This window comes from Triturus cristatus, chromosome 4_1, assembly GCF_964204655.1.
Source record: "Triturus cristatus chromosome 4_1, aTriCri1.1, whole genome shotgun sequence".
NCBI classification, from domain to species: domain Eukaryota; kingdom Metazoa; phylum Chordata; class Amphibia; order Caudata; family Salamandridae; genus Triturus; species Triturus cristatus.
Window position 1 is genome coordinate 172,712,894 of NC_140585.1, and position 144,179 is coordinate 172,857,072.

Sequence of the window (144,179 nt, forward strand, 5' to 3'; positions counted from 1 at the left end):
GGTGGTGACGTTACACATGTAACAAGTGTTAAAAGAATGTAGCCAACAATTTGGCAAAATCACATTTGATATAAAACTGATTATGAAAAACAAGCATAAGTGATACAAAAACATAAAAAAGATACATATCTTAAAAACATAACTATGCATAGCATTTGCTACATTCCATGACTCAAAAGCTTTGCACATTTACATATATATATATATATATATATCTATATATACACACACATACATACACACACACACAACTACAATTGCATAGCAGGTGCATCAAAAGAACATTATTACTTGTAAAGCCTGGCATGGTTCAAGCTTTGCATCTATAAAGAAAATGGTCACAATAAGACACAGTAAAAGGTACATTTAAGGACTTTAAGCCAATTTGGCATGATATTTTAATGAGCCAATTAAAAAATATATAATTTACTGTTTTTCATTACATCACTTTTCAAGAACCAAAAACATTCTTTACAGTTTTTTTTAATAACTATAATGATCATTGGTCAGCATATGTGGTGCTACCAAGTATATTAATTATCTTAGTTCAACGACTCTAACGGTGTTCAAACAGAACAGAAAATATGTGTTTTTTGGAAAAGGATACACCGCCTCCTCAGGGCAATAATTAAATAAGTGAATCCCATCACAAGATATCCTTTCTCCTCATAGGTACTATCTAGGTTATTGGATGTACTTTTCAATTAGTCTTAGTTCTTTTTAAAAAAATGCATTGGATTAAAAAAAAAAAAATCCATGTAGCTACACAGCTCTTTTAGCCCTAATTATTGCCCTGAAAAAATGGTGTTTCCTTTGCAGCTAAAAACGGTTGGCGGTTTCTTTTATAAATATAGAAGTATCCTACATGATCAGGTGTGTCTTGCCTCGTGACTGCAATTGGATTGGATTATAACAAATATGCATTTATTTGACAAACTATTGACTATTGGTGAGCAGCTGAGGTCAATATTTCCATATTACCACTTTTCTTTTGTCATTTAAAGATTTAGATGAGAAAGAAATGGTTGTGCAAATGTGATGTCACTAGTCTACACCAAACTGGCTCCATATCAGACTCTTAGGTTGATGTCTGATGGATCATCCCAAGATAGTGGTTTGAGTCTACTTTTTGTGTCCCAAGATTTAGTAAGCTTTTCCTAGAGTCAAACAAATTTACTTTGACACAGCAGTTGTTTCGATGTGCCAGATAAAGTATTGAATTTTGTACGAATATAAGCTTTTATAAAAGAGGTAACGCTTACACTGCACATTTCAATACATACTTCATATGAACTAGCAAGAATGCAAATTAAACCTTCACCATGCTCATATGTATATCAGTAGTGTACGGAATGTAATTATATAGGTGGGCAACTGCTCACTTCAAGGAGTAAATCACAACTATTCAGAAAGTCACTACATTAACTTGAGCTTTTCATCCATTGGGTTTTGTGACAGCCTGACTAAGAAGACGAAAGCTGGGGACTAGTCAGGTATCACCGAACATTTCCTGTGACAGGGGAGGCCACTTTGAAGTAAACTAAGTTCCTGGGCTCACCCAACGGGTGGTCCTGGCAGAAAAATAAAAATACCTTCTCATCAGGGCTAATCTGAGCTATTGCTGAAGAGCCAATGCAAATTATCCTCCAGGAGCTTCAGGTATGGAAAATGTATCTTTATTAAATATACTTTTTCTTAACATTTATTAAAAATCCAACTTCGCCTTTGACTTTAAAAATAGTCCTTTAATCAATTTTGAGCTAGTCCCTAACTGGAGACACCAGAATTCATATTTCTTCCCAGTGTTTCTGTATAGACCAGCCCGATCTTTCTTACAGTAAAATAGCATTTGAGTGCTAGTCACTGCAAGATATATTTACTTTAATTTTCTGTATACCCTACTTTTAAATATTGTACACTCTGCCTTGTGGGCAACATGGCCAAGATAGGGTGGACTAATCATTATTTAAAAGGAAGGTTTTCTCCTATCAAAAAGGGTTATTTTGACATGTTGCACTGCAGAATTTACACTGCAACCGCCAGTCTACACTGGGAAGGTTTGAAGCCATGTTAGTGCATTCACCATAGAGGATGGCAGAATAGGTGCTGCAGTCCACAAGTGGCATTTACCTTCCTGACCTGGGATGCACTCTTTAAACCATATGCTAGAAACGTGCAGGCAATTTAAATGTCCCAATCCAGGATAAGCCAATTTAACAAAGTTTAACCCTATCGGTGCTCATGACGGAACCGCTCCGTCATGAGCCACGGTTGGGCTGTGCTCATGACGGAGCGGTTCCGTCATGCCGCGGCCGTTGGCGGCCGCTCCTCCCACGCGGCGCTGTTTCCCCGCCTGTGCGGGGGGACAACGCTAGTGGGCGGAGTCATGACGGAACCGCTCCGTCATGAGCTCAGCCCAACCGTGGCTCATGACGGAGCGGCTCCGTCATGAGCACAGGCTCACCGCGCTGCCCCCCAGCGCTGCGGCGGAATATCCGCCGCAGCCAAGGGGTTAAAGGGGAGCACAGGCGCTTTATTACTGGTTAGCAGGGGTAAAGTGCACACTGTTCTAAAGCCATCAAAAGAGATACAGCAAAAATCTGAGGGGGGACATCACACAAAAAAGGTAATTTCCTGCAGATATCCTAGTGTGTCCTCATTCTGAAGGGAATAAAAGGGAAAATAGCTTTGAGCTGTGCCTTGTATCCATATGCCACTTAGAGATGTCTAAGCACAATGATCTTTCTTTAGAATTGCATTCACCAAAAGAAATCTATCAACTTTTCCAAATTTTCACAAATTCTGAGACGCTGATTAGCAGACTGGCTCTGCAGACATTCATTCCCGAGTGAAAAGTCCACAAGTATATCATATTTTACAATGATATGGTTATAACAAGAACATTGGTATTGTTATGAGAGAGATAGCGTGCTCCCTAACCATTGCTAATACATTAAATAACCGCAAAGTGAAAATGGTGTTGAATTTCACAAAATAAAAAAGCTTTCTTGCCCAATGTACACACCTCACTATAGAAGGTTGGAGGAAATTGGATGAGAAAAATGTAAAAATACTATTGTATTTCATGAGAATGTAGAAAGAGAATTGAGACTGCACTGTAAACACATTTCCATGTGTGTCAGGAAACGTTTGTGAATCCCCAGAAATGCAGAAATGTGGAAAATTGTAAAATAAAACCTATGATTTGCAGATCTTCCTTTGGAAATTTTGTGAATTGGACACAAAATGAAATAACACATTGAACCAACATTGTAAAATAATATTGTGGTTTTTCTACCAAAACTAAATGACAGAAAATAAAAAAGGCATGGATCCAATTGAAATTTAACTCCATATTTAGAAGGGATCATGAGATCAAGTTGTATGTGTTCAATGGATGCAAATGCTTTTGAGTAGGGCTCACCCACAACAATGGCATATAAACACAGAACAACATCTGCACTTAATGTACTTTTGCTTAAGCTAAACAGTTACAAATTATACAGCTCCAGAATATGGGCTCTGCAGCAAACGGTATGGACTCCAAAAAGGATATTGTTGCCTGTGGTCTGGGATGTTGCAGCCAGGGTAACCTGGCTCGTTTAATTTGATTTATTGGTGTTAGTTACTCCTACCCTTGAGTTTTTCTCATGAACTACTCGTGCAATAAAACCTTGTATTTTATGAGGTCATGAGTATGTGTATTAATGCAGACATGAAGGGTCTGTGAGAACCAGAAAGAACAGAGTCTAAAGATGGGTTGTGGTCACCTGTAGGAGAGGGTGCTGCTTGCTGTACTATACAACCAAATAGACTACGTTCATGGACTCCACTTGTTGAACAGCATGATCAAACATCACTAGTGATTTCAAGAGGCTTGCTCCAGATTTGCCAGACTGCCCCAAAGAAGCTTCCTCCTCAACTTGATAAATTAAAACATACTGTGCATGAAAAATATTGTGGGGCTGATATACTCCAATAAAAGATTGAGATGATAACCAAGGTCATTAAATTGTCCTGGACAAAGAATATACATAATCAACTCAAAACAAAGCACCCTCTGAATATTAAGGGTACAGTGTAAGCGGGAGCCAGGGTTTGCATAATTGAAGTTCCTCTACATCAAACGCAAAGCTTCAGTATCTGATAAGTGAATACAGGTGGTGATCGCTTCTTTGATGTTCTGGTGAGAATTGCGGAGGGCTGTTTTGTGAGCTGCTCTGGCCGGCAGGGTTATTGGTGGCATGCCATCATTTCTCCAGTTGGTGGCAGTTGCGCCAGGTGGTCCTGAGTTCTGGGGTGCACCATCTGGCATGTTTGGAGGTCTTGTTGGATTTAGAAGGTTTCAGTGGGTGACTGTCAGTGCTTTCTGTGATCCAGGTGGTGAAGTTCCGGACTCCCCGGTCGAGGTCTGTTGAGGCCTCGGGTTGGGAGGTGGTGAGTGCCTGTGACCACTGAGTTTCGGTGACCTTACTGCAGCTGCAGTGGGAGGAGATCTTATGCCTGGTGATGGTGTGCTGGGCGTCGGTGATGGTAAAGTGTACAATAATGCGGTCAGTCCAGGTGAGTTCTGTGGTGTGGCTGAAGGTAAAAATGGGGTATAGTCTGTGTATGGCTTTGTGCAGGGGTTTAGTGACCAGTTGCGTGAGGCTGATGTTGTTCAGGTTCTCCAGGAGGGCGGTGGAGTTCGCATAAGTGGGGTTGTCGATGTGGAAATTGAGGTCGTGAGTAGGATTTAGTGGTGAGAATCGATGCTGTGGGGGCGAAAAGATTGGGGATGGCATCGCAGAACAAGAGTATATTCAAATATCAACTTGGAAACAAATCACTATTGAATCTGCATACGTTTGCGATATTGGTCTACTTTCTGCTCGAATCACGTGTTGGAGCACTCCATGGTCTCCTCATCACTCAGGTTACCCTGACTGCCAGGGTCCATGGAGTCATCATCAATGCAAGTAACATTTCTGTTATTCTCATCAATCCTGGCAGGCTCATATACCAGAGATTCATAAAGCCCACCATTTTTATTTTTTATATCTGAACAGATTTCTTCAACCAACCACCCAAACTCAATCATGCTGAGCTTCTTTCTGTTTAAATTAAATCTATAACCAGCAGCGTGCATGGCTACAAGGCGGCCAGAGGAATCAAACACTGGCGAGCCCGAAGAACCATGAAAAAAACTAGTATCATAGGTCACTGTTTGGTGACTACTCATTTCTTTGAAACTTTCTTTTGTAAACATGTGAATGCAAGAGATCCTTCCCCCTTCTGTGTCACAGTTAGGGTGAAGGTCACCTTGCTCCATTCCCTCTTCCAGACGCCTCTTTAGCTCTGGGTGGCGTTGCATGAAAGGTATCACGGTGCAGGCATCCGTGGCCTTCTCCTTCCCATCTGGGTGGCCGATGACGTAAACCAAGCCGTTGTAGGGTGGTTTGAAAATATGGGGCATCAAGCCAGGGGGAAACAACTGCTCACTTTCTTTCATTTTCAGAAGAGCATAGTCAAGAGCCTTGTCAGAGGGTCCTAACCAAGGTTCAATGGAGTACAAGTTACGTTTTTCAAGGTGTTGCTCTTCGTAAGTAAAAGAAACCTTAGTGGAATCACTTATACTTTTAGGCCACGCCTCTTCCGGAACTCCTTCTCCAACGATGTCTTGGATGACGTGGTGGCAGGTAAGAATATAGCCACCTCCCAGAACAAAGCAAGAGGCAGAACCTTGGTTTCCATTGTTGTTCCATGTGATATAACCCACTGAACGGCTGCGGTCAGCTAACATTTTATGAACTCTCACTAGGGTTGAGTTAGCAGTCCTTTTACTAAATTCTTCCTTCTCCAGTTTCAGTATGTCTAGAGGATTTGTTTTCTGCTTTCTCGCCTCTTCCTCTATACCCTCTTTAATCTGGTTCCCTTGATCTGTCAGACAAGGGTAATGTTGTAGGAGGGACTGTGGAAAACTTTGCCGCCTGTTCTCAGTTGGTGAGTTTAATGGCTCAGCGGTTTGGTCAGAGGCGGCATGCACAACTTTCTTTTTTTTGGGTTTGGACGTTTCCACCTCAAATGTTTTTTTGGCGTAGGTATCAACTACATATTCAGGATCATATGCATCTTTTCCGTCTACCATCTTCCACTCTGTGCTTTGTTCAAGGAATGGCAGAAAGCGACCATCCTGGCACAGAGCATCGCGGAAGGATTCCCCTTTAACAGCAAAAACACAAAGTGAATATTTAGATTTATGGAGGACATTTGACAAAAGAATCCTTTTTTGGGTGCCTTTGGCACGGACATAAAATGTGACAAACTCATTCACTCCACCATCATATACACGGTAATGCTCCTTTGAAAAGTTGTCTTCTACGACATCAGAAGCCCCTTTCTTGCTTAATGGATAAAAGCACATCTCAAACTGTGTCCCTTCTTCAAGGCACTTTAGTGGCATCCCTAAATTTACAAACCCAATCGGACCTTGCTTGGCCAATAAATGGAGCTCTTTATTTTCATTCTTCGCCTTCTGTTTTTGAACAATATCCAGTGTATTAAGGGCAGAGTAGATGCTACAGTTTGCTTTGCCTCTTACTATATGTGTTCCGTTAATTCCATCAAGACCTAATTTAAATTCAATTTCTTTGTCTTCTCCAGCGTCCACCTTGGCACATTCAGGTTCTCCATGATCGTTCAGCTTGCCTCCCACCACTGTGTTGGTGACATCCCTTAGGAATCGTGGTGTACATCCGCCTCCCTCGATGCTCCCCTTATTGCATTGTGCACGTAATCCCGTGGCCTTTGTGGTGGCTGAACTTCCTTCCGTGTCTGATGATTTCTGGAAAAAAGAAATATGAATTGAAGTTAAAGATAATGGCAATGACATGTAAAGTCGTCTATAATGCCATAATTATAAAGAAAGTTAAATCTACTTGTCTTGATGCGTGCAAAGGAGTATTTTCCTTTGACTAAAAAAAACAACTTTTGACTCCATGACTTGCTCTGTACCACTGGGAGGAGGAAGGGGCCAGATTAATTTTCATGTGACCCTTTGCTCCAGGGCTTGCATACAATGCTTTGAGAAGTCTGTAGAGAAGAATCAGTCCACCACGAGGGTTTGTAGTCAATGGTTTATTGACAATGTAGCTAGATCCATACACAGCACCAACACTTCTTCCGTTGCTCTCTCCTCTTCTGGAATGAGTGATCATCATCCGATGCATCACTACATTCCATGACATGGAGAGCATTCTAAATTGCAGATCACAACACATCCCCTTCCCAATAAACAAACAACAATACATATTAACAAATAAATTCTAATCCTTAAAATCACAACCAAAACAACTACAGAAAATGACACTCCGCAAGGAAACATAAATTAAGCAGAGCAGGTAAAAATGAGCACTAACAGCATACAATTCCTCTCCTATAGACATAGCAAGGTAGCTGCACAGACAATGAAAACAACACTAGTATAACACATAGTCTTTCAATTTGATGGGCACCCTCCTACACCTGGGAGAATGAGATTTAAATTCCCCTCTATCAAGGGCGCTATTACCAAGGGAACTGACTTCGTTTTGGAAAGCAGTGAATGCCCCCTTCTTCGTTGAAAGGAACTCTGATAAGTTAGATCCTATGATAGAAGAATCAACATGGGTGGACCACTTTACTGAGCTCTACAAAAAAGATGTTTTGCATTGTATAGCCTCTAAACCCCTAACCCAGCAGTCTGCGATCGAACCTATTGTCCCTGCCTTATTTCCTGTAGGGATTGTTTTTTCTCCTTCTGAAGTGGAATTGGCCCTACAGGAATGTGCTAGAAACAAAGCGCCCGGGCCCGACGGAGTCCCGGTAGATATATATAAAGATACTGTCTCTCTGTGGGCCCCCCTGTTGACTAATGTGCTAAATAGTTTTAATATAAAGGGATTCCCATCGCCATTGTGGTCCCTATTTTTAAAAAGGGAGATCGAACTGATCCCAAAGCTACAGGCCGATCTCCCTACTTGATTCACTTATGAAAGTGGCGGGTAGAATCATTTTAAATAGATTGCACACGTGGGCAGAGGAACTGGATGTTATTTCCAAGTTTCAGTATGGTTTTAAGGCTGGCCTAGGTACTGTTGAACAAGGGCTCAACTTGGCTTTAATAACTGGCAAATACATGAAGGCAAAAAAGGGTAATCTTTTTATGACCTTTGTTGACCTTAGCTCAGCATTTGATTGCCTGGACCACGACGTTTTATGGGATACTCTATCAGGCATGGGCATAGATTCAAACATCCTTATTTTTATTAAAGCATTATATAGAGAGGCAGGGGCCAAGGTGCGTTTCGGAAAAAAAGGGGAGTGCACTGGCAAATTTCCGATTATGAAAGGTGTAAGACAGGGTTGCATTCTGGCACCTTTTCTTTTTAACCTGTATATAAACGAAGTGGCAGATTTTTTAATCAAACAAGAATTACACTACCCTCAAATCGATGGCACCGCAGTTCCTATTTTATTATACGCTGACGATGCGGTCATCATGGCTAGAACTCAGCTGGGCCTTCAAAAGGCACTAACTAGTTTTTCTTTGTTCATGAGTTCTAGGGGTTTAAAAATAAACATAGGGAAAACCTTCACCATGTGCTGCTCGTCTAAGAATAAACTACCTTGTAAGACTTTTATTGATAAGTCTAAGATAGAACTTACTACCACTTTTTCATACTTGGGGATTGTTTTTAATCGAAAAGGTACTTGGAAAGCAGCAATTAGGGCCAGGAATTTTGCCTTTGCCCGTACCATAGGAGCAATTAGACAGTTTGCCAACAAACTAGGGGGCAGGCCTGTACGTATTTTAACGGATATCTACAAGTCTAAATGTATATCAACCGCTTTATATGGATCTGGCATATGGGGTATTGCAGACCCCCAGGAAATCCAAGTAAAAGAAGACAGTTTCCTCCGCTATCTATTAGCGGTCCCTAAATCAACTTCAACATATATATGCCATAAGGAATTGGATCTGGCCTATATATCGGATCTCATTAAAATCAACCGATTACTCCTATGGCATAAGATATGGACCTCAGAAGAAACTGTTTTTAATAGATCTATTTTGAATGATTGTCTCAGACTAGAGAGATGGAAAGACATTCATTGGATTCTTTATGTTAAGGAGTTTATGACTAAAATGGGCCATCGAGCTTTTTTTGATAATCCCTCCTCGCTATCTTTGATCTCCAGAAAGGCTTTTAAGAAAAGTTGTCTTGATTATATGGAGAACAAAAGATGGCTTGAGGAGAGGACTAAGTCTTCTGTAATTCAATATAATGCATTTGCCCAGGGCCCTGGTTTGCACCTTTATCTGTCTCCTGACTATCCTTGTTATGATAGAATGTTGCTATCACGCCTGAGAACTGGTACTTTTTATAGGTTGATAACACTCCCAGTGAGCAATGATTGGTCTTCTAATTTAATTAATTGCCCCTGTGATGATCTTGCCTTGCAATCTTCAATCCATTGTGTTTTCTTTTGCAAGTACTATGCTTGGGGAAGAAAGAAATATTTGATTCCCCTTCTTAAGATCTGGGGCCTAAGACAGTGCAAACCTGAGTACCTAAAACTGCTCCTATTGGAAGATGAAATAACTATTAGTGCAGTATCCAAGTTTTTAAAATTCGCTATCCGATGTAGATTAACTCTGGATTAATATTTGGGTAGTGTTTGTTTTTAAATCTGCTATCCCCTTTTACGATGAACATAACTTGTATGAAATTCGATTTTGTTTTTAATTATGTTTCTTTTGACTGTGCTTTTATGATTTTAACTTTAAAAATCGAATAAAGCTATCTTGACTTGACTTGACTTGACTTGATAAGAGCTTGAACATAACCAAGGACATTAATCTTAGCACCACCATAACTAACAGGGTTGATATCTGGTGTCAATAAGGTCACATTGTCAAGACCCACACACTCATCCCATTGCTTGTTACCAATCATGGTAAAAGGCGAACCAGAATCAGCTAGAACAGTAAAATCATGCTCATCAACCATGATTTTACATTCTGGCATGATTATTCTATCTGTATCTACTCCCTCACCATCAGCCTTAACGCTCAAGAGAATAGTGCGTACGACTTCAACATTTTTCTGCAAATTGCGGTGCTTATCAAAACCCTTGCACACTCTAGCATAATGCCCCTTAATGCCACACTTGTTACATACTGCCTCTCGCGCAAAACAGTGTGGATAATTTGAGAAATGCGAAAAGCTACCACACCTCATACACTTAGGTTTAGGACTAGATGAAGTAGTTTTATCACTAGAATTACTACCCCCCTCAGCAAGATGGTGGTCACGTTCTCCCTTGTTATGAACACTTTTAAAAGGAGGACGCACACGTGTGTCCTTATCAACAGATGTCTTGCTGTTAGTAGAAGAAGAAATCTTGGCTAAAGTATTGCAAACTTCAATATTTTCCTCTTCTTCTATAGCATGTTGTTCACTGGGTTTTGGCCTTTCTCTTCTTTGTTCTTCCTAATCTCTTTCACCCATTTGGAAGTGTTCTCCATTCCCTCCACAATAGCTACAGCTTCAGTCAAAGAAGGTTTTTTTGATAGAAGCTTCTCTTGGACACGAACACTGTTGGTGCACCTCACCAATTGGTCTCTTACTAATGAATCCGACAGGTCACCAAACTCACACGTGCGAGCAAGAGTTTTTAAGGCTGCGACATAACTGCCGACACGTTCCACTGGACCTTGGATTCTAGTAAAAAACGTATGTCTTTCCAAAACTACATTGATGCGGGGACCAAAATATTTCTCCAGCATAACTAAGGACATCTCATACACATCACTGGGAGATCCATCACCATCACCAATGGGAATTAAATCCATACTGTCATAGGTATTCCTTCCTTCAACGCCCAAATTGTGGAGAAGAATTGCTTGCTTCCTAAAAGCTGAACATTTTTCACCCCCAATGGCCACAATGTATGAGTCAAACAGGTTTTTCCATCTTTTCCACGGTAGAATTGGATCACCTTCCTCCGAGAGAAAAGGCGGGGGTTGCGACATGCTAGAAGATGAAGCTAACGCCATCACGCCCATCTCAATTGGCAGAAATTCTGTTGCTTCACCAATTCAGTTTTACACAAATTCTTTTACTCTTGCCACATGTAAAATGACGCAAAAACCAAAGGGGATGGGTATTCCCAGACGTGGGACCCGTGCTCACTACGCCACTGGAGTCAAGCTATCCTGGCTGATGACGGCTGATAGCCAGAAACCGGTCCTAGGATGCTTGATTCCGGTCCAGGGAAGACATGGCTTGGCAGTTCGGGCTGGACTGTTCCCATGAGGCACAGGGTCAAGACTGATTTGCATATGGCCATGTCTAAACTGGGGTGGTGTAGTGGGCAAAAGAACGATGGATTTAACCCAGATCTCTTGACTGGGGGAGAATGTATGCATTGTCAGCATTCCGTCCATCATTTGTTTGTTGTAACATGTAAAATGACGGCATTGTCGTTTTACATTTATAGTTATTTCCCTTCAAAATTACTTGTTACTTTGGTGTATTTTAAGAGTCTTGTTGAAAAAAATAAAGTTCAATCCTTACAATAACTTGTACCTAAGACCGTTTAACAAAGATTCAGCAACCAGTGTAAACCTCTTTACCTTTGCTTCGTATAAACACATGAAATAAAGTTCAATGGTAAAAAAAAAACTCATCCGTGTTTCCCTTGCTTCGTGCAAAGCTGTAACCATGGAGACTGTAAACAAGATGGCTGCAATGACGAGGCGCGTAGAACGTGTAACGTGAGCTGTGCGTTCCAGTACGTGCGTTCCACAGGCATCGACGACGCAGGAGCTCGCGGAACAGCTCGTGACGACCAGCGGAGTAACGGTTAGTTCAAGTAAAGTCACCAAATTCTCTAAAATCTTGCCAACTCACGTGAATAAGTGAAGTCTTTGTTTCACTTCACGCTCCACATTCAAGATCGGTTTAAAGTTGAAATCAGAGTTCAATCCGAGTCCAATATCTACCAAAGTGTGAAAGTGATAGGGGAATTGGTGCTTCGCCGTGTTGCCCGTCCCCAATCAGGCAAAGAACAACTCGTCGCCAGTGTAGAGAAGAATCAGTCCACCACGAGGGTTTGTAGTCAATGGTTTATTGACAATGTAGCTAGATCCATACACAGCACCAACACTTCTTCCGTTGCTCTCTCCTCTTCTGGAATGAGTGATCATCATCCGATGCATCACTACATTCCATGACATGGAGAGTATTCTAAATTGCAGATCACAACAAAGTCTTACTATATGATGCTCCTCTGACCTCCAAAATGAACCTGTGCCATGGTGCCTTGAGTAACACGTATTGAAAAGTTACTACATTGCATGCTCACACAGAAGGCTGCAACTCCAGGACCTATTTTAAATTCCTTAAAAAGTCTTGGCCCTTCAGACTGCCCGACAACACCGTGGCCTGTGGCTGCATGTTACCTGTAAGTGTTCTAGGGAAACACGGAACTCTGGCTTACCTGCCACCATTTGATAATTCCAAGAATTCGGGAAAAGAAAGCACTTCACCGAGATTTACTTTTGTGCCAACTTAAATTCTTGAGGACCCGTTAGGGCAGCCAATTGCTTGCCCAGACCCTGAGGACGTTGGTGACGATAGGATTTGTTTCCACTCAGAGCATCTATTTCAACACGTCATTGTGCCCTCAGGGAAGTCTGACTCATGTCCCCAAAAGAATAACTCTCCCATCAACCAAGGTTCCACGTTACTTTTGGAGCATTTGTAGGTTTGTGAATGCACACTGACTATTTCCTGGTGAATGTGGATCAACCAATGCAATAAGGTAGATCACTTAGAGACAATGAAGATGCTCTGTGTTTCAAAGGAAGAACCTAGTACTGATGGACCGTCTCTGGCAGCGATCTTTCCCTACAGAAGAATGCTGCTGATGGGGAAAGAGAGAAATATTTTTTTATCTTTCCTATCACAAAGTAGTCAGTACAACTGACTCCCCACTGAACCAGACCTGCAATCTTCTTCCATTTTGCTCTCAAAACTTCCTTGTAATCAAAATGCCCATTGAAGACGCGCGCTGGAGAAGGGGCATCTTAATTGGTTTTAATTTCTCTCATTTGCTTTTAAAGTCATTGCGTCATTACGTTCAATTTTGGGAAATCATCTGGGGCCTTAGCACGGTAGCGGTTTTAATTTAAAGCTGCACTTTGCGCTTTACCTTTTGCATGCCTGGAACCAGCAGGACCCTCCCACCCCGCTCCACCGCGGGTTGTCCCATTTGTGTGGAGGGAGCTGGGGTCAAAAGGTTTCTCATTTCCGGTCGGAAGGCAGGGGGGCGGGATCGCACGGTTAGTAGTCTAGCCTCTTAACCTATTAAAGGCGCATGCCGGCCACAACACGCAGCGGACGCGCGCTGGAGAAGGGGCATCTTAATTGGTTTTAATTTTTTTTAATTGCTTTAAAGTCATTGCGTCATTACGTTCAATATTAGGAAATCATCTGGTAACTTAGCACGGTAGCTGTTTTATTGTTTTAATTTAGAGCTGCACTTCGCACTTTATCTTTCGCATGCCTGGAACCAGCAGGATCCTCCCACCCCGCTCCCCGGTCCACCGTGGGTTGTTCCGTTTGTGTGGAGGGAGCCGGGGGCAAAAGGTTTCTCATTTCCGGTCGGAAGGCAGGGGGGCGGAGTCGCACGGTTAGCAGTCTAGCTGCTTAACTTATCTAAGATGCATGACTGCCACGACGCGCAGCAGACGCTCGCCGTTGGCGTGCCAAAGGCAAGCCCATCTGCGCCCATCCATGCCAGAACGTCGCCAGGGATCCTGGATCTTATGAGGTAAAAGGAACCCCAAACCCCCACCGTCACTACTATTCAGCTGAATCTTTGCACCAGATCAGCATACAGAAATCCGAAAAACGTCCACTACAGCTTGCCTGCCCCAACCAGTATCCACATACCTTTGAAGGTCCAGTGGCCTGCCTCAATTTTTATTTCCCCGAAATGACCACATTACCAGGGAAAGCTAAGAGACCCAATACACCAAGACACGGCCTAAACAGCTTTCTTTGTAATGTTAGGTCATTAGCCAAGCACTCAATCGAGATATGGGATAGGATTACCTCTCAGTCCCCGGATATCTGCTTTCTCACAGAAACTTGTCTTACCGCCGCTAATCTCCCCGTTAGCCATTCCGGTTAGCTACAAATTAATCTCGACAGAGAAGGAAAATCGGGTGGTGGCATCGCTATAGTCTTCAAAGACACCTTAAATGTGACTTGGATTTCAACCATAAGCAATAAGTCTATAGAGTTAGGCATCTTCAAGATACAATATATCTGCTACAGAAAGCTGGAATGGAGCTTTGATTTACCGCCCCCTCCCCCCCAGGACCCAAAACTAATTTTAGCGATCTACTGATAGTACAATTAGCCACATATGTCCTAGCATCTAAACAAAAAAAAAATTCTGTTAGGGGACTTCAATTTCCGTGGGGAAGAATATGCTAAACCAGAAGTCAGGACACTTTTAACTAATTTAGAACTATTAGGCCTTGTCAAAGAGTTACAGGCCAGACACATTCAGCCGGACATACACTGGATTCCATTTTTTCCAATATAGACTAGTTGACCTGCAATTCTTCTCTTCCCCTCACATGGACTGATCATTTTGCAGTCATGTTCGATATTAAATTCCCGTTCTCTCATGGTATCACTATAAACAAAGAATGGCGTCATGAAGCGCGCAGACCTTGGCACAAACTTACCCCTGAAGCTTTCAGCGATGCCTTTCACCCCAAGCTACCAAACAATAACCTGGAGGTGTCTGAATTACTGAAATGCTTTAACTCTGCCCTCATGATGGCTCTGGACACAACGATTCTCTTTAATTTAAAAATCATGGTTACACACATCGGCGACCTTCAGCTCCATGGTTTTCGCCAGAACTAAAAATAGAAAAAACTAAATGTAAAACCCTAGAGAGACGCTGGCGGAGAAGAAAAGAGCCCCTTGATAGGGAACAGTATAAACAGGCTCTATCCCAATACCATCGGACCATCAAAACATCCAAGCGGGTGTTTATAATCAACCCAATTGAACAAGCAAACAACTCTCCAAAAGTCCTTTTTAGTAAAGTACAGGATTTTATTTCCCCACAAGCATGCATCAAATCCCCCATGGAAACTCAGGAGCTCTGTGACTCATTGGCTAAGTACTTTCAGAAAAAGACAGACCACATCTATTCAAAATTCCCAGTCATCCCTTTGCAGGATTCAGAGACAACCATCGTGATAAGAGAGCACGGAAAAGTAACTCCCTGTATACTTGACTGTTTTCAGCCTATCACCTTAGAGGAAGTATATAACTCCCTGGCCACAGCCAAATCTGTATCCCCTCAGGATCTATGCCCACCAAAGACAATATCTCTTCTAGCCACCAAGTGTGCACCGTGATCCAAAAGATCTTCAACTGCTCCATAGAAACAGGAACTATTCCCATTGAGTGGAAGGAAGCCTGCGTACGGCCCATACTAAAAAAAGCAACATTGGACCAACAATCTCTCAGTACCTACCACCTGATCTCCCTGCTACCTCTTTGGGTAAACAACTGGAAGGCTTAATAAATAAGCAGTTGGGATCATACCTCAAACTAAATCCCATCCTTGATCCGTCACAATCTGGATCCCGACCAGGGTTCAGTTAAGAGACCGCACTTCTGGCCATGACTGATTCACTGAGACAGGAGATGGATGCAGGAAGACCAGTGGCACTGATACTATTAGATTTGTTAGCAGCCTTTGATACGGTCTCCCACCCCAGGCTCATAAATAGATTGCAGGCAATGGGAGTCCAGGGGACAGCAGTAAAATGGCTGCAGCACTCTGTCAGACAGACAACAGGCGGTCATTCTGGAGCAATACTCTTCAGGCAAAACACGTCTGGACAAGGGTGTACCGCAGGGCTCATGCCCGAGTCCCACCTTGTTTAATATTTATATGGCCCCACTAGCAAAGATTGGCTTTGAGATCATATCATAGGCTGACAACACTCAGCTGATGTTCACTAGGGGCTAAGACTTGGAGTCGGAAAAACTATGTTTTTCAGCCGAATGTTAACAATCTCCAGCTGGATGACTGAGAACGGTCTCCAGCTAAACACAGAAAAAACAGATAATGTTGCTTGGAAAAGCCCCAGCCATCTGGTCAGATGACTGGTGGCCTCATCAATTGAGTGCCACTCTGTGCCCAAACAAACGGTAAAAAATGTAGGGATAAAACTTGATCAAGCCCTAACAATGAAAGATCAGATTGCAGCTATTACAAGGTCTTGCTATTATAATATGCGCCTGTTGCGCAGAATCTTCCCTCTCCTCCCCACACATGTCCGTAGAACCATGGTTCAGGCAATGGTGATAAGCAGACTGGACTATGGAAATGCCCTCTTGGCTGAAGTCAGTGATACTTTGCTCACTAAGCTCCAGGTGGTCCAGAACACCGCGGCCAGACTTATACCGAACCGGTCTGCAGACACCCTTTCTGCGCCTTTGCTGAAAGAACTGCATTAAATTTCAGGGGAAAAGCGCTCCCGTTTGCTGTCTCACGTATAATGCCTTAAGAGGCAATGGCCCACGCTATCTCCAAAACAAACTAAAGACCCATGTTCCCGGACGCACTCTCAGATCGAGCACTCAAGCCCTTCTGTACGTGCCCTGAATTCACCAGACTCGTACCGGGGGAAAGTCCTTTTCCTATCTCGCCCAAGGATATTGGAACAAATTTCCCGTAACTCTACGAGAAACTCCATCCTACAGTAAATTCAGAAAATTACTAAAAGTTTACTTATACTAACCCTCTATGGTCCGTTCCTCCAGTCAGGGTCTGCAACAGCGCCGAGTTGCCCCAGGGTGATACGTGCGCTATAGCAAATAATAATAACATAACAAAACAGCATTGTATACAATCCTACATGAAGTCGCATTTGGCCCAATCTCTTGCACATGACTGGATGGTTTTCTTCTTAATCTCAGCTCCCTGCTCTTGATTTGAAGGCTTTCATTTCTATTCTTCTGTTTATTCCAATGGCGTATTTCTGCTTCACTCTCTAATTTGATTGGTTGAGATGTATCCTTCCATTACTGATGTCAGGCAACTATCTTTGCTTTAGCAATAAAGATTTTTTACAATTTACCTTGCAGGCATTCCATGTGAGCTCAGCTATAGTGCCCCCAGCGTATCTACATCTCGCACTCACTGCTGCCTTTGGTGCCTGACCCTTAATGCCCATTGATTTCCTTATCACTCTCTCTACTCATCTTCTCCTCTCTTCTCCCTCTCCACTATAGTAACTCCTCGCTGCTCTTATCCCCATTCTCTCACCGGTCTAGCTGTTGCCTTCAAATTTCAACCTCCCTGCTTTGTCTCTGCTCCATCTCTTCTCCCTCTCCCAACCAAGAGGTTATTTACAGAGCTTGTGCAGCTGTCTTTTCAGGCAGGTGCCTCCTACAGAGTAGAGAGAGGGAGCAGCTTCTGTGGGGGCCAGAACCCACACCTAGTGGTACGTACTTAAGAGAGGCATCGAAGGATCCCAGAGAGCTTATTCATCCTTCTTGACCTCTTTGCATCCTTTGACGCCATGTCCCCCGCAAATCTTATAAAGCGGCAGCATGAGGTTGGCCTACGCTCCAAAGTTCTCAAGTGGTTTTGGTCTTCCCTGTTTGGCATAAATCAACTGATCCACTTTCTTCTATTCAGATCTGATCCTGAAACCTGTTACTTGTGGCATTCCGCAGAGTTCATCTTTGAGCAAGATGCTTTTTAACATTTATAGGACACTGCTGTCTACCATGATAAGAGCCATGGACTTCCACATAGTTTCTTACGTAGATGACACACAACTAACTGCATTTATTACCGGGAAATGTCGAAGCCACAGGATGTGATCTCATTGAGTGCCTGTCAACGATACCTACTTGGATGCAGGATCACTGCATGAAACTGAACTGTGCTAAGACTTAGGATCTTATTTGGGAAAACGGACTCTCTGATTTAGCATCTGGTGGCCAAATTGGTCACCAGGACTTGCCCTTAGGGAACTTCGTCTCCCTACTTTGAGAAACAAATTCTGTAATATCCTGTGACCTGCATCCCATCCAACGATTACAGGTTGCACTGTGGCTCTTTGCACTAATCTGCATTGCAGAGGGAGCGCTTGAAGAAAATTCCCCCAGAACTAGAGGGTAGCAGAGAGTTACGTGGTGTGCACCGAGGCCTGTGCTGCCTGGTACCTACACCGGACCTGAAGAATCTTCGCCAAGCAGACCTGCCTGGGCAGCTGGGAGGGCAGAGGCCAGTGTGAGAGAGACTGCTCGGGGTTGGGCTCCTCTGGCAGCTATGGAGTCTGTCCCAGCGGCCTTCGCCATGCCTGGGGCTGCCTGTTCCTCGAGCATGACCATGAAGTCAGAGGTGCTGGTGCGTAACCTTCTTGTGTCCCCTCCCTGAACCACTCGCTGGGTCTGCCTTCCTCAGCGGTTGCAGGGGCAGCTGGAGGGCTGACACATTCCAGACAGCGCATCTGGCTCTTGTGGGCCGACCCCCACATGACGCTGGGGCCTAGCGGGGCAGCCCGCAATGCGGAGGAACTTTGCCCCCGCACCAAGGTTGGGAGAGTTGATCACCCACCTCTCGTTGGCAGTAGGGGTACCTCAGCCACAGACTGGCAATGAGGCACAAGCGCCCTGCCGGGAGCCTGAGAGAGGTGACGAGGAGGGCCTCATGGGGGTCCATTGTGGGATCTGTGCTGATAAACGGAGGAGTGCAAACCTTTGGATGGAAGAGCCGTGCTCCGGGCAGTGAAAGAAGGCACTGGCGGCATGCAGCAGAGTTCCTGGCCTGGTAGGTACTCCATTCAGGGTGCACGGGTATACAGGGGAGAGAGGGCACCTGTCCAGTTTGGAGGCAGGGGGGGAGGGGGAGAGGGAAAGTCCTCGACCTCCAGGGAACCACTGAGAAGGTTGATAATCTGTCTCAGCCGCAATATCCGGTTGTGTAGTTCCCACTAATCTGTAGGATTCATGTTTGTGGACAACATAAACTTTGGGTGCAGTGCCTAGACTGATCCCATGCACCACCTTAGCATGTGTTGGCCTAGAGACCAGCTAGCTCACAGTGCCACCAAAAGCCTCCCCAACCCAGACAGGGAGCAAATGGTTTCTGACAACCACTGAACATAACAAACATGACCCCTCAGAGATCATGGTAACAGATCTAGAATCTGTTGCACAGTCACTTGTGCGTTCTTGTTTCTCAGAGAAGTATACAGAGAATACACAATGGAATGTTTGCAATATATTTATTGAACCAATGTTATTCTTGTATAGAATACATGGGTTGCAATAATCAGTAGACAGAGGCAGATTAATGTGATTATAATCACCGACATAGTAAGTTGCAGATATATTTCCAGCATGGTGATAAAAACAGTGTGTATATATGCAAGCATATAAAACAAGGTAATAATCAGGTGTACTCCTATTATGCTATCCCTATCCTATATGTGTCTATGGTGTATATTTGAGAGTGTATTTAGCCAAGAATCCCCCCCACTTGATGATCCAACCCCATTACCCGGTGGGACAGAATGCAGGACCCCGTCTTGGTCACAACCTGGACACCCGTCACAGAGATGCTAGGCAGCTGCTTGGCAAAGCATTGGCATGCAGGGACCTCTCAATGTCAGCTGAAGTGTATCCTCTGCTAACCCCCAGAAATACTTGTTTATTTATAATGAAAAGTGTCCTTGCGATGTTCATACAAATTAGTATTGTTATGGGATTGCAGATAGTCACCCCATAGATGAAAATAGAATTAAATTGTACAGCGTGTAAAGAGGCCCTGATCTCCATGTTCAAGGCATCATGATAATGTTGTGCTAAGCAAAATATGTAAGCAAGGCAGATTCTGAGAAACTAAGCCAACATTGTCACGCACACAAATGTATGCAAAAGGTTATTGGAAAGCGTTATTGTGCAGAAAGAGAGCACTGTAAGAAAATGTTCAGCATTGCTACGTGGGACTAACACAGGCACATAAGAATCCCACAGCAGGGCACTGGACAGACCCCTGGCACCTTGTCCTTCTATACCGGCATACAGAGGTCTGAGGGGAGGTGGTTCTTGCTAAGGTAATGGTGGCCTGGTGGCTGGGGCAGGGCTTCTGGGTGGTAGCTGCCTTCCATAGACTCTAGCAATCTCGTGGATTTAGACTTGGACACTCCAAGTTGCATTCACTCCTTGGTGTGCGCTATGACGCTCTATGAGGCACTCACCGAGCAGTAGGAGGAATTGGGATGATTTCTCCTCCTGATCTGAGTTGGAAGCGCAATGTTGGGCGCACTCACCCTCTTTCATCTACATTATGGTGAAGGACAGTCCCCAGAGAATGATTTGTATGAGGTTTAGTCTTTATGCTTTTACAAATTAATGCATTTAATGACAAATGTGATTGCCTGTCCTGAAGCCCTTGCCAATTTTGAGATTTTAAACTGTGTATCATTCATGTTTTTAGATATTTTTATTAGATATTGGATATAAATACCATTTAATAAAAACGTACTTCAAGTGTTTCAATATCCAGTCTATTTTTGTACCTGTAGTTCATGGTTGGATGTATGTGAGTACATGAAGAGTGTTTGTAAATTGGTGTACCAAGAGGGAACTATAGTTTTTGACTTTTAGTTCCCTGGGACACCTCCACACGGTCACTTAAATGAGGCATTCCGGTGGGAACAGGCTGCTTGAAGACGCCTGGTCTGGACGAGGCTCTACTGCCTTCAGCAAACAGCGAAGACCGTGACAGGGGAACAATTCAATATATGTAACTATCCAGTTGTTTATTTAAATGTATGTAGTTATAGAGCACCTTGCCCGGTGGACAATTTATAAAACGGCACAATCAGTCACGCAAGTTGAGAAATAAACATTGAGGCCAAAAGGTAGTTTTGTACCAGAGGAGCGACTAGATGAAGTGGCAGCTAGACAGAACGAAGTTTTGTTGTGAATAGAGCTCATTAAACATTTTAGCCCACTTCTAATTGCTTTGCATTTTGTCAGATATTAGAACCAAGAGCACATAAGGTGCTTTGTGCAACAACACACATTCTGGTTACATGGGCAAGCCCGGGTTCAAACCCATATCTCCTGCTTGTAGCTGACAAGCGAACCAGTACACCAGCAAGAACTGGTAAAGTCACAGATTGCCACTAATAAACACGGTCCTGCCACATCCGCTCCTATTCCAGTAATGGGCCTACCCCAGCTCCACCAGAGCAGTAGCAGCTGGTGCTTTTAAAAAGTGTCTGAAAGTTAAATATAAAGTTCAAGCGGGGGACGGGGGTTACAAAGAAGTTGGGGAGAGGATGTGACAGGTTCGAGTCTCAACGTCGACTAAGCATCCTGTGATTCTAGGCATGTTGCTTAATCTTGCGTAATAAAAATGCTGAATGTCATTTATACAATGAAGAAGCAGCACCACATATTTTGGTGTACATATAAAAGCGTTTCAATAAATTTCTCCTCCGTAGGGCACAAGGGAATGGGGTACTAGGTGCTGGTTAAGGAGGTTCAGAGCGTGTGCTACAATGGGTCAAATAATCAAGGGGGGGGGGCCTTCTGTTCCTGAGAAAAAGAAAATGGTGTGTTGAACAGGTATTATTGGATGTATATCATGAGAAAAGTCAACAGGACTGTCTGATGTTGCCCTTACACATCCCCAAAGGGATGTCATGCTTCATCAGCGGGCGTTTCTCGTCGGACTGGCGCTGCAATGCCCTACGGGTCCCACGAAGGGTCACTTTGGCGGAGATCTTTTTTAGAGATGCCGTATGATGTGCGCAAGTGAGGTGACTAGTGTGTGGTGGAGTAGTGTAATGTATTTGTGGGTTAAAACTGATAGGGGTGGTCACAAACTATCCTTTAATAAGTAGACCACCCTGTCACAGATAACAACTTATAAAAGGCTAATGCTACCTTGAAGGTCTAAAAGGAACCCGGTTAAAAATGGAGAAAGAAGCACAAAAAGGGAGGATGCAAACACTTACACAAAAGCTGTAGCATATGAAGCATATGATAAAGAAAAACAGGAAACCGGAATAGAATGTGAAGATAGGAGATTCCGGTTGCATATTGGAAAGTCTTATGTGGCTAAGGAGGAAGAGGAACCTTTCATCAAAGAGTTGTTAGATACTCAGCCCCTGCCCCCTTATACCCCGCAAAGGATATATCCAGTTATTCCTCTCAAGCCGCAGCTGCCTGCCCCAGCTGCCCCGTCTCTAAGACCGTTATACCTACAGATCCGGTTCCTGTGCCCTCTGGTCTTTCTTCTCTGGTGCAGTCCCTTACTACTGCCCTACCTACTACTCCTATTACGTTATTTATCCTCCATCATGTTTGGGTACTGACACACCTGTACGTGGTTGTGAAGACAGGGATTTAGTGAGATTTAGGGAACAGACAGGCCTGTTGGTGCGATCTGTAGTAGGGAAGGGGGAGAAGAGGGTAATAGTGAATCAGGCAACGTAATGGGTTGGCAATGCGGTGAGCTCGTAATGCGGTTTATAGTCGAGGATATGTGGAACGTTGTACGTGATTTTGAACCTTTCCTACAGCAACATGCCCTTCAACACGTCTGCACACACACATTGAATCGGGGGCTCCCCAAATATTATTTGAGAGACCGAGTTTATGTTACTGACTTAGCAGCAGAATAAGTGTTTGGTAATATTTGGACCATAGTCTCTTATAGAGGCCGATTGTATGAAAAGCGTCCTACTCAAATAGCTCAGTAACCTATGCATGAAATACATCCAATTTATCATCCACATATACCTGAGTTGATGGATCAGTGCAGTACAGTCACTAGACCAGCCGTGACTGCCTGCTTCCAGGTGCAAAAAGAACAAATGATGTACAGAATGCAGAACAATGTCATATATTCACACCAGTACAGAGATCTGGGCCTAAATCCATTGTTTCTTTGCTCACCATGCCATTCCAGTTTGGACCCAGCCATATGCAAATCAGTCTTGACCCTGTGCCCCATGGGGACAGTCCAGCCCGAAGTGCCAGGCCAGGTCCTCCCTGGACTGGAAACAAGCATCCTAGGACCGGTTTTGGACTTTCAGCCCTCATCAGCCAGGATAGCTTGACTTCAGGGCATGGAGAGCACGGGACCCACGTCTGGGGATACCCATCCCACTCGGAGTGACAAATGCAAAAAGAACAAAGGATGGACAGAATGCAGAACAATGTCATACATTCTCCCCAGTACAGAGATCTGGGCCTAAATCCATTGTTTTTTTGCTCACCATGCCATTCCAGTTTGGACCCAGCAATATGCAAATTAGTATTTACCCTGTGCCCCATGGGAACAGTCCAGCCCGAAGTGGTCTAGCAGTTCAGTCTGGACTGTTCCCATGGGGCACAGGGTCAAGACTGATTTGCATATGGCTGGGTCCAAACTGGGGTGGCATAGTGGGCAAAAGAACAATGGATTTAACCCAGATCTTTTGACTGGGGGAGAATGTTTGCATTGTCAGCATTCCGTCCATCATTTGTTTGCTGTAACACTTTTCGCCTTTAGTGGGATGGGTATGCCCAGACATGGGTCCCTTGCTCACTGCGCCACTGGATTCAAGCTAGCCTGGCTGAAGAAGGGTGACATACCTTGGAACCGGTCCCAGGATGCCCGTTTCCGGTCCAGGGAGGACCTGGCCTGGCAGTTCGGTCTGGACTGTTCCCATGGGACACAGGGTCAAGACTGATTTGCATATGGCAGGGTCCAAACTGGGGTGGCGTAGTGGGCAAAAGAACGATGGATTTAACCCAATCTTTTGACTGGGGGAGAATGTTTGCATTGTCAGCATTCCATCCATCATTTGTTTGCTGTGCCTGTTTCCAGGAGCAATGGGTTTATACTCCCTGGAAAAGGAGTGAGGTTTTAGCCCTTAAGTCTAGTTTGCTCAATCTTAGAAAAAACCCTACTGCATATAAGAATTGACAGAAGCTGCCTCTTCTACTGTAATGACTCATGCTGATATTGAAATGTTCTATGGTTTTCTTCTCCCGCATGATATTTGGCGGCAGGTGCATTCTCGAGATCATGTCGCCGAGTTGGGCGGAACATGGGATGCGATTATGGGATGGGATCGGGACAGGAAGCCAGGAGATAAACCCCCTGCTGAGAAACTTGCTTTGCCTGGTCATATTATTACACATATGCATACACCTATTCCACCTAAGAAGGAAAGTTGGGATAGATTGACGGCCTGTCGACAGAAGAAGGATGAGAGTGTGTCTGATTTCTTTACCAGGTTTGAAGATATGTTTTAGGATTACAGTGGGCAGGATATGTCCACGGAAGGGGGAGTCCGTTTGTTTGTTGTCAGGTTGTCACTAACCTTCCTGCAATAAGGTCTTGTTTGCAGGTGTATGAAAGCACTTGATCTACGTCTTCTCCCTCTGTTATTTTCAATATCGCTCCGTATTATGAGCACCGAGATAAGGAGGAAAAAGATGAGAATGACAAAAAAACATAAGGATTTAAAGATGAAGGTGTTGTTGCAGCAGGCATATCAGGATAAAACTAGAGGACGGGTGGTCTTGCACGACAACTCCCATGTACTAGGCAGCCTTCGACTACACCTTTGGGGCAGAATCAGTGTGCATATTGTAAGGCAGAAGGACATTGGGGTGGCCAGTGTCCTGTACTCTTACAGAAGGTTTCGTCTCCTAGAGGACATGGCTCTGGTGGTATGGGCCGTGGGCCCAACAGAAATAGGAACCCTGCGGCCCCCATGGGCCGTTCTGATAATTATATTGATGACCCAAGAGACGAACAGTATTACCATGACGATTATGATTTTGACGATGTGATAGGTATGTCTTGCAGCTAGGACAGGCAGAGACAGGGTGACGGACCAGTTCAGATACCTGTAGACCAGCGTGGTTCTTACGTCACAGCGGATTTCCAAGGCTCGACTAAAGAATTTTTGGTGGACACAGGTGCGACAAAAAGTTCTGTTCCCCGACATATGGTCCCCAGGGCGGCCTTGTCTGACCAAAATAATGTTTCTGTAGGTTTTTTAGGAGTACCGGTTGTAAGCCCCCTTTCACAACCCCTTGTACTTTCTGTTGGTCCTTTCAGTGTGGAGTCTCCATTTCTATTACCTTCAAATTGTGATGAAAATTTGATGGGTTTGGACTTGTTGAAAAAATTGCATGCTACTATTTATTGTTCTGCTGGCGGTGTTTATATTACCATGGGTCCATATGTGAGAAGTAGACAGTGTTTGTCTCAGGATGTGCCCCTTCCAGTGGAGTTTGCTCAGGTACCGCCCACATTATGGGCCACTGGTGATACTTATGTGGGTCTATTGCATATACCACCAGTTTCTATACAAGTTAAAGATAATGACATTTTGCCCCGCATTTCTCAGTATAAAATACCACAGGCAGGAGAACGGGCCCTTCTTCAGATTATTCAGGATTTGATATGAAAGGGAGTGGTTAAAGAAATGTTTGCCAACATTTGTAATAGTCCCATTCTTCCGGTACTTAAACAGGGCACCCTCTGGCTCTTCTGATCCTGTTGATGAGGTCTATTGTTTTGTGATTGATTTGCGAGAGGTCAACAAAATAGTAGTTTAGCAATTTCTTGTGGTTCCTGATATCACTACACTTTTAACAATGATTCCATCTACCGCTAAATTCTTTTCAGTTATTGATCTGAAAAATGCATTCTTTAGTATTCCTATACACCCGGATAGTAGGTATTTGTTTGGATTTACAATGGCCTGAAAGAAGTTTTCAATTCTGTCACACTCCTCAAGGCTATACAGAGAGTCCTAGCATTTATAGTCAAGCATTATTAAGTCAAGTCAAGTTATTCTTTATTCGGTTATTAGTACAAAATAACCATAAAAGTACAAAGACAAAATTACATTTATATAAAATTACATAGGGCCACATATGATAAAAACCGAGTAAGTTCAGATCTCAATTGTTTTCCACAATTTAAAAACATTTTTAAGGAATGAGGAAATAAATACGACAGTTAAAATATTGTCCAATTTCTGTACAGCTAAAAAAGCAGGGCGACAGCGGTTAATTTCCATCATTTTTAGCAAAGGTACAACAAACATTTGTCTTGGTCTAGTATAAAATTTACAAAAGAAAAGTATATGCATATCTGATTGCACTGATAAATCATCGCAGGGACATTTACTCATAGTTTTTGACCAATTATTCATAGTTGGAAAGCTGAGTGCTCTAAATAGTAGATTAAATCTAAAACGTGTCAATAAAAACCTTTCATAATCACTAATTTGTAGTTTTAGATATGGCTGTAAACTATAGCAGATTACTATTTGCTCATGAGCTACTACCGTAGATTTCTTAAATTATGTTTTCGCTCTGGTCTCTTGCAAATAGGTCATACATTTATCTTTTAAACATTTCCTCGAAATATTACAAAGAGAAAGCGGTTCAGTATAATAATTCCCTAGACCCAATAGCGTAAGAAAATTATTAATATAATGCAGCCATCTAATTTTCCCACACTTCTCTAGACCCATTGCATTTCCCATAATCATTCGGTTTAGACCAGATTCATCTACGGTCCATATTCTATGCCATTAAAGAACTGGTGCAGTTTTTATTATGTCTTCTAAATATGGCTCCCCTAGTTCATTATGGCAAGAGTATGTTGAAACACTCTGTGGGACGGCCAGGAGATATTTCATAAAATTATTTTCGACAACTTGTAATATGCTGACGTTTACATATCCCCAAAGGCCTGCTCCATAAGTGGCAATCGCTACACAAGTTGCTTTGTAAACAGTCAATATTTCCTTAATTGGTTTCCTCCCTATTTTCCGACTAAAATTTTTTAAAGCCATGATTGATTTACAGTACAACAGTTTCCTTGTCTTAATAGTATTATTCCATAGCCCAGAGCTATCAATTAAGACTCCTAAATAGGGAAATGTTAAAGTGTCCTCTACTGGGGTAGTACCAATATAGATTACTTTTTTCTTCCTCTGTGCACCCGTCCCACAGTGCATGGTGAATGTCTTAGAACAATTTATGCTTAAATCTAGCTGGTTCATAAAATCCGAAAAGGAAGTGACTACTCTTTGCATGGCCTGCGGTGTTCTAGCCATTAGTACCGCATCGTCTGCATATAACAGAATTGGGATTGATCTATTTTCTACCATTGGTACATCCCTACACTCTGTTATCAGAGTCTTTTCCACGTTATTGATATAAAGTGTAAAAAGAAACGGCGCTAGGACACAGCCCTGTCTTACACCCCTTCTGATTGAAAATGATCTAGTGCATTCACCATTTTTCCCGTATCTTACTCGGGCCGATGCTCCTGCATAAAGGTCTCTCAGGAAGACAATGATCTGCTTATCCACACCCAGTTTGTCCATTACTAACCAAAGTTTACTATGTGTTACTGAGTCGAATGCTGAGGTAAGATCCACAAAAGTTAAAAACATTCGTCCCTCTTTCACTTTGGTATATTTTTCAATTAAAATATGCAAATTCAGACACTGTTCAATAGTACCAAGACCTTTCCTAAAACCATACTGCAGGTCACTTAGAATATTTGCTTCATTAGCCCATATATGTAACCTATCTAAGATTACCCTTCCTAGAATTTTGATAGTAGAATCCAGGAGTGAAATTGGGCGGTAACACTTACAGTTTTCACGATCGCCCTTTTTAAAAATTGGGACTATCAGGGATTCACACCACGATGGGAGGAGGCCTTTTTTCAGAGTGGCATTAAACATACGTGTGAGGATTGGTGCCCAGAGTTCCTTGTTATTTTTGAATAAATCAACAGGGACTCCATCAGGGCCTGGTGCTTTCCCTGCCAAACTTGCATCAATACTTTTCTGCACCTCTGTTATTGTTATTTCAGGTTCAAGTTGGATACTCCTCTGTACATGGTCTCTCAGTTGACTATCATCATAGGTACTAACCATATGATCCTGTACAGTGGAATACAAATTAGTAAAATGTTCGGCCCACTCATTCTCAGTGATTGCTGCATCTAGTGGGTCCGTATCACTTGAATTTAAAAAGGGGGCATTGACAACTCTCCAGAATGAGGCGGAATCTTTACTTTGCGAGGCGTCACATAAAGCATCCCATGCTTCTAGTTTTAGTGCATTTTTCCTGTTTTTAAGGGTCTGCTTATAGACACTCCTACACTTCCTGATTAGGTCAGCATCCTTCTCAGTGGCATGTATAGCATGCTTTAAACTTTTATACGCCTTCGTACATTCAGTATCAAACCACCTCTTCTTCCTTGTGTTCGTTCCTTTTGTATCAACCCACAATAACTTTCTTATTTGAGCAGTGATTGATATAAAATTACTGATAAAATCTATATCTTTGGCATTTACATCTGTACATACGTAAAATTCTGGCAACATACTTTTAATTAATTTCTCCCGAAATTCTACGGGGCAAATTTTTGTCCACTTCAGAGCATAGCCATTTTTACGGACCATAGCGATATCGTCTATTATCACTTTAAATTTGGTCCTACCACGGTAGTTCTTACATCCCATGGTTATTTTAAAGCTTAATGGAAAATGATCACTAAGTGGGCAGTCCAAAATCCCGTATTTCCAGATCATGTCCCTATGTCTAGAGGTCATTAGGGCATAATCAATAGTTGTATTTGCCCCTCTGCCATTGAACGTTGGTAAAAAGGGGATTTCCGGACTAATCAGCTTATTTACAAAGTCCAGATCGTTTTCAAATATTAATTCATTTAGACAATCCCCTCGTACAGAATGCTCAAAATGACTAGAGCCAGTGTCTCTATCCAATTGTATCCCACAGAGCCCATTCTCGCCACTCCTGCATATTTGGCAATTAAAATCTCCTGCCCAAATAATACAGTAATCCTCTGACCTCCGCCCAATTGCCGAAGTGATGTTACTACGTAATAGTCTAAAAACATCCCTTGGATCTTCACCTTGGATGTTATCATAAAAATTAATCAAAATTATGGAAAACCCCTTGTTAACTGTGATCTTTATAATATGATAATATACATTATTAAAAACTAACTCAGTTTTAACTCCTACTAGGAGGTTCGAAACATACGTACACAAACCTCCTTTAGCCCTACCATAAACTGAACTAACCGCTGGGGAAAAGAATGTTTTAAATCCATTAATATGTATGGGTTCAGTTATCCAAGTTTCCTGGAGGCTAATTACATCAAAATCGCCTACCATTTTTCCCCAATTTTCATTGCCCACTTTAGCCCTCAGTCCTGCAATGTTCCAACTCATAAGGGACCAAACTTCCCCGCTAGATTGATCATCATCTAGATCATTACTACTATCAAGATACATTTCCTCACCACAAAATGTCTCAATTTGTGTACTGTCACTAATAGGGACCACCTTAACTATCTCTGTTTCGGTGGAGGTATTCCGAAGCCCTTGGTCCCTTGTCTTGAACCTTTTGAGGATATTCGAATCAGCGGGTCTGTTGTCTCCCTTGAGTCAGTCAATGTCTTCTAACCCCTGCAGGCTCTGAAATCTATTTGCTAAAGGGACTTTAAAATTTGGACTAACATTGCCTCTATGTCTGAACCCATAATTCCCTGAATACCAGGTATTATCTCTCCTTAAATCCAATGAAGGGTAAAAATAGGTTAAATCTAGAGTGTGAATTCTGCCAGTATTATAGTTTGGTTCCCATTGACAAATGTAACTCACAGCTCTTCTGTCCCTCAAGTTTATGATAATACAATCTCCTTGAATATCTTTATGCCTCTGTCCAATCCAGTGTACCCTCCTAACATTTAAAATTTCTACACGAGTTTGTCCAGGCAATGGCCTATTGTGATTCAACCAGTAAATTACCTTATTCTTGAGTTCCTGATAGTTTTCTATCTTTCAGTCACTCAACTCTGGTACCCCGGTTAACACTACTGTATAGGGTAATGACTGTGGAGGGAGGTCAATATGTATTTTCTTATCCTTGTCATTCTGTTTATAATTGTTTTGGTCTGTCATTCCCTCCTTCTCTCCATATCCCTTACCTTTCTCTTTTTCAATTCTTTTTTCACCAGTATCTATTTTATTCAGCATGTTTTTCCCCATAGATTTGATAAGGGGTGCATCATTCTTCTTGCTCCTTTCAGATAGAGTCACTACTGCTGATGTGTGCGGTACATTAATAGCAACATCATCTGTACTAGTAGTGCTTACTGCAGCTTGAGATTTAATCAGTGCGCCATGATTTTCCAAAGTTTCTACAATACCTACCCCTTGCTTTTCTAAGCCCTCAATTTTATCAAAGAGGGTCTTTAGTCTTCCTACCACTGGTAGTATCAGGGACTTCATTACCTGCTCTATTTTCATCATAAAATCTACCAAATCACTCAGTATAATGGCTTCTTGTAAGGTGGAGTTTTCTTCAATACTATTTAGTGGCTTTCTTTTGACTCCATTCTCTTGGCGAGAGGGTAAAACAGATTTCCTACTTTTTCCTTTTGATTTCCCTTTCTTGCGCACTATCTGCTCCGCTTTTATCTTCTGTCTACTATCCTGTACCTCCTGCATGGAGGTTACACCAATTTTTGAACCCATAGTGTTTGTATCTTCGTTCTCACTAATAATTATCTCCTCCCTATGATCAGAGACATTATTTGTATTAGATTGTCCCTCACTTGGTTCTAATCTAGGAGTTAGAGACAACCTATTGTCTCGATTCATAAACTCATCAGGAGGTGTACTTTGTGAAGGTACAACACAGTTCGGGTCCTTGACCAGAAAGTCCGCATAAGAGGCCATTAATATAGATTCTTGTGACAAATGCATACTCAGCATAGCGTTAGAGGGATCCTCAGTATCCTGTTGGTGTTGCGCTAACAAACAAAGACTAGGAGGTAATGATAGCCGCCTCTCAGTGCTCTCAATAGCATTGGCGACGACTCCAATTGTTTTTTGCAGCATCCTGTCTATTGCTGTTAGACTTGGAAGAGGAGTCTTAGCAGGGACTTTAGTTTTAGCAGATGAGCGAGTGGCCATCCGTGTAGTTTTCCCCATTATTCTCAACGTATGCTCAGAATATACACCTCACCACTTAGATTTATGCAAGCAGCTAAATACCTGTAGTACAGGTCAAGGGGGGTGGCCCGACCCGGCCTCCTTCGGCCTCTGACGGCCACAGACGGCCCGCCCTCTGCCCGGGCTCAGCCCGGCGCCGCCCGCGCGCGTCCCGCAACGCGGAGGGGGCCGCGGCTTTTGAAGCGCCTCCGGGCGCGCTAACAGCAGGAAGTGGGCGGGGCAGCGGTGATTCACGGGAGCTGTAGTCTCCCCCAACGGCGGCCTGCGATGTCGTGGAGGCGGCGGGGGAGACACACAGCGTAGGCACCCCGTTCAGTCAGCAGCAGTCCAGCGTTTCCCAGGCTCAGGTAAGGCTCAGCGCGGTGTAGCAGTAAGAAGCGGCACCCCCCGCTCCACCGAGGGGGCCGCGGCTTTTGAAGCGCCTCCGGGCGAGCTAACAGCAGGAAGTGGGCGGGGCAGCGGTGATTCACGGGAGCTGTAGTCTCCCCCAACGGCGGCCTGCGATGTCGTGGAGGCGGCGGGGGAGACACACAGCGTGGGCACCCCGTTCAGTCAGCAGCAGTCCAGCGTTTCCCAGGCTCAGGTAAGGCTCAGCGCGGTGTAGCAGTAAGAAGCGGCACCCCCCGCTCCACCGAGGGGGCCGCGGCTTTTGAAGCGCCTCCGGGCGCGCTAACAGCAGGAAGTGGGCGGGGCAGCGGTGATTCACGGGAGCTGTAGTCTCCCCCAACGGCGGCCTGCGATGTCGTGGAGGCGGCGGGGGAGACACACAGCGTGGGCACCCCGTTCAGTCAGCAGCAGTCCAGCGTTTCCCAGGCTCAGGTAAGGCTCAGCGCGGTGTAGCAGTAAGAAGCGGCACCCCCGCATTATTAAGTCAATTAGATTAACTCTCGCTTTCCCCAGGAAATGTATTGGTGCAGTATGTCGATGATCTGTCAATTGCTTCTGATATTGAACATGGTTATAGGGGCAGTACAGTGAAATTGTTGTTGCATTGGGCACATCTTGGAATAAGGTCTCTTTCAAAGTTTCAGTATTGTCGACAGGTGGCTACCAACTTAGGTCACCTACTGTCGAAGGAGGTTGACCCCCAAGCGCATTAGTACCATTGTTAAAATGCCCATTCCACAAACTCAAAAAGATGTACGTGCTTTTATAGGTGTGACTTCCTACTGTCGCCAGTGGATCCTGAACTACTCTTTATTAATCAAACCTTTGCTTGCATTAACAATGAAAGCAGTGCATGAACGTTTGCCTTGGACACCAGAATGTGATCAATCTTTTGAGAAATTAAAAACTGCGCTTTTCTCGGCTCCAGTGCTTGGCACACCTAACTATAGGAAACACTTTGTGCTTTAGTCCACGAGATGGCTGGCTGCACACTTTGTCTTGACCCAGAAATTCGGGGCTAGGTAGAGGCCTTGTGCTTATTTTTCTGCTGTGCTCCACCCTGTTGCAAGGGCCCTTACGAGCTGTCTGAGAGCGGTCGCAGCTGTGGCCACCTCAATCAGGCAAACGGCTGGACTCTTACTTGATACAGACCTCACAGTTATGGTACCCCATGCTGTGGATACACTCTTGAATAAGACAAAGACGCAGCAACTCACCAGTGCACATCTTACTGGTTATGAATTTACATTGTTTGCCAAGCATATTACGATCAAAAGATGTGCCACTCTGAACCCAGCCACGTTACTGTCCCTTCCTTCTGAGAACGATGCCGTTGACAAACATGACTGTATTTTTCGAACTGAAGAATAGACGAAAGGACGGGTAGACCCGACTGATGTTCCCTTATCTGACCCCCAAGGAGAACTATATGTTGATGGCTCGTTTCAAATTACAAATTGGGGCAACTTGCTGGTAAGACGAGCAGAGTGCGGCCAATTGGATTTGTTGTATTAAGGCTCCCTTGAGCCATTGGGCTGACGAGCCCTGGACCAGCACCTGCGCGCCATGAGTGGTACTTTACCTGATAATACTTTTTTGGCAGTCTACGCGGCACCCCCATACACTCACCTACTCCCTGCTGACGAGAGGCAACTACCTCGAAACACGTGTCCAGGGATGGCTAATGCGACACTTACTCTCATCGAATACTTTGGCACAGGCGTAGTCGCCGTCGCCACTACATGCACCACAGTTCCTTGGGGCAACTTGCTGGTAAGACGAGCAGAGTGCGGCCAATTGAATTTGTTGTTTCAAATTACCAGATGGCACCACCACTGCAGCTTATGCTATCACTATGTTCCGCATGGTGGTAGAGACATCACGGGTCCCCTATCAGTTGGCTCAAGCCGCTGAACTTGCTGCCCTTATAGGAGCTTTTGAACTGAGTGAAGGGTTGGTCGTTAATGTTTACACAAATAGCCAGTATGCATTTGGGGTTGCCCATAATTCGGGCCGATTAAGGGCAGAGAGAGGGTTCCTTACCTCTCATGACACTAGAAGTCAGCATGGACACCTCCTATTGCGATTGTTATCTGCACTAACGCTGCCTAAGAAATTGTCAATAATCAAATGCAGCGCCCATAAAAAGGTCACTGTTGATGAGGGTAGAGGGAATGCATTTGCAGATCATGTCGCCAAGGAGAGTGCCCGAAGTAAGATGAAGAGGATGTTCGTTGCAGGTCCAGCTAGATGGGTTCCTGAGGTTGCTGTGTTTGAAAATACTGTTGAGAGTGTAAAGCAGATACAGAGTGAAGCCACGATAGAGGAATTAGCGGAATGGCAGGAAAGTACAGCACAGTTAAATGAGGAAGGAAGTTGGATTGATAATTCTGGGGAACAAAAATGGATGTTGCCTGATGCATATGTACTTCCTGTGGTTACTATGGCCCATGGTCCAGCCCATATAAGTGCGAAAGCCAATTGTATTTGTATGGCATTATGATTACATTTCTAAAACGCACATTTGGTAAAACATTGTATGATTTGCATGAAACGTAATCCAGGGAAGGGTACCCATACATCCCTGGTAATTTTGCACCACCTACTTTTTCGTTTGAGGTCCTCCAAAAGGATTTTATTGAATTGGAACAATGCAATAATCTTAAGTATGTTTTAGTGGTTAAATGCACATTTAGTAAATGGGTTCAGGCTTACCCCACTAAAGACATTACGGCCATTACAACTGCGAAAGTACTTCTTAAAGGAGTACTTTCCTCGATTTGCACATTAAACAGAAATTTCATCATGCTGCCAACCACCCGCAGTCAGTGGGCCTTGTTGAGAAGTACAATGGTATTCTCAAACTGAAATTGGCGAAAAATTCAAAAGACGACAGGGTTGCAAAAGCTGGATGCTTTTCCATTAGCTCTTTTGTCAACTAGAACGCCAGCACACTCTAGAACTGGTCTGTCCCCGTTCGAGGTGGTTTTTGGGCGTCCAGCGAATATCTGGGGTGTACCCCGCCCCAAAACATTTTTCTGAGATTGAATATCCGGTGTTGCTTGATTATCTTGGCCAGTTAACAGAAATTATGCGTTCTATTCACCAACTGGTCCACGACTCCCTACCTCCGAAACCTGAGGGACCTGGCCACGACATCCAGCCTGGTGATTTTGGGCTCATTAAAAACTTTCAGATGAAGTCTGGAGCCCATGTGGAAAGGTCCTGAGCAGGTTCTACTGGTCACTCAAACGGGTGTGAAAGATGCAGGTCAGAAGAATTGGGTGCATGCCACCCATTGCAAGCAGATACTTTTGTGTGTAGATTTAGATTCCATATATAGGTTTCCCAATATATGCCCTTATATAGGTACAATTCATATTGGCCTTATTTAGGCATAGAACATCCAGCCCTTATTTCGGCATTGTCCATGCTAACCAAATACAGGCATGGGCTCCTACATCCGACAATCCACGTACCAACGGGTTCTTGGAAAACCAGACTCTTAAGCCTTTAGGAATTTCCGTTGCTTGGATATGGATTTCTCCAAGAACTCATTTAGGATGAATGAACATCTATTCCTTAGGGGTTCATTCATGACGTTCCGATGCCTGACTTTTACGTCAAAACAGGCATTCCTAAACACCTTCAAGGTATAAGTATACCTGCACTAGCCCTGGCAAACCACGGTTCCGGTACGATCCAGCTCGACTGCCTACTTGTGGTTCGCCACGGCAAGTTTGGAAGGAAATAGAGTTCCAGCCTGACGCACTGACCAGACGCTGTCATCCTCTACGCAGAGAATCCAGCTCCAGTGTTCCTGACTCCCCTTGCGGGGTGTTAGGTATCGAGTCCCTGAAAAGAGATTCCAACCTTGCACATTCTAAGGTATGGAGCAGACTGAAACTTAGAGAAACTTTTGGCAAAACTAAAACTATAGCTAGCTATACTTTAGAAAACAGCACGTACTTCTTACCTCGTACTACACTTAGATTAGGTACACTGGGGTAGAACTATATAGAAGCATCAGATGAGTATTCACCTTTTAGCCTCTGTTATTTATGTATGCATTTTAATTAATATATGTCATAGCTACAAACCATGCTATTGCAGTATTATTTTATCTTACTGCTAACTCTGTATATATTGTACTTCGCAGCCTGTCTTACGATTGTAGCAGTTCATATCTCTTGCATGAGAAATAAGACTGTTCAATAAGAACAAGTTACTTACCTTCGGTAACGATGTATCTGTAAGAAACATTAGTTAGTTAGATTCCTCACCTTAGAATATCCCCAGGCGTCAGGCTGAATCATGAAGATTTTTCGTCAGCAATACCCCTTGCGCGTCGCTAGGCGTCGTCTGCGGCTCCGCGTCTGTCGTTGGCGTCGTGTGCCGGAATGACGTCGTCGGAGTACTTAGACGCCGCCCTCGCGCGCTGACGTCAGTTCTTGTACATAGCTTTCTGCGCCAGGAACGCAGAGCCATGCAAGAGACCGACACTGGTGCCAAAAATAAAATCTAGGGGCCTGAAAAGGATAACCTTAACCCTAGATGTCAGTTCGCAGAACGGGGAGGGTGGGTGGGTCGGTGAGGAATCTAACTAACTAATGTTTCTTACAGATACATCGTTACCGAAGGTAAGTAACTTGTTCATCTGAAAGAAACACGTTAGTTAGATTCCTCACCTTAGAATAGATACCCAAGCAATACCAACCCCGGTGGTGGGTCTGCGAACCAAGATCACACCAGAAAGTCCTGGAGGACAGAACGGCCAAAGAAGCCATCCCTCCGGACTTGGCTGTCGAGGCAATAATGCCTGGCAAACGTGTGAAGCGAAGCCCACGTTGCCGCCTGACAGATGTCCTGCAAAGGGACTCCCCATCCCAAAGCAGTAGTAGCCGCTTTGGCCCGAGTAGAATGGGCGCGTAGCCCAACAGGAGGGTCCTTTTTCGCCAATGAATAGCAAATTTTGATGCACAAAACGACCCACCGAGAGATGGTCCGTTTGTGCACAGCTTTTCCCTTCTTAGCACCCACGTATCCAACAAAAAGTTGGTCGTCCACCCGGAACTGCTTTGTGCGGTCCAGATAAAAGGAGAGCGCACGTTTTGGGTCCAGACGGTGGAGCCTCTCTTCCTCTTTGGAAGGATGCGGAGGCGGAAAGAAGGTGGGCAAGGTGACAGATTGCCCAAGATGAAAGGGGGTCACCACCTTTGGCAGAAAGGAAGGACGAGGCCGAAGGACAACCTTGTCCGGATGAACAGACAGGAATGGAGGCTTAGATGATAAAGCCTGGAGCTCACTCACCCGTCTAGCCGAGGTGATGGCTATCAGAAAAGCCGTCTTAAGCGTCAGCAGACGAAGAGGACAATTATGAAGAGGCTCAAAGGGAGCGCACATTAGAAATGTGAGAACAAGATTCAAGTCTCACTGAGGCATTACGAAAGGGACAGGAGGGAACGTGTGAGTAATGCCTTTCAGAAAGCGGGTAACTACAGGGGACTTGAAAAGGGAAGGCTGATCAGGAAGCCGTAAGAAGGCAGAGATGGCAGCAAGATAACCTTTCAGGGTGCCCAGGGCAGAGCCCTGCGGGCCAAAGAAAGAAGAAAGAGGAGAACCTCAGAAAGAGGGGCGGAAAGGGGATCCACAGCCTTTGCTGTGCACCATGCCACAAATTTGTTCCACCGGCAGGCCTATACCGTCTTTGTGGAGGGACGCCTGGCTGCCAGAATGATATCACAGACTTCAGGAGGCAAGTCAAATGGCATCAACTGCCGCCGCTCAATCTCCACGCATGGAGGTGGAGGCTGGACAGGTTCGGGTGGAGGACCGTCCCCTGCTGCTGCGACAGAAGATCCTCCCGAAGGGGCAGACGTATCGGAGGATCGGTCAACATACTGAGTAGCTCGGGATACCAGTACCTTCGTGCCCAATCCGGAGCCACCAAGATGACTTGGGCCCGGTCGTGCCTGATCTTTTTCAGCACTCTGGGCAGAAGTGGTATAGGCGGAAAGGCGTACAACAGACCGCAACTCCACTCGTGACGAAAAGCGTCGCCGAGCGAGTGCCGCCTTGGAAATTCCAACGCGCAGAACTGCTGACATTGAGCGTTCTCTTCGGTGGCTAATAGATCTAACCAAGGCTCTCCCCACTGCTGAAAGAGACCTTGCGCCACCTCGGAGTTCAGACGCCATTCGTGATCCATCATGCACCGGCGGCTGAGTTCGTCTGCTCTGGCGTTCAGAGAGCCCGCCAGATGTTGAACCACTAGGGTGACGCCCTGGTGGTCCAGCCATGCCAGAGGCGCAGAGCCTCCTGACAAAGGGTCCACGACCCCACCCCGCCCTGCTTGTTGCAATACCACATGGCGGTGGTGTTGTCCGTGAACACCTGCACGACACTTCCCCTGACAGAGGGAAGGAAGGCTTTCAGTGCAAGTCGGTTCGCTCTCAACTCCAACAGGTTGATGTGGAGACGAGACTCCGCCGGAGACCAGAGGCCTCTGATCTCCGCCTCTCCCATATGGCCACCCCATCCCAGGAGGGACGCATCCGTCACTACGACATGCTCCGGTTGGGGAAGGGAGAGGCTACTGCCCGTGACCCAATCGCGGTCCGTGAGCCACCACTGCAACTGTTTCGCAGTGCCCTCCGAGATCAAGACATGGTCGGACAGGTTTCCGTGATGCTGGGCCCACTGAAACTTCAGGTCCCACTGCAGAGCCCGCATGCGCCGCCTGGCGTGATGCACTAGTAGGATGCAGGAGGCCATCAGCCCCAGAAGCCGCAACACTAGCCTGACCGAAACCCAGGATAGAGGCCGAAAGATGGGAATCAGGGCCTGAATATCCCGGACCCGCTGTTCCGGTGGATAGACACGGAACTGCGCCGAATCGAGAACCGCTCCGATGAAGAGGAGCTTCTGAGAGGGACTCAGGTGTGACTTCGGCACGTTGATGGAAAACCCCAGCAAATGCAGGAGATCCGCCGTAGTCTGGAGGTGGGAGACGACAGCCTGGGGCGAGCCCGCCTTCAACAACCAGTCGTCGAGATAGGGGAAGACTGGAACCCCTAATCTGCGCAGATGAGCTGCGACCACCGCCATCACTTTCGTGAACACCCGAGGGGCACTGGTGAGGCCGAAGGGAAGCACGGTGAACTGAAAGTGCTCTTGACCCACCGTGAACCGCAGGTAACGCCGGTGGGCCGGCAGGACGGGGATGTGGAAATATGCGTCCTGCAAGTCCAACGCCACCATCCAGTCTCCAGGGTCTAGGGCAGCTAGAACCTGAGCTAAAGTCAACATTTTGAACCGTTCCTTCCGGAGGAAGGCATTGATGTTCCGGAGGTCCAAGATAGGGCGTAGGCCCCCCTTGCCCTTCTTGGGAACCAGAAAGTAGTGGGAATAACAACCACGACCTACTTCTGGGCTCGGAACGCGCTCGACGGCCCCCTTGGCCAAGAGTGCCGAAACTTCCTCTCGCAGAAGATTCAAATGATCCTCCGAGATACAGTGGTGCTGCGGTGGCATGGCTGGAGGGGTCGTCTAGAAGGGGAGGGAGTAGCCCCTTCGGACGATTTGCAGCACCCACCTGTCCGAAGTGATGGTACGCCAGTGGAGCAGGTGATGGCGAACTCTGCCGCCCACTGGCGAGGAATGGGCCGGAAAGCTCGGACTAGGAAGGCTTGGAGGCGGATGCAGCCGGGGTGGATGTGGGCTGACCACGTCGTCCTCCAGAACCGCCGCGACGGAAACCACATCCGCGACCGCGCGCAGGTTGGGTCTGCGGCTGTTGACTAGGCGGACGTGAGGAGGCGCCCCTTCCTTGGCCACGAAAGGGGCAAAAAGCGGAGGAGTGCGCCCGCGGAGCCGAGAGGCCCAAGGACTTGGCCGTAGCCCGGGAGTCCTTAAAACGGTTCAGCGCACTGTCTGCCTTCTCACCAAACAGGCGAGTGCCATCAAAGGGCATGTCCATGAGGGTGTTCTGGACATCCCCGGAAAATGACGTGGACTGCATCCAGGCGTGACGTCGAAGCGCCACCGTGGTGGAAATCGCCCTACCCAGCGAGTCCGTTGTGTCAAGCCCACATCGTATGGCGTGCCGTGCTGCATCCCTCCCATCGGCCAAAGCCTGGGTAAGACGTGTCCGGGCCTCCTCCGGGCACAGGGGCAGCACGTCCTCCACCGTATCCCACAGAGAGTGGGAATAACGGTCCAAGAGACATGCGGTGTTCAAAGACCGCAGGCCCAAACTAAGGGACGAGAACAGTTTCTTGCCAAACTGCTCGAGTCTCTTGGAATCCCGGTCCGGCGGAGCGGTCGGGAAGGAGGATTGGGAGGTAGACGCCTGGATAACCAGACTCTCGGGGGTGGGGTGTTGGGACAGGAAACTGGGGTCGCCCGGAGCAGGGCGGTGGCGCCTGGCAACGTTCCTATCCACAGGAGGGACTGTGGAGGGCTTGGACCAGGTGCCCAGCAGAACGTCAGTGAGGGCCTCATTAAACGGCAGCAGAGGCTCAGTGGAGCTTGCGGCTGTTTGAAGCACCTCAGTGAGGATGTTAGTCCTCACAGCCACGGCAGGCAGCTCAAGCCCAAGGGCTGCGGCTGCCTTGCGCAGCACCACAGAAAATGCTGTACCCTCCTCCGAAGCCAACGTCGGAGGAGAAGTGAATCCAGTGTCTGGCGAGGTGTCCAGCCCACTGGCCTCCCCCAGTTCATCTGCCCAGTCCTGTGAAAGCTGCGACTGAACAGCCATAGGGTCATCGAACCCCTCCCAGTCGCCCCCGTCATCCGATTCCTGATAAACAGGAGGAACGATCGGAGCCGGACGGTAGAGATGATAAGTCTCAAGCGGCGTCGGATGCGGCGTCGGTCGACGCCGCACCGGCGCCGGGTCCGGAACGGGGCTAAACTGGGGTTCGACGCCACCCGGAGTCGGCGTCGGCGGCGCCGGTGGGGTCGGCAGCGCCGGTGGTGGCGTCGGTGGTTCAGGCGTCGGCGCAGGAGGCGTGACTAGGTCAACCGGCGTCGACAGGGGCCCAGGCATGGGCCCCGCGGGGACCTGCGGCGTCGGGACCGGAGTCTCCGACGGCGCCGGGGCCGGAGCCGCCGGCCTGCAAGGTCGCCCAGTCGAGTCCGCGGGGCCCGAAGGCGCGCCAGCGGGCCTGGGACCTCCGCCGGCGTCGCGTCAGTCCCAGGGACCGGTGGGTATGGGGACTTGCGCGGCGCCTGCGGCTCCGACGGAGCCGCGGGGGTGGAACCACCCGGACCCTCGGCCGAGTCGCGCGACCGGCGAGGGGAGTCCGAAGAGCGATGTCGTCTCTTGGACTTCTTAGAGTGTTTGGACTTACCCGACGACTTGGAGCCCGACGATCGATGGTGGCGTCGGCTGCGGCTCCGCGAGCGATCCTTGGACCTCCTCCTGGACCGGGATCGCGCACGACGCGGAGCTCGAGAAGCTTGCGGGACCGCTCCCGCCTAGCTTTCGAAGTCAGGGCCTGGCAATCGGAGCACGACTCCGCGTCGTGGTCGGGGCCTAAGCAGTAGAGGCACCGGCGGTGGTGATCGGTCACCGACATCAGTCGATGGCAATCATCGCAAGCCTTGAACCCAGGCATCCTACCGGCACCAGATGTCGTAATGACAAGATCAAAAAGGATCAAAAAAGGGTTTAGTCAAAAAAGACTAAAAGGGGTAGCTCTCCCGGATCGGCGCTTACTGGCGCGGAAAAAAGAACAACTGACGTCAGCGCGCGAGGGCGGCGTCTAAGTACTCCGACGACGTCATTCCGGCGCACGACGCCAACGACGGACGCGGAGCCGCAGACGACGCCTAGCGACGCGCAAGGGGTATTGCTGACGAAAAATCTTCCGGATCCAGCCTGACGCCTGGGGATATTCCAAGGTGAGGAATCTAACTAACGTGTTTCTTTCAGATACCCTTTTTATTGAAACGCCCATCTCTCTATTTCTGTGCAACTCTGTAGAAACGAAGCATGTACGATTGACTGAGTGAAACTGTTATCTATTGTTTCCACGCTTCTGAGATTGTTCCGACTTTAAGGGAAAAAAAGTTGTCATGTTTATGCGGTTGTCAGAAACTAATCCCTTCTTGTGTATTCGAGAAGTTTCTAGTGACCTCTGAGTTAGCTGGCACACACAAGTAATTAAGTTTAATGTACTCGATAGAGACATACTGACCTCAGTCTTATGTCAAATCTAGTGTATATTATTCCAATGCGCAGAGCCTATCAGGGATATAGGAACTACACTACAATACCTTTGACATTGCCTTACGAGCAGTGGGTCAAGGAAGGAGTAGGGGATGTCGAATGTGAACAGGTGCCTAGGTTTGTGCCCTTCAGTGACACCAAGCTGATATTGACTAGAATGGATAAGGAGAATGATGATGTTTTAAACGAGGATGTTCCCCCTGAAATAGGAGCTATGCAAGAACCTCTGTTCTCAGATCCTACGGTGCGTAGGGATTGCAGGTATAATTTACATCCTCAAACGAGGGCCACCAAGCTCGAAGAGAAAACAGATTAGGGACGGACTGCATAAGGTAGGCCAGTACTGAGTGATGGTACCAACCAAAGGGTTAAAAGATTTTGCATTTACTTTGTTATCGCTGTCTGAACATTAGTTAGGGAAAATGTGTACCTTGAGAGTATGCCATTTGTGTCGGCGTGGGATAGAGCAGGACGAGCTTAGGACAGAACATGTTCCACCGCTGGTACTCAAGAGCGTCAACTGATTGATGGGCAATAGGAGCCTGTATCAGTGAGGATCTGACGGACACTGTGAACATTTACATTTTCTATCACTTTGCGTTTCTTTGTTTAATTCATTATGCATCCTTCTGGTAGACCAGTTGATGAGGAGGAGCAGCCAATAATTCCAAGTCAACGTTGTGTAATTTGGTCCATTCGAAGTAAATTAGTATGTGTCATTTCCCTGGTAATGGTGGTGATAACAGTATGGGGGGGGGGGGGGGGGTGTTATGGTTTTTAGAGAATGTATATGATGCGCCCACACTTGACCTGAGTGGACCCATTTCTTTCGGAAGAGACAAGAGGGCTACAACGAATAATGTGTTTGTGGCAGCACATGAGAGATTCTGTGGGAATAGGTCTGCTTGTTATCCCATTGGTTCTGTCGCTAGCCTCTGGACAGCATATCTTTTGTCACTTGTTAATTACACATACACTCGGCCACCAGGTTTCGTAGAACTCAAGGGTATGTGTGGACTTGGGTATCCTGGGCAGTGTCTATATTATAGAAAGCCACAGGGGGAGATTTACTCTGGGTGTGTCAACAGTACATTTTGTGATATTTCCACATGGGAGAACAGAATATAACACTCGTGGGTTGGCATTATAAAGCGATAAGAGTACCTTGGAAAGCTGGTTACTATGCGGCTTGTTGCCCAATAGTGAATTTTACGGATACCTCTTTGTACAATATTGTTCCTGAACAATTAATATACAAACACACATTTTCCCTCGAGTACAAATCTGATGCAAATACACTTAGGATGAATTCTAGGTATTCAGCAGTGAATTATGAGGAGCCGATATATGCACATCCTGGGTTTTATTTTTTGGCTAATGGGACTTATTCCAATGTTTACAAAGGGACTGACATGTGGCTTTTGGGATGGTGTTGCCTTTAGGTGTCCCATGTAAAGATATCGAGTAGAAAAAGAGATGGGTGAAAAGAACATTAACGAAAGAGTTTTGTGAAGGAGTCAGAAGTGAATAGCTATAGCAATGGTATCACATTCAGGTATATCCTGTCCTCCATATTTACCGTGCGTGGTACAGCTATGACCAAAGAAACTTTTTGATGTAAATTGCAAATCCTGTCCAATACTACAGTTGCAGCCTTGAGATATATCACTACTCAATTTGAAAGTATGCGAGTGTATTCAGAACAGACTAGATATGCTGTAGATTTTGTATTGGCCACGTCCAGTGGTGTTTGTGCTTTAATTGGCGATCAATGTGTTATGGGGATAGAAAATTTGGAGAAAACATAACACAACTCATTCTGGACATCATCGAAAATGTCAGGGGCATGGAAAGTGGAAATTGGATTTGGCCCCTTTTTGGTAATTGGGGTTGGATTCTCCAGCAACTGATTTATCTCATAGTGGTGTTGGTATTATGCTGCACCCTTATTCGGTGTCTTCCTCTTTGTTCTTACTGTGCTTCTGTTTATATGCCCAAACAGAAAATATCAGCTCATGTTACAAATGCCGCCATGATGTTGCAAAACAATATTATTGATTTAATGCATACTGATGAAGGGATATCTAAGGATTTATCTCTGTTTGCTGTACCCCTCTCTAATGATGATTGTAAGGATTGGCCACAATTCCATCTTATTTATATTTTGCTTTTCATGCTTCATTGATTTTTTATATGCTGCCATCGTTCTAGTTTTATTGGTCTTATTTATTTTTGTTTATTAGAAAATGTTCTTAGCTCATGCTAAAAGGAGGGTTTGTTAGATTAGGCCATGTTTTAGTTAGCATTTGCTGCTCCATTTTCTTTGGAGGCGCCATTTTAGGCTGTTCAAAACTGATCTCATTAATTTCTAAGAAATGCACTCTGTTAAGTTTAGTTTCTGAAACGTTAACTTCTGTTTCAGTATTGAGTAAACTGTTCATGTGAGCGCATTGCTTTCTCAGTAGATAGAGGCCCTCTCCCACTTGTCTGGTGGGGGGCCAAGGGTGAAACAACCTTGGACTATGTTAGGTTGTGCAAGATAAGAGAACTGAAACCGTTTTTTGGTATTTCACTGACCAGTTGAATCTGCCTGGAAACTTTTATTGTGGGCGTGTCTTTGCCCGAGTATGGAATGTACATAATGTATCTCTATGCTGGCTGTTCGTTAGTTCCCTCAGTAGCACTCCTAGTTACTGTACAGATGGGGCTCCACTCTGAGTGTATATCAATAAACAGTTATTGGTTTGTATTCTCCTCTGTCTGACCGACTCTTCATTTGGTACGGAAGGCTGAGAGGAGGTCAGTGGTGACCCGGGTGGCCCTTAGTGGGTCACTTCCTTCCGTATCACAATGTCTGCTGCCAGCAGTTGTGAAAGGTAGGTCAGGTCGAGGAGCATATTTGAAGCAGCTGTTTAGCAACTTTGCTTTTGTTTCTTGTGCTCTATTTTAGTAGCTTACAATGAGAAGCAGAGAGATTATGTTTATTTTTTGCACTCCTTATTTAGATAAAAGCTAGAATCCTTCTCCATGTTTCTACACATTCCGAGCTACTGCAGCTTTTTTGTTTTTTTAACAACTAACTTGTATTGAACTGTTTCTATTATCTGCTTGCTTTAAATATTGAACAGGTTTTTGATGGGTTTAACTTTGTACTTGAGGTTTTATTCTTGCTCTTCATGCTTGCAAACAGGATTGCTCTTTCGTATGCAGGAGCTACGCACAACATGATTAAGTCGTTTGTGGGAAAGATCATGGTGTGACCATGTATTATATGGGATAAAGTACCTCCTGGCATGCATGAGAAGGAGAATCGTATCGACCTTCAACTTTGTTCCTATATATGGTTATGAAACTCCTCGGCGACTTACAATATCCTTATAATGTACGGAATTATCCCTTAAATGATAATTTCAAAAATAATATAATAGTGGCCAAAGCTTTATGGTCTGAGACGTTATGTGCGAGGGTAGAAATGTGGGCATAGTTTTCTTCCAGAATTATTTTCAGAAGACATTTCTTTGGAAGCTGTAGTGTTCGACATTAAGTGGTGTTAAAATTTTAATGTGTTTATTATATTGAACAGATATATTCTCTCTGGCTGGTGTCAACTTCGGTTACTACAGGGAAAGGAATGGGGTTGAGCTGGCTAGAGGAGATGTGGAGAACGTGACTGGGTAAAGCAAAGGTCTTTGTTGAGATGTGAATGTTGTGTTTGCTTTGGTAGGAGAAAATGGATTGCTTTGTTAAGGACATGGTCAGGTGACCTGACAGGAAAGAAAGAGTAGGATCTCTCTGTGCAAGAAGATGGGTGCATGGACACGCAGCAGGTGCGCAACTGGCGTGCCAAAGGTAATCCCGTCTGCGCCCTTCCGCGTCCGGAACTCGGCCAGCGCCACCCACGCTGCCCCCTGCACTATCGAAAAATCCATCTCCTGGTCACGCGAGTTCTTGTTGAATCAGAGGAAGACAACGTGGCTAGATGGCCACACCATCAACCTATCGAATTCCATACTCCCCTACTTTTGCAAAAACTGTAACTTTATAGCAGGGGACTCGGTGGGGTTAGGCAGAAGCACCAGAAAGACTCCACTTGACTCAACGTTAATGACCCCCGGCGATAGAATAAGAGACTGCTTGATCAACTGCAGGTCCTTGCCCAAACATACCGAAGACATATGGCTATCCCTAGCAAACAATGACTGGGATATGATGTTCCTGACGGAAACTTGGCTAAAAGAGGATTCTAGACCGGCTCTAGCCATCCCGTCAGGTTTCAAAGTCTGTTGCACAAACAGATCGGGAAATAAAAAAGTGGGTGGAGTGGCCATCATAGTGAGAGACACCTGGGAGACCTTGTCCACAGATCTACAAAATTTGGGCACGATAGAAGAATTACATTTCTGTATAAAGACTGGACCCTCATCCTCGCTGGCTGATCTTCTAATCTATAGGCCCCCTAGCTGCCCTCCCAGCCTTACTACTGAGCTCTGCAATTCATTGCGCAGAAATCACTACAATACACAAGCTTCATTGGTCCTAGTAGATTTTAATTTACATATCTCAGACCCCAACTGCTCTCATGCATCTCAGTTGATGATGTCTCTCGAGGGTGCAAATCTCATTAAGCACGTAAAATCCCCTACTCATTCCGTCCACGGTTGTTGAGTCCCCACAACTAATGATATGGACATACCACTTTCTGGTCCCATTTTCATGCAGTAGATATATACCACAATGAGGTGGAATCACACAGAATATGCCCAAAAGGAACTGGAAGAAACTGACACCTGAATTATTAGGCCCAGTACTGTTGGACAGCCAACCCCTAATCACCAATGATCCGAACATCGATGCGAACGCTCTGACCAGGTGGATCACTAATGCCTTGGACAACATAGCCCCAGCCAGTCTAGGTAGTTCCCCCAGAAACTCTCCGTAGGCCCCCCCCCAGGTTCACGGAGGAACTTAGAGTGCCAAAAAGCAAATGCAAACACAAAGAACGTCCCTGGAGGAAAGACTACTGTCTGTCGGCCAGATTGACCTACAAGGAATCTCTAAAAGAACTTCACGAAGCTATGAGGGCAGCGAGAAGAAACCATTTAGTGAATCTAATCAACAACGTGGAAACTCCATGCAGAGAAGGCATATGCTACTTACCAGTATGCATCTGTTCTTGGCATGTAGAGCTGCAGAGCCACACACTTAGGATAGTAGATCGCCATCAGGTGTTGGGCTCGGATGCTTGCAGGTTGTTGTTGTCTTCGGAAGAAGTCTTTGGTCACGAGATAGGTGACTCCTCCCTTGGACTACAGTGCGCATGGGCATCCACTCCATCCTCAGATTGTTTTTCGCCATGATGGGAAATGATGGAGTTTGTAAAAATAAAGAAAGGATGTCCATGTGTAATGTCTAAGTAAGACGATGCTGGAACAGATAAAGGTCCCGGGGAGGTGGGTGGGCGTGTGTGGCTCTGCAGCTCTACATGCCAAGAACAGATGCATACTGGTAAGTAGCATATTCCGTTCGAGGCATACGAGCTGCAGATCACACACTTAGGATAGACTATATAGCAGTGTCTCACCTAGCGGTGGTCACCTGTATCAGTTGCAGCAGTTTGGAATAAAGTTTTAAAGACAGCCTGACCCACAGAAGCTTGTTGTTTTGCTTGCACGTCAACACAGTAGTGTTTAGAGAAGGTGTGTGTTGTAGACCATGTGGGTGCCTTACAAATATCTTCTAGGGGAATGTTTCCTAAGAATGCCATGGAAGGCCCTATTTTGCGTGTGGAATGCGCTCTAGGGGGAACTGTTAGAGTGCGTTTAGCCTTGTGGTAGCATATTTGGATACATTTAACTATCCACCTGGCTATCCCGGATTTGAAATGGGGTTGCCTTTATGTGGTGGAGAGAAAGCAACAAACAATTGTTTGGTTTTGCGGAAAGATTTGGTTCTGTCAATGTAATAAAGCAGGGCTCTTTTAACGTCTAGGGTATGAAGAGCTCTTTCAGCTACCGAGTCCGGATTTGGGAAGAACACTGGTAGCTCGACTGATTGGTTAAGATGGAACGGAGAAATGACTTTTGGCAGGAATTTAGGATTTGTTCTAAGAACCACTTTGTTACGGTGTAGTTGTAGGAATGGTTCTTGTATGGTTAAAGCCTGGATCTCACTTACCCTTCTAAGGAAAGCTACTTTCCATGTAAGGAATTGCAGTTCGCATTTATGCAGAGGTTCAAATGGGGGACCCATGAGCCTTGTGAGAACAATATTTAGATTCCACACTGGAGAGGGAGGTAATCTGGGAGAAATAATCCTTTTAAGACCTTCCATGAAGGCTTTGATCGCAGGTACTCTAAATAGTGACAAGGGTTGTCGATTTTGTAAGTAGGCTGCTAATGCTGCTAGGTGGAGACGTATGGATGAGAACGCTAAATTACATCTTTGCAAGTGTAGTAAGTAGCAAATGATGTTTTGGATGGATGCATCCAGTGGGCGTATATCATTGTTAGTGCAGTAAATGGCAAATCTTTTCCATTTTGCAGTGTAGCAGGCTCTAGTAGTAGGTCGTCTGGCCTCTTTCATAATACTCATGCAGTCTGGTGGTAAGTTGAGATAACCGAACTCTAGGACTTCAGGAGCCAGATCGCTAGGTTCAGTTGATGTGGATCTGGGTGTCAGATTTCTCCATGGTTCTGGGTTAATAAGGACGGGGAGAGGTGCAGTTTTTGGTGTGGAACTAGAGAGAGTTCCAGCAGTGTTGTGAACCAGGGCTGGCGTGCCCATGTGGGAGCTACTAGTATCAGCTTGAGAGACTGTTGCCTGAGCTTGCGTACCACGAATGGAATGAGTGGGAGAGGCGGAAAAGCGTACGCAAATCTGCCTGACCAGTTCATCCATATCGCATTGCCCTTCGACTGTGGGTGGGGAAACCTGGCGGCAAAGGTTGGGCATTTTGCGTTTGTGTGTGGCGAACAGGTCTATGTCTGATTGGCCCCATTTTTGGAAGAATGGGAGTAGGACTTGTGGGTGTAATTCCCATTCGTGGATCTGTTGAGTCTGTCGACTGAACAAGTCGGCAATCTGATTGTGAACTCCTGGAAGGTGTTCTGCTAGTAGGTATATGTTCTGGGGAATGGCCCATCTCCAAATGTTCTGTGCGAGCTGGGACAGCTGGAGAGAATGTGTGCCTCCTTGTTTTTGTATGTAATACATGGCTGTCATGTGGTCCACCCGGATGAGGACAGTTTTGTTCTGGAGATGTAATTGGAATGATTTTAGTGCTAGGAATACTACCAGTAGTTCCAGGTAATTGATATGGAGCACTTTCTGTTGAGTGGTCCATTTGCCCTGAGTGATGTGTCCTAGGAGATGGGCTCCCCATCCTGTGAGAGATGCGTCGGTTGTCAGCACTATTTGTGGAAGGGGCTCTAAGAACGGCCGCCCCTTGGACAGGTTTATAGTGTTCCACCATTTTAGAGAGCGATGTGAGCGGCTGTCCACCAACACCAGATCTGTAAGTTGTGCGCGAGCCTGGTTCCACTGTCGTGCTAGACATTCTTGCAAGGGACGCATTTGCAGTCTTGCATAAGGCACAATGAAGATGCATGACGCCATCATGCCTATGAGTTGCATGAACACTTTTGCTGGAAGAGAGTGTTGGGTTTGAAATTATTTTGCGATGAGAGCTTGTAGATTGGCTATCCTGGCTGGGCTGGGATATGCTAGGGCTTTGGAGGTATTTATGGTGGCTCCCAGATATTGATGTATGTGGGAGGGTTGGAGATGAGATTTGGGATAGTTTATTGTGAATCCCAAGTTGTGTAGGATTTGAATAGTTTTGGCGAGTGTGTAGGACGCATTTGTTGAATGAATTGGCTTTTATGAGCCAATCGTCTAGATATGGGAAGACATGAATTTGTTGTCTCCTGAGATGCGCTGCTACTACTGCTAGGCATTTGGTGAATACTGTGGGCGCAGTTGTTACCCCGAATGGAAGGACTGTAAACTGATAGTGTTGTCCGTCCACCACAAATCTTAGATACTTCCTGTGAGCAGGATGCATGGGAATGTGAAAATAGGCGTCCTTGAGATCTAGTGTGGCAAGGAAATCGACTTGTTGTAGTAGTGGGAGCACTTGTTGAAGAGTAATCATATGGAAATGATCTGAGATTATGTACCGATTTAGGAGTCTGAGGTAGAGTATTGGTCTCGTCCTTCTTGGGGATTAGGAAGTACAGTGAGTATACCCCTGTACCCTGATGTTGTAAGGGAACTGGTTCTATTGCGTGTTTTTGAAGCAATGAGAGAACTTCTTGTTTGAGGAGCGTAAGATGGTCTGGTGACAGGGCGTTGCTTGGGTGGAATGTGTGGGGGGGGGGGGGGGGGTAGTGGTGAGTTCCAGGCAGTAACCATACTGGATAATTTGTCTTACCCACTTATCTGTTGTGATGGAGTTCCAGACAGGTAGGAACTGTTTGAGTCTTCCCCCGACTGGAGTGAAATGGTCTGGGGGAAGTGGAGGAAAGTCACTGTTTTGTGGCGGGAGAGGTACGAGTGTTTGTACTGCCTCGTCCTTTGGTGTTCCCTCTATATCCTCCTCTAAAATATCCTCTACTGGGGGATGTTTGTGTGGAGGTTTTGAATGTGGAGGAGATGTCTGCTCCCATATTTTTGGAGGCTCCTCTGTAGGAGCGTCGAAAGGAGCCACGTGGTTGTGGAGACTGCAATGCTCCCATGGACTTAGCAGTCTCGGTGTCTTTTTTCATTTTCTCAAGTGCAGTGTCTACTGCTGGTCCAAACAGTTGTTCTTGGTTAAATGGTTGGCTAAGTATGGTACTTTATACTTCTGGCTTAAAGCCTGAAATGCGTAGCCATGCATGGCGTCTAAGGAGTACACTTGTGTTTATTGCCCTAGAGGCAGCGTCTGCGGCGTCAAGTGCACATTTAATTGAGGCATTTGAGATAAGTTTTCCCTCTTGTATAAGGTCATTTGCCTGGATCTTGTATTGGTCTGGTAGGTGTTGTATCAGATCTTCTAACTGATCATAGTGAGCCCTATCATAGCGTGCTAATAGGGCTTGGGTGTTGGCAATACGCCAATGATTAGCTGCTTGTGCTGCTACTCTTTTGCCCGAGGCCTCTAATAGTTTGGATTCTTTGTCGGGGGCGGTGTATCTCCTGTGGTTTGGGAGTTAGCACGTTTCCTTGCGTTGGAAACGACCAAAGAATCCAGAGGGAGCTGTCCCTTGATGTAACAAGGATCTTCTGGGGCAGGTCTATATTTTTTTCTCAATTCTTGGGTTAAGTACCCTGGCCCGTACGGGGTCTTTAAATACTTCTGTGGCGTGTTTTATGACCCCTTTAATCATGGGTAAAATTTGAACCAACTTCTGAGACTGTTCAAAAGTGTCTAAGAGGAAGTCTTCCTCGGGTGCATTTGAGTGCATGGTGACGCCATGGTAAAGTGCTGCTCTGTGTACTAGTTGTCCAAACCCCAGGTGGTCATCTGGAGGTGATGGTTTGGAGGGATATGGTGTAGGGTCAGACATATCTGGTAGAGGGTAGGCCCAGTTGTCCAATGGTACGGTATCCGGATTTGTGAACGGATCATTAGGATCATTAAGATCACCCGGATGACCCCCTCCCCCTAGGTCATCATCATCATCCTGTGGAAGTGGTGTATGTGAAGGAGATGGTAGAGGTAATGATGGTGTAGGCAGGGAGGGGTGGGGTAGGAGGTCGTACGGGAGAGGAAGGAGGAATAGGTGATGTTGCCGAGTCCTTCTTTATAGGAACTGGGGCGGGTGTTGTGTCCAGTTTCCTTTTCCCACATGGCACAGCAGTGACATATCCAGTTTTTGGAATAATATAGATCCTTTTTTGTGATGGATCTGGGTGGAAAAGTTCTTGGTCTTCAGGAACAGACTTTGGCGCCGATTTTTTCAGTTCCGATCGAGGTTTTGGGTGATCGGTAGAGTCTTTGGCTTTAGGAGGTGTAGTATAGTCCTTAGCCGGTTGTTTCGGTGCCGATGAAGGTTTCGGTGCCGAAGTGGAGTCTTTGAGCTTGGGAGCTTTCGGTGCCGGTTTGTCTATGGGACTCGATGTTTTCGGTGCCGAAGGCGCCGGAGCTGGTTTCGGTGCCGAGAGGTCTTGTGTCTTCGGTGCTGAAGGTGCCGGGGGAACAATGATATGTGGTTTGCTCGGGCCCGAGCCACCGGAAGGCTTGTGTTTCTTCGGAGCCGAGCCCGAAGGCGGGGCTTCTGAAGGTTGTTTTCGGTCTCGACTGGGGCCAGCTGCCGAAGTCTTGACCACTGCCTTTGGTTTTGGAGGGGTTGGGGTAGGGGCAGTGGTACTCACGCGTTGCCCCGGAGTAATTGGGTCGTCTGAGTCGTCTGCTTCTGAGATGATTTGAAGTTCCTCGGAATCTTCTTCCGGGACATCGGGACCCTCAAAGATGTTTTTGGTTCCGGGGCTGGTCTGTGTGCCATGATATGGCGTCGAGCTCTTCGATCCCGAATGGTCTTTTTGGATCGAAATGCGGCGCAGGCTGGACAGATGAACTCGTCGTGTTCCGGCGACAGGCACAGGTTGCAGACTTTGTGATGGTCACTGTGCAGAAATTTTACTCCACATTGGGGGATTTTTTAAACTGCGTCCTTTCCATGAGCCGTAGGCCTCACAGTGCGGATAGGTCCAATCGCCCACGTCGACGTCCGGAACCGGCCCGATGAATTCGATGTCGAGTGAAGGTGCCTCGATGTAGTTTGTAAAAGTTTTCGCTTCGAAAGCTGGTTTTTGAATTTTCTACCGGAGTGGAAAAGTTACATCCAAACCCATTGGCGGAAAAAAAACAATCTGAGGATGGAGTGGATGCCCATGCGCACTGTAGTCCAAGGGAGGAGTCACATATCTCGTGACCAAAGACTTCTTCCGAAGACAACAACAACCTGCAAGCATCCAAGCCCAACAACAGATGGCGATCTACTATACTAAGTGTGTGATCTGCAGCTCATATGCTTCGAACATACATTTTTAGAATAGTAAGCTCCTTTACTAAGCCAGCAGCACATCTCCGTCTCTGTGTGCAAAACTATCTGATTTCTTTGAGGAAAAGATCCGTAGGGTTTATGATGCCTTTACGACTAGAAAGGATACGACGGAATCAGAAGATAGGGAAACCCATGACAGGGAGGTGTCCTTATCGGAATTTCCCCCTAGCTCACTAGAAGAATCCCTGACAGATTCTGAAATGCAAGTCAGGGTCCCCAGAAGATCCTTGCCCCCCTAAACTATGGGGAGCACTCACCCACACTATTAATCCCATTCTGAACCATTTTTGGAACAGCTCACTCAACACCGGTAGCTTTCCGGAGTCATGGAAACAGGCTATGCTTCCACCTCTCTTGAAGAAGCCGAACGCTGACCCGGCAGAACTCAATAACTACTGCCCTATCTCTCTTCTTCCAGCATCTTCTAAATTGTTGGAAAAATTGGTTCTACGGCATCTAACCAATTTGTTTGACAGATGCGGCACGTTACATGAAACAGTCTGGTTTTCGTGCTGGATTCAGCACAGAGACAGCCCTTCTGGAGGTGGCGGAGTCTTTAAGAATGGCAGTGGACAGTGGAGCATCAGCCATGCTGGTGATGCTGGACCTGTCCGACGCCTTCGATACGGTGGACCACCCAATCCTGTTGGCCAGGCTTAAATGTGCGGGTGTGGAAGGGATGGCACTTGCCTGGATTAAGTCCTATTTTAGTGACAGCACGCAAAGGGTCACTCTATATCCGTAAATCCGAATCCAAACCTTTACGATGTGGGGTCACTCGGGAATCGGCACCGAGCCCCCTGCTTTTCAATGTCTACTAGCTCCACTTTTTTCGCTTATTGCGAAATGGGGAATAAAAACTATTTCCTACGCGGATGACACTCAGATGTTTTTTTTCCTTTAAGGACCAATCTGCTAATTCCTTTGCCAGTTTTAAGGGATGTCTGAGAGATATCTCCAGCTGGATGAATAACAACAAATTAAAACTGAACACAGAAAAAACTGGAGGTCCTGTTTTTCGGCAAGGCACCCCCACCGTCCGCAGGATTCTGGTGCCCGGAGGAAATGGGTTTCGCCCTTGCCCATCAACCGTGGCAAAAAACTAGGATGTAAAATGGGAATCTGACCGGACTTTCTCTACCCAAATACGCTTCATTGCGGCCTACTGTTTTGGCATATTGAGAAGTTTGAGGAAATTACTACACCTGCTTCCAGAGAGCGGTCGCAGATCCGTTGTCCATGCAACTGTGACATCAAGGCTAGACTATGCGAACAGTCTCTACCTGGGGATGCCGGCATATCTGATCAAGAGATTGCAAATGGTGCAAAATGCGGCTGAGAGATTAATCAGAAGAGTACCATTCAGACAACATCTCTCCGCACATTAAACAACTCCACTGGTTGCCGGTAGCTAAAACGAATAGAATTTAAGGCCCGGACGGTAGCCTTTAGAGCCCTGAAAGGTAGCTGTCCCAGTTACATTAGGAAACGTATCCGCCCTTATCAACAAAAACATACCCTAAGATCTAAAGCCCAGATCTTGCTGTGCGTACCTCAATTTGCAAAGTCACTCATCGGAGGAAAATCTTTTACAGTGGTGATGACCAGACTATGGAACTGCCTCCCGGATAGTCTTCGCCATATCCAATCTGAACTGGAGTTCAGGAAAGCACTGAAGACATGGCTATTTAGCCAAGGCTAGATTCACTCCACTGTATCTCCGTTGCTTGACTGCGTTAGCGCTGGGACACCTCCGTTGTGAGGTAGCAATCGCTCTTTAATAATGTATTATTATTGGCTTATGTCCGATATTAAGACTCTCAGTAACACGTCCTTCTTGAAAATGACAGCCTTCTGCAAGCAATGAAAAATAATGACAAGACAAGTGTTGGCACAGTTACACTGACCCCCATTCTCATATATTTTAGAGATAATTCTAAAGATTCATTGCCACAATCTCTTGGAACGGATGATCTCCTTGAAGGTACACTTACTGTGTTTTGGGAGTCTCATCGACCGATGGGAAAAACTTGTATATCAAAAAGCCTGCCAAATATCTAACCCCATTTGAGGGATCAAATCAACTGCGCGCTGATTTGTGAGCAACCGTCAAATAAAAAATCCTGCTGCATTCAAGGAGGCTGGAACTGACTCATTTTGTAATGACCCTTGTTCGAGCATGTTGGGCTGGAACATGATGCAAACAAGTTCAACCTGTATTAGGGCACTCACACGCGAGACTGGTAATATGGACTTCTGCTCTTGGCTTAAAGCAGCGGTGTCAAACACAAGGCCCGCGGGCCGAATCCGGCCCGCCAGACCTCGTCATGTGGCCCGTGTAGTAGTGCTGTGTAGTAGTGCTCCGTTCAGCGACACGAAAGCTCTTCGTCCTGCAGGCACTAAAGGACTGTCACTGCAGAGTTAACTTTTGCTGTTTTCGTGCGGCGATCACCCCCGCAGGAGCAGCACTTTCCCTTTGACCCCCTCCCTCCCTCCCGCTCCATGGCAGCCCATCTCCCTCCCTCTCCCACTCCTCAGGCCGGCCGCCATGTTACTGGGGAGAATGTAACAGTTTCAGAAACTGCAGCTCCGAGGGAGACTGTCGCTATCCTTCCTGCGCTGGGGGCGCACCACGCACCGGAGAGAGGAGTGAAAGGAGGAGGGGCAGGAGGCGGGCAGGAAGGTGCAGCAGCCCTGGGAGCAGCGAGTGCAGCACGCGTCCCTCTGCCCTGCAGGGCCCCAGCCGGCGCTGACTTTGCTCCGCAGGCTCCTGGTCGCTGGTCTCGGCTTCTGCAGCCCAGGATAACGCAGGTAAGCTCTCCCTCCCCCGTGTCCCCTTGTTTCAGGAAATAGAGGGGTGCTGTGCTGTCCTGTTCCTCACCCTGGGATCAGCAGGAACTGGGCGAGGAGAAGGATCTTGGGGAAATCCGGAGAGCTAGGCCACAGCCACGCTTCAAGGTGTGTACTCGGGCAGCACTCCCGCCCCCTTAACAATTGACACGTAACACGAGTGAGTAACCTCTATCGTTGCAGACTGGGCCAGAATCGGACAGGATTAATTCTATTCTTGCCTGCCCGAAATAAAAGTGCCATTTTCCTTGTTTGTCCCTGATTCGGAGTCTGGCAGTGTTCTGTACCGCTAAAATGAATACAGACAATTTTAAATAAAGTTCTATTTAAGTATCATGTCCGGGTCTTTGCAGAACTTTAAACAAGAACAAATGTCCATTCTTTTCTCTGGTAAAGGTGGCATTCCTAAGGGTGAGGTATTTAACACACTTTGTAATTGCCAGGTGTGATAACAACTCAGAATTACAACCCCAGCGCAAATAAGGTTTTACATAGGACAGGGTTTGGAAAATCGCGACAAGAGGCCTGACATTAAAGTTGCAACCTGGGTGGTTTTATACCGGCATGACTGATATTGTAATATCCTGCTGGTTGAAAAGAAAAATCACTTAAAGACGGTATTTTTTCCTCTTATCTGTGCATACTTAAACAGTAGATGTTAGAGGAAAACGGTTTAAAATGTGTTATACAGCTGCTCTAATGACCCCCGGCTGTGCATTAAAGTAAACAAAGTACGATGAAAACGAATTGCAGAAATTTCAAATAAAGTTCTACCTAAGAATCAGGTCCGCGCTTGCAGCATCCTTAAACGTGAACAGGCTGCCTCTATTTTTGCCATTATTCTGACTATGTTTCTGCTTTCAGAGCTAGTTATTACTTATATTATTACAAAAAACAGTAATAATTGAATGCAGTGACAATAATTTATCATAATAAAGAGTGGACACATACTCCTACAGATACAACCGGCCCTTTGAGGGTGACCAAACTGCTGATGCGGCCCCTGATGAATTTGAGTTTGACACCTCTGGCTTAAAGAATCCTTAACAATATGGAATCAAACAAAGCAGGTACAGTCAACCTGGTCTTTAGGGGAGGGATCCTTTATAACCAAGAGGAACCTTGGAGTATGCTGCTGTAAATTATTCTGTTTCAAATCAATCTCTGATTCTAGGTCTACATGGCAAGATTTCTTTTAGCATATATTCATGTAAGGAAATGCATCTTTTTGTATGGCCACCCCCTTGTTTTTTTAGGTCTCGCCTAGCTATTGCGTTTACGCAATCGCTCTGCGAGACTCTAGTAAGAGGGGCATTTCAAAGTGCTCCCAAAAGTGGATGGCGAGCACGCGCACAATCACGTGCATCGTGCCGCCATGCAATCCGTTTGGGGAAGCGCTTCAGCCCATTGGCGCCCTCGGCATCATACTTCAAAGGGCCTGCTCCCCCGCATGGAATGCGCTCCCACGCCGCGCGCGCTTGCTTTCACTTTCGCGCGGCAGGCGCTCGCTCGCGTCCGGACCACATTGTCTTGTTTTCAAATGCTTGTAGTGATCATGTATTTGTTTGTGTCACAGCTTGCCAACCTTCACCCCTTCCCTCGCTCGCTCTCTCCCTATTCCCCGCCTCCCCTTTGCTTTCTCCCTTCCCTCATCTCCTCCACAATCCGAGCTTAATCACGGCGTCTCTGCTTCTGCACTGTGTGATTTTGAGCAAGTTGAACTGCACAATGCACGAGTTCAGAAAGCTCTGAAATGCGCCTACATGTTACAGAAATGCATTCTTTTAACTTTAATGACATTTGATCATGTATTAAATCCGAGAGTAATCACGGCGTCTCAGCTCCTGCACTGTGTGATTTTGGGCAAATTCTTTTTCACGACGCCGCTTTTGTGCACATCACAAATGACCGCACCTTCAAATGCGCGAGTTTGGAAAGCCCTGAAAAGCGCCTACATTTTACAGAAATGCATTCTTTTAACTTTAAAGACATTTGATCATGTATTTGTTTGTGTCACAGAAACACGTAAACTGAAAATCTATGCATAGCATAGTGTGCCACCTGACTGGTATTTTGTTGCTTCTGTCACTGTATCCAGATATAGAAGACCACAAGTAAACAAGCATTGGCATAGCCAATAGGTCTCGCTTTTGGGACATTATAAGTATTTAGTTATGCAGCACAATATCCTTGGCGCAACAACATCAACTGCTGCATGACTAAACACTTACAAGGTCCCAAAAGCGAGAACTATTGGCTATGCCAATGCTTGTTTATTGATGCTGCAGGTATCTCAACTTTGAAAGTGCACTGAGGCATGATAACCAGACATCTGTACCAGTGCCCTTAGCCTAAATCATGTATGTCGAATAGGCTCATGGGGGAGGCAGAGCCACACTCATCTTGTTAGATCTGACTGCAGCCTTTGATACTGTAAATCATTCAGTACTGCTGCAAAGATTGAAGGATGTGGGTATTGAAGATGTGGCTCTGACTCTACTCACATCATTTCTGACATCACAAGAACAATTGATCCACTGGAATGGCCTGCAATCGGGAACTTTCCATCTCCCATGTGGAGTCCCACAGGGTTCAGCCCTGTCGCCAACACGATTTAATCTATATGTCAGCCCTCTGGCTCAGGTAATTAAAGATCATGGTAGAATGTTGGTGTCGTACGCTGACGACATCCAACTAGTGGTTTCTGTGACCCAAAGTGTTGGGCTAACAGCTGAGAGGTTCCGCAATTGCCTTACAGATGTAATGGCATGGATGAATTTGAACGTTTTAAAGATAAATACAGAAAAGACTGAGGTCTTAGAGTTTGGGCGACTTCCTTCTATATGGAGCCAAATTTGGTGACCACCAGAGGTAGGCACCTATCCAGTTCCGGTGCCAAAGGCCATGAACCTGGGATTTGTGCTTGATAAAGACCTTAAATTTGCCTCACAAATAAAACAAGTTTCCTCTGCATGCTTTTTCATAATAAAAATCCTGCGGAAGATTCTACCCTTCATTCCTTTGTCACTTCGGAAAACTGTGGTCGGAGCTCTGGTTTTGTCCAGAATCGATTATTGAAATGCCCTTTATCTGGGAGCTGGCAAGGAACAGATCAAAAAACTTCAATCGCTTCAGAATGCTGCGGCTCGGATACTACTTGGTTTACCTAAGTATCACCCGACGTCAGCGGCGATTAAGGAACTACATTGGCTCCCAGTCCGTCAGAGAGTGAACTTTAAAGCACTATGCTTAGTGCATAAGGTAATATATGGAGGAGGGGCTGCGGACATCCAAACTCTGTTTTCTGTATACCAGCCCCAACGTTCGCTCAGGTCTGCCAATACAGGATTGGTCTGTGTCCCCAGAACAAAAAGAGTCAGATGGGGAGGAACAGGGTTCTTTTACCAAGCATCCATCTTATGGAACTCCCTCCCTGAGATCAGGTTAGAATCAAATAGGGCCTTTTTTAGGAAAAGGATAAAGACCTGGCTCTTTCCAAGGTCTTAAGATCTGTTGTTGTCTGCATCATACTCACCCAGCGCGAAGACGCCACAGCAAAAGTGCGCTTTATAAATCTTTCAGTCAGTTAGCTTACCTGTTGTAGGAAAGAACAAGTTACTTACCTTCGGTAACGATGTATCTGTAAGAAACATTAGTTAGTTAGATTCCTCACCTTAGAATATCCCCAGGCGTCAGACTGGATCCGGAAGATTTTTCGTCAGCAATACCCCTTGCGTGTCGCTAGGCGTCGTCTGCGGCTCCGCGTCCGTCGTCGGCGTCGTGCGCCGGAATGACGTCGGAGTACTTAGACGCCGCCCTCGCGCGCTGACGTCAGTTCTTGTACATAGCTTTCCGCGCCAGGAACGCAGAGCCATGCAAAGACCGACAGTGGTGCCAAAAAGAAATCTAGGGGCCTGAAAAGGACAACCTTAACCCTAGATGTCAGTTCGCAGAACGGGGAGGATGGGTGGGTCGGTGAGGAATCTAACTAACTAATGTTTCTTACAGATACATCGTTACCGAAGGTAAGTAACTTGTTCATCTGAAAGAAACACGTTAGTTAGATTCCTCACCTTAGAATAGATACCCAAGCAATACCATCCCCGGTGGTGGGTCTGCGAACCAAGATCACACCAGAAAGTCCTGGAGGACAGAACGGCCAAAGAAGCCATCCCTCCGGACTTGGCTGTCAATAATGCCTGGCAAACGTGTGTAGCGAAGCCCACGTCGCCGCCTGACAGATGTCCTGCAACGGGACACCCCGTCCCAAAGCAGTAGTAGCCGCTGTGGCCCGAGTAGAATGGACGCGCAGCCCAACACGAGGGTCCTTTTTTGCCACGGAGTAACAAATTTTGATGCACAAAACGACCCACCGAGAGATGGTCCGTTTGTGCACAGCTTTCCCCTTCTTAGCACCCACGTATCCAACGAAAAGTTGGTCGTACACCCGGAACTGCTTTGTGCGGTCCAAATAAAAGGAGAGCGCACGTTTTAGGTCCAGACGGTGGAGCCTCTCTTCCTCTTTGGAAGGATGCGGAGGCGGAAAGAAGGTGGGCAAGGTGACAGACTGCCCAAGATGAAATGGAGTCACCACTTTCGGAAGAAAAGAGGGACGAGGCCGAAGGACAACCTTGTCCGGATGAACAGAGAGAAAAGGAGGCTTTGAAGATAAAGCCTGGAGCTCACTCACCCGTCTAGCCGAGGTGATGGCTACCAGAAAAGCAGTCTTAAGCGTCAGCAGACGAAGAGGACAATTACGAAGAGGCTCAAAGGGAGCGCACATTAGAAATGTGAGAACAAGATTCAAGTCCCACTGAGGCATTACAAAAGGGACAGGAGGGAACGTGTGAGTAATGCCTTTTAGAAAGCGTGTAACAACAGGGGACTTGAAAAGAGAAGGCTGATCAGGAAGCCGCAAAAAGGCAGAGATGGCAGCAAGATAACCTTTCAGGGTGCCCAGGGCAGAGCCCTGCGGGCCAAAGAAAGAAGAAAGAGGAGAACCTCAGAAAGAGGGGCGGAAAGGGGATCCACAGCCTTTGCTGTGCACCATGCCACAAATTTGTTCCACCGGCAGGCGTATACCGTCTTTGTGGAGGGACGCCTGGCTGCCAGAATGATATCACAGACTTCAGGAGGCAAGTCAAATGGCATCAACTGCCGCCGCTCAATCTCCACGCATGGAGGTGGAGGCTGGACAGGTTCGGGTGGAGGACCGTCCCCTGCTGCTGCGACAGAAGATCCTCCCGAAGGGGCAGACGTATCGGAGGATCGGTCAACATACTGAGTAGCTCGGGATACCAGTACCTTCGTGCCCAATCCGGAGCCACCAAGATGACTTGGGCCCGGTCGTGCCTGATCTTCTTCAGCACTCTGGGCAGAAGTGGTATAGGCGGAAAGGCGTACAACAGACCGGAACTCCACTCGTGACGAAAAGCGTCGCCGAGCGAGTGCCGCCTTGGAAATTCCAACGCGCAGAACTGCTGACATTGAGCGTTCTCTTCGGTGGCGAATAGATCTAACCAAGGCTCTCCCCACTGCTGAAAGAGACCTTGCGCCACTTCGGAGTTCAGACGCCATTCGTGATCCATCATGCACCGGCGGCTGAGTTCGTCTGCTCTGGCGTTCAGAGAGCCCGCCAGATGTTGAACCACTAGGGTGACGCCCTGGTGTTCCAGCCATGTCCAGAGGCGCAGGGTCCACGACCCCACCCCGCCCTGTTTGTTGCAATACCACATGGCGGTGGTGTTGTCCGTGAACACCTGCATGACACTTCCCCTGACAGAGGGAAGGAAGGCTTTCAATGCAAGTCGGATCGCTTTCAACTCCAACAGGTTGATGTGGAGGCGAGACTCCGCCAGAGACCAGAGGCCTCTGATCTCCGCCTCTCCCATATGGCCACCCCACCCCAGGAGGGACGCATCCGTCACTACGACATGCTCCGGTTGGGGAAGGGAGAGGCTCCTGCCCCTGACCCAATCGCGGTCTGTGAGCCACCACTGCAACTGCTGTGCAGTGCCCTCCGAGATCAAGACATGGTCGGACAGGTTGCCGTGATGCTGGGCCCACTGAAACTTCAGATCCCACTGCAGAGCCCGCATGCGCCGCCTGGCGTGATGCACTAATAGGATGCAGGAGGCCATCAGCCCCAGAAGCCGCAACACTAGCCTGACCGAAACCCAGGATAGAGGCCGAAAGATGGGAATCAGGGCCTGTATATCCCGGACCCGCTGTTCCGGTGGATGGACCCGGAACTGCGCCGAATCGAGAACCGCTCCGATGAAGAGGAGCTTCTGTGAGGGGCTCAAGTGTGACTTCGGCACGTTGATGGAAAATCCCAGCAAATGCAGGAGATCCGCCGTAGTCTGGAGGTGGGAGACGACTGTCTGGGGCGATCCCGCCTTCAACAACCAGTCGTCGAGATAGGGGAAGACTGGAACCCCTGATCTGCGCAGATGAGCTGCGACCACCGCCATCACTTTCGTGAACACCCGAGGGGCACTGGTGAGGCCGAAGGGGAGCACGGTAAACTGAAAGTGCTCTTGGCCCACCGTGAACCGCAGGTAACGCCGGTGGGCCGGCAGGACGGGGATATGGAAATATGCGTCCTGCAAGTCCAACGCTACCATCCAGTCTCCGGGGTCTAGGGCAGCTAGAACCTGAGCCAAGGTTAACATCTTGAACCTTTCCTTGCGGAGGAAGGCATTGACGTTCCGGAGGTCCAAGATGGGGCGTAGGCCCCCTTTGCCCTTCTTGGGAACCAGAAAGTAGTGGGAATAACAACCACGACCTACTTCTGGGCTCGGAACGCGCTCGACGGCCCCCTTGGCCAAGAGGGCCGAAACTTCCTCGTGGAGAAGATTCAAATGATCCCCCGAGATACGGTGGTGCTGCGGTGGCATGGCTGGAGGGGTCGTCTCGAAGGGGAGGGAGTAGCCCTTTCGGACGATTTGCAGCACCCACCTGTCCGATGTGATGGACCGCCAGTGGAGCAGGTGATGGCGAACTCTGCCGCCCACTGGCGTGGAATGGGCCTGAAAGCTCGGACTAGGAAGGCTTTGAGGCGGATGCTGTCGGGGTGGATGTGGGCTGACCTAGTCGTCCTCCAGATCCGCCTCGGCGGAAACCACGTCCGCGACCGCGCGCAGGTTGGTTCTGCGGCTGGTGGCTAGGCGCACGTGAGGAGGCACCCCTTCCTTGGCCACGAAAGGGGCGAAAGGCGGAAGTTTGCGACCGCGGGGCCGAGAGGCCCAAGGACTTGGCCGTAGCCCGGGAGTCCTTAAAGCGGTTCAGCGCACTGTCCGCTTTCTCGCCAAAAAGGCGAGTGCCATCAAAGGGCATGTCCATGAGAGTGCTCTGGACATCGCCCGAAAATGACGTGGACCGCAGCCAGGCGTGACGTCTAAGCGCCACTGTGGTAGAAATGGCCCTACCCAGCGAGTCCGTGGTGTCAAGCCCACATCGTATAGCATGTCGCGCGGCATCCCTCCCATCGGCCAGAGCCTGGGTAAGACGTGTCCGGACCTCCTCCGGACACAGGGGCAGCGCGTCCTCCACCGCATCCCACAGAGAGTGGGAATAACGGTCCAAGAGACAAGCGGTGTTCAAAGACCGCAGGCCCAAACTAAGGGAGGAGAACAGCTTCTTGCCAAACTGTTCCAGTCTCTTGGAATCCCGGTCCGGCGGGGCGGTCGGGAAAGAGGATTGGGAGGTGGAGGCCTGGATAACCAGGCTCTCAGGGGTAGGGTGTTGGGACAGAAAACTGGGGTCGCCCGGAGCAGGGCGGTGGCGCCTGGCGACGTTCCTGTCCACAGGAGGAACTGTGGAGGGCTTGGACCAGGTGCCCTGCAGAACGTCAATGAGGGCCTCATTGAATTGCAGCAGAGGCTCAGTGGAGCTTGCTGAAGACTGAAGCACCTCAGTAAGGACGTTAGTCCTCACAGCCACGGCAGGCAGCTCGAGCCCAAGGGCTGCGGCCGCCTTGCGCAGCACCACAGAGAAAGCAGCGCCCTCCTCCGAAGCCACAGTCGGAGGAGAGACGAATCCAGTGTCTGGAGAGGTATCCAGGCCACTGGCCTCCCCAAGTTCATCTGCCCAGTCCTGTGACATTTGAGCCTGAAGGGCCATAGGATCCTCAGATCCCTCCCAGTTGTCCCCATCATCCGATTCCTGGTATACAGGAGGAAGGTACGGAGCCGGACGGTAGACAAGATGTGTCTCTAGCGGCGCCAAACGCGGTGTCCATCGACGCCGGAGCGGCGCCGGGTCCGGAGTGGGACTGCACTGGGGCTCGACGCCGAGCGGAGTCTGCGTCGGGAATGGTACCGGTGTCGACGCCGGCGGAGGAGGCGTGACGAGGTCGACCGGCGTCGGCGGGGACTCGGTAACGGGTCCCTCGTGCGCCTGCGGCGTCGAGGCCGGAGCCGCCGGCAGGCAAGGCAGCCCAGTCGGGTCCGCGGGGCCCGAAGGCGCGCCAGCGGGCATCGACGGCGGGGCCACGCTCCTCATGGCAGAGAGGAAGGCACTGACCTCTGCCGGCGTCGCGTCAGTCCCAGGGACCGGCGGGTATGGGGACTTGAGCGGCGCCTGCGGCTCCGCCGGAGCCGCGGGGGTGGAACCACCCTGACCCTCAGCCGAGTCGCGCGAGGGGAGTCCGAAGAGCGGTGTCGCCTCTTGGACTTCTTGGAATGCTTAGACTTAACCGAAGACTTGGATCCCGACGACCGATGGCGACGTCGGCTGTGGCTCCGCGACCGATCCTTGGACCTCCTCCTGGACCGGGATCGAGAGGCGCGCGGAGCAGAGTGGCGAATCTCGAGAAGCTTACGGGACCGCTCCCGTCTAGCCTTCGAGGTCAGGGCCTTGCAGTCCGAACACGACTCCGCGTCGTGGTCGAGGCCCAAGCAGTACAGGCACCGGCGGTGATGGTCCGTAACCGACATCAAGCGGTTACAGTCAGCACAGGCTTTGAAACCAGGCATCCTACCGGCACCGGAGTCGATTGACAGGATCAAAAAGGATCAAAAAGTTAGTCAAAAATTGACTAAAGGGGTAGCTCTCCCGGATCTGCGCTTACTGGCGCGGAAAAAAGAAGAACTGACGTCAGCGCGCGGTCTAAGTACTCCGACGACGTCATTCCGGCGCACGACGCCGACGACGGACGCGGAGCCGCAGACGACGCCTAGCGACGCGCAAGGGGTATTGCTGACGAAAAATCTTCCGGATCCAGTCTGACGCCTGGGGATATTCTAAGGTGAGGAATCTAACTAACGTGTTTCTTTCAGATCTGACTTTTTATATACTATACCAAAAAGAGGAAAAGTGTGCAAAGAGTCCAGTGAATCCCCAGAGACTTTACAGGGATAAAGTAGATACTAATGCTCTCTTTTGTGGTAGTGGGGGAGAGCAGTTAGGCATATCAGATGGTAGTGCTAAGCATTTGTTGTTACTCACAGAAGCAATTAATGAGAAACACACTCAATGAATTAATCCGAGACCAATTTATAAAAATAATACTTGGTTATATTTATTTACTAGAACCAAAGAACTTAGTTTCATGTAAATATGTTTTTCAATATAAATATTTCTGAATACAAACGTAGAGCTTGGCAATGTTAGCCTATGGGAGGAAGAAAACATTCAGTATATTGGTAGGGAACACTGACTTACAGGAGTTAAGGCAAGTACTGGGCAATGTTCAAAATAGCACCAACAGTGCACCACCAGCGGCACAGGGGCAGCCGGGTGCAAACACAGCGATGGGCGCCCAATACAAATCAATGGAGAATGGTGAAATCGAGCAGAGGCTGCTTACAGGTTAGTAACAACGGCTTGGGAGACCAGTCTCCGGAGGTTGAAGCAGGCACTGGGCAAGGTCCAAAGCTTCACCAACAATGCTCCACCAGCAGCACAGGGGCGGCCGGGTGTAGGGTGCAAACACAGAGTTGGGCGCTAATACAAATCAATGGAGAAAGGTCAAATCGGAAAAGAGATGCAGGCACAGGCCAGGAGGCCCTTTGGAAGAAACAACAGCTGGAAAGATAAGCTGCAATGATCGGGGATGTAGGAACACCTCTGGCCCACTTCACCAAGGCACAGGGCTGGCGGGTGCAGGGGTGTCTTTTGATGTCGGAATCGGCTTATTGAAGCAGGTTACAGCTGAGGGGGTGCAGGTGACGCCATGGAGTCCGGGAGGGGTCAGCTAATGATAGACTTTGGCTCTGGAGCACTGGGGAACCTTGTTGGTACCAGTGGGCAACTTCAACTCGGGCCGGAGACATTGGGTGCAGAGGTGGAACTGGGTGTTGGGCTTCACCGTTCTTCAGGTCACAGAGTCCTTGCTTGAAGGATGTTGCTTTTGAAAAGGTCTGCTGTTCTCAGGAACTCTTGGTCTTTGTAGAAGGCAGGCAGTCCTCCCTGAGTTTTGTAGGTTGCTGTACTGCAAGACGAGTTGACTTTGGTGCAGTTTTCGGCTAGGGCTGCAGACAGGCCGGAGGGACCGGGGCCAAGTCAGGGGCTCTCTTCAGTCTTCTCTGCTTTTGCAGATCTTCTGTGTCCATTTCTTTTTAGGTAGTCAGGACCCAAGTTCTTGAGTTCACAGGTGCCCCTTAATACTGAATTTAGGGGCGTTATATGGGAGTGACAGGTAGTAGCCAAACACAACAAAACATAGCATAACAAAACATAGCAAAGCACAACATAGCATAGCATAACAAAATAAAACATAGCATACAAAAATAAAACAGCAAAACAAAACATAGCATAACAAAACAAAACATAGCTTAACAAAACAAAACATAGCGTAGCAAAGCACAACATAGCATAACGAAATAAAACATAGCATAGCAAAATAAAACAAAACAGTATAAAAAAACATAGCAAAACAAAACATAGCATAACAAAACATAGTATAGCATAACGTAACAAAACATAACAAACCATAACATAACAAAACAAAAACATAAAACACAACACAGCCTAACACAACATAACACAGCCTAGCACAACACAAATCATAGCATAACAAAACAAATCATAACATAGCATAACAAAACATAGCATAACAAATCACAACAAAACATAGCATAAAGAAACACAACAAAACATAGCATAGCAAAACAAAGCATAACAAAACACAACAAAGAATAGCATACCAAAACATAGCATAACAAAACACAACAAAGAATAGCATACCAAAACATAGCATAACAAAACACAACAAAGAATAGCATACCAAAACATAGCATCACAAAACATTGTATGGCATCACAAAACGAAGCATAGTATAGCAAAACACAAAACATAGCATAACAAAACAAAACATAGCATAACCAAACAACAAAACATAGCAGCATCACAAAGCATAGCATCACAAAACATAGCATAACCAAACAAAAAATAGCATAGCAAAACAAAACATAGCATAGCAACAGAGTATAACAAAACATAGCAAAACAAAAGATAGCATAGCAAAACAATGCATAGCATAACGAAACTACAAAACATAGCATAGCAAAACACAAAGCATAGCAAAACAAAACATAGCATAGCAAAACAAAGCATAGAATAGAACATAGCATAGCATAACAAAGCATAGAATAGCATAACAAAACACAACAAAACAAAGCAATGCATAACAAAACATAGCAAAACAAAGCATAGCAAAACAAAGCATAGCAAAACAAAGCATAGCAAAACGAAGCATAGCAAAACAAAGCATAGCAAAACATAGCAGAGCAAAACAAAGCAGAGCAAAACAAAGCAGAGCAAAACAAAGCAGAGCAAAACAAAGCAGAGCAAAACAAAGCATAGCAAAACAAAGCATAGCAAAACAAAGCATAGCAAAACAAAGCAAAACAAAGCAAAGCAAAACAAAGCATAGCAAAACACAGCATAACAAAACACAGCATAACAAAACACACCATAACAAAACACAGCATAACAAAACATAGCATAACAAAACACAAAACAGCATAACAAAACACAAAACAGCATAACAAAACACAAAGCATTGCATAACAAAACAAAATATAGCATAACAAAACAAAGCATAGCATAGCATAACAAAACAAGCATAGCATAACAAAACAAAGCTTAGCATAACAAAACAAAGCATAGCATAACAAAACAAAGCATAGCATAACAAAACAAAGCATAGCATAACAAAACAAAGCATAGCATAAAAAAGCATAGAATAACAAAGCATAGAATAACAAAACATAGCATAACAAAACACAACAAAACAGCATAGCACAACAAAACATAGCATTGCAAAACAAAGCATAACATAACAAAACACAACAAAACAGCATTGCAAAAAAAATCACAGCATAACATAGCATAACAAAACAAAACATAACAAAACAAAGCATAGCATAAAAAAGCATAGCATAACAAAACACAAAGTATAGCATAGCATAACAAAGCATAGCATAACAAAAAAAGCATAGCATAACAAAACAAAGCATAGCATAACAAAACATAGAATAGCATAACAAAACATAGCGTAACAAAACACAACAAAACAGCATTGCAAAACAAAGCATAGCATAACAAAACACAACAAAACATAGCATTGCAAAACAAAGCATAGCATAACAAAACAACAAAACATAGCATAGCATAACAAAACAAAAAATGCAAAACATAGCATAACAGCATAGCATAACAAAACATAGCATCACAAAACATAGCATCACAAAGCATAGCATCACAAAGCATAGCATAGTATAACAAAGCATAGTATAACAAAGTATAGCATAACAAAGCATAGCATAAAAAACACAAAGCATAGCAAAACGAAGCATAGCAAAACATAGCATAGCAAAACATAGCATAGCATAAAACATAGCATAAAAACACAAAGCATAGCAAAGCATAGCATAACAAAACACAACAAAATATAGCATTGCAAAACAAAGCTTAGCATTGCAAAACAAAGCATAGCATTGCAAAACAGCATAGCAAAACATAGCATAGCAAAGCAAAACAAAACATAGCATAACAAAACATAACAAAACAAAACATAGCATAACAAAACAGCATAGCAAAGCACAACATAGCATAACAAAATAAAAAATAGCATAGCAAAGCACAACATAGCATAACAAAATAAAAAATAGCATAGCAAAACAAAACATAGCATAAAAAAACAAAGCAAAGCATAGCAAAGCAAAACATAGCATAACAAAACACAACAAATCATAGCATAACAAAACATAGTATAACAAAGCATAGCATAACAAACCATAACATAGCATGAAAAAACACAAAGCATAGCAAAGCATAGCATAACAAAACACAACAAAATATAGCATTGCAAAACAAAGCATAGCATTGCAAAACAAAGCATAACAAAGCATAGCATTGCAAAACAACATAGCAAAACATAGCATAGCAAAGCAAAACAAAACATAGCATAGCAAAACATAACAAAACAAAACCTAGCATAACAAAACAGCATAGCAAAGCACAACATAGCATAACAAAATAAAAAATAGCAAAGCAAAACAAAACATAGCATAAAAAAACAAAGCAAAGCATAGCAAAGCAAAACATAGCATAGCATAACAAAACTTAACATAGTATAGCATAACAAAACTTAACATAGTATAGCATAACAAAACATAGTATAACAAAGCATAGCATAACAAACCATAACATAACAAAACAAAAACATAAAACACAACACAGCCTAACACAACATAACACAGCCTAACACAACATAACACAGCCTAGCACAACACAAATCATAGCATAACAAAATAAATCAAAACAAAACATACCACAACAAAACAAAACACAGCATAGCAAAGCACAACAAAACATAGCATAAAGAAACACAACAAAACATAGCACAGCAAAACAAAGCATAGCATAACAAAACACAAAGCATACCAAAACATTGTATATCACAAAACATTGTATAGCATCACAAAACATTGTATAGTATCACAAAACGAAGCATAGTATAGCAAAACACAAAACATAGCAAAGCATAACAAAACATAGCATAACAAAACAACAAAACATAGCAGCATCACAAAACATAGCATACCAAAACAAAACATAGCAAAACATAGCATTGCAAACCAAAACATAGCATTGCAAAACATAGCATAGCATTGCAAAACATAGCATTGCAAAACACAGCATAGCAAAACAGCATTGCAAACCACAGCATAGCAAACCACAGCATAGCAAAGCACAGCATAGCAAAACACAGCACAGCAAAACACAGCACAGCAAAACACAGCACAGCAAAACACAGCATAGCAAAGCACATCAAAACATAGCATAACAAAACACAACAAAACATAGCATAACAAAACATAGCATAACAAAGCATAGCATAACAAAGCATAGCATAACATAACAAAGCATAACATAAAGCATAACATAAAACATAGCATAGCATAGCATAAAACATAGCATAAAAAACATAGCATAAAAAACACAAAGCATAGCATAAAAAACACAAAGCATAGCATAACAAAGCATAGCATAACAAGCATAGCATAACAAAACAACAAAATATAGCATTGCAAAACAGCATAGCAAAACAAAACATAGCATAACAAAACATAGCATAACAAAACATAGCATAACAAAACATAGCATAACAAAACATAGCATAACAAAACATAGCATAACAAAACATAGCGTAACAAAACATAGCATAACAAAACATAGCATAACAAAACATAGCATAACAAAACATAGCATAACAAAACATAGCATAACAAAACATAGCATAACAAAACATAGCATAACAAAACATAGCATAGCATAGCATAACAAAGCATAGCATAACAAAACACAACAAAGCATAGCAAAACAACAAAGCATAGCATAACAAAACATAGCATAACAAAACATAACAAAGCATAGCATAACAAAGCATCGCAAAACAAAGCATCGCAAAACAAAGCATCGCAAAACAAAGCATCGCAAAACAATGCATAGCAAAACAATGCATAGCAAAACAAAGCATAGCAAAACAAAGCATAGCAAAACAAAGCATAGCAAAACAAAGCATAGCAAAACAAAGCATAGCAAAACAAAGCATAGCAAAACAAAGCATAGCAAAACAAAGCATAACATAGCATAACATAGCATAACAAAGCATAGCATAAAGCATAACAAAGCATAGCATAAAGCATAACAAAGCATAGCATAAAGCATAGCATAAAGCATAACAAAGCATAGCATAAAGCATAGCATAAAGCATAACAAAGCATAGCATAAAGCATAGCATAACATAGCATAGCAAAACATAGCATAGCAAAATATAGCATAGCAAAACGCAGAACAAAGCATAGCAGAACAAAGCATAGCAGAACAAAGCATAGCAGAACAAAACATAGCATAGCAAAACACAAAAAACATAGCATAACAAAACAAAACATAGCATAACAAAGCATAGCATAGCAAAACAAAACATAGCATAACAAAGCATAGCAAAACACAACAAAACAGCAAAAGAAAACATTGCATAACAAGACATAGCAAAACATAGCATAGCAAAATATAGCAAAACATAGCATAACAAAGCATAGCAGAGCATGAAAAAACACAACAAAGCATTGCAAAACATAGCATAACAAAGCGTAGCATAACAAAGCATAGCATAACAAAGCATAGCATAACAAAGCATAGCATAACAAAGCATAGCATAACAAAGCATAGCATAACATAGCATAGCAAAACATAGCATAGCAAAACATAGCATAGCAAAACGCAGAACAAAGCATAGCAGAACAAAGCATAGCAGAACAAAGCATAGCAGAACAAAGCATAGCAGAACAAAACATAGCATAGCAAAACACAAAAAACATAGCATAACAAAACAAAACATAGCATAATAAAGCATAGCATAGCAAAACAAAACATAGCATAACAAAGCATAGCAAAACACAACAAAACAGCAAAAGAAAACATTGCATAACAAGACATAGCATAGCAAAACATAGCATAGCAAAATATAGCAAAACATAGCATAACAAAGCATAGCATAACAAAGCATAGCAGAGCATGAAAAAACACAACAAAGCATTGCAAAACATAGCATAACAAAGCGTAGCATAACAAAGCATAGCATAACAAAGCATAGCATAACAAAGCATAGCATAACAAAGCATAGCATAGCATAACAAAGCAAAACAAAACATAGCATAACAGAGCACAGCATAGCAAAACATAGCACAGCATAACAAAGCATAGGATAACAAAGCATAGGAAAACAAAGCATAGGATAACAAAGCATAGGATAACAAAGCATAGGATAACAAAGCATAGGATAACAAAGCATAGGATAACAAAACACAACAAAACAGCATAACAAAACATAGCATAACAAAAAAAGCATAACAAAAAAAGCATAGCAACGTCAAGACAGCAAGTGGAAGAGAGCACCTTGAGGCTAGGTCTATAGCCCCGATCAGATCGTGGGTCAGTTCAGAAACATGACGTCCTGATATGAAACCCTTTGATCCTGATGTAAAAGGCCTCCAACCACTCTACCCAGCCTCTTAGCCAAAATAGAGGCAAAAACTTTATAATCCGCATTTAATATGGAGATTGGCCTGTAAGACTCGCAGCTCGTGGAAGACTTCCCCTGCTTTAATATTAAAGTTATAGTTGCTTTATTGCAGGAGGGTGGAGGGATCATGCCGTCTAAGAAAATTTGATTAAACAAAATTGTCAGGGTCGGAACGACCTCCTTAACAAGACACATGTATAACTCTCCTTAACAAGACACATGTATAACTCGGAGGGGAGACCGTCGGGGCCTGCTGCCTTGCCCTTTTTTGATCTCATTATTTCTCCATGGACCTCCTCTTGAGTAATCGGGCGGTCTAAGGTAGCTTGTTGTTCCGGAGTTAGCGCAGGAAGATTTAACTTGCCTAACCAAGATTGCATCTTTACAAGGTCCGAGTCTCCATCCTCCCTATAGATTCCCTGAAAAAAAGAAGAATGGAACGCCCCTCTAATATCATCGTCCGAAGTGTGAGATATGCCATCCTTAAGGACCGTACTAATGTTGTTTCGAGCCCGGTCTGATTTTGTTTTCCAGGCAAGTAATTTGCCTGCCCCTTCGCCATACTCAAAATGGGCTATCTTGCTGGCCTCCCATCTTTACATTAGGCGTGAGCTCAAGACGGCATCTAGCTGGGCATAGCATAACAAAGCATAGCATAGCATAAAACATAGCATAACAAAGCATAGCATAGCATAAAACATAGCATAGCATAAAACATAGCATAGCATAACAAAACATAGCATAAAACATAGCATAACAAAACATAGCATAGCATAAAAAACACAAAGCATAGCATAAAAAACACAAAGCATAGCATAACAAAGCATAGCATAACAAAACACAACAAAATATAGCATTGCAAAATAAATCATAGCATTGCAAAACAAATCATAGCATTGCAAAACAAAGCATAGCATTGCAAAACAAAGCATAGCATTGCAAAACAAAGCATAGCATTGCAAAACAAATCATAGCATTGCAAAACAAAGCATTGCAAAACAAAGCATAGCAAAACAAAGCATAGCAAAACAAAGCATAGCAAAACATAGCATAGCAAAACATAGCATAGCAAAACATAGCATAGCAAAACAGCATAGCAAAACATAGCATAGCAAAACATAGCATAGCATAACAAAGCATAGCATAACAAAGCATAGCATAACAAAGCATAGCATAACAAAGCATAGCATAACAAAGCATAGCATAACACAACAAAACATAGCTTAGCATAACAAAACATAGCATAGCATAAAAAAACAGAACAAAGCATAGCATAAAACAGCATAACAAAAAAAGCAAAACAAAGCATAGCAAAACATGACATAACAAAAAAAGCAAAACAAAGCATAGCAAAACATAGCATAGCAAAACACAACAAAACATAGCACAACAAAACATAGCATAGCATAACACAACAAAGCATAGCATAACACAACAAAACATAGCATAACACAACAAAACATAGCATAACACAACAAAACATAGCATAACAGGACATAGCATAAAAAAACACAACAAAGCATAAAACATAGCATAACAAAAAAGGCAAAACAAAGCATAGCAAAACACAACAAAGCATAGCAAAACACAACAAAGCATAAAACATAGCATAACAAAAAAAGCAAAACAAAGCATAGCATAACAAAGCATAGCAAAACACAACAAATCATAGCAAAACACAACAAAGCATAGCAAAACACAACAAAGCATAGCAAAACACAACAAAGCATAGCAAAACACAACAAAGCATAGCAACACAGCATAACAAAGCATAGCATAACAAAGCATAGCATAACAAAGCATAGCATAAAGCATAGCAAAACACAACAAAGCATAGCAAAACACAACAAAGCATAGCAAAACACAACAAAGCATAGCAAAACACAACAAAGCATAGCAAAGCACAGCATAACAAAGCACAGCATAACAAAGCACAGCATAACAAAGCATAGCATAACAAAGCATAGCATAACAAAACACAACAAAACATTGGATAACAAAACATAGCATAGCATAAAAAAACACAACAAGCATAGCATAAAACATAGCATAACAAAAAAAGCAAAACAAAGAATAGCATAACAGAACAGCATAACAAAACACAAAGCATAACAAAACATAGCATAGCATAACAAAACATAACAAAACAAAGCATAGCATAACAAAACACAACAAAGCATAGCATTACATAACAAAACAAAGCATAACAAAACAGCAAAACATAGCATAGCAAAACAGCATAATAAAGCATAACATAAAGCATAACATAACAAAGCATAGCATAACAAAGCATAGCATGAAAAAACACAACAAAGCATAGCATAACAAAACAGCATTGCATAACAAAGCATAGCATAACACAACAAAACATAGCATAGCATAACACAACAAAACATAGCATAACAAAACACAACAAAACATAGCATAACAAAACAGCATAACAAAACATAGCATAACAAAACATAGCATAACAAAACATAGCATAAAGCATAGCATAGCATAACAAAGCACAGCATAACAAAGCATAGCAAAACACAGCATAACAAAACATAACAAAGCATAGCATAACAAAGCATAGCATAAAGCATAGCATAACAAAGCATAGCATAACAAAGCATAGCATAACAAAGCATAGCATAACAAAGCATAGCATAACAAAGCATAGCATAACAAAACAACAAAAAATAGCATAACAAAACAGCATAAAACATAGCATAACAAAAAAAGCAAAACAAATAGCATAACAAAACATAGCATAACAAAACACAACAAAGCATAACAAAACATAGCATAGCATAACAAAACACAACAAAACAAAGCATAACAAAACAGCAAAACAAAACATAGCATAGCAAAACATAGCAAAACATAAAGCATAGCATAACAAAGCATAGCATAACAAAGCATAGCATAACAAAGCATAGCATAACAAAGCATAGCATGAAAAAACACAACAAAGCATAGCATAACAAAGCATAGCATGAAAAAACACAACAAAGCATAGCATAACAAAACAGCATTGCATAACAAAGCATAACATAACACAACAAAACATAGCATAACAAAACACAACAAAACATAGCATAGCATAACAAAACATAGCACAACAAAGCATAGCATAACAAAGCATAGCATAACATAGCATAACATAGCATAACAAAGCATAGCATAACAAAGCATAGCATAACAAAGCATAGCATAACAAAGCATAGCATAACAAAGCATAGCATAACAAAGCATAGCATAACAAAGCATAGCATAACAAAGCATAAAGCAAAACAAAACATAGCATAACATAGCACAGCATAGCAAAACATAGCATAGCATAGCAAAACATAGCAAAGCATAGCATAGCAAAGCATAGCATAACAAAGCATAGCATAACAAAACACAACAAAACAGCATAACAAAACATAGCATAACAAAAAAAGCATAACAAAGCATAGCAACGTCAAGACAGCAAGTGGAAGAGAGCATGTTGAGGCTAGGTCTATAGCCCCGATCAGATCGTGGGTCAGTTCAGAAAGATGACGCCCTGATATGAAACCCTTTTGATCCTGATGTAAAAGGCCTCCAACCACTCTACCCAGCCTCTTAGCCAAAATAGAGGCAAAAACTTTATAATCCGCATTTAATATGGAGATTGGCCTGCAAGACTCGCAGCTTGTGGAAGACTTCCCCTGCTTGAATATTAAAGTTATAGTTGCTTTATTCCAGGAGGGTGGAGGGATCATGCCGTCTAAGAAAATTTGATTAAACAAAATTGTCAGGGTCGGAACGACCTCCTTAACAAGACACCTGTATAACTCAGAGGGGAGACCGTCGGGGCCTGCTGCCTTACCCTTTTTTGATCTCATTATTTCTCCATGGACCTCCTCTTGAGTAATCGGGAGGTCTAAGGTAGCTTGTTGTTCCGGAGTTAGCGCGGGAAGATTTAACTTGCCTAACCAAGATTGCATCTTCACAAGGTCTGAGTCTCCATCCTCCCTATAGATTCCCTGAAAAAAAGAATGGAACGCCCCTCTAATATTATCGTCCGAAGTGTGAGATATGCCATCCTTAAGGACCGTACTAATATTGTTTCGTGCCCGGTCTGATTTTGTTTTCCAGGCAAGTATTTTGTCTGCCCCTTCGCCATACTCAAAATGGGCTATCTTGCTGGCCTCCCATCTTTGCATTAGGCGTGAGCTCAAGACGGCATCTAGCTGGGCCTTAAGATCCCTCAACTTGATGTAGTTCTCAGTAGATAGGCTCGGGTTATGTAGATCAAGTGATGACTGAGAAGCTTTGATTTTACGCTCTAACTCGGATATGTCATCCTTATATTTTCTACTTTTGTAAATGGTGATGCTAGTGATAGTACCTCTCAAAAAAGCCTTGAAAGACTCCCACACGTTGACCACAGACGCGGTCCCCAGATTCCTCGCCATGAAATTTTCAGACTCTCTCTGAAGAGTGAGTAGAATGTCTTCCGAGACCATAGGTGAGCGGTCCATAGACAATTTCTGGGCGGAGGGACCGCTCCTATTTCTATGACCATGCTTACGGCAGAGTGATCCGAGAGATGAGCGGGAAGATAAAAGATAGTTTTAACTATTTTATTCAAGGAATAGCTAATAAGTATGAGGTCAATCCTAGAGTTATGCTTGTATTTGTAATTACAAAAGTAATATTCACGTTGACGAGCTGACCTAACCCTCCATATATCCACGAGACCGAATTGTTTCATAACACCCAGAAGACAGGCTCTTGTTTTGGGAGAGGGCAGTACACGATTCTTTATGGATTTGTCAATTGAAGGGTCTAAAACTATATTGAAATCACCAGCCAATATGACTGGTTCAGGAAAATCCAGCAAAGCCAGTACCAAGTTTTTAATAGGGGAGGGGTCGTCCTGATTAGGGCCATAATATCCGGCGATTGTTACTCTCAGACCAGTCAGCTGGAGTTCTGCGATAGCCCACCTGCCACATGGGTCCACAGTTGAAGATCTGAGAGCTGCCCTTGCAGATTTTTCAACAAGGATTGCCACCCCTCGCGTATTAACTGACTGTGTAGTGCTAACTACAAAGTCAACCCAACTTAACTTTTTGACTAAGGCTAACAGTTCTTGTTGATTCAAACGTGTCTCCTGTAAGACAATGATCTGTGCGCTACTATCGCGCAGATATTGAAAGATCTTATGCTTTCTAGGATTAGTACGTAGACCATTGACATTCCAGGAGAAAACTTGGATTAAAGTCATGAGCGATCTATTAGCAGCAAGATCAATATCCCCCACCTATATAGTCTAGAAAAACTGCAGGATAAGCAAGAATAGATATGTATACATTTTTCTCTGTTTCCTTCAATTAGAGCTACCACATAAAAGAAAGAGCAGTTTGTGGCTGGAAATAAGGACATTTTTTTTATTTTACCCCATTGCGACCCCCTCGTGCACCCACCCCTAATCGAAACCCCAACCCCAAGCCCCAGGAAGGCCAACGGTTGCCCTGCCTTACCTACCACCCCAGAGAACCCCACCCCCAAGTGTCTGGAACCTATCCAGTATTCGGCACCTGGCCGTGTATGGTCCTTTAATTATTTAATAGAACTGGTTGTTCCTGTCGGAGGTCTTGGCTAAGTTTGAGGTCGGAAAAAAGTTTAAGCTGTCTATTGCCCTTTTGTACAGCAATCCTTCGGCCAATTTACTTATAAATGGCTTCTTAGCCGAACCTTTTGAGATCTCTAGAGGCACGCGTCAGGGGTGTCCCCTTTCCCCCTTATTATTTGATTTGTATATTGAACCTTTTGCCCAGATCCTGAGAGATGATCTTAGAGTATCGTCTTTCAGGTTTGGGGAATGGGACAAAAAATTGGCCTTGTACGCTTATGATGTATTAATATTTAAATCAGATTTGAACACCGCCTATCCCGCAGTTATGGAGCTGGCATCAGAATTTGGTGCTGTTTCAGGGTACAAGATCAATACCTCCAAAACTGAAATAATGGCTTGGAACATGCAGGTTCACCATCAGCTCCCCTCTCTGAAGACCAACAAGAGATACCTGGGAATTTACATTCTCCAAGACATCGAAAAGATACCTACGTATAATTTAACGCTGATAGCTAGAGAAACCCGTAAATTAATGAAATCTTGGGGCCTTCTACCGCTCTCAATACTTGGGCGAGTCAACCTTATCAAGATGTCTATTTTGCCAAGATGTACCATTCTTTTTAGCGCTATCCCCCTATATTTTGATATGAGAGTATTGAGTAAACTCCAGAGTGAATTTAACGCCTTTGTCTGGGCCTCTCGACATTCTAGGATAGCTTGGAAAAAAATCAGAAGGCGAAGAGAAAAGGGAGGCTTAGTAGCTCCTGATATACAGCTTTACGCTTGGGCTTTTCAACTTTCCTACTCTCGTATGCTACTAAAAACTCCTACTAGTGAGGGTGTTGGGGTTATGTTTTTGGCCATGTTGAGAGGTTCTGGTATTTCTGAGCAAGGCTTTCTATATAAATACGGTAATGCAAAATTTTCAAAAAAGTTAGGCTGAAGGTGCTACAGGGGCTGGCTAAAACATGGGTTAACCTTAGAGCTTCACTGAAACTGGGATACTTTCCAGGATACGCCCCAATCTGGAACTCTCCTGGGACTCCGGAGTGCTTATTAGATAGTTTATCAACTCCCCTCAGGGTGGCTGGAATCAAGAGATGGGGTGACCTTTTTGTGGAAGGTACTTTAGTTTCTTGGGAGGCTCTTAGAGATACAGTCGGCCCTTCCCTTTCCAGATTTAAATATCTCCAACTGTCTAGCTGGGCTAACGCTGTTCAACTTCCCCGTAACAAACATCTAATGGGTGGTACAAACCAATTTGAACATCTGGTTATACATAAACCTTCAGCAAAGAAAGAAGTAGCGGTTTGGTACCGCTCCATCATGGACGAGCAGGATGGCGAATTTCTACTACCCATCTCTCTCTGGGAGAGCAGTATCCTACAGCAAGACCTCCAGTCATCATGGTCAAAATCCTGTAAAATGCTATAGGATACTGTAAAACCAGCTTGGCTTAGTAGAAATCATCTCTTTACAATGCATAGGGCCTATTACTCACCACAGAGGTTAACAACATTTTCAAATGGTCCGCCAGTATGCTGTGCGAAGTGTGGGGCAGCAGGAGCTTCGGATATTCACATGTTCTTGAACTGTCCCGCCCTTTCCGGTTTTTGGGAAGGGGTGAGTAATACACTTACCAGAGCTTTGGGGACACACATTTCTGTCAACTTGCCTATGCTGGTTTTTGGCCTTGCAAACAACCTAGAAGGGTCATCCGCGAAACTCCTATTTTTTGCCATCTTGCTTGCTAGGAGAGAGATTTGCATCAAATGGAAAGACTCGTTACCACCTACTCACCAGGACTGGCTGTCCTCGTTATTAAGGACACCGAGGTTAGACCTCTCAAGGGCAGGAAACAAGAAGAAGCGGGGTTTTTGGAATATGTTGAAATGGAACTAGGGTTTTTTTTCCCCCCCCTAGTCCAAGGATTATACAGCCCGCTCTCTCTGGTTTATCCTACACCCTTCCTAAGGATACGATTGAGACGCTCCAGTGGCCTAAGCTGAGCGATGGGCATCCCAAGTGGGCATCGTCTTTAACCCCTTCGACGCGCATGACGGAACGGTTCCGTCATGCACGTCGGTTGCGCTGTGCGCATGACGGAACCGTTCCGTCATGGCCCCGCCCGCGCACGGAATCTTCAGCGCGGCGTGGAAATCCGCGCCGCGCTGAAGGGGTTAAACTGTTGACTGAGATAGCACCGGCAGTCTTGGCCCAAATTGGGCATAAATCAGCAGATCCAGTGTACTGAGACGGTTGCTTTTTCTCAATAATCATCAGCGTGGACTAGCCTTATTGGGTTGTAACGGAGGACAAAAAAAAAAAAAAAAAAAAAGTATAGCAAAACATAGCATAACAAAACAAAAACAGCGTAACCAAACATAGCATAGCATAACAAAGCATAACATAGCATAGCATAGAAAAACATAGCATAACAAAACATAGCATAGCATAACAAAACATAGCATAGCATAGCAAAACATAGCATAGCTTACCAAAACATAGCATAATAAAACAAAACATAGCATAACAAAACAAAAACATAGCATAATAAAACATAACAAAACATAGCATTGCATAGCATATCATAACATAAGAAAACAAAGCATTAAGTTTGATAAACTCACAGTAGCGGGCTAGCTAGCTTTAACAGGCAGTGACTGTAAGCAACTCCGTCAACCCAGAAGCAGTCACTCAGTCACCTTTAAACAGTGCCCATATTTATACTGTTAGCACTTTACTTGTGCAAATATTAGGGCTCACAAAACTTTGATGAATCGAAATTCACAACTGAGGCTGATAAGTTCGCGCTATATAAAACTCCAAGGATAAGTAAAAAATATTACCATTTACAATGTGAATAGCTCTAACAAATACAAGACCTATAGCAAAGTACAAAACATTGCTATTTACAATGCCAATAGCTGCAGCAAATGCGAGACCTATTGCATTTCCAATGCTTGTTGGTTTTGCTTCTGTAAAACAAAAGCTTTGAAAAGCTTCGGTAAATGACTGTCAATCAACAGCGGCCATGAACTAAACTTTTGTATATTGAAAGGAAGTGCCTCAATGGCAGTTCCTTTCAATGTACAGACATGACAACTGGGCCAATGGTCATTTCTAAATTTGACAGAGGTAATTCTTCTGCCACCCTTACAGACAGATAACCATACATCAAACTTGGAAACATACCCTTATTTCGAAGGTAAAATCTTTTACTAGGTGAAGGCTTATCTAGCCTTTAGTGCATTGTGGTCAGCTTCAACTTGCACCTAAATTACTGTTAACTATATCCATAAAATGGTATGACAGTGTCTTGGTAGTTTTTAAATTAAATCTTTTTTAAAAATCATACCTAGATTTCCCCAAATTATATTTTAACCAGGTGAAGTAATTTTTTCTTATTAAATATTTCTTGATTTTTAGAACGTGGTTGTGAGATTTTTATTGTGTTGGGTTTTCACATTTAAATTTTCTTGGTTCTGCTCAACAATGTTTCCATAAGTTAAGCCTGTCTGTTCTTTGCCATAGCTACCAGGGGTTTAATGCCGAGGTTAAATTATTGAAACTGTGTTGACCAGACAGGTTTGTGGACTTATTACTTGTGTGGGAGGGGGGGGGGGGGGGGGAGGAGAGGGGTGGAGAGGGTGGTCACATATTTCCAGCTGCAATCCACTTTCTTACACCAGGTAACTGATAGGCTAGTGAACGTGTGACAAGGCTTTCCCTGCGATGTTGAAAGATTCTATAAACACAACACCTATGAGGTGAGGGTTCTGTTGTAATGCAAGCCTATGGAATGTGGTTCAACTTCAAGTAGACTACAAAAGTGCTGCGTGGTCCTTACAACAGTCTCAAATTAACAGTGGGGATTCTGTAGTGAGACATATACAATGCACATACCGTAATCGGGCTCCAATAGTCTTTGATACTTCGGTTTTTGCTTGGTTTCTTTCCTTTCATGTTTGTTCAAGACCGTGTTCTTCTCTAGCTGTAACAGGGAAAGGAAGATTTAAATGTATTGTCTATTGTCATATAGTGGTGTAAATAGCACTATTGTGACAAATCAGGAAAGGACTGCTGTGTAACTGAACTCAATGCCCCCTTCATGTAATTTGCAACATTTCTATTCATGGGTCAGCCATAGAAGTTTACTATAGATGAGGTCTGGCCGGCTCACCACGGTGCAGGGGTGCCTATATTGCTGTTTGGCTGCACCTTATGAGCCAGTGCAGGGAAAAGACAGGAATGCACCCTAAGTTAAGTATAGTGGATTCCTGCCCTTCCCCATCACGCAGTGCAGCAAGGTGGCTTGCTGTCCGATTTCTTCATAGATATGAATTGTTGTGTAAAGCCAAATGTAGCTTTAATGACTGACCAGTCTTCAACATGAGAGGTGTGTTGGCAGCATTTCATGTAACTGGGGTGCTATCTGTTATCAAAGTAGGTGTCTTTACTGAATTACGTATCAATGCTGCAAGCGGTTCACTTAACCAAGAGTAAAATCAGGGAGAACAGGCATGGACTCATAATCACCAATATGTTACCAACCTCAATATTATTCACAGTAAGCTGTGCAATCTGAATACAAGGAGGCTTTCAACATTGCGAGTGATTTTATTTCATTATGGTTTTTAAATTATCCTCTCCAGCTTACAAGATTGAAAGCCTTTCTGCATCAAACAGAATAACAGCCTGAGGTATCCTTAAAGTTGTAAATAAATTATGACATAGTATAAAAAGGTTTCTTTAAAAGACAATATCTCCCTGATGCAAATCAGCCTGATCTATATATATCAACATGGATGAATATCATAATATCAGATGTGTTACAACTTTGTTTAGCACTGTAATCTGAATTTAACAAAACGGATTTGGTTACCGGTTTTACCTTGAGAGATGATTCCTCTATTTACAACACTGTTCAATAACACTACTACTAATGTAAGGGTTCATAATATAGAAAAGACTGTCAATCCATGGTCTCAAAAATCTTGGCATCAATAAATAGAGAGCCTCCTAATCTAATTTAGATAGAAGAATTTGAGACAAAAAAAACTGAATTTCTAGTAATGTATTCACATTGGAATCTACAGTGTAAGTACTTGAGAAGTGATCTTTCAAAATGTCATTATTCCGGTTTCAATCGTGTGCTCGACACCATTTCAATGCCATTAATCTTACTATTCATATAACAAACGTATTCTTAAACACAGCGTGTGCAAAGAAATGGCCAGCTCTTCCATTGCTTTGCAAAATCAGAGCATGTTAGAACAAGCATTGGAAATGCAATCGGTCTCACATTTGTTTGCGTTGAAGCTAGTGGCATTGTAAATGGTAATGTATTTTACTTATGTGTTATGAAAGCGTTTTTATTTAGTGTGTAGTGGAACTATGTGGGTTGGATTGGATTAGTTAGTTGTGTAATTGTGTGGAGTGGAGTGGATTTGTGCAGTGGCATTATGTGGCATGGTGTGCTGTGGAAATATATGGTTAGCAATTGTGTGGCATTTAGTGTAGTGACATTATATGCAGTGGGATTGTGTAGAGTGGTAACTTGTACAGTTTAATTAAGTGGTATGCAGTTGAATTTTGCAGCACAATGTGGAAATGTGTGGTGTGGATTGTATGTATGTGGTGTTGTCATTGTGTTGTATTATGTGGTTTGGTGTTAAATTATGTGATGTGGGTTGGAAATGTGTGGAGCTGAATTGTGTGGCATGGAACTTTGTGCATAGCTTTGCATTTTTGGTGATGGAAAATAACAAATAGGTAGGAGCTAAGCATCAGGTCTATGAGTTTTAAAAAAAGGAAAGAGTTGGAGCTATTGGCATTGTAAATGTAAATGTCTCTTACCTTTGAGTTATGGATTGGAGTGGATGTATGTGGAGTGTACCAATTATGTGGGTTGGATTGGAATTGATACTTGTGGGATTGTGTGGTGTAAAACTGTGTGGTGTGGATTTGTGTAGTGGAATTATGTGGTATTGTGGGCAGTTGTATTATGTGGGTCATAATGATATATTTTGGAGTGTATTGGAATTATGTAGTGTGCGACTGTGTGTAATGGAGTGTAAGTATGCGGAGTGGTATTTTGTGTTGTGGAGTGTTATGTAGTAGAGTTTAAAGAAGACATTGCGTACAATTGAATGACACTCTTATAAAAAGAATCAAAAAATGTCTTCAAGTTTTATTTTGTCCTTGCAATGCAGGCAATCTCCTCCTGCCTGTTGTAATGCTTGTTTGCTATAGCTTTTTTTGTTATGCAGGGACATAAACAATAGGAGAGTGGAGATTGAGAAATACTACCTGAATTAATCCATGAGCAGAGGACGCACACCAGGAGAGAATCAACAGATGCCAGATTCTGAGGGCACACTGAGGTGGTGCTGATTAATGCTGAAGTGGTGGTGCGCTGGTACAGATGTGATTCTCAGGTGAGAAATGAAACTCAGGTACTGCTAAGTGATACTGAGCTAGTTGTGTGCTGTTGATACTGAATGTTACCGAGATGGTGCTGAGTGATGCTGAGGTGGTGATGGGTGACGCTGTGGCACCGAGTCATGCTGAGGTGGTGGTACAGCGCTGGTGCTGAGGTGGTGCTGTGTTGAGGTGATGCTCTGCTGATGCTGAGGTGGTGCTGCATGGGTGGTGAGTTGCTGCTGAGGAGGTGGTGGTGGTGCACGGATGCAGAAATGTTGCTGCGCTGATGTTTATGTTGTGCTGAGTTGGTGGTGGACCGATGAGGTGGTGCTGAATGATGCTCTAGTGGTGCTGAGCTGGTTCTCAGGTGTTGCTGGGTGATGAGATGGTGCTATGCTGAGGTAATGCTGCACTGATGTTGAAGTTATGCTGCACTGGCGCTGAGTTGCTGCTAAGGTGGGGCTGCTTTGGTGCTGAGATTGTGGTGATGTACTGATGCGGAGATAGTGCAGCGCTAATGCGGAGGTGGTGCTGCACTGGTGCTGAGGTGGTACTGAGTCATGCTGAGGTGGTGTTGCTACACTGGTGCTCGGGTGGTGCTGAGCTGGTGCTCAGTTGGTGCTAAGTGATGCTGATGTGGTGATGTGCTGAAGTGGTGATGCACTGATATGGACATGGTGCTATGCAAATGCAGAGGTGGTGCTGTGCTAATGCCGAGTTGGTGGTGCACTGATGAGGAGGTGGTGCTGAGTGATATTGAGGTGATGTTGAGTGAGGATGAGTGGTGTTGAGTTATGCTGAGGTGGTGGTGCTGCCCTGGTGCTGAGTGATGCTGAGTTGGTGTTGCGCTGATGCTGAAGTGGTGCTGCAAGGGTCCCGAGTTGCTGCTGAGGTGGCGCTGAGCTGGTAGTGGTGCACTGATGCAGAGATTGTGCTGTGCTAATGCTCAGATGGTGCTGTGCTGATGTTGATGTGGTGCTGAGTTGGTGGTGCACTGAGGAAGTGTTGGCCTGATGCCGAGATGGTGCTGCGCTGATGAGGAGGTAGTGCTGTGCTGATGCTGCGGTGGTGGTGTTCAGGTGGTGCTGTGCTTATGAGGAGATGGTGCTGAGCTGGTGCTGAGGTGGTGGGGGTGCTGAGCTTGTGATCAGGTGCCACTGAGTGATCTTGAGTTGGTGCTGTGCTGAGGTAGTGGTGCGCTGATGCTTAGGTGGGGCTGCGTTGGAGGTGGTGCACTGATGCTGAGATAGTGCTGTGCAGTGCTGATGTTAAAGTGGTGCTTCGCTGATGCTGAGTTGGTGCTGCACTGATGAGGTAGTGGTGCTGTGTTGATACGGAGATGGTGCTCAGGTGATGTTGAGGTAGGCTGAGCGATACGGATTCCCTCACCACCACTCTTTAACAGTGTCCCTTAAGGCTCCATATCCACTAATGTTCAGATGCATTTAATTAGCTATAAGGCGCCACACATACCAGTGTAGGCTGTCAGAGCACTTTGCATCACACACAAATTACACAGAGACAGTCTATCATAAGTGTATACATTAGTGTAAAGGAAATGTTACATAACAGAGGACTACAGGGTGTAGGAGTCACAAGTAATGCATATTGATTTGGTAGGCAGCATTGCTAAAGAGTGCTTGGGCCCCAGAAGCAAAAACTCAGAATTGAAAACAGAACACCATAGTAGGGGGCTCTCTTGAATAAAAAGAATCAATTTCCATCCAGATGAACCCTTTTTGCAACTTTAATATCTTCTCTAATCGTTACTTTGCAGTGCATGCAGTTCTTTAGTTATAAATTCACTGTTCTGTTAGGATTTTAACTTATAAACTGCAAATAACAGAAGAGCAGTAACCCATTGACCTATTTACATTTTATGCACTTTATAATCAGCATGGTACACTTCCTTTGCAGCTTGCATATTAACCCTCTGGCAACCTTGCAATAAGTTAAAACTTCCACTAAACAACTATGATCTCTCCAGCAGGAACATCAATCACCAGAGGTATCTTGACATTTTCATTGTCTGGAAATTGCACGAGGCAAGGAATGTGTGGAGTGTTTATAAAAGCAAAACATTGCCCCTCTGAAGTCAGTATCCAGTGCGATTCCACAGCCCCTGTGCTGGCCCTGTGTTCTTGTTCTGCTTTTATTTAATGTAATACATTCAAATGCACATTTTAAAGGGGACATTTTTCCAGAAGGAAACATTTTGGCCTAGGTACAAAACTGATGAGGAGAAACTTCCAACTTCTCAGCCAGCAGCCAAGCACAAGTCCTGGATGGGCAGAAAAAACACAAGCAGCATGCATATTAAAGAATCATTTCAAGCTGTGTTTAAGTTTTGGTTTAACTTTTTACATGATTTAGAGCTGAAGTAGCTAGAAAGCATGACTGGCTGCTGCTGGCTTCAGACAGGAAGGACAAGATGTGAATGCTGCAATAAAATGTAAGCAGTTACGTCTGAGCACCTACAGTGTAACAAAAGGTTGAAAACATAATAAAATAGTTCCCATCACGAGCAGATCTACAGAACAAAGTGTAATGATATTGTACTCAGTCGCTGCTCCTTGCAGGAAAAACTAGGGACAAAGAGGCAGGACTGGCCACTAGTAAGCAAGGATTTTTAAAGGATATTGAAACAAACAAATGAGAAGCAAGGAATGGCATTTGGCCAACAGAGGTATATGTATACTAAAATATACAAGAGGCCGTACGCTTACGCTCGACCTAAAAAGAAGTTCTCAGGACCAAATGTGCAGACTCTAGATTGAAAGATTGCGATAAAAAGTGAAACACAAATGTTCTGAGACATGGCATTCCTTAAAACGGGGGGGGGGGTGTCAACAAGATGGCCAATGGCAGCTGAATATGTGAGCTCCCATGCCCAATAATATCCAGAGCGATACCAAAGGGGATGATGAACGGAGCGTTTGAGCAAATCAAACACTCACCCCCAGTCAACTGATCTGGGTTTAATCCATCATCATTCTTTAGCTCACTCCACCACCCCAGTTCAGACATGGCCATATGCAAATCAGTCTGACCCTGTGCCTCATGGGAACAGTCCAGCCCGAACTGCCAAGCCATGTCTTCCCTGGACCGGAAACAAGCATCCTGGGACCTGTTTCGGGTTCATAACCCTCATCAGCTAGTCTATCTTGAATCCAGTGGCAAAGTGAGCAAGGGACCCACAACTGGGCATACCCTGCCAACTTAGGGCGAACAAAGCGATACCAAAGGGGATGATGGACGGAGCGTTTGAGCAAATCAAAAACTCATCCCCAGTCAACTGATCTGGGTTTAATCCAGCACCATTCTTTAGCTCACTCCACCACTCAATTGGTGTCTTTTGCTTTCTCGCCCTAAGTGCGCCAGGTATGCCCAGACGTGGGTCCTGGGCTCACTGTGCCACTGGAATCAAGCTATCCTGGCTGAAGAGGGGTGAAACCCTGAAACCGGTCCTAGGATGCTTGTTTCCGGTCCAGGGAGGACCTGACTTGGCAGTTCGGGCTGGGCTGTTCCCATGAGGCACAGGATCTAGACTGATTTGCATATGGGCAGGTCTAAACTGGGGTGGCATGGTGAGCAAAAGAATGATGGATTTAAATCAGATCTCTTGACTGGGGGTGAATGTTTTGATTTGTTCTGCATTCCGTCCATCAATTGTGTGTCTTTTGCTTTCTCGCCCTCAGTGCGCCAGGTATGACCAGACGTGGGTCCTGGGCTCACTGTGCCACTGCATGGAAGCTATCCTGGCTGAAGAGGGATGAAACCCCGAAACCGGTCGTAGGATGCTTGTGACCTGGCTTGGCAGTTCGGGCTGGACTGTTCCCATGAGGCACAGGGTCAAGACTGATTTGCATATGGCCAGGTCTAAACTGGGGTGGCATGGTGAGCAAAAGAATGATGGATTTAACCCAGATCTCTAGACTGGGGGTGAATGTTTTGCTTTGTTCTGCATTCCGTCCATCAATCGTGTGTCTTTTGCAATAATATCCAGCGGCATCCTGGGCCCAAAAGGGATTGTCCCCTACAAACAATGATAGGTACAGGCCCCCTCACTCATAGTGCGCCTGCTACCAGCAGTACTAGTACTCTGCCGGCTGCAGGGGAGGTTGGTGCAGAGTGCGGCCTGTGAGAACAGACACCAGTGCAGAGGAACCAAGATGGCGCGGATGGACGCAAGCAGCCGCACACAGTGAGAACGGGGACAAGGGAGGAGTAAAGGAGTGAGCGTCGACACCTAGCTACAGGTGCTTCATGCCCACCCACAGAGCCGGCAGTGGAATAACGGAAGCCCGTGAGGGCGGCAACCGGGGCAGGGAGCCCGTTGGAGTTGGAGCTATGAATGTCTGGAGTGGTGCCTGGATCGGCTTTGATCGGTGGAAATAGGAGTTGGGTGAGAGGGCCTGTAGATCACTGTCTGCACACTTTAGTACCCTGGGGCCCTCCCTCTCCCACCCCCAGCCCAGATAAGATCTGCGGCACAGGCTTTGCAGTGCCTGTGCCACTGTTGAAGGGGTGGCAGCTCGGGAGTGGAAGATAAGGCCAGCATAAGACTACACCACGGCCACCAAGAATTGTGGGCCCTTCTAGCCCCCCCCAAAGGCACCGGCAGAAAACAAGACCCACATTAGCCCCGGACAGCAGCAACATTTTTTACAAACCGCATGCAGCTGTCTCCCCGCAGGGTCTGCCATGCCATTGTTCCTTCCCTCAGCCCAGGAGCATTGGCTCACAATGGGCAAGGACAGAGAACAGCACGAAGAAGGGCCGGGGGACCCCAACAGGGGCTGGGGGTAAACTCGAGACACAGGTATTGCAAAGCCCTACATGGGCCCACATCATGGAGGCTACTGAAACTTCATACTCAGCACTACAGACAAAATAGACTGTGTCTCACAGAATGTTAACTTGCTCTGCGTGAACCCCTGCAAAGTGGCAGAAAGATCCATGGCCACCTGGGAGCCTTGCAGGAGGATCTCCAGACCTTAAAGGTGATGGTTGGCTCACTTACAGAGCTTTTCAGAGGGGGAGAGAGTCAGAGACGCCGAGGGGCGCTCACGCCACTGTAATTTTCGCTTTGTGAGGTTCCCTGAGGGGATTGAGGGGATGACCCCTGAATTCTTTTGGGAACGCTGGCTCAAACACAACATAGAACCAAATACACTGTAGGAAGTGTTTGTACTAAAGAGGGCCACAGGTCTCTGGCCACCAGGCCCCTACCAGGTACACTGCCACAAACAATGAAAGTGAAACTACAGAGGCAGGGACATGATCCCACGAGTGGTCAGAGAGGCGGGAGACCTGAAATTTGATATCTTTGTCATAAGCATATTCCAGGACTACACACAGCAGGTCTAATGCCTCCAACAGTCATTCACCACTTTCAAAACAGAAACTGAGGGCAATGGAACTGTGCTACATGCTCCCATTTCATGTGAAATTGAAGGATGTGCAAGGGGGCAAAGAGTATTTTGTTTTACCACCATGAGGAGGCATGGGACTGGGTGGAAACGCAGTCTGAGACATGCCCCCCCGACCTTGACAAGGGAAGATTCCTACTCCTGGACCCAAAGGGGAGACAGGTCTTGCCCAGCCAGAAGACGCCTGCCCAATGGTCGAGAAAGCACACAGGTGGAATCCCACGTGGTGTCCCGGCCTGATGGAACCCTGGGTATTGAAGATCACTGGACGGAATGAGAGTAGGCCAGAGCACTGGTGGAGGTGTTCGCAGCAACACAGACAGTGGAATGTCAGGGGGACATGATAACTGAAACACTAACACATCCTGCACCAAAAGACTCCTTATGTTGCTGCAGGACTTAATAGCGGATGAACGGCAGTAGTAGACTGGGTGTCGGAGGATCCTGGAAATATGCGCCCCCAAATTGATGAGTCCTGGTGAGTGAGGGAACTTTATTGATGTTTGGCCTGTAGATGTGGGCAGGGAGTATAAAAACTGTATGGGTCGGCTTCCTGTCCCTCCCACTCCGTTGGGGACAGGGGTGGGCATTGTGATTTGCTACGATCGAGGGATCCAAAGGAAGACTTGGAGAGCCCGCACCCACGGCAGCTGGGATCGGAGCTACGATCTGTGTTATTTTTGTATGAATATGAAGTTTGTTCTTTTCTGCCGTTGCTGTTAAAGTGTACCCAGCAGAGTCATGGGGGGGTACCATAATCTGGCTCTAATGGGGGGCCTCTCTACCTAACGGTGCCGATACTGGCTGCAACCATGCATTTTGGAGTTACATAGTTAGGAGCATGATACAAACCATTGTACACCATTGTACACTACAATTTATGAAGGGGATGTACACAGTCTCAATAGATGGGGAGACACAACTAGTACTAGGCAGTGTTTACCCGGGGAGAAAGGCGGTGGAACAATTTGTATGGCCCAGCGATATCAGTTGTATGAAGGGCATAGGGCTTTGCATTGGGGCAGTAAAAGTAAGGGGGCCCGGGGGAGGAGATAACCCTTCCGGGAAGCAGGAGCAGATTGGAGAAACCCCAATGTGATAAGATGATGGCCACAATTAATACAGTCACATGGAATGTACAGAGTCTGAATAGGTTTGTGAAGCAGTCATTCCTGAGAAGCAAGGTAGTCCGCACAGCATTCCTACAAGACTCTCACCTCTTGGATGGAGAGGTACAGAAGCTGGGATTAAGGTGGAGGGGACAACTGTACTCCTTGACCTTCTCCAGCTATGCAAAGGGGGTCTCAATCTAGATTGCACCTAGTGTACCATTCCAGACGCGCTACTTCAAGGCAGACATGTTCTGCTTTACAGCATCCTAGATGGTTGTGATCTATGCCTCCTAAACAAATATGCCCCCAACCTAGATGACAAAGGAAATAATTGACCCCTTACACAGATATACCACTTGTGTGAGCAGACTTTAATTGTATATTGGATGGCTTAGCAGACAAACGACGCCCAACCTGAAAACGAAACCCAACATGATGTCCCAGCTCCGGGAAACCATGACAAATCTTAACTGTGTGGATGTCTGGAGGGCAGCCCACCCCCACAGCTGGTGTCCCAATGCTGCACCCTTGTGCACGGGGAAGGGATCAGACTGGATCGGTTATTACTCACTAAGACAATCACAGAGGATGGGGTTATTTCGAAGTACCTGGTAAGATTTCTTTTTCAGCAGGATCAAGTACTTACTATCTTGAAGGACTCACTCATGCAAGCACTCCTTTGCGATTAGATTTGCCTTAGAAATTCGAAATTCCAATTTTCATGCATCACTTTGGTTTATTTCATTTCATAATCCAATACTATATTTTTTATTCATTTGTAAAAGTTCTTAGTTCATGAAGAAACGCTTAATCTTCAGATTCACAGGGTTAACAAATAATAATCCCCGTTTCATTTCGGGTCCAGCCCTTCTTCAGGGGTATTCTCCCTGTAAAAATTAAAGGAAACAACTTGATCCTTGATTGGACTGCGAGCGCGGTAATTAGAGTATCAGTGAAAGTGAATTATCATCCTGAAGGTGCGATATCAAAAAAAGATAGTGCAAGTGCCTGTAGTATTAACAAAAAGTGTTTCATGGAAGTGAAAAAATGGCAAAGTTAACCTTTACCCGCTTGGTTATGTGATTTGTGAAAACAAAATGGTACCGAACATTGTGCTTAGTAAATCAGAAAAAGCACATGTGAAATGTCTGCAATTGTGCTTCAAGCAAATGGATATAATGTTCGTACGATCTTGTGAGCACGTTTTAAGTGCTCGTAAACATGCTTCTCCAAAAAGTATAATACCCGTGCGGTCCTATTCAAAGTGCGAAGTAATGCCTGGTGTTATATAAAAACGAAATTAAGCATGCTTCTAAACGAACTAGAATGACAACAGCGTCGTAGCTGTGATGTAGCTCAAAACAGAGCGTGGCTCGTTCGGCGTCCTCGTAATGCAGTGTTTGACGAGGTGTTGCGGTCAAGTGACCCGAATTTGAATTAGTGTAACCCGGAAGTGTAACGTGCGCGTCTGTGATAGAAACTGAAAACATATGCTTGAAATGTCGAACTTTAATAATATCAGCCCCGATTAATCCCAAAAGTAAAAAACGCAATGTAGGGCTGGTCAGGGATAGTATCATGGGTGGGGGGCATTCCCGTTTGAGGAGACAGGCCATTAATCACCCCGTCTTGTCTCCCTCTGCATGGAGTTTTTGTTGGTATTCACACCTTGTGAATGATCTAATATATCCCATAATGCACAGAGCCTGTGCTTGGCCGCCATCTGGCGGTCGCACTCCATTAGCACTTATGGTTCGCCTGCCTGCTTTCTGGCCAGCAGCTGTTCAGTACAATAGCTCCCTTTGCAGCTGTTGGCATGTACCACAGGTTCTGCTGAGGCTTTTTCCCCGCATTACCACCTTGATGGCCTCCCATCCCGCTCCCCTTGTGTTTGCAGATGTCTAATTGTTGTCAAAATAGCCCATCTTTGCTACTTCAATCTCTGATTTATAGGTTTCATCCTTAAGAGTTTCAGGATCAAGCTCCACAAGGGAACAAGAAGTTGAGGTCTCTCCATGCTAAATTCCAGGAAGAGTGGGACACATTTGCAGGTGATACTATTCTGCTGTCCCAAACACCTAGTGGCCTGCAGAACTTGCTCCACAGCCTTAAGAACTATTGCAAAGCCAAAGGCCTAGAGGTGAACCCAATAAAAACAAAATACAGGACGATAAAGCCACACAGAAGTTTCAAGAACAAAATATACCCGAATGGCACAGAACTGGAAGGTGTATCAAATTTTGTATATTTAGGAGTCACCTTAGTCTCTAAACTTTCCTGGGTTACACAGATCGAGAAGTCGAAGGCCATCCTAATGCAAAATTCTATTCCCATTGTAAAAAAAACTAGCTGCAACATCCTCAAAAGCCATCAACCCCACTTTGGAAATGTACAAGGCCAGAGCCCAAACTGCCGCTCTGTATGGTGTGAAGATCTGGGGAAGTGGCAACCTTAAATCTCTAAGCACCACTGAAATTAAAATTCTGAGAAGGCTTGTCGTCCTTCCTCAACATACTCCATTCATCCCCCTGACCTATGACTTGGTCTTTAAACGTTTGGAGTGCTTAGCAATTTGGAGAACCTTGTCATTTTGGATTAGAACTTGGACAACACCGGAATTAGCAGTGTATAGAGAATCACTCACCGAATTGCTGGCACTTGACATCCAAATTTCCTTTCCTTGGTCAATCCATATTAGAAGATGGCTCTTTGATCTAGGTCTGAGCAGATACTGGTTGAATCCAGGTCTGCTGACTCCTAAATTAAAATAAATGTGAGATCAAGCTGTTATTTTGGGACTTTATCAGAGATAGGGTAACCTCAAGTTGCACACAGGGCAGGCTCCCCGTACAATTACTCCAGCACAAAATGACCCCTTGTTTTGAGCTATTCCTTGATGAGATAGAACCACAACTGGCAAAGCGTTTATACCCAAAATTCAGATACGGTATATTGCAAATAAACACTTTTGTTGCCAAATGGTCAACCCACAACTTAAAGAGGGGGGGGGGGGGGAGGGGAGAGGGAGACCCACTGTACTTTATGTCAGATGGGGGTTGATGAAGACATTCCACATGTTCTGTTCTTCTGCACAGCATATAAATCCGTGAGATGGTAGTGGATAAAACCGATAGGTAGGTGCGTTAGTGTCAGGAGAATGAATGACACGCTGAGAATATTAAAAACTGACTGCTCTCGCCTTATAGTATTTGGAGTCAGCAGATTCCTTTTGGCTATTAACTTTATTAGGAAAAAGAGAGGATACAAATTGTAGCTTTGTAATCAGGACGCTACTTCGAAGTTTCTATATAGTGGTAATGGTGCATTGCTCGGTAAGAGCTACCATGTCTAAAATACAAGGGGATAGGTACCTTAACTGCGCATTGTGTTGCCACGGAATTGTTATCTAGTAAAAGAAAAATTTATATTCTTGAAAAATGTTAACCTGACAGGCTCTGAAGGTGATGTTCCAATTAATGGATTGGGCTAGATGCGCAGGGAAGAAGACTATTGGGCAAGACTATGTGGTATCGAAAGCAAAGTTGCTACTCTTCTGTGCAAATACTGAAGTATTTTTAAAACGACACGTATTTTTAAGCTTTTATCTTTTTAGTAATGGTTTGATGATTTTATGAACCGACAGTTCCAGCCTTACATAGATTCTTAATTGAATTTCCTTTAGAAATATTTTATTTCTGTTAGTCCTTGTACCATCCCAGGCACAAATTAATTCATGCCGATATTTAAGAATAATGGTATATTATAATAAGTGCGATATTGCACACTGATTACACATGCACTAGGTCCTAGGATTCTTGTTTCCGGTCCAGGGAGGACCTGGCTTGGCAGTTTGGGCTGGACTGTTCCCATGAGGCACAGGGTCAAAACTGATTTGCATATGGCCAAGTCTAAACTGGGGTGGCATGGTGACCAAAAGAATGATGGATTTAACTTAGATCTCTTGACTGGGTGTAGGAGAGTAGGATCTGCACTTATGTTGCCCCCCACTTTTTTCTGATGTATACACTGGTTTCTGGCTATAGTCTGGCTGGGTCCCTGCTAATCAGGGCCCCAGTCTCTCTGTTCTCTCTAAACGACTTGGTGTGCATATTAGATGCACTAGTGATTGGATACTGTGGTACCTTATGAGCCCCTAGTATATGGTACCTTAGGTACCTAGGGCATAGGCACTTCACAGGCCTACCAGGGGCAGCAGCATGTATTATGCCACCCCTGGGAAGCAGACTCAATCTGACACCACAGGCCTGCTACTGCAGCCTGGGTGAGGTAGTGTTAGCACTCATCACTGAGGTATAGGTTTCTAGATCTCACCATACACACACATATAAACCTATCAGCCACCCCTATGGCAGGCCCTAACAATCCTGAGGGCAGGGTGCTTGGTTTACAATGTGAGGGGGTGCCTCTGCATGAGCAGGACCCCTCTGCAGCTGGCAGAGTCTATTCTCTGTGGCTGTTTGTGGATGCGGTTAAACCATATACTCTTAAGTGCATTATAACCCAACGGTAAATGCTAACTTTGGAATGACTGCATCAAAACAGGTCGTGTTTGGTGTCAAACAACTTGGAATTATACCCCCACACCAGTAACTGGTGTGGGAGTATGATCCCACCCTTCTAGAGGGGACGACACGTACCTACTGTGGTAACACGGTAGAAATCTGAAAGAGCCTTGGCATCACAAAATGGATGCCACCAGCACAAACACTGTGCTGCCCTCCTGCTGCGGACTGAAACTCGCAGTGGAGGAAGCCCAACAATAGGCATCCTGTCACAGGGAGGTGGCACCACCTTCCAGACAGGATTTAGTGTATTGGAGCTGGGTGGGTGCACTTCTAGAGTGCTTTGAAGTCCTGCACTGGGGGAGCAGTAGGCTCCTCTGTGCATATGCCAGCACAAACCGGTTCAGGGGCTACCTATCCCTGCTCTGGCGCGAAACTGGACAAAGGGAAGTGGGTGTAACCACCCCCTACCCTGACCCTCCCAGAGGAGTGGTCATAGAGCTAGTCCCTCCCCTATCTTCAGTATAAGATAGCAAACTTTGCCATTGCAAAACAGATAACCCTGGACGACGCTCTACAAAGAAGAATCCTGGCCCTTCGCCGTTCCACTACCATTGGAAGACAGAAGAATCTCCCTTGGAGTCAAGGAGTGACTCCCCTTCTTGGCAGGCACCAAAAACCTTTATCAACGGTCGCAAACTTTCAAGCTCCCGCTGGAGTTCGTAGTTCCTGCAGCTCCGGAAGTGGATTTCCTGGACCTCGACGGCCATTGTGAGTCCCCAGCAGAGCTAACACGAGTGGACCCCACGAGTGACGAGGAACAGCAATACCCGGGTACCGTGCACTATTGTCGAGTGCAACCCCTTCACGACATTCTACAAACTTGTGCATTGGACCATTTGTTGCCCAAGCCTCCAGCAGGTTTTGCAGCGAAAATCAGAGGCCTACCCCGTCCCGAGTGACCGTGGGCTCCTGTAAAGCATTTCCTCAAGAGGAGTCTTCGCGATCCCTTGCCCGTTGGCTTGTGGGTCCCCCGAAGACTTTATCGACTCAAAGGGATCCCCTGGTTGCTCCAGGACAGCCCTCACTCACCCTTGCTGGGTGAGTCCCTCAGACCTTGCTGGTCTGCAACGCTGACTTTCTTCGATTTCCACGAGACTTGCTGTTGCCAAGGCTTGTTGGCTCCAATTCGGTTGCCGACACCTCAGTAAGCTACAGACGTCGTGGGACACTCCGAATCCAGCTGCTGGTCATCGTCGATCCTTCCTGGACCTCGTGAGCGAAGAGTCAACACACCCTTTATCACCTGAAATCACCAGACATCCGTGGTCAGCCATCTTCCTGGCCACCGGTCACTGGCAAGTGACTTTGAACACTGTCCCTTCAATTTTCAGGTCATCTGCATCTCGAATCCACCCTTGGATTCCACCGGACACTTCTTCAGTCGACGCAAGCAGCAAATCTTCTTTGGTCTCCATAGAAAACAGCGACGCGACCCGACACCAAAAGACACCTATGCACCCGGCTTCCCTGGGTGAGGTAACTCGTGCACTCCGGTGCCCTAGTGTGTGTTGGCTCTCGAATTACTTACCTTGTAAGTGGCTTGCTTGTAGACTTCCTCGAAGTACCCTAAAACTTTAAAAATCAAACCACAACTTGCTCCATTGTAATCAATAGGGATCCTGCGGCTGTGTTCACACACTGCATGTGTCTCCCGTGGGCCTGTTACTTACCTGCTTTCACTGCAGTAGTGAAGCCCCAGCGATTCTACAGGCCCTAGGCCTTGTCATTTTGCAAGTCGACTTTCCTAACCCATTTTTAGGTCGAGGACTACCGGTCTGCCGAAAGGCAGAACCGGAAGTCGGAGATTTTATGACTTGGAGAAGAGGGGCTTTAACCCGCCCCTCTTCTTCCCTGTTCTCCATTGGCTGGCCTCGTAAATACTGGCCAGCCACTGGAGAAGAGGTCAGTCATTCCAAACAGGCCCCGTCCTTTTCGGATCGGGGGGCGTGTTTTTTGCGAGAAGTCTCAAGGAGGAGACAACAGCAAAACACGCCCCCGAATCTGAAAAGGACGCTGCCTTTCTCCGAGGTGTGGCACCGTGTGGCCTCGCGCAGCCTCCTCTCCTTCGCGGTGCTGTGAGCTCTGCCGCTCTTCTCTCCTTGTAGCCAGCCCAGCTGATCGGTGCAGTCGTGCCCACCCCAGCTGTGCCGACGAGCGTCATTGGTCCGTCTAAACTCCCTCCACCCCTTGCTGTTCTGTGCTGATGTGGTGCATTCACCCCCCTCACCCCCCCATTGAGCCCCTCTCCCCAGGTGTGCGGTGGGAGCCGCTGCTCTGCACAGCCCAGCAAGTCCCTCTCCTGCACTGAGACGATGAGGCCGGCGCGTCTCCTCCTTTCTCCCTAGCGCAGCCGATGAGTCCTGTTTGCTTTAAGCCCCCCTGCCTGCGCTCTCAGGCGATGCCAGCTCTGATGCTATCGAAGTCCGCGTTTCCTCTTCTCAGCAGACCTGAAGCCTTCAGCTGGTCTTTGTACCCCCCCCCCCCCCCCCTTAGCTGAACTTGCTTGGTTTAAGTAATTTCCTTCTCTCAAGTGGAGCTGATGAGTTCTCTTCGGAGAATTCCTCCTTTCTTGTCTTGCGCTGATGAGTTCTGTTACGTCCCACCTGAGCTGCTTAGTGCTGTTGCTCTAGAAGTCCTAAATTCCCTCTCTTCCCTCTCCTGCAGATGGCGCTGTTGACCACTCTATACGACTCATAGAAGCCGATGATTCCTGGTGGTCTGTAAATACTAATTTCCTCGGCTGATGAGCTCTATTTGTTTGTAAGACCTCCTTCCCTCTCCTAAGCAGACGAGGTCTGTAAGTCTGTAAGTTCTTCTTCACTGTCTACAGCTGATAAATTCTCTTGGTCTGTAAGCCCCCGCCCCTCACTTGCATTGATGAGTTCTGTTGGTCTGTAAATCCTCCGTCCATCTCTGAGCTGATGAGTTCCTGTGATTTATCCTGCGCAGCGAAGTACAACCCCTCCAGGCACCCTTATCTGAGACCTCAAATGGTCCAGGGGCTCTAGAGATAGCTCAGCAGGTCAATGCAGCTGCTAAAGAGATGTTTGTGCAAACCTGAAATTCGAGTCAGTGAAGGCGCCTGCTCAGCCTTTCAGCCTCCCAGCACGGAAAAGGGTACCACCGAGTCCAGCAATTGGGAGAGTTCTTGTTTACACTATATGAGGCCGGATGCCCTGGAAGCACATTTAAACGCGAAAAAGTAATTAGTTACATTGCCCCCCCCCCCCCCCCCAATTAAATGTATTTGCTTTCCTTCACTGGGAGAGTTACTCCCTTTATGTGACATTGGTGCTCTTTACATAGAAGGCTTTTTTGGGTCTTTCGAAGACGACCGTATCTTTATGATGTTTACAAACCTTGCGTTAATGTAATAATAAAAACAGTCCTCTGACTGTTTCAGCTGGATGTCCTCTGAATTGTGTTTGCATTGGATGTTCGCTGCTTGATGTATTGAGATACCTACAATGGATCCGACGCATAGTTTGGTAAATATAGCTGCTACTAAGCACTATAAACAACAGCTTTTATCTAAGGTTGAAAGGCTGAGTCATTCATGCCGGGATTCAAATAGTGATCCGCAGATCACCGCACGTGTGAGCGGCGAGCGTTTAAGTCATCCAGCCAGCTTGCCGCATGCAGTAGCTGCCCAGCATTTACAATGCAATGGTCTCGGCATTGGTACAGTTAGAGCTATTGGCATTGCTCATGACATTATTTTTGTTTATGTTTTTGTTTTTAAACATTTAAAGAAACGGCATTGTCATGAGCAATGCCAATAGCTCTAACTTTAACAATGCCGAGACCGTTGCATTGTAAATGCTTGTTTTAGTATATGTCTGGTACGCCCCTAGGGCCCCAGCCATATTTGTGCTTAACTTATTGTGAAACGTTGATATTTGAATGTGTTCCTGGCTTCTAATCTCATAAAGAGATTAGTAGAGTGTGTCTAGTAATAAATACATATATATTTGATATATATATACACTCACCTGTGTAGTGTCCTTTCATTTGGTAATTCAAGAGATTATAAGGTAAATCAAGGTGCTATACACTCCTCTGAGACTTAGCCTGAAGGCTGCTCTCCACAGCTACCACTAGGATAGCTTTCTTTAAAAGGTTGTCTTAAACCTACCTACCATAAGAGTCGAATTGGACTGGTGCAAGGTGGCCACTATAACTAGTAACCAGCATATGCCAAGCCAACTTCTCACACTGGGGGTGAATGTTTTGGTTTGTTCTGCATTCCGTCCATCAATCGTGTGTCTTTTGCAATAATATCCAGAGGCATCCTGGGCCCAAAAGGGGATCGTCCCCTACAAACACTTCTAGATACAGGCCCCCTCACTCATGGTGTGCCTGCTACCAGCAGTAGTAGCACCCTGCCAGCTGCAGGGGAGGTTGGTGCAGAGTGCGGCCTGTTAGAACAGACACCAGTGCAGAGGAACCAAGGGGCATATTATCAAGCCAGGCGATAAAATTATCACCGCTTTAGCGGCAGAAAACTACCGCTAAAACTGCGATAATGGGCTTGCTAATATGCTCTATGGAATTCCAACTGAAGCCCATGTTAGACGTCCTTCACATTTAACATGGGCTTAAATTGGAATTCCATAGAGCATATTATCAAGCCCATTATCGCAGTTTTAGCTGTAGTTTTCTGCCGCTAATGCGGCGATAATTTTATCGCCTGTCTTGATAATATGCCCCCAAGATGGCGCGGATGGACGCAAGCAGTCGCACACAGTGAGAACGGGGACAAGGGAGGAGTAAAGGAGTGAGCGTCAACACCTAGCTGCAGGTGCTTCATGCCCACCCGCAGAGCCGGAAGTGGAATAACGGAAGTCATGAGGGCGGCAACCGGGGCAGGGAGCCCGTTGGAGATGGAGTTATGAATGTCTGGAGCGGTGTCTGGGTCGGCTTTGATCGGTGGAAATAGGAGGTGGGTGAGAGGGCCTGTAGATCACCGTCTGCACACTTTAGTACCCTGGGGCCCTCCCTCTCCCACCCCCAGCCCAGATAAGATCTGCGGCACAGGCTTTGCAGTGCCTGTGCCACTGTTGATGGGGTGACAGCTCGGGAGTGGAAGATAAGGCCAGCATAAGACTACACCACGGCCACCAAGAATTGTGGGCCCTTCTAGACCCCCCCCCCCAAAGGCACTGGCAGAAAACAAGACCCACATTAGCCCCGGACAGCAGCAACATTTTTTTACAAACCGCATGCAGCTGTCTCCCAGCAGGGTCTGCCATGCCATTGTTCCTTCCCTCAGCCCAGGAGCATTGGCTCACAATGGGCAAGGATAGAGCACAGCACGAAGAAGGGCCGGGGGGCCCCAACAGGGGCTGGGAGTAACCTGGAGATACAGGTATTGCGAAGCCCTATATGGGCCCACATCATGGAGGCTACTGAAACTTCATACTCAGCACTACAGACAAAATAGACTGTCTCACAGAATGTTAACTTGCTCTGCGTGAACCTCTGCAAAGTGGCAGAAAGATCCATGGCCACTTGGGAGCCTTGCAGGAGGATCTCCAGACCTTAAAGGCGATGGTTGGCTCACTTACAGAGCTTTTCAGAGGGGGAGAGAGTCAGAGACGCCGAGGGGCGCTCACGCCACTGTAATTTTCGCTTTGTGAGGTTCCCTGAGGGGATTGAGGGGATTACCCCTGAATTCTTTTGGGAACGCTGGCTCAAACACAACATAGAACCAAATACACTGTAGGAAGTGTTTGTACTAAAGAGGGCCACAGGTCTCTGGCCACCAGGCCCCTACCAGGTACACTGCCACAAACAATGAAAGTGAAACTACAGAGGCAGGGACATGATCCCACGAGTGGTCAGAGAGGCGGGAGACCTGAAATTTGATATCTTTGTCATAAGCATATTCCAGGACTACACACAGCAGGTCTAATGCCTCCAACAGTCATTCACCACTTTCAAAACCGAAACTGAGGGCAATGGAACTGTGCTACATGCTCCCATTTCATGTGAAATTGAAGGATGTGCAAGGGGGCAAAGAGTATTTTGTTTTACCACCATGAGGAGGCATGGGACTGGGTGGAAACGCAGTCTGAGACATGCCCCCCCGACCTTGACAAGGGAAGATTCCTACTCCTGGACCCAAAGGGGAGACAGGTCTTGCCCAGCCAGAAGACGCCTGCCCAATGGTCGAGAAAGCACACAGGTGGAATCCCACGTGGTGTCCCGGCCTGATGGAACCCTGGGTATTGAAGATCACTGGACGGAATGAGAGTAGGCCAGAGCACTGGTGGAGGTGTTCGCAGCAACACAGACAGTGGAATGTCAGGGGGACATGATAACTGAAACACTAACACATCCTGCACCAAAAGACTCCTTATGTTGCTGCAGGACTTAACCCCTTCGCTGCTGCGGACATTCCGCTGCAGCGCTGGGGGGTGCAGGGGGGCAGCGCGGCGGGCCTGTGCTCATGACGGAGCCGCTCCGTCATGAGCCACAGTTGAGCTGTGCTCATGACGGAACGGTTCCGTCATGACTCCGCCCATTTGCATTGTCGCCCCGCACAGGCGGGGAAACAGCGCCGCGCAGGCGGAGCGGCCGCCGACAGGATTGTCATGACGGAACCGTTCCGTCATGAGCACACGGCAACCGTGGCTCATGACGGAACGGTTCCGTCATGAGCAGGGAAGGGGTTAATAGCGGATGAACTGCAGTAGTAAACTGGGTGTCGGAGGGTCCTGGAAATATTTGCCCCCAAAGTGATGAGTCCTGGTCAGTGAGGGAACTTTATTGATGTTTGGCCTGTAGATGTGGCCAGGGAGTATAAAAACTGTATGGGTCGGCTTTGTGTCCCTCCCGCTCCATTGGGGGCAGGGGTGGGCATTGTGATTTGCTACGATCAAGGGATTGAAAGGAAGACTTGGAAAGCCCGCACCCACGGCAGCTGGGATCGGAGCTACGATCTGTGTTATTTTTGTATAAATATAAAGTTTGTTCTTTTCTGCCGTTGCTGTTAGTGTACCCAGCAGAGTCCTGGGGAGTGGGGGGGGCACCATAATCTGGCTCTAATGGGGGACCTTTCTACCTATTGGTGCCGAGATACTGGCTGCACCCATGCATTTTGGAGTTACATCGTTAGGAGCATGATACAAACCATTGTACACTACAATTTATGAAGGGGATGTACACAGTCTCAATAGATGGGGAGACACAGCTAGTACTAGGAAGTGCTTACCCGGGGAGAAAGGCGGTGGAACAATTTGTATGGCCCAGCGATATCAGTTGTATGAAGGGCATAGGGCTTTGCATTGGGGCAGTAAAAGTGAGAGGGCTGGGGGGGGGGGGGGGGGGGGGGGAGAGATAACCCTTCCGGGAAGCAGGAGCGGATCTGGAGAAACCCCAAAGTGATGAGATGATGGCCACAATTAATACAGTCACATGGAATGTACAGGGTCTGAATAGGTTTGTGAAGCAACACAGGGTGCAGTCATTCCTGAGCAGCCAGGTAGTCCGCACAGCATTCCTGCAAGACTCTCACCTCTTGGATGGAGAGGTACAGAAGCTGGGATAAAGGTGGAGGGGACAATTGTACTCCTTGACCTTCTCAAGTTCTGCAAAGGGGGTCTCAATCTAGATTGCACCTAGTGTACCATTCCAGACGCGCTACTTCAAGGCAGACATGTTCTGCTTTACAGCATCCTAGATGGCTGTGATCTATGCCTCCTAAACAAATATGCCCCCAACATAGAATGCAAAGGAAAGAATTGACCCCTTACACAGATATACCACTTATGTGAGCAGACTTTAATTGTATATTGGATGGCTTAGCAGACAAACGACGCCCAACCTGAAAACGAAACCCAACATGATGTCCTAGCTCAGGGAAACCATGACGAATCTTAACTGTGTGGATGTCTGGAGGGCAGCCCACCCCCACAGCTAGTGTTCTAATGCTGCACCCTTGTGCGCGGGGAAGAGGTCAGACTGGATCGGTTCTTACTCACTGAGACAATCACAGAGGATGGGGGTATTTTGAAGTACCTGGTAAGATTTATTTTTCAGTAGGATCAAGTCCTTACTATCTTGAAGGACGCACTCCTTTGCGATCAGATTCGCCTTAGAAATTCGAAATTCCAATTTTCATGTATCACCTTGGTATATTTCATTTCATAATCCAATACTATATTTTTTATTCATTTGTAAAAGTTCTTAGTTCATGAAGAAACGCTTAATCTTCAGATTCACAGGGTTAACAAATAATAATCCCCGTTTCATTTCGGGTCCAGTCCTTCTTCGGGGGTTCTCCCTGTAAAAATTAAAGGAAACGACTTGAACCGTGATTGGACTGCGAGCGGGGTAATTAGAGTATCAGTGAAAGTGAATTATCACCCCGAAGGTGCGATCTCAAAAATAGATAGTGCAAGTGCCTGTAGTATTAACAACAAGCATTTGCAATGCATCGGTTTCGCCTTTGGGACCATATATGTATTTAGCAATGCAGCATATTAGCCTGTGTGCTGAAACATCTACTGTTCTTTAACCTAGAAGCTAACTTGCCTGCTGAGAGGGAAGGAGTGCACAAACCCTGCAGGATGTGTGAACGTCTAAGACGAGCTAGAAGCAGCTGACCACAGAGCTGATTGTCCATCTACCTAGAGAGATATGTGCGTGCTCCTGGATTGGAGTGCAGTTTTTTTCTGAGCGTCTGCACCACAGCACTACTGTGAAGGAGGAGGGCGACACTTTTAAACACCCCTTTTTATTTGCAATTCGAAATAAGAAGCATTAACCCTTTGACAAGTCGGAAAAGCTTTCCTAACTAGTAAAAGTGATTTAGCAGATAAAATACTCTTTTGCACTTGCAAAACATATACATGATGATTCTGACTACGAACGATGAAGTGTTGAAATGCACCTATAAAATTAGCAAGAGTGTTTGACAAAGTGTTTTTCTCCTTCCCCAATGAGCGATCCCATTTTACAAACCCCACTGTTTAAGAGGAATCAACTTGCAAGTGAAAGGAAATGGATGATAGGATAATGACCTTAATGAAAGAGGGTCCCTTGTCACATGCCCAGCATTCCAGAAGCCTTTTAGATGTAAAATGCCTGCACCTGGAGTAAATGGTAAATTTTTCGTATAACACGGAGCTACTAGTAATATTTTTAATGTATTCAGCTGAAGCGTGAAGCGTTGCACATATTTCTTATGACAGATGTTGTTCTGTATCTACCATCTGCCAATTGAAATCAGTGGAATGATTTACACACCTGTTAATATCTTGATATTTATATACAAATACTGTATGAATTATAAGTCAGAAAAGTAAAAATTATACTATCCAGAAGAGGCAGGCGTGGCAGCTCTGCCCGACATGAAATATCCGCATAAAACTCTGCGGTGCCAGCTGCAGGTGACACGCTGTCATTGTGCCTTGTGTGATGTAGGATTTCAAGGCGCTAACCACCTCCAAGAGAGGACTGCAAATGACACAATTATCAGATGTATTGCACACAGTAATAAAGAAAAGACAGCTAAGGTAAACTAGAAGGATTGATACACTAAACAAGAGCCTCAGTCAGGTGCCATTAAAAAGATGAACAGTTGTCAGCTCATACCCAGTGTGTCAGCACAGGCGCTGGTCCTGGTGTGTTTTCAAATGATAGACAGGGCAGTTTCAGGTGTTATGATTGCTATATGCGCGCTAAAATGTGTAGGTGCATGCATACGAGTAATTTTTCAGGTCTCTTTTGTCCCATTGTTGGTAAATGTCCAAGTTTATGCACCTCGGTGGACACTAGCGCTACAACTCAGTAAACACTAATGAAGCTTATTTGACGTGCTTATACAGCTGCAGGTTTGCTGTAGATTGCACTGGGAGCAGTGCGGTGCAGAACGAGTGAAGTCACTGTAACTGAGTTGTCACTCGCCGCTGATATCTGCAGCGATCTAAAGGTCATGGCGGCCTTCTGTAGTTCTGTAATCGTTCAATCTGGAGATGGAAACATCTTGCCCACACTAGGAGTGTTGCGTGAGGCGCTATGCCACATTATTAATTTGAGGAAAACAGCACAAATATGAAGTGTGCTTTTCCATTAAAATCCCCACCGGTCCCCAAATATAGAATCGTCTTTGTGAATAACTAAACTAATGAACATCATTGAAAATTCACCTAATTTTGGAGCCAAATCGCTTTCTGTTAGTTGTGGCCTAGTTTTAGTACATTTTAAATAGGTGCTTTGGAGGGGAAACAACATATTTATTTTTTAAATTCATTAAATATTGTAGAGGCACTTGAGCGTTGTATTTACTCTATAAGCCACAAATTGAAGGGCTGCCGTCAACTTCAATAGAGCCAGGCCTTCATTTGTCTTTAAAAGGTTATTTTATGCAGCACCACAGTCCCGTGTGTAAACAAACTTTTTAGGTAAAACAAAAATAGGCAGCAATTGTGATTGGACCCTGTCGATTCTGCCCCTCCATGTTGTGGTCTAAAAAATGTTTCTCCAAAATCGGAGTTCACTATGTGCCCAAGGGACTCTGGAAGCACTCATGTATAACATAAAACAGCCCAGCATAAAAGTATTGTACATAATACACTTATTGCATTAACCTCTTCCGTGCCCATGACGAGATGGTCTCGTCATGGGCCGCGGTTGCGCTGTGCCCATGACGAGACTATCTCGTCATGAACCCCGCCCGCTAATGCAACGGCCCGCACAGGGCGGGGAAAGGGCGTGGCACTGAAGGGCAGGGGCGGCTGGTGGATTTCTAAACTGGTGGGGCGGAAAATCTGTACCCATGTACAATGCGTGCGCGAGCGAGCGAAGCGAGCGAGCCCGAACTGAAAAATGAGGGTGCAAGAAAATTTTGCAAAAAATGTATTCAAATGGTGGGTTTTACACCACATATTTACTGTAAATTTTGGCAAAAACGGGATCCAAATATAGCATTTTAAAGCACAAGTGTGAAGAAAATATTTAAAAAATGTGCCCAATCCTCTAACTGGTCTGCTTGCAAAACGACCCCCAAGTCAAGCACACACAGCCAATGGGAAGAGGCCCTCTCAGTGTTTTCTACCTGTAACACATCTCTTCCTCTTTACTGTATTGGTTAATGAAGTCATCAAGGCTCACACCATTGGTAAGACCGTACATTGCAAATACTTTGAAAATTAGATGGCGAAAGAGATCCATCCAAGGATTGCAGTTCATGCTTGATTTTTGTAAGATTAGCCAGACAAACAGAAATTATATTCCAGCAAACTGCGTTTATTTTGCGAAATATAGCATTTATATACTATAAACGTACACTGACAGAAAGTCCACATAACAGAAATTGAGGTGCAAAGCATACAAACCTGACGACAAGATTTTGGGTGGAAAGCAAAGATATGCTGAAAAAGACAGATATGGTTTATAAATTGTTTCAAAATTTACAATAGAGAAAAAGGAGTTAACACAATAAATTTAACTTTTAAATTGAAACATAAATAATAAAACATATAAATGTAGAGCATTACAAGAAAAAAAATTGAAATCAGTGAAGATAGTAGTTTGCATTTAGGGCCTCATTTATGAGGTTTTGCTGTAGGGCAGAACAGTAGGCCTTCCTGCTGCCCTGCCCTACAGCAAAAGAAAAGGGCACAAATGTACCGTATCTATCAGCAGATACGGCGCATTTGTTTCCTTTCCCCATGCACCGGCACACAATAAGCTGCTGTGCGCCAATGTAGGCACTGTTGCACCATGGTGCACTGGTGCCTGCATAGCGGGCAATTACAAGAGGCGTTTTCCTCTTTCCCTGAGTGCTGCAGAAGGCACTATGCATAGAAAAAAGAAAAAAAGAGGCGAAATAAAGAGATTTCTCCGCGTTGTACCTCTGTAAATTTTTGGTGCTGCTTCAGATTACCAATTTCTCCCTCCCTGCACTACAGAGTATAACCGTCTGATCACATAAAGGAACCCTACGTGAATGATGTGTTGTCACTGCAGTCTGGTAAAAAACGAAACGGGCCGGCTGCCTGTGCCAGGGCACAAAACAGAGCCCGATTAGAGACCTGTTTCGAGGCCCCCATTAAAAAACTGCAGGGGTTCAGACTCTGCCCACTTAAAGCTATGGGCAAGCCCAGTCTCCTTCTCTGCGATGCTGCACATTTGAGCAAAATAAATGTAATGCATTCGACTTCTGGCCTCCTCACATTCACCTACTCTGAGATATGGCATCAGACACAGGACATGAAGTGGGCAGACGTCACGAGCCTCTGTCTTAGGAATTATTATTACATATCAATTGCAATATTTTTGGGGGAGATTTACATGAATTTTGGACAGTCAGCTGCTGCTGCACATTGCTCATAACTGGGCTCTAACACTGATTAATTGATGGAGTCAAATGACCATCTGGTTGGATTTGTTACCATATGGGTATCAACTATGTTCTAAATGGTTTTGATTTGAATGGCCTGCCTGATGTGAGTCATTCTCATAAAAAATGATGTGTTCCATACTCTGTAAGAATTAGACCAGAGGAATGGCATTGGGAGTGTGTGAACACTGAAGAGACAGCTTATCTGCGTTTATTGGGCTATACTCGGAATTTCCGAGCCGTATACCACCACCTCCTTAATATTAACTATTTAACTTAGCACGGTTTGCTGTATTCAAACCTACAATCGCTACCCGTTTTTCATATCACAGTGCCACAATTGCAGGGTTTGAGTTGGTATTAGAGTGCCATCGTTTGAAGTTGTTAAGTCGTCCTTGTATTTTTATGAATGGAATGGTTAAAAATGGCACACAAAGGCGCACAGGGCCTCAAAATGTCTGCTATCCAACTAACGAAACCAAAAGTTACCAATAAATTGCACAATGTATGTATGCCACCAGGGCAAGGCAGCAGGCCTCAAAGCCACCCTCCACCCCCGCACCACCACCCCACCCCCGCAACTACCCATCATGGAATCAAAGTCACCCTGCCGGCCGGGCCCCAAAAGGCGTAAGTAAAATAAATTATTGCAGCAGTGACAAAATGAAAAACAAGACATAAACAGTTTAACTGTTTAAGTGTTGTGTTTCATTTTAAACAGTCTTCAGAAGTTCTGCACGGATGTTTTAGTATGAGGTAAAAGACCAGACTTTATAGCCCTTGGAAAAATGCTGCTTGCAACCCATGCCTAAGAACATACCTCACGCACAAATAAAGTGTGCACAAATATGGAAATCTTGCCTGATCGTTAACAGCATAGACCCCATCAGAGGCATAGCTAGAGCTTATGGCGCCCAGGGCTATCCCTCAGATTGCCGCCCCTGGGGGGGGGGGGGTAGGGGTTGCTGGGAAAAAGGACGGCAAGCACTTGAAAGAGGACCAAGAGACACATACTATCGCCGCTAATAGTTATCTCGATCATGCAAGTTACATGCACATACATGACACGGTCCAAGGCTACACAGTTGAATACACCGGTGATTGGCAGTGACTGGCAGTACACAAGAGAATACACAGACTGCATGATCTATCTGGGGACTCAGAAAAACCGCATGTGACATCCATCAGAGAACTGTGTGAACAATTACCTGATAATCCCCTCAGTACAATGCAAACATGCACATACATGACACTTTTCAGGGATCCATCATCTACAGCTGACATTAAATGACCATTCATCATGGTCCCCCCATTAAAGCAGTGCACTTTGTGATCTGCATGGTACATGTTCTTTGCAGCAGGCATATTAATCCTCTGTGCTACCTTTCCAGGAGTCAACCCTTCCACTAGACAAAACTCGGATCTCTCTCTAGGAAGAACATTAATCACCGAAGTTATCATGACATTTTTTTTAAAGCATAATATACTTACAAACACTACGCACCCACCTGAAATAGGTACCCAGTGCGGTCACACAGTTTGCACCGCCCTAACCTGCTCAAGGTTCATGTGACTTCAGTGACAGAATCTCAGTGACTGGATCACTGTTGCTCTAGGGTGTGCTGCTTCATAGGCCTGTCCGCAAGACTGGAGATGAACTTCAGTATGGATTGTGGTGGACAGTCCTTCAAGGTTAACTCACAATTGACACCTCTAGGGTACACCTGCTTCTGCTAAGACATCAAGCCTTCTAAGGTCTAGTGGGGCCTTCTAAGGTCTAGCATGGGAATATGCTCCCTCAGTAGAGTGGACTGGTCATGAAGGCTGAACCCAGTTCCCCAGTTCCAAATTCGACAGCTCTGGCCATAGTGCCCCATCCTCTCCCCCACTGAACACCATACTGTCCCACTGAGAGAAACTCGCACTGCCTTCAGCTACAACCTAATTGTGCCCGCTATAAACACTTGGATGTGGCTCAATTCAAATTATGCACTTGATAAGAGTAATATGCTGCCTAAAAAAAAAAGTAAAAGCAAACACTCAAAGGGAATGCTAGATTAAGTAAAGCATGTGAAATGTAAGCAGAAACAACATGGTTACCTTAACGATCTCTCACTCACTATTCAGAAATCAGCGAGTGGTTTTACCTGAAAAGTTAAGGACATGACTACAGGGCCCTGAATGGACCCATTTCAATGTCCATTGCTTATATCCTTAGAAAACGTAAGCAGTATGGTAAAAAGACCACATCCCTGAACGCAGAGCCCGCAGTACACATTTTGTTTTCCAATCCACACTTTGCAGTACCTCCAGGACTGGTGCACTAGTTGCAAGCCCAGGGAAAACAAAGTCAAGAAAACAAAAATAGCGCTTCACTGGCAAACTCTGTAAAAGTGGCGCTGATGTGTTTGGGTGTGAATAAAATCAATCTGGTCAGTTTGCTACCACTCTGTCTTACTTTATTTCGTTATTTTTCCTATTTTTAACCTTTTATTCCAGATGCTGCACTTTGGAATTAAAATACGACATTTACAGCAAAAAAAAAATCTTTTTTGGATCCATTTCACAGGGGAGCAAATAAAAGGAAGGAGAGGAAAGAGTGTGAAAACCCCGTCTTGAAATCTCGGTTTTCTATAAGAGACAGGGCTGGCTTTAGTGCTGGTGGCGCCCTGTGCGATAATGTTTGTTGGCGCCCCCCCCCCCCCCCCAATGACCACCCCCACCACGGATTCTCTCACTAGCACCCTTTAACAGTGACCAAGTCACCATAACCACACCCTCTCAGATGCATTGAATTAGTTATATAGCGCCACTCATACCAGGGTAGGGTGTCCGAGCACTTTGCATCACACACACACTACGCAGAGACAATCAATCATACGTGTGTAAATCAGTGTATAGGAAATGTTACTTAAGCCAAAGGACTGAAAGTGTAGGAGTCACATGTCACCCATACTGGTAGGCAGTATAGTTCAAGAGTGCTTGGTGTGGAGAAGCACAAACGCAGAGTCGAAAAAGAAACAGCATAGTTGGGAGTTTTCTCTAGTAATAAGAATCGATTTCTAGCCAAATTAACCCTTTTTGCAACATTAATCAATGTTCTAATAATGTATACTTTGCAGTGTGTATGCAGTTCTAGGATGAAAGTTAATAGCTCACTATTCTATATTAGGACTTTAAGTTATAAATTGCAAGTAACAAAAGGATGTCTCTTTTGAAAGCAGTAACCTGCTGATCTGTTAACATTGTGTGCACTCTGTAATCTACTTGGCACACGCTCTTTGCAGCAGGCACTTTAACCCTCTGCACTAACTTCACATGAGTGAAAACCTCAACTTTACAAAACACTGATCTCTCTCCAGGAAGATAATGAATCACACGAGTTTTCTTGACATTTATGTGAGGCCTGGTAATTGCAGAGGGAAAGAAACGCTGCAGCAGGTGCTTCAAAAACTCAATAAACTTTGAAACACGGCGCCCCCAGGAAGCCAGCACCCGATGCGGTGGCACCAGTCGCACCGCTCTGTCTCTGCTCTCTTTCTCTCCTCAAGGGGCCAAGGGCACAGTCTCTTTCCTCTCAGGGGTCAGTCTCTCTTCTCTCTGGGGGCTGTCTCTCTGCTCCCTCTCCTCTCTGGGTCACTGCCCTCTCTTCTCTCAGGGCTCCGTCTCTGCTCTCTCCCCACTCGAGGGCTCTGTCTCTGCTCTCTCTCCCCTTAAGGTCTCTGTCTCTCTCCTCTCAGGGGCTCGGTCTGTGTGTGTACTCCTTTCTTCTCGGGGTTTCTGCTCTCTCTCCCCCGGGAGGCTCTGTCTCTTCTGGGAGTGTGCTCTGCACACTCTCTCGTGTGCGCCCTCTCCGGAGCTCGCTCCCTCCCTCCCTCCCTCCCTCTGCCCGGGATCCGAGGCGGGAAGCAGGTGTCTCGGGGCGGTGTCTCTCGTTGCTGTGGGAACGAGACCCTGCCCTGTCCTGCCCTGACTCTCAGCCGGGAGTGAGCCCGAGGGCCTGGGACACAAATTTGTGTGGCTCTCGGTGTGAGATTTACAGAGAGGGCGCGTGTGTTTAACAAAAAAAGCGAAAGATAAAAGTTATACACATATTTAAAAAAAAGTATCACAACGCAGCGCAGCAAATGCTCTTGATGTGCTGTGATACAGGGAATTGGAAAGCGAATGAATGCACCTTATTTATTCCAATACAGGCACCGCCACATAATCTAAGTCACCCTGCCTGCCGGCCGAGCCCCCAGGCGTCAAAGTGAAGTAATAAATTATCGGATTCCATTTACTTTACTTACCGATGTTCCGATGTGATGATGACCTTCCTTCACCTCGATGTTGTTCGGTCCAGGACTCCAGGCCTTGTTCAGTCTCTCAGTCCATCTAAGCCAGGCTCCTCGGGTCTGCAGTTCACAGCGTGGAATTGGTATGAAAGCACGCAGGTCTCACAAGTCACGAGTCACGACGAAGCAAAGCCAAAAACTAGATTTTGTCTTTGGACTCCTCCCCCAGACCCCAGCAAACCAATCACTTGAAAGCAACAACAACTGTTGCTGGGTCTGGGGGAAGAGGCAAAGGCCACTGCCACACCCCCACAAACTCTAAGCTTGCCAGACAGCCCCGCCCCCAGCCATTGGAATGAATGGAGTGTCTCCAACTCCTCCCTGGGCCAAGGGAATAACGCCCAAAATCGAAATGGTATTCTGCAAATGAGACACAGGCTGCACCAACCAGTGTGTCGTCACTACCCTGCTTTCTGGCTCCAGGTCGAAGAAATCTTCGCCCAGCCAAAAGCATGTGCAGAGCAAGGGCCATCCCCCCACCCCCCTAAAGAAAACCCCACATTTTCACGTGTTTGTTCACTGAGCACTAGCAGCCAGCACAATTTATTGCTAGCTGCTCAGTGTTTTTCATCAGGCATTTTTTTTGTCCCCCAGGGTGGGAGGGCGACGCCCATCTCGCCCCTATGCACCAGCCTCCACTGCTGAAGGGGTTAAGCAACCTCCTAGGAAACATACCAGCGTTAATGACCTCAGAGCTTGAAAACCATGCCAAGAACATAGGAAGGGGATGTGGCATAGCGTCACAGTTTCAACAATTTACCCTATGCCTTCTACTGCCAAGCTGCACCAATGTACATTGGGAAATCAGAGGGGAAAAAACAAAGACCTGGATTTGCATAAATACAAGACCCAATAACTTCTCAGGTCAAAAAGAATGACAGTTATGTATTTACCACGTGCACTCCTATGTTCGCATTAATTTGCTTATAACTACATGCATAAGACAAACGGACATGCATTTGCACCAAGTTTAGGGGACACTCTCCAGGCATCATAAGCTATCACTGGACTCAAATGTCTCTACAAACGCCATCCATATTTTAGTGAAGTACGCAGCGGGAGGGGTGACACTGGACCAAAGTAGTGCTCAGGAAACACGCAGTAAAGGGGCCAATAGCCGTGGAAGGAGACATGGCCGTCATAAGGCGGGACTAGCAGCCTGTAAACCAATCAGAAGGCAGCATTTAGAAAGGAGAAAGCCACAAGTCAATGAAAAAGTGGGTGGGGAGTGGGCGTGGCTTCCCTCACCTATAGTGTATATTGCATGCCTCGCAAAGCGAGCAGCGCATGCGCTGCACCGCTAAACGAGACCTAGAAAGAGTTTCATGGAAGTGAAAAAATGGCAAAGTTGACCCGATTGGTTATGTGATTTGTGAAAGCAAAATGGTAACGAACATTGTGCTTCGTAAATCGGAAAAAGCGCATGTGAAATGTTCGTAATCGTTCTTCAAGCAAATGGAGATAATGTCCGTATGATCTTGTGAGCGCGTTGTAAGTGCTCGTAAACATGCTTCTCCAAAAAGTATAATATCCGTGCGGTCCTATTCAAAGTGCGAAGTAATGCCTGGTGACAACAGCGTCGTACCTGTGATGTAGCTCAAAACAGAGCGTGGCTCGTTCGGCGTCCTCGGAATGCAGTGTTTGACGATGACGAAGTGCTGCGGTCAAGTGACCCGAATGTGAATTAGTGTAACCCGGAAGTGTAACGTGCGCGTCTGTGATAGAAACTGAAAACATACGTTTGAAACGTCGAACTTTAATAATATCAGCCCTGATTAATCATAAAAGTAAAAAACGCAATGTAGGGCTGGTCAGGGCTAGTATCATGGGTGGGGGGCATTCCCGTTTGAGGAGACAGGCCATTAATCACCCCGTCTTGTCTCCCTCCGCATGGAGTTTTTGTTGGTATTCACTGCTTGTGAATGATCTAATTTATCCCCATAATGCACAGAGCCTGTGCTTGGCCGCCATCTGGCGGTCGCACTCCATTACCACCTATGGTTCGCCTGCCTGCTTTCTGGCCAGCAGCTGTTCAGTACAATAGCTCCCTTTCCAGCTGTTGGCATGTACCACAGGTTCTGCTGAGGCTTTTTACCCGCATTACCACCTTGACGGCCTCCCATCCCGCTCCCCTTGTGTTTGCAGCTGTCTAATTGTTTTCAAAATAGCCCATCTTTGCTACTTCAATCTCTGATTTATAGGTTTCATCCTCAAGAGTTTCAGGATCAAGCCTCCACAAGGGAACAAGAAGTTGAGGTCTCTCCATGCTAAATTCCAGGAAGAGTGGGACACATTTGCAGGTGCTACTATTCTGCTGTCCCAAACACCTAGTGGCCTGCAGAACATGCTCCACAGCCTTAAGAAATATTGCAATGCCAAAGGCCTAGAGGTGAACCAAATAAAAACAAAATACATGATGATAAAGCCACACAAAAGTTTCAAGAACAAAATATACCTGAATGGCACAGAACTGGAACGTGTATCAAATTTTGTATATTTAGGAGTCACCTTAGACTCTAAACTTTCCTGGGCTACACAGATAGAGAAGTCGAAGTTCATCCTAATGCAAAATTCTATTCCCATTGTAAAAAAAATAGCTGCAACATACACAAAAGCCCACTTTGGAAATGTACAAGGCCAGAGCCCAAACTACCGCTCTGTATGGTGCGGAGATCTGGGGGAGTGGCGACCTTAAATCTCTAAGCACCACTGATAATAAAATTCTGAGAAGGCTTGTCACCCTTCCTCAACATACTCCACTGATACCCCTGACCTATGACTTGGTCTTTAAACGTTTGGAGTGCTTAGCAATTTGGAGAACCTTGTCATTTTGGATTAGAATTTGGACAACACCGGAATTAGCAGCGTATAGAGAATCACTCACCCAATTGCTGGCACTTGACTTACCAAAATTTCCTTTCCTTGGTCAATCCATATTAGAAGATGGCTCTTTGATCTAGTCAGCAGATTCCTTTTGGCTATTAACTTTATTAGGAAAAAGAGAGGACAAAAATGGTAGCTTTGTAATCAGGACGCTACTTCGAAGTGTCTATCTAGTGGTAATGGTGCATTGCTCGGTAAGAGCTACCATCTCTAAAATACAAGGGGATAGGTACCTTAACTGCACATCATGTTGCCACTGAATTGTTATCTAGTAAAAGTAAAATTTATATCCTTGAAAAATGTTGACCTGACAGGCTCTGAAGGTGGTGTTCCAATTAATGGAGTGGGCTAGATGCGCGGGGAAGAAGATTATTGAGCAAGACTATGTGGTATCGAAAGCAAAATTGCTACTCTTCTGTGCAAATACTCAAGTATTTTTAAAAAGGCACGTATTTTTAAGCTTTTATCTATTTAGCAATGGTTTGATGATTTTATGAACTGACAGTTCCAGCTTTACATAGATTCTTAATTGAATTTCCTTTAGAAATATCTTATTTCTATTAGTCCTTGTACCATCCCAGGCACAAATTAATTCATGTCGATGTTTAAGAATAATGGTATATTATAATAATTGCGATATTGCACACCGATTACACATGCACTTTTTTTGGTATATTGTAATAATTGCGACATTTCACATTGACTGTACATGCACTTTTCTAGAAATCAATATTGATACAGAACAAATAGTATTTTGCTGTCCATAGATTGCAGAGGCACTTTATAGATGAACAAGATACTAGGACAACCTCTAGATTGTCAAGACCAACTAGTGGGATTCTTCCAAACTCGAAAACAGATGTATACGCATGCGATGAAGTGAGCAATGGATGAGTGTATTTTAAAAGAACTGTTTAAGTATGTATTGAATTTTATTGTTTTCTTACTTTTATGGCCTTACAGGCCGAAATAAAGTATTTTGATGATGATACTGAGCGTTTGTAAGCTCACTTTCCCGTCAACCTCTGTTTCTTTCCCACCTGGAAGAAATTGTACTTCTGCCCTGGTCAGGGGTAAATTTCCAACCTTTCTCATTGTGTAAAAAGATTAGAGAGTAGCTGGTGAAAACCCTTAAGCATGCACGTTTGTAGGTGTGCACAGACTCAAAAGGGCACTCCAACCCTGGAACTACTGGTACCTGTTTCTTCCATCCCCAGTGTATAGATCTGCAAAATGTGGCAAAATCAGGGAATTTATAGTGTCCAAACCCTGCTATAACGATGCATACCATAATCAGAGAATCTGTTATCAGAGATCTTATATAATGATATCACTGCCATCATTTGTCACCTCACTGCGTGGCTCTAAAAGGACAGGTGGATATTTTACAGGACAAACAGATTTATGAAACATTTTGTCCTATGGACAAATAGATATTTTATTAAATTCTACACCCCTGTTTCAGCCCTCCTGTCACTGAGCATTTCCCTTGTGGAAGTTGCAGTGTTTTGCCCTATACTAAGGCCACTTAAACCATTGACTTGCGTACAACAAAAGAATGGGAGAACAGGAAACATACAAACTGCAACAATACATATATATATTTATATATATATATATATATACACAGACACACAAACATATACACACACACACACATACATACGTATAATTACACATATATATATATATATATATATATATATATATATATATATATATATATTCACTGAAAAAACCATAGGTTTCACACATGTTATAGTTAGCGGAAATTTTACTGATAAAAAACCAGTGAAATTGCCCCGTTATAGTTAGTGCTGGCAACTATAACTCACGCGACCGCAATCCTCTGCTGATGCTAATACTGTATTTAGACACTTATTTGCCCATGTCTTCTTCCATACATTTTTAGCTATACATATATTACAAATATTTTTTTTTCATAAAGACACATATGTCATCAGCAGAAGATTGCGGTCGCGTGAGTTATAGTTGCCAGCACTAACTATAACGGGGCAATTTCACTGGTTTTTTATCAGTAAAATTTCCGCTAACTATAACATGTGTGAAACCTATGGTTTTTTCAGTGAATTTGCAAGGTTTTTTAAATGCTAATTCCGAACTATAACGTGTGTGAAACCTATGGTTTTTTCAGTGAATTTGTACGGTTTTTTAAATGCTAAGTTACTTTACGCCATTCGAGGCGTGCGCGCCCACTTAACGCAGTTCGTTCCGTGCACGGTTTATATCAACTTTAATAAGCCCTGTACATTTGGTGGCCTTCGGCCACCAAAAGGACAGGGGGTGGGGTCAATATCAACTTTAATAAGACCTGTACATTTGGTGGCCTTCGGCCACCAAAAGCACAGGGGGTGGGGTCAATGTGGATAGGGTTTTTTTTGTTTTCAATTTTATAATTTCATGTTGCCAAAATTACGTTTTTTTTCACTATTCACAAGCCCTGAACATTGGGTGGCTTACAGCCACCAAAAGCACAGGGGGTGGGGTAAGTGTGGATAGTGTTTTTTTTGTAAAATTTTTTTACCGTACACTTACGGTAAGCGTACGGTAAGCGTACACGGCGAAATTTCCGAAAAAAAAATAAACCCGTTTTTGCTCTTGGGGGATGTTTGGGGACTCCCTCAACATGATTATGTGGGAGGGAGTTGTCAAAACAGCCCCGTAACATGTTTTTGGCCATCATGTTTGATAAATAACACTCAGTGCGAGAGACAAAATGGCGGACGCCGCTTCCTGGTTTCGGCCGATTCGAATGTTTACTAAGATCTAAGAGCCAATCAGAATCGCGCTCGCGCACGCCACCGTACGCTTACCGTAAGCGTACGGTAAGCGTACCGTAAGCGGGCTCAGATATATATATTGATTTAAAGGCTATTTTCTCAGAATATACTGAACAGATTTACACCAAACCTACAAAAGGCACTTCCTTGACCTAGGGACTACCTCTCTGCCAAATTTCTAGTAATTCTGTTCAGCCGTTCGGGCTGTAGCTCGTTCTAAAGGTCCTATGGAGAAATGCATGGGAAAAACGCGTTTTGGGACCCCCCTTTTATCTCAGCCCCCGCTTGACGAATCCCCCCGAGACTTTCAGGGTAGGAGCGGAGCGGAGCGCCCCACCTATTTTGAGAAATTCGCGAGGATTCATCGACCGGCGCCAAAGTTATTCAAAATAGAATGTTGAGGTTTTCCTATGGAAAAGGGGTCCTAACTATATAATATATATATATATATATATATATATATATATATGTAATTACATGCCAGTGTTACCTTCGCTATATTAGCAGGACCACTAGAAAAGTTAAATTGAGTGGTCAAACAGGTCGTGCATCTGTGGCATCTTGTATTGCTGCAGTGTCCGTTGATCCTGACCTTGCCCTACTCAAACTCAGCGATGGGCCATTCTGGAACATGTAGGAAATGTCACAGGAAATATGTCCTCACAGTAAGTGCTCCTGATTAAAGAACAATGGGAGGTGAACAGTCTTAAAAACCCACATTACTGGCCTCATTGATGAAATCCCATGGCACCAGGTGTCCTGTAGGTAACAATGTACCTGGTTGACGATAGGGGTTTGGGAATATTACTTGGCATTACTCGCCCCTTGTGCTCTACTTGCTCTTTATAATGTGCTCTACACACGCGAGTGGTGAAGGAGGGGCGGTCACCCTAAAGACATTTGTAGAGGCAATGGGGTTGACGGACATCTGGCACGAACACAGCCCACTGACCAGACAATACACATTCTTCTCAGCTCCACACCATGGATACTCTCGACTAGACTATTTCTTGACGCATTACGCAACGGCAGGATGCTTCGTGGAGCACTACATAAGGCGCGTGGCCTATCTAACTAATCGCCGGTAGAGGTAAGACTAATAGGCCCCACCAGATCGAATACTCTGCCACCCTGCATAGACTCCTGGCTCCTTAAGAATAAACAGATAAAGGATAAGAAACGTGTACACACAGACTACTACTTTCAAGACAACCTGGGTTCGGCAGATTCACCTGCAGTGATTTGGGAGGCTTATAAATCATTAATAAGCGGACAGACACAGGTGCAGGCGGGGGGGGGCTCGAAAGAAAAGAAACTCAAATATGAAGAGCTCGAGGGGGAGCTAGTGCAATTAGAGAGGAAGCATGCTACTTCGACAGGGCCAGATGCACAAGTTGCTCACTTACTGAGACTAAAGCAACAGGAGTTACGAGACATGGCGGAAGGGAAGGCTAGAGAGTACACTAGGGCAACCCAGCGAAGAATATATGAAATAGGAGAAAAGGCCACAAAACTACTATCATGGCTCCAGAAGAGAGACAGGGAGAGGAGTTGGGTACTGAAGGTTAAAACCCTGAAGGGAGACTACTGTACCACAGTTGAAACAATAGCAGAGGCATTTGCATCCTATTATGAGCAACTATATAAATCCTCGACGACGCGCACTGACGGATTGTATGGAGCTCCGAACTAACATGCACCTCCCCACTCTCAGGTAGATATCTCGAAAGAGGATATTTGCAGGGCCATAGGTTCGCTACAGTCGGGTAAGGCGGCAGGGCCGAATGGCATACCGATAGAATTAGATAAGGGCGTGGCGAGCCTTGTGGACCCACATATGTTGCATAGGTTTGAGGAGACAGTACAAAAGGGCAGTCTGCCAGAGGACCAGAGAACGGCTGCGATTGTGGTAATTCCAAAACAAGGCAAGCTCTTGGAAGATTGCTCCTTCTACAGGCCAATCTCCTTCTTAAATGTAGAAGCGAAAGTCTTGGCCAAGATCATATCAGTAGACTCACTAAAGTAATAACGGGATTGATCCATCCTGATTAATCGGGCTTCATGCCCAAGAGAAGTACTAGATTAAATCTACAGCGCCTATACGCTTACAACATGTAACCAGGACCCAGCCGGAAGAGAATGCCGTACTACTGTCACTTGATGCTCGTATGGCGTTCGACAGCATAGAATGGCAATATCTATTTGCAGTGCTGGAACGGTTTGGTTTTGGCCCGAAGTTCCGAGCCTGGATAAAACTGATATACACAGATCCCCTAGCTAGAGTAGGGGTTAATGGTACAGTGTCTAGGCAGGTAGGGCTGTACATGGGTACGAGGCAGGGATGCCCGCTCTCGCCCATGCTGTTTGCACTTGCACTGACCCACTGATAAGAGGCATACCGGTTGGGGGAGAATGGGAGGAAAGAATTTCACTATACGTGGACGATATTCTCCTATACGCCACTAGGCCCCGCTCCACGATACGCCGAGCACTCCATATATTCCAGCTATTTAACAGTTACTCAGGGTATCAAATAAATTGGGGTTAATCGCTAATATTTGCGCTGGCTGGCGAAGTGCCACACTGACAACCGTAGCAAAGGGGCTACTGATTAAAACTAAATTCAAATATCTGGGAATAGTGATCACACAAACGGCACATGAGTTTAGGGATGAGAACCTGTAGGAGAGTAGGATCTGCACTTATGGTGCCCCCACTTTTTTTCTGATGTTAACACTGGTTTCTGGCTATAGTCTGGCTGGGTCCCTGCTAATCAGGGCCACAGTCTCTCTGTTCTCTCTAAACAACTTGGAGTGCATATTAGATGCACTAGTGATTGGATACTGTGGTACCTTATGTGCCCCTAGTATATGATACCTTAGGTGCCTAGGGCATAGGTACTTCACAGGCCTACCAGGGGCTGAAGCATGTATTATGCCAGCCCTGGGAAGCAGACTAAATCTGACACCACAGGCCTGCTACTGCAGCCTGGGTGAGGTGGTGTTAGCATTCCTCACTGAGGTATAGGTTCCCTATATCTCACCATACACACACATATAAACCTATCAGGCAGGCCCTATCAATCCTTCCGGGAAGCAGGAGCAGATCTGCAGAAAACCCAAAGTGATAAGATGATGGCCACAATTAATACAGTCACATGGAATGTACAGGGTCTGAATAGGTTTGTGAAGCAACACAGGGTCCAGTCATTCTTGAGCAGCCAGGTAGTCCGCACAGCATTCCTACAAGACTCTCACCTCTTGGATTGAGAGGTACAGAAGCTGGGATGAAGGTGGAGGGGACAATTGTACTCCTTGACCTTCTCCAGCTATGCAAAGGGGGTCTCAATCTAGATTGCACCTAGTGTACCCTTCCAGACGCGCTACTTCAAGGCAGACATGTTCTGCTTTACAGCATCCTAGATGGCTGTGATCTATACCTCCTAAACAAATATGCCCCCAACATAGAATGCAAAGGAAAGAATTGACCCCTTACACAGATATACCACTTATGTGAGCAGACTTTAATTGTATATTGGATGGCTTAGCAGACAAACGACGCCCAACCTGAAAACGAAACCCAACATGATGTCCTAGCTCAGGGAAACCATGACGAATCTTAACTGTGTGGATGTCTGGAGGGCAGCCCACCCCCACAGCTGGTGTTCTAATGCTGCACCCTTGTGCGCGGGGAAGAGATCAGACTGGATCGGTTCTTACTCACTGAGACAATCACAGAGGATGGGGGTATTTTGAAGTACCTGGTAAGATTTATTTTTCAGTAGGATCAAGTCCTTACTATCTTGAAGGACGCACTCATGCAAGCACTCCTTTGCGATCAGATTCGCCTTAGAAATTCGAAATTCCAATTTTCATGTATCACCTTGGTATATTTCATTTCATAATCCAATACTATATTTTTTATTCATTTGTAAAAGTTCTTAGTTCATGAAGAAACGCTTAATCTTCAGATTCACAGGGTTAACAAATAATAATCCCCGTTTCATTTCGGGTCCAGTCCTTCTTCAGGGGTTTCTCCCTGTAAAAATTAAAGGAAACGACTTGAACCGTGATTGGACTGCGAGCGCGGTAATTAGAGTATCAGTGAAAGTGAATTATCACCCCGAAGGTGCGATCTCAAAAATAGATAGTGCAAGTGCCTGTAGTATTAACAACAAGCATTTGCAATGCATCGGTCTCGCCTTTGGGACCTTATATGTATTTAGCAATGCAGCATATTAGCCTGTGTGCTGAAACATCTACTGTTCTTTAACCTAGAAGCTAACTTGCCTGCTGAGAAGGAAGGAGTGCACAAACCCTGCAGGATGTGTGAACGTCTAAGACGAGCTAGAAGCAGCTGACCACGGAGCTGATTGTCCATCTACCTAGAGAGATATGTGCGTGCTCCTGGATTGGAGTGCAGTTTTTTTCTGAGCGTCTGCACCACAGCACTACTGTGAAGGAGGAGGGCGACACTTTTAAACACCCCTTTTTATTTGCAATTCGAAATAAGAAGCATTAACCCTTTGACAAGTCGGAAAAGCTTTCCTAACTAGTAAAAGTGATTTAGCAGATAAAATACTCTTTTGAACTTGCAAAACATATACATGATGATTCTGACTACGAACGATGAAGTGTTGAAATGCACCTATAAAATTAGCAAGAGTGTTTGCCAAAGTGTTTTTCTCCTTCCCCAATGAGCGATCCCATTTTACAATCCCCACTGTTTGAGAGGAATCAACTTGCAAGTGAAAGGAAATGGATGATAGGATAATGACCTTAATGAAAGAGGGTCCCTTGTCACATGCCCAGCATTCCAGAAGCCTTTTAGATGTAAAATGCCTGCACCTGGAGTAAATGGTAAATTTTTCGTAGAACACTGAGCTACTAGTAATATTTTTAATGTATTCAGCTAAAGCGTGAAGCGTTGCACATATTTCTTATGACAGATGTTGTTCTGTATCTACCATCTGCCAATTGAAATCAGTGGAATGATTTACACACCTGTTAATATCTTGATATTTATATACATATACTGTATGAATTATAAGTCAGAAAAGTAAAAATTATACTATCCAGAAGAGGCAGGGGTGGCAGCTCTGCCCGACATGAAATATCCGCATAAAACTCTGCGGTGCCAGCTGCAGGTGACACGCTGTCATTGTGCCTTGTTTGATGTAGGATTTCAAGGCGCTAACCACCTCCAAGAGAGGACTGCAAATGACACAATTATCAGATGTATTGCACACAGTAATAAAGAAAAGACAGCTAAGGTAAACTAGAAGGATGGATACACTAAACAAGAGCCTCAGTCAGGTGCCATTAAAAAGATGAACAGTTGTCAGCTCATACCCAGTGTGTCAGCACAGGCGCTGGTCCTGGTGTGTTGTCAAATGATAGACAGGGCCGTTTCAGGTGTTATGATTGTTATATGCGCGCTAAAATGTGTAGGTGCATGCATACGAGTAATTTTTCAGGTCTCTTTTGTCCCATTGTTGGTAAATGTCCAAGTTTATGCACCTCGGTGGACACTAGCGCTACAACTCAGTAAACACTAATGAAGCTTATTTGACGTGCTTATACAGCTGCAGGTTTGCTGTAGATTGCACTGGGAGCAGTGCGGTGCAGAATGAGTGAAGTCACTGTAACTGAGTTGTCACTCGCCGCTGATATCTGCAGCGATCTAAAGGTCATGGCCGCCTTCTGTAGTTCTGTAATCGTTCAACCTGGAGATGGAAACATCTTGCCCACACTAGGAGTGTTGCGTGAGGCGCTATGCCACATTATTAATTTGAGGAAAACAGCACAAATATGAAGTGTGCTTTTCCATTAAAATCCCCACCTGTCCCCAAATATAGAATCGTCTTTGTGAATAACTAAACTAATGAACATCATTGAAAATTCACCTAATTTTGGAGCCAAATCGCTTTCTGTTAGTTGTGGCCTAGTTTTAGTACATTTTAAATAGGTGCTTTGGAGGGGAAACTACATATTTATTTTTTAAATTCATTAAATATTGTAGAGGCACTTGAGCGTTGTATTTACTCTATAAGCCACAAATTGAAGGGCTGCCGTCAACTTCAATAGAGCCAGGCCTTCATTTGTCTTTAAAAGGTTATTTTATGCAGCACCACAGTCCCGTGTGTAAACATGCTTTTTAGGTAAAACAAAAATAGGCAGCAATTGTGATTGGACCCTGTCGATTCTGCCCCTCCATGTTGTGGTCTAAAAAATGTTTCTCCAAAATCGGAGTTCACTATGTGCCCAAGGGACTCTGGAAGCACTCATGTATATCATCAAACAGCCCAGCATAAAAGTATTGTACATTATACACTTATTGCATTAAGCAACCTCCTAGGAAACATACCAGCGTTAATGACCTCAGACCTTGAAAACCATGCCAAGAACATAGGAAGGGGATGTGGCATAGCGTCACAGTTCCAACAATTTACCCTATGCCTTCTACTGCCAAGCTGCACCAATGTACATTGGGAAATCAGAGGGGAAAAAACAAAGACCTGGATTTGCATAAATACAAGACCCAATAACTTCTCAGGTCAAAAAGAGTGACAGTTATGTATTTACCACGTGCACTCCTATGTTCGCATTAATTTGCTTATAACTACATGCATAAGACAAACGGACATGCATTTGCACCAAGTTTAGGGGACACTCTCCAGGCATCATAAGCTATCACTGGACTCAAATGTCTCTACAAACGCCACATTTTTTCCATCCATATTTTAGTGAAGTACGCAGCGGGAGGGGTGACACTGGACCAAAGTAGTGCTCAGGAAACACGCAGTAAAGGGGCCAATAGCCGTGGAAGGAGACATGGCCGTCATAAGGCGGGACTAGCAGCCTGTAAACCAATCAGAAGGCAGCATTTAGAAAGGAGAAAGCCACAAGTCAATGAAAAAGTGGGTGGGGGAGTGGGCGTGACTTCCCTCACCTATAGTGTATACTGCATGCCTCGCAAAGCGAGCAGCGCATGCGCTGCACCGCTAGGCGAGACCTAAAAATTCTGGGAGGAAAATATTTTCCCCAGTGGAGAAATCCCTTTTCCTAAATCCCCAACAAATCTGAGGGTGATTTCTACCTCTTCCCACTCTGGATGGATTTATGCTAGCCTTGCGTTGGAGTAAAAATATGAGCCTTTCATGTTGGAAAGGGAAGTGTGAGAACTTTGTAAATGCTGACAAAGCAGTTGCTGTGGGTTTTCACAAACATTAAGGGTAACCTCGTTCCCCACCGTTAGTGTGTCCAAGAATCGATACCCTTGTCGAGTGGGTTACACCTGCCAAAAATACCTTTGTGAATTTCTAAAAGGCATAAGTAAGGTAGATATGGCTGTAAACTATTGACTAAGTTTACCTTTGTTATGAGGCCACTAAGCATACAGGAGCTATTAGTTCTGAACCCATCTTTACCACTTTCTGTGGTCTTTGGCAAATCACTTTTCTCTTTTTGTCTCAGTTCCAAAGCCTTATAGAATTGGAAGTAATTAGAGACAGACTAATGCCCGTATGAAGAATGTAGGGAAGGGCCCTTTTCAAAATGGCCACCCCCACGTATTGCCTGGCATTTGATGTGTCTTTGACTTGAAGTGTACTGGGTTCCTGCTAACCAGCTGTCCAATGCCAGCTCTCTTTCCCAAAACTGTACTATTGTTTTCCTCAACTAGCAATATCTTTCGTACCCTCTAAAAGTCCCTAGTAAATGGTACCCTTGGTACCTTTGGCCTGAGGTACTAAAAAGGGTCCCTAGGGGCAGCAGCACAAACTGTGCCACCCTAAGGGCCCCTGCACTGAACTCATGCAAACTGCCTCTGCGGGCTGTGTATTTTAGCGCAGACAAAAGTGAAAACATAGGGAATTCATCCCCTCTGCAGGCCTTACCACCCTAAGGCAGGGTGCGTGCACTATACTACATGTGAGGGCATCGCCATATGAGCAGGTATGCCCCTGTGCTGGTCAGTTCCATTGATGTCAGTACTTGTGAACAGGGAATCCATTTTACAAGCATGTGCTGGACACTGGTAGAAACGAGTTCCCAGCTATGTGAAGGCCTCACTGAAAATAGGGATGTTTGGTGTCAAACATCCCATACTCATAAACCCTCACTGTTGCCAGTGTCGGGTTTAGTCATACATCCACCCAACGGGTACTTTAGAGATGCTTCCTGAAAACCTACCAGCTAACGGGTGTGCTGACTGACTCGGTAACCAGCCTGCCATCAGAATCGAGTTTCTCAGTCCCGAGGGTGAGGGCCTTTGCTCTCTGGGGCCATAAACCAAGCCTTGCCGTGCAGGGAGTATGGCACACTTCCTCCCACATTGCAAGGCAGGGGAGCTTCAAAGGACCCACTGCCTCTGGTATGATAATCAGACTTCTCTCACAGGAGAATAAACTGAGCCCCCTTGTCCAAAGCCCTTTGGCGCCTGGACAGGCAGGAAAATTAACTAGGTAAGATAGGTGTGTCCACCCCCAGGCTAGTACTACCCCTGAACTGGGCTACCTGAAGTGGATGCAACTTTTCCTAGAGCGACCATCTTGGTGATGGTAAACATAGGAATTCTGGGGCAGGGTTATGTCCACTTACTCCAGAAAGTGGTCATTTAGGTGACATAGTGATCCCATTGGTAAGTAGCTCATTGGCTACTACCCTATACACCCCGTTTGGCCCAGGATACAGAATTTAGGGGAGCCCTGGCATCAGGAGAGCAGATCCTGCTGACCAAAAGAAGAAGAAGGGCCGAAGAGCAGCGAAAGCAAGAACTGCTGAAGTAGCAACTGATTTGGCACCAGGCATTCTGGCCTGTTCGCCTATTCTTGGCAATTGCACCAAAGGGCGGTCTGCCCTCTCCAAAGACACAGGAACTCCAGTGGAACAGCAGAACTGTTCCCCTGCATCTTGCAGCTAACAAAGACCGAGTTGTGAGACTCCGGTACGACAAAACCCGACGCCGCAAAGCACCACTGCAGCCGAGCCGCCATGGCGGAGTCAGCATGGGCCAACTGTGTCACAGTGGTCCCCAGCATTCAGAGACAGAGTCCACCATCCTTTGACCCCTTGTGAGCTCTCTGAAGCTGCCAGCAGCCTCAGCGTGCAGACCCCCTCAACTGCGAGTGCTCCCATGCGAGAAAAACCAGACACCTTAAAGACTCTCTTCACCCAGCCACTCCGGTTTGAGGAGAGGAGAACCATTGGTATTCCCACATCCCCTCGCATTGCTAGATTTGAACATTCCAGTTGGTTCAACCTGACTGGCCTTTCAGTCCGATACGGCAGCATCTGCTGGCAAAGACCAATCCCCTTTGACTTGTATTGGACACCTTACACTGTCTGGCACCACTACCCCCGGTCGCCCTCATGCCGCTGGAGGTGATCTGCTGGTGCTGCCCCATACAACTCTCAAGTCCCGGAGGTTGGTCTCATAAGTTGCTGCAAATAACTTGTATGCTGCAATTGTTTTCCTTCCATATGATAACATTGCAACCTCTGGCAAATACTCTTAAGTGTCGACTGTTTAAATGCAAAAGTATTTCTTTTGAAAACATGCTTACCTGATCGTATGGATTCTGGGGGCATATGTATGAAAGGAAAAATTAGTCGCAAATGCTGCGAATCGCAAAAAACAGCGTTTGTGACTAACTTTTCGCTATTTCATATGTATGACTCACATTTCTAGGAAAAAATAAGAAATCGCTACAATTGCGATTTCTTAGCCTGCGACACAGAAAATTTGCGAATAATTTAGCGAATTCTTAAATTGCAATTATTTTTACTTAGCGATTTTCGCAATGAGGATATCGCAATATAAGAAATCGATAGCCAATGTATGAAAAAATCGCTAATTGCGATTTTACAAAATTCGCAATTTTAGAAATCGCAATTAACACCAATTGCATGAAGGTGGTAAACTGGTGCAAGGTACTTAAACCACCCCACAATGCAACAGACCCAACCACAATGGCATCAATGTACGTGATAGCCAGGAGGCTGCGTATTCAGGCTCTTGCACAGAGGAGAATGAGACAGGAACGGATATTCAGGCTGCGCATCACTCTGTCCCAGCACACTGAAGAGGACATCTATGACAAGTACAGACTGCACCCACAGACCATAATGGACCTGATTGAGGAGCTGAAACCCTACTTGGAACACCCTACACGCAGGACACAAACAATCCCCACACTTGTGCAGGTCCTGTGCTCCCTGCACCTCCTGGCGTCAGGGAGTTTTCAACGGGTAATAGCGGAGGTTGGTGGGGTGTCACAGAGTGCACTTTCGCGCTTCTTCCATGCCTTCCTAGATGCAATGCTACAGAGGCTCTCACAGCACATATACTTCCCCACCACCCAACAGGCATTGCAGCAAACGAAACTGGACTTCTACCAGATTGCACGTTTCCCCCACGTCATTGGCTGCATCGACGGGACCCATGTGGCCATCACACCCCCATCAGCAACAGAATATGTGTACAGAAATCGGAAATGCTACCATTCCCTCAATATACAGATTGTGTGCAACGCAAAGTACATCATCACTGACATCGTACCAAAATACCCCGGCAGTACACATGACTCTTTCATCTTCAGACACAGTGGAATACACAGACGTCTGAGTGCTGGAGAGTTTGGGGAGGGATACCTGCTAGGTAAATACATGGCACACATCACTACATCCACTACATCACGTGAGGAGGGGGACATTGACTTACCTATTGTGTCTTTCCCTGCAGGTGACAGTGCCTATGCTGTGCGGGACTTCATCCTGACCCCATATCTGGACCCTGCAAATGCAAGTGAGAGGAGGTACAACAGGGCACACAGATCTACACGCTGCGTCATTGAGCATAACTTTGGAATCCTGAAGAGCCGCTTCAGGTGCCTGCATAAGAGTGGAGGCGCACTGCAATACAGCCCTGAGACCTGCTGCAAAATCGTGGCAAGCTGTGCAATGCTACATAACATGGCAATGAGGAAAGGCACCACAATTGATGTGACCGATACAGACACACCGGATGACGAGCGCCCTGCTCCCCCTGCCAGACCAGCACCAGGAGTTGGGGCAGCTGCTGGACGCCAGAGACGGACTGAGATCACTCAAAACTACTTCTAGGTGAGTAATGATGAAATGAGACAAAAAAGCTTGGTAATATGTGCAGTGTTTAATCACACTTCACAATAAAGAAAATTGTAGCTGTCCCCAGCACATGTTATGCACACAGTGCAGGTAAGGCACAAGTAACTGTGCAAACAGCATTGTAGGGTTCAGTCACCCGTGTTGCAGTAAGTTTCACCGCACATGTTCACCTCCTTCGGTGACGTCCAGGCTGAGTGCCCCCCATGGTGTTCCCTTGTCCTGCACCCTGTCTGCCACTGCGTCGTCTCTCCCCTGACAATGTAGGAGTGATGCTGCTCCTACTGGAGTTGTCTTCACTCTCGGCAGAGGCCATGAGTGTGCTGCCACCTGCGTTGCCCGTCTGCAGCTGCTCCACAGCAGTGGTTACCTGTGCAAGTCCTCGGGCTATATCCTGGCAGCAGTGCGCCATTTCGACCTGCATAGTGACGCTTCTGCGTGTGAGGGTGCTGGTGGTGGTGCAGAGGCGGTTCACGGCCTTAGTATAGTTGTTGAGGCGTGCATTGGCACGTCGGCCAGCCCTATCACTGGCGGCTTGGTTGTGCCGCAATGTGACACATAGCTCACGGATGGCCCCTGCCATGGCCATGAAGCCCTCCCCCATGTTCTTGTGGTCCTTGTGTATGCGGCATAGCTGCCTGTTGATCGACCTCAGTGCTTTGCTTTGCAGGCGCTGTTCCTGCAGCATGCTATGTTCCAGCCCTGAGAATACGGACCCTTCGGCTTCAGTGGCAGTGTTGCTCCTGGGCCTTGACCTGCGTGTGTCCTGTGGTCTACTCCTTGGCCTTTCTGTGTCCTGAATGGGCATGTGTGACACACCCTGACTCCCCTCTCTCCTGTCACTGTCATCCCCTGTGGCAGGTAATTCGTCCTCAAATGGAGGCAGTGGGGGCACATGTGCGCGCTTCCTGCGCTGGATTGGATTCTGCTCAGTGTCGTCACTGGTCTCCTCAGGCTGTGCAGGCTCCTCTCCCTCTGCGCTGTCTTCCCGTGCCCTGGATTATGCTGTGGATGTAAAGGGGACTACATGAGTTTGTGTCTTTGTCTGCATTTGGCAATCAATAAAGTTCCTACAGTTTGTTTTGGCTAACCTCTGACACTGTATCATTCACTTATCCCCAACCAACATGTTGCATAAAATTTCCTTTGTCTCATGGACACACTGTCAGACATAGTACTACGAGTCCCATGATGCATTGCTGGGTGTGCTGTAAGACTTGGACTGGAATGACATTTTGGGTGGTTACTATGTGCATTTGGGGAAGTGTGCATGGGATGGGGATGAGTGCAGATTGATTTTGCATGCATCTTACCTTGGCTGCTGGATGCAGGGTCGGAGCTGTCTATGTCAGCCACACCACCAACGCTCTCTGGCAGGAGAGTTGACTCCACAAGCTCCTCGTGGGGTGTTGGCTGTTCTGCTGTGGATGGTCCTCCTCCAGTCTGATTTGCGTCCTTCAGTCTGGCTGCCACCCTCTTCTTCGACCTCTGGCGCATGTCATACCACCGCTTGCGCAGTTCTTCAATGGTACGATTGGTCACCCCCACTGCATTTACCTTATTTTGTATGTCCAGCCAAATTTTCCTTTTCCTCGCCTCTGGGACACGCAGTGCCTTCTTGCCAAAAAGGAGCTCATGGCTGCACACCATCTCCTCAATGAGGACCTCCTGCTCCTTTTCTGAAACCTTATGCTTTCTCTTCCTCTTCTCTGCATCCTTGCCCTCCTGTTGTTTTTGGGAAGCCATTGCTGGTTGCTCTCTCCTGGGATGCCTTCTCTCACTCTCCAAGCAGCCTCTGGGTGTGGCTCAGGAGAGCAGGTGCAGGAAATCACTCCAGTTTCCTGTTTGTGATGTCATCAGGCTGCACCTGGATTGCAGATTCCCGTTTTTGCGATTTCTTAATTAGCGAATTTCGCTATTAAGAAATCGCAAATGGGGTTCTTTGAGAATATTTTGCGATTTTTTAGAAATCGCAAAATATTTGCAATTTATTTTTTACATCCCGTTTAGAGAATCTCAATTTGCTAAGCGCAAAATATTGCTAATTGGGATTCGCTAAACGGGAGTATGATACATATGCCCCCTGGTGCCTAAACATAATGATATGTGTTATTTTTATAAATTGGTGTGGATCAACTACTGACTATTGTGTGTACTTGCAGATGTCCCACACTTCTCTCTGAAACGCCTAAGGTTGCTCGACCACACTACCTCCTAACAGAGCACCTTTATATTCCCTGAGCAAGCCCTGCCCACTCATAAGGAAACCCCCAGACTCTTTGCATGGTATATCTCGTTTTGATATACTACATAAAGAGCCAGTTTCCAACAATGACTTATATAGAAAATGGACAAACACAATTGGGAATTCACGTTCATGTGAGTGTGGTTTGAAAAAGAACAGGCCTGTGGGTGTGGGCATGATCCCTGTAACTGGAGACCAGCAGCAACAAGATTTTGGCTGGATTTCAATCAGACATCGAGTAACATTCAATCCTGTGGTCAAAGTCACCCTACTGTGTCAGTGGCCAGAGAAGCAGTCACAATTTGACCCCATCCCTGGATCAGCATCATCAGCATCCTTTGGCATATTCAGCCTCCTGTATCCCTTGCGTCAGAACCGCTTCATTAAAGCCTATGGCAGGTCATGCATAGAGCTTGGAACTGGGCTGGAGCCTGCTTTGGCTGTGAAGTGACTGTTCAACCAAGCCTCCTTGTCCTCTGTTACCTGCTCCCTGCCAGAGTTAGTCACCCCAAGTGGGTTGGAGTAATAGTTTACAACTTTATAAAAGTTCACCAAAGTTCGACCACAAGCACAGTCCATTTCAATGATTTATTGTGTTGATTGATAAAGCAGTGATGTTCCTCAGGACACTTCTGTGGAATTGTGCCATTGAAGTGTCTATTTGAAGTTGAAAATACAACCTATTTTTATAAATTGTTGTCAGGTTTTTATTGTGTCCTGTTTCCTACTTGTTTGTCTGTTTTTATACTTCAAAATGCTTTACACTTATTCCTTTGATAAAGCCAGACTGCATACAGTCACAGCAACACAGGGTTCAGCTAAGGTTTTTCAAACAAGTCTGACTGGGTCAAGTAAAGGTAGTAAGTCTATTATACAGTGAGGTCTTGCAACCAAACCATATAATAAACAGCTTTCCTCACAAGGATGCAAAGGGTGTGACACGGTCGATGGGGGCTTCCTTCACTACTCCTCGGTCCATGGGCTTGGTGAGGTGGTCCTGGCTACAGGGGTCGCTGTCTCTCGAGGTCCCCTCAAGTCTGGCAGAAATCCAGTCGCCATTGAGCTACTAGTTGTCCGGTGTCAAGGTCACAGCCAAATCCTTCTCTGGGCTGTAGCTTGCCTTTTGGGATACCAAGGTGCACTCCAGCAACTCTCCGGGGTCCAGCAGATTTGGGTGCAACTTTGGAGAGTCGGGCCCTAGTCTCTGGTGTGGCACGGAGATGAGGAGAAGTGATCTGGTGATCTAGGCTACCACTCGCCCCAGGCTTCTTCTGCTGTTATGGTCCTATGTTGTAAACAGGAGGACAGACAACGGCCTCTTGGAGTCTCTTGCTTTGACTGAGCTCAGGAAATTACTTCTCCACAAGCAGGACACAACAGGCACAGTCCTTCCTCCTTTGCTAACAACCAGGTGCAGCAGGTGCTGTCCGGGCTGGTGCAGCCTCTCTTCACTGGGTATTTGCTGCAGCAGGGCAGTCCTTCTTCGGTCCCTCCTTACAGTCTGTTTAGATCTGAGTTCTGACTGCCAGGGGTGCCCTTTTTGTGCTCAGAAAATGCCCTTAAGGTAGGATGTGGTTGGTAGCCAATGTGCTAGCAGGTTCCCTCTTTCCTGCAAAGTGTGAAATCTGGGAATTCAAGGATTCTGCCCACATCTAGCATGGCAGAACCTCTCTCTTGGCATACAGAGCTAACTAGCCCAATCCAGAAGTATAGCTACCAAAGGGGCTACATGCCCCTGGAAAACCGGTTGGGCAACTGGTTTCTCCTTTCCTGTCCCTAGCGCCAGCCTGTCTACATGGAAAATAGAGCAGCCTCTCTCCCAAGTGTTGGCCATTTGCCCATCAGAGGTGGCTTCCCATTTGCTACTCACCTTTTGGGCTATCACCTGTGCGTCTTCCTGAAGAAGAGAGATAACACCTCTCTCCCACGCAGGCTTCTATTGTGTCCTTTCCTGGGAGTCGTTTGCAGGTCTCTCCAGCAGGACAGAAAGCTGTTTTGGGGACAGCCCTATAAACACACGTTGAGGGCACAGAAGACTCGGTGCAGTAAAGTAGGGGCTTTGTAAAAGTTGTACACTGCAACAAGTGACATCAAGTTCAACATGAGTATCAAGTTGGGCTTAATGTTATGAGTTGTTTGATACTTTGGAGTATCAACTTTGGTTCTACCTTTCACCCATGGGCGTAGGAAGTGTAGGGGATGCGGGGGTATATCCCCTCCAGATTTTGGAGTGGGGGGACAAGGGGACAAGGGTGGGGGACGAGGAAACAAAATATTTTCCCCTCTCCCTTCCGAGATTAGCAGGGCCATTAGCGCGCGAAAGCGCTTCCTATAATGGCCCTGCTGTTGCCTGGGACCTTCCTCCAGTCACAGAGGCCACCTGCCCTTTGCTATGCTGCATCCTCCAAGGAAATAATCAATGCCTATGGATAAGGCTCGGCCACTCTGAGATGGGCAGAGAATGAAAAAAGACACCGTGAAATGGATCCAAAAAAAGACTGGAACATTGGCTCGAAATGTTGTCATTTTCTGACCTTATTCTATTCCAAAGTGCAACCTCCAGACCAAGAGAAAAAAAAGGATCAAAAGACGAAAAATAAATAACTAAATAAAGCAATACACAGTGCTCGCAGACAGGCCAGATTGGTGTTATTCACACCCACACACATTAGCGCCACTTTACATAGTTTGCCAGTGAAGCTCTACTTTCTTTTTATCTTCTTTCTTTGAATAACATTGTTTTCTGAGGGTGGGGAAGTGCACCATTCCTAGAGGGACTACAATACCTGGTTGATGGGTGATTGGAAAACGTTTAATGTGATCCTTTTCAACTCTTTTAATTATTTTTGCTTATAAAATGTGTACCGTGGCGCTGTGTTCAGGGATGTGGTCTTTTTAAACCAAACTCCTTACGTTTTGTAAGGATATATGCAATGGACATTGGAACAGGCCCCTTCTGGGCCCTGTAGTCATGTCCTGAACTTTTGAGGCAAAAGCACCCACTGATTTCTGAATAATGAGTGTAAAAGCATTAAGGTAACCATATTGTTCCTGCTTGGATTTCACATGCTTTATTATTCTTGCATTCCCTATGAGTGTTTGCTTTTTCCAAGATGTTATTACTTTTTGCTTCAGGCAGGATATTACTCTTGTCTAGTACATACTTTGAATTGAGTCGCGGCACAATTGGGTTGTAGCTGAAGGCAGTGCAAGTTTCTCTCAGTGGGGCAGTATGATGTTCAGTGGTGGAGAGGATGTGGCACTCTGGACAGAGCTGCCAAATTTGGAACTGGAGAACCAGGTTCAGCCTTCATGGCCAGTCCACCATAACACTCTCCTGATGGAACACATTCCCATGCTACACCTTAGAAGGCCCCGACAGACCTTTGAAGTCCTGGTGTCTTAGCACCAGTAGGTGGACCCTTGCGGTGGCAAATGTGGGTTAAGCTTGAAGGCCTGCCCACCACAATGCATACTGAAGTTCACCTCCAGTCTTGCGGGCAGGCATTTGAAGCAGCACACCCTAGAGCGATAGTGACTCTGTCACTGCGGTCACAAGACGCTTGAGGCCAGTCCACCTCACCCATTGGTATCTCCATTGGCCTTTCTCAGCAGTTGTAGAGCAATTCACTGGTGATCAGCAACCCAGGATTTGCACACACACCAAACTAAGTTTGCAAACTTCACGGTTTCTCTGCTTCATGCATAAGCACTTTAAACATCTGCTGCCTGTTCTGGGGCCACTGGAATTAAGCAGCAATGGAACACAAAATTATGTCACAGTGTTCACTAAAATATGCAGCAAAAAAGAGACTGCAGCATAATGCGGTAATTTTATGATACTTTATTATTTTGACATTCTTATATATAGCCTCTGCATCGATTTTGCCCCATTACCTGTGTAACATACAAATGCAGCAGTGACAAAGGTGACCAGTCAACCTTTGCAAAGGAGCCTCCACTTTGCAGCAACATAAGCCACAATTATTTTTGATCCGTTTGAGCTACAAACAATTATTTTGTTGAAATCGTTATATTTTGCAGAAGATGATGTATTTTGCGGCAAATATGGTACAACCATCATTAAGTGGAAAACATTTGTAAACTAGGATATTTTTCCATTTATGTTTAAGCTGCTCTTGTGGAAAATGTCAGATGGCTTGTGATTCCACTTTTAAGCATATTTGTCATATTCTGTGATCGGAAGCATATCCCACTTTGTTAATGTATTTTAATGTCAATACCTCATATTAAACCTTAAATAAACATGTGTATTGATTGAATTAAATAACTTTGGGGCAGATTTATGAGGCCCGTTGCGCCATCGGAACGTCACTTTTTGTCACGTTCCGTGGCGCAGAAGCCTGCGTGATATTTATCAGGCAGCACTGAGCCACTTTTTGTGGCTTAATGCTGCCTCATAAATATCAGTCCCTTTAACGCAGTGTTCTGCGTTAAAGGGGCGTGCAATGGGTGTTCCTGGGGCGTTCCCAGCAACATCCATGGCCTTTTGACACTGCCCTAGATTTACGAGAAATCGTAAATCTGAGGCAGCGCCAAAAGCTTACGCCTCCCCAGGGGAGGCGTAAGGGAGGCGCAACGGGGAGAAATATCTTTATTTCTCTTCGTTTTTCCTTTTTCTATGTGTGCTGCATTCTGCAGCACCCATACAAAGAGGAAAAACCTCTTGTGATTATTTTTGTACAGAAAGGTTTCCCTTCCTGTACAAAAATATTCATCTCCGCAACGCAGGCACCCTTGCACCATGGTGCAGAGGTGCCTGCGTTGGCGCAGGCAGCCCATTGTGCGCCGGCGCAGGGGAAAAGGACAGGAATGCGCCCCATTTTATAGATACGGCGCATCCCTGTCCTTTTCTTTTGCCGTAGGGAAGCGCAGCAGGAAGGCCTGCTGCGTTTCCCTACGGCAAAACCTCATAAATCTGCCCATTAGTATGCAGCAACTGGTCAGTGAAGTGCCAAATATTAAAAATAGGAAAGTTTTGCTCTTTCTGGCCACACCTCTGACTGCGCCCACAGACCCAAATCTCAGGTTATTCTCGCCCTCTGATTCTCCGCCCACAGATTTCCTAATTTTTTTCCCCACTTCGACCACTGCTTCCTGTTTATTGTGTTTTGAATGTCGAGCCCTCATGAACTGAACTATTATCGTAGCCTGGCTGTAGGGTTAATCACAGCAGTTGCAGATCACAGTTGGCTCAGGTGGGAGCTGGGGCTTGAAATTAGGAATCACGGACTGCATAGAGCACTCTCCCTGTGCCTTCTTACTTCACTAATGAAGCCTAGTAAAGGCACCAGAAGACATTGTTCTATGTTAGGATTTTAACTTATAAACTGCAAGTAACAAAAGAATCTCTGAGACAAAAGCAGTAACCCACTGACCTATTTACATTATATATAGGCGATTCTATTTAACCTTACTATCCCTTAGCGTCATTTTCAGAAGCCAATGAATAAAAAACTGGTGATAAGAGCATGGAACAAAATAACGGCTGAGGATCTCTCCGAGGTCCTCAACAAGACCTTAATCTTGCCCCCTAGTAACCTTGATGAGGCTACGCGATTTTATTCCAGCTGGTTAGAAGAAGCAGGTCAAAAACGAGCTCCTAGTAAAATGTGCCATTTTACAAGACAGGTACCCTCCACCCCTTGGTATTCACAGGATTTAAGGGATCAAAAATTGATCTGCAAACATTTGGAGAGAAAATGGAGAAAGAATTATATGGATTGTGATAAGGAGGAATACAAATGTGGACTTGCTAAGTATAAACAGCTGATCCATAACGTTAAGGCAACATTCTTTTCCATTAAGATCAATAACGCAAAAAACTCAGCAAGGGAATTATTTAACACAGTCACCAGTCTGGCTAATCCTGTGGCTATTACTACCATACCAAGTCAGGAACTTTGTGACAAATTGACTAATTTCTTTTATGAGAAAGTGAATGCCATTTTTTCCACTTTCTCTCATGCTAAATACAAGAGGACGCTGGGCAATATGGATGACCTAATTTCAGAAAAGGAAGCTCAGATAGGCATACAGGAGGCCTGAACTCTACTTGAGACGAAAAGCGTCTCCGTCCAAGAGTTGCCTTTAAAACTTCAGCACGCAGAAGTGCTGACATTGTGCATTCTTGGGGGTGACAAAGAGATCCAATCAAGAAAAATTGCCCCAGTTCCAGATGAAGATGCCATTTGTAATCTGCTAGGCACTGACGGCTGAGTTTGTCTGCTCCGGCCTTCAGGGAGCCCGACAGATGTTGGACCACCAGGAAAATATCCTGGCATTCCAGCCATGTCCAGGGGTGTTAAGCTTCTTGACACAGGGTCTATGATTCCACCCTGCCATGTTTGTTGGAATACCAAATGGCAGTGGTGTTGTCCACAAACATCTGACCAAACTTCCCTTGATATAAGGAAGAAAGTCTTTCAATGCAAGTCAGTTAGTTTTCAGATGCAACAGGTTTATGTGACTGTGGGACTCCACCGGAGACCAGAGTCCTCTGATCTTCACTTATCCCAGATGGCCGTTCTATCCCAGAAGTGATGTGTCTGTCACTACAGCCAGCTCAGAGTGGGAAAGGGAGAGGGGTATGTGGCTGACCCAATATCAGTTCATCAGCCACCACTGCAGGTATTTTGCTGTTCCCTCCGATATCTAGACAAGGCCGGAGAGATTCCCCTGATGGTGTGCCCACTGGGACTTCATGTCCGACTGCAAAGCCCGCATTTGCCAATGGGCATGAGTTTCTAGTGGGAAGCAGATGGCCATGAGGCTCAGCAGACTCAGAATCAGACTCAATAAAATCCACGATTGAGGCTGAAACATTGGTTTCATAACCTGAATATCCTGAACCTGTTGTTCCGGAGGATAGGCCCGAAACTGCACTGTATCCAGTATAGCTCTTATGAAAATGTAACGCCCTGAACGTCTCAGGATCGTTTAACAGACACGACAATGAGGACGCAACCACTAGTGAAGGGTTAGTTGTTTTAATGAAGGCAAATATAATACAAAGAATAAACAAAAGTTATAGTCACTGGAATCCTCCAGGCTAAGTACGTTACCAGCCCACAGCACGGATGGTCCTAACCGTCCTCTGCATATACGCCGGTCCCGGCCTATGCCAACAGAGGGCAGAAATGAAATGGCCGACAATGCCAATCGGTAGGCTGTGAGGGGCACGAAGAGTGTTGGGGAGAATCGAGGAGTCAGGGAAACACCCAGCCGGGGTCTCTACCTGAAGGGAGCAGCCGCTCAACCTCTTCCTCAGACTGGACCGGGACGCGGAGTCACCTCCTGGTGATGCGTCACCGATACCCCAATCACAAGCAAGAAGACTGAACCGAGAGCAGCCGCTCGATCGATCCTGTGGACTTCCGAGTCTGTAACGCGGCAAACACCTCCTGGTGTGCGTTACAGCTGGCAGTCCCTGTGTCTCTGGTCGGGCTGGGAGTTACGACTCCAACCAGCAAAAGCGCCACTGCGCTTGGACTCAGCCGAGTCAAAAAGCGAAGCTCAATGGTTGACCGGTAGAGCTTCCGGGTCCTTCACAGGTGACGATGGGGCAAGACACGGCCCAGGGAGTAACGACTCAACCTACCTCCGTTCTTGCCTTACTGGAGCACCACTCCGGAACACTGCTCTTCACGAAGCAGGTACGTCGGTGTGAACACAATATCCGACAGCGTTGTACCTCCCGGTTCCTCCCTTTATAGGGCGTGTTTTCCTTGAGTTATGTAACAGCTCTCCTGTTTACATAAGGGCGTGTTTCCTTGAGTTATGTAACAGCTCTCCTGTTTACATAAGGGCGTGTTTCCCTTGAGTTATGTAACAGCTCTCCTGTTTACATAAGGGCGTGTTTTCCTTGAGTTATGTAACAGCTCTCCTGTTTACATAAGGGCGTGTTTCCCTTGTATGACAGGAATTCTTGACAGTACATCCTCCCTCTCAGCGGCTCCCCACGGGTCCAGCGCTGGCAGGAAAACGCCGATGGAACAAGGAGACCAAGCGCGGAGCATGAACCCCTTCAGCCGGTTCCCATGAATGCTCCTCCGGGCCATAGCCTTTCCACGCAACCAGGTACCACAGCTTCCCCCTGCGCCATTTGGACGCCCGTATGCCCGACACTTCATACTCCACCTCCGACTCCACGCATACCGGCCGAGGTGTCCCAGACGGCTTGGAGGGTGCTGGTTTGAGCAATGATACATGAAAGACAGGGTGTATCCGCAATGACTGGGGCAAGCACACCTTCACGTTCACGGGACCCATACACTTGGTAATTCGATAGGGGCCCATGTACTTGGGATGGAACACACTGTTCTTTCGAAACCTCATGTTTCTTGTGGATATCCAGACGTAGTCTCCAGTGCGGTACAGTGGCCCGGGCCTTCTCTTCCTATCTGCCGCAGCCTTGTATCTTCTCTTGGCCTCTATTAGGACAGCCCTTGAGCGCATCAATGTGTCTTTTATGTGTGCCACCCTGTCCGCTGTGGCGGGAATCCTGTCCTCTCTGAACGGATGTAGAAATGGCAAGAACCTGGGATGTTGGCCATAGTTGCTATAGAACGGAGATGACTGTGTGGAGCTGTGAGTGGCGTTGTTATAGGCTATCTCTGCAACCCATAGCAAGTCGACCCATTCTTCCCTGCCCTGGTCCACAAAACATCGCAGATACTGTTTGAGCGTTTGGTTCAGGCGCTCGGTTTGGCCGTCCGTTTGAGGGTGGTAGCTGGTGGACAGGGCGGTCTTAACATGCAGCGCAGTGCACCAAGTCTTCCAGAATTGCGCAGTAAACTGCGACCCCCGGTCCGACACGATCACCCCAGGTAATCCATGCAGTCGTACCACATTCTTTAGGAGTAGTGACGCCAATTCCCCGGCCGTAGGGACTCTCTTGCAGGGGATGAAGTGCCCCATTTTCGTCAAGTAATCCACCACCACCAGTATTGCCGTCATCCCCTGGTCTACCGGTAGGCCCACCACGAAGTCCAGTGATATGCTATCCCATGGTCTATCCGGGGTTGGAAGTGGATGTAAGAGCCCTTGGGTTCGGCCATGGTCGGCCTTCATGGTAGCACACGTAGGACACTCCTGTCCCCACCTCCTGACATCCACTCTCATGGTTGGCCACCAGAAATGCCGTCCCATGCTAGCCACCGTTTTTTCAAAGCCCAAATGACCTGCGCATGGAGAGTCATGGCACCAGATGAATGCTTGTTTCCTTAGCCTAGGCGTGGGTATCAATAGGCACCTGCCCTTCAGGGGTATCCCGTCCTTCAGCTGCCATTCTCTGTGACTGAGGAGCCACCTCCGCCATGCGAATGACCTGATCCCTCTCTTTATTCCCCTCAGGAAAGTATCCGGTTGGATAACCCCCAATACCATCCTCGGGGAAATGATGGAACGCTCGGTCGCAGGCAATGGTTCCTTAACTGCAGATTGACGGGACAGGGCGTCCGCCTTTCGGTTTTCCGTCCCCGGCCGATATGTGATGCGGAAGTTGAACCCCGCAAAGAAGATCATCCACCGCAGCTGCCTGGGAGAAAGGTGTCTAGTGGCCGTCATGAACTGTAGGTTCCGATGGTCCGTGTACACCGATACCACATGTCTTGCCCCCATCAACCAATGCCTCCATTCGGTGAAGGCGTCCTTGATTGCGAGAAGCTCCTTCTCCGCAATATGGTAGTTGCGTTCGGCGTCGTTGAGTTTGCGGGACATGTACGCAACGGGATGAAGCACCCCTGTGTCGTGGTTGCGTTGGGACAAGATAGCCCCCAGCGCCACATCCGACGCGTCCGCTTCCACCACGTAGGGGAGATCCGGATCGGGGTGAGCCAACACCGGCGCCTTACCAAAGGCGCTTTTCAGGGCCTCAAAGGCTTTGTTCGCTTCAGGGGACCAGACAAACTCCTTGGACTTCCTCAGTAGCTGTGTGATTGGGGCCACCACTCCTGAAAATCCATCTATGAACCGCCTGTAAAAGTTGGCGAAGCCAATGAAACTTTGGACGTCCTTCACGCTTTGGGGCACCGGCCATTCTTTCACCGCCTTGATCTTTCGTTCTGCCATCTCCTGTCCCTCTGGACTCAGCATCACTCCGAGGAATTCCACGGATGTGACGTGGAAGTCACACTTGCTGAGTTTACAAAACAGCATGTTTTCCCTCAGCTTTTGGAGCACAGCTTTGACGTGGTGTACGTGCTCCTCCACACTGGACGAATAGATGAGGATGTCGTCGATATATACGACCACGTAGATATCCAACTCCTCTCTGAATACCTCATTCAAAAAGTACTGAAAGGCTGCCGGGGCGTTGCACAGACCGAACGGCATGACGAGGTACTCAAAAAGGCCGAACCTGGTCTTAAAGGCGGTCTTCCACTCGTCTCCGTCCCTCATGCGCACCAGATGGTATGCCCCTTTCAAATCCAACTTGGTGTAGATACGAGCTTTCTTGACCTGTTCCAGAAGTACACTGATGAGAGGCAAGGGGTACCGATTTTTTATGGTTATCGCATTCAATGCCCTAAAGTCCACACAGGCTCTCAGCTCCCCATTAGCCTTCGGGATGAAGAAGAGTGGCGAGGCGGCCGGAGACTTGGACGGGCGGATGAATCCTAGCTTGAGGAGTTTATCCAGGTACCCCCGGAGATGCACGTTTTCAGGCTCCGTCAGGGCATACAGCCTGCCGCTGGGAACGCTGGCCCCTGGCACCAGGTCGATCTGGCAGTCAAACTGTCTATGTGGTGGTAGCACTTCCGCCTTCACCTCATCAAATACATCCTCAAAACTGTGATAAGCCTGGGGGAGAGCCACATCTTTTTCTGCCGCTGTAGCCACCGTCTGACTCCCGCTCTCATCTGCGTCAAGGGATTCCGTTCTTATTCCACAATGCAGGATGCAATACGGTGACGTCATTTCGATGCGATGTGTTGGCCAATCCACAAAGGGGTTGTGTTTCTGTAGCCACGGCAATCCCAATATGACGCCATATTGGGGCGCTCGGATGATGTTAAAATCGATTTGCTCCAAATGGTTCCACCCATATCTCATCGGAAGGACCCCCGTGTGCTGCCCGATGGGCCCCGTCACCAATCGCCTTCCGTCTACAGCATAGACGTCTTCGGGTACAGCTTTGGGAAGAAGCACTAGCCCTAGCCTGCATGCCTCGTTGTGGTCCATAAACATGCCAGTGGCCCCTGAATCCACCATGGCCACAACGGGTATCCACTGGTCATGCACTCCCACGTGCACCGTGATAAACAGGTGTCGTTGTCCCTTAGTGACCGAGTTGGAAAGTGAAGGGATGGATGAGTGACTCCGAGATGCCCCTTCTCTGGTCTTGGAGTCCTCTAGTTTTCCGCCGGTATGTCCACCACGGCTGTTACCGACCGGTTGGCCCGATAACGTGACGTCTTCGGTTTGGCAGGGCATTCACGTACGTAGTGGCCTTTTTTGCCACAATATAGGCACAATCCTTGTTTACGGCGTGACTCTTTCTCCGTGGCTGTGAGGCTCGCTCGTATTGCGCCGATGTCCATGGGTTCTCCCTTGGATGCGGTGGAAGTTTCAGGACTTCCCACCGTCACATAGGATGGAAGGGATTTTCCTTTTCTCCCATGATCCCCCTTTCTTTCACTTAGCCTATGTTCCAGCCGTAATACCAGGTTGATAAGGCCCTCACATGTCTTGGGTTGAGGGTCAATATGAGCCACGGCGTCCTTGAGCTCATCGCACAGCCCTTGATGGAAGAGCGCCGTCTGTTTAGCAACAGGCCACTTGGTTTCCGCAACCAGCCTTCGGAACGCGTTGAGATACTGCACCAGGTCGTTGGATCCCTGTCTCAACTCAAGCATTTCACGGTCCGCCGTGTATGAGTCAGCCCTTCTGTCGAATACCTTCAGGAATTCCTCGCGAAAAGCACCCCAATCACATAAGAGGGGGTCGTCCCTGCTCACCAGAGGTACGGCCCATTGTGCCGCGTTTCCAGCCAAATAGGATATAAGGAAAGCCACACGAGCCTGACTCGTGGGGAACGCCTTTGGTTTGCACGATAAATGTAGCGCCACTTGTGTGAGGAATACCTGCACTGTGTTAGGATCCCCACTGTACCTCTCTGGTGTCGCCAAGGGGATGGCTACCGGCATTTCCACTACTACCGCAGGGGTCTGATTCGTGAGGGAGGTGCTGGGCGTGAGCGGGTCCAATTGGATAGCATCCAGTCTGGCTTTTACATCGGCTGTTTCTTGCCTAGAGGCAGCCACTTCAACTTGCATGGCCGCTAAAGCAGCCAGCACATCATCAAGTGTTGCCATGTCTGTTATCGACCGGGAGACAGTTAGTGTTATTAGGGTCGGATATTTTGTAACGCCCTGAACGTCTCAGGATCGTTTAACAGACACGACAATGAGGACGCAACCACTAGTGAAGGGTTAGTTGTTTTAATGAAGGCAAATATAATACAAAGAATAAACAAAAGTTATAGTCACTGGAATCCTCCAGGCTAAGTACGTTACCAGCCCACAGCACGGATGGTCCTAACCGTCCTCTGCATATACGCCGGTCCCGGCGTATGCCAACAGAGGGCAGAAATGAAATGGCCGACAATGCCAATCGGTAGGCTGTGAGGGGCACGAAGAGTGTTGGGGAGAATCGAGGAGTCAGGGAAACACCCAGCCGGGGTCTCTACCTGAAGGGAGCAGCCGCTCAACCTCTTCCTCAGACTGGACCGGGACGCGGAGTCACCTCCTGGTGATGCGTCACCGATACCCCAATCACAAGCAAGAAGACTGAACCGAGAGCAGCCGCTCGATCGATCCTGTGGACTTCCGAGTCTGTAACGCGGCAAACACCTCCTGGTGTGCGTTACAGCTGGCAGTCCCTGTGTCTCTGGTCGGGCTGGGAGTTACGACTCCAACCAGCAAAAGCGCCACTGCGCTTGGACTCAGCCGAGTCAAAAAGCGAAGCTCAATGGTTGACCGGTAGAGCTTCCGGGTCCTTCACAGG

At 45.7% G+C, this 144,179-nt stretch overlaps 1 protein-coding gene across 4 annotated transcripts; it reads right to left on the reverse strand.

Annotated features, from left to right (window-relative positions):
* Positions 1 to 3,576: 3,576 nt before the first annotated feature.
* On the reverse strand, positions 3,577 to 113,767 carry LOC146853829 (serine protease FAM111A-like). 4 transcript variants are annotated; one of them, XM_085651820.1, is made up of 4 exons: positions 113,663 to 113,747; positions 112,033 to 112,137; positions 81,742 to 81,829; positions 3,577 to 6,823 (listed from the first exon to the last, which is right to left on the reverse strand). In XM_085651820.1, exons 3-4 carry the CDS (start codon positions 81,799 to 81,801, stop codon positions 4,877 to 4,879), a joined length of 2,007 nt encoding a protein of 668 aa, XP_085507946.1. In that variant the 5' UTR covers positions 81,802 to 81,829; positions 112,033 to 112,137; positions 113,663 to 113,747; the 3' UTR covers positions 3,577 to 4,876. The 4 variants fall into 4 exon arrangements, with proteins under 4 accessions (XP_085507946.1, XP_085507947.1, XP_085507944.1 ...); XM_085651821.1 differs by lacking the exon at positions 112,033 to 112,137 and adding an exon at positions 93,450 to 93,562 and having other exon boundaries at positions 113,663 to 113,746; XM_085651818.1 differs by lacking the exon at positions 112,033 to 112,137 and having other exon boundaries at positions 113,663 to 113,767.
* Positions 113,768 to 144,179: the final 30,412 nt, after the last annotated feature.

What these genes read in the sequence shown, in the direction of transcription:
- LOC146853829 (XM_085651818.1), bottom strand. Translation starts at nt 81,801, where the DNA reads ATGAAAGGAAAGAAACCAAGCAAAAACCGAAGTATCAAAGACTATTGG. An exon ending in ACTATTGGAGCCCGATTACG is followed by an intron (nt 6,824 to 81,741) that starts GTATGTGCATTG and finishes TCTTTTTTCCAG; the next exon opens with AAATCATCAGACACGGAAGG.